Consider the following 141846-nt stretch of genomic DNA (forward strand, 5'->3'; position numbering starts at 1 on the left):
TCTACAGCAAGTATGGATTTTTGCAGCTCCGATTTCATAGCTGAACAGATTTATACCCTGAAGTCACTGTGGGGTTAGGTGGCTTGAGAAATCTAAATTACAAATAAAGTAAGAAAGGTGGATAGATTGCCAGACTGCCTAGGCTATTTGTTCCTAACAGAATACTGTCCCTAGCACTCCTGGAATTTAGAATAGAATAGAATGGAAGGGAATGGTAATAGGAATAGAGCTGGAAGGGACCTTGGAGGTCTTCTAGTCCAGCCCCCTGCTCAAGCAGGAGAACTAGACCATCTCAGACAAGTGACTGTCCAGTCTCTTCTTAAAAACCTCCAGTGATGAAGCAGTCATAACTTCTAGAGGCCAGTTGTTCCACTGGTTGATTGTCCTCACTGTTACGAACTTTCTCCTTAATTCCAGGTTGCTTCTCTCTTTGGTCAGTTTCCAACCATTGTTTCTCATCCTGCCCTCTGGTGCTTTGGTGAACAACCTTCCTTGTGGCAGCCCCTCAGATACTGGAAGACTGCTATCATGTCTCCCCTATTTCTTCTTTTCTCTAGACTAGCCAAACCCAAGCCCCACTGCCGTTCTTCGTATGTTTTGGTCTCCAGGCCTTGGATCATCTTAGTTGCTCTTCTCTGAATTTTTTTTCCAAACTCTCAACATCTTTTTTGTGATGTGGTGACCACGTTGGTTGAAAAATTATTATATGTATGTAAGAAAAAAAAAATCAATAAAATCTTTTAAGAAAAAATAAAGAAAACTGGTTTCCACGTTGCCAGAAGGTCCCAAAAACGGATCACGTGATCCCCGGGATACTGCAGCCGTCGTAAATATGAACCGGTGGCCAAGCATCTGAATTTTGATCACGTGACCGTGGAGATGCTGCGACGGCAACTGTGGAAAGTGGTCATAAGTCCCTCCTTTTTTCAGTGCCGTTGTAACTTGGAACAATCGCTAAATGAACGGATGAAAGTCGAGGACTACCCCTAGTTGTAAATCGAGAACTAACTATAGTTTCTCTGTTGTTGCTTGCTTATAGACGGGAATCTTGCCAGACTGAAGTACTGTGGGAAGAATCCAGAGAAAGAAATATTTTGGGAAATATTACAAAGGCAGAATATTATATTTCCCCGAAGGAATAATGGAGAAGATCTTTTAAAAAAGACAGAAACTAGCCCAGCCCCTAGGCCAGGGGTAGGCAACCTTGGCTCTTTTATGACTGGTGGACTTCAACTCCCAGAATTCCTGAGCCAGCCACGCTGAGGGGAAAGGGAGAGGTTTCCAAGCTGAGCCAGGCTGGCTCAGGAATTCTGGGAGTTGAAGTCCACCAGTCATGAGGGGGGGCATAGTTCCCCCATGCTGGCTCAGGAATTCTGGGAGTCCACAAGTCATGAGGGGGCCATAGTTCCTCCATGCTGGCTCAGGAATTCTGGGAGTTGAAGTCCTCCAGTCATAAAAGGGCCAAGTTTGAAGGCCCCTGGCTTAAATATTTAAATATTTTTCCTCACAGTCACATGATCAAAATTCAGGCATTTCGGCAGGGGTAGGCCATCTTGTCTCTTTTGTGACTCGTGGACTTCAACTCCCAGAATTCCTGAGCCAGCCATGCCGAGGGGAAAGGGAGAAGTTTCCAAGCTGAGCCAGGCTGGCTCAGGAATTCTGGGAGCTGAAGTCCACGAGTCACAAAAGAGCCAAGGTTGCCTACCCCTGCCCTAGGCAGAAGCCAGCTTTTAGAAATGCAGATGCAATAATCCATTCAGAAAAGTTGGAGACTTCCAGCTAGAAACTGAAGAAGTTAGGAAGACAAAGACCCCTAAACTCTACATACCCCGCCCAAACTCTAAGGACAGGAGACGTAATAGGATTAACCCTCCAATACCAAAAGGGCACAATCACTCGGGTCAAAGTACGTGACACAGGAAATAGAAAGCCTGAAACAGGAACGGGAAACAACCTCAAGAGCCCACCAGTCCCTGCTCCATGTGGTCACTTTTCCCCAGAGTCACCTTTATGTCTGGCTCGCCTCTTCAATAAACTGCAACCTTCGTTCTAAAGCAGCCTCCATTTCATTTATTCCCGGCTTGGACTGGACCCTGACAAAGCTTTTTCTTTCAACAGTACAAATCTGCATAGCTATTAGATAAAACCCTGAGAAAAGTTAGGGAGGATCCACCCAGCCTCTCTTCCTACATGCCAAGGACTCCATCACAATCCAGAAGATCCAGGTTTTGTTTCTGCAGCCCAACAAAGGATTTTTTCCACCCCGGCAACCCCCCCCCCACACACACACACATGTACACAAATCCCTTGGCAAGCGGTAGTAGCTTGCAAATTTCTCTGCCAGCTTCCCCAGAAAGCAGACTGCGAATGATAACGTGATGGCAGGGAGCATGGCAACCGGTCGTAAGTGTGAACGGGTTGCCTAGGACTCAAGTCAGGGTCACGTGACCACCTTGGAGGGGTGTGGCATGACGTTTTATGACGGACTGTAAAGCACCCTGTCATAACTTTAAACGACAACGACCGGTCATAAAATAAAGGACCAGCTGTATTTCTCAATCCGCTGCATTTGTTAAAAGCATGCAAAGCCAGAAAAAAAATAGCCCACGGTTTGAAATAGTTCTTAGTAAGCTAGAACAAGGTGGAATAGACAAAATCACCACCAGATGGATCTGTAGCTGGCTGGCAAACCTTACTCAATGCATAGTCCTCAACGGCACCACATCCCCTTGGAGAGGAGTAAGCAGTGGGGTACCACAAGGTTAGGCTCAGGACACTTCAATATCTTCATAAATGACTTAGATAATGGAATTGAGGGGGAACTCATCACATTTGCAGATGACACCAAACTGACAGGAGTAGCCAACACCCCAGAAGACAAACTCAGGGTCCAAAAGGATCTTGACCAACTGGAACAATGGGCCCTATCCAACAAAATGAGTTTTGATGTGGAGAAAAGCAAAATTTTACATTTAGGCAGGAAAAATCCAAGGTGCAAGTACAGTCCTAGTGGACGATCACTTGACCCTGAGCCAGCCGTGTGCAGCAGCCGCCAAAAAAGCTAACACAATCCTGGGTAGAGGCATGAAATCAAGATCACACGAAGTATTAGCACCGCTTTATAAAGCCCCAGTAAGATGACTCCTGGAATATGTCAGCCAATTTTGGTTACCATACTACAAAAAAGATGTTAAGAGTTTGGAAAAAGTTCAGAGAAGAGCAACTATGATGATCCAAGGCCTGGAGACTAAAGCATACAAAGAACGGCTGCAGGATTTGGGTTTGGCTAGTCTAAAGAAAAGAAGAAATAGGGGAGACAGGATAGCAGCGTTCCAGTATCTGAGGGGCTGCCACCAAGAAGAGGGGGTCAAACTATTCTCCAATGGACCAGAGGGAAGGACAAGAAACAACAGATGGGAACTAATCAAGGAGAGAAGCAACCTGGAATTAAGGAGAAAATTCCTGACTGTGAGGACAATTAACCAGTGGAACAGCTTGCCACCAGAAATCATGGGCGCTCCGTCACTGGAGGCTTTTAAGAAGAGACTAGACAGTCACTTGTCTGAGATGGTATAGATTATCCTGCTTGAGCGGGGCTAGACTAGAAGACCTCTAATGTCCCTTCCAGCTCTATTCTATTCCATTCCATATTTTCTCTATTCCATTCCATTCCATATTTTCTCTATTCCATTCCATTCCATATTTTCTCTATTCTATTCCATTCCATTCCATTCCATATTTTTTCTATTCTGTTCTATTCCGTTCCGTTCTGTTCCACTCCGTTCCGTTCCATTCCATATTTTTTCTATTCTATTCCATTCCATTCCATTCTATTCCATTCCATATTTTTTCTATTCTATTCTATTCTATTCTATTCTATTCTATTCTATTCTATTCTATTCTATTCCCCATAGACTTTATTATATACACTGACAGATTTGGTGGGCGGTTAAAAGCACCCTACATCTTTTTTATTATGCAAAAAAAGCTTCAGAAGATCCATCGGGAACAAGGGGAAGCCCAGGGTGAGATGTGGGGGACAGGCACATTCCTGGCAATGGCCTGACTTCCGTTCTCCCCTTTAATTTGTTAAAAAGTGAGGAGCGCAGAGACTTGACCCTAGCTGGCTGGAAGTCTGGCTCCATCCTCCCTCCTAAGGGGCACCCAGGCGAACCCCATGGTAGCAGTGGGAAGGCAGCCCTGGGTGAGGGGGGGGGGGGAGATCCAGGGGCTGCCCGTATACGCCAGAGCTAATGAACAAGGTAAGCTTGCAAAAACTGCATTTTCTCAGAGCAATTTTTAGCCAGCTTCCCGGGGCTGCCTTGCTCCCACATGCAGAAGAGAGATAATCTCAAGGTTTTGGCTGTTTTTTGATCTTTCTGGGGAGGTGGGTGGGAGGGACCCCAGGGGAGAAGGGGAAATGACACGCATGAGAATAGCCCCCTCCTACGCAAGCAAGCTTTGATTGCTTGGGAAAGAGACACAAAGCACATTCCTTGTTCCCTTCAGCCTTCCCTCTCTGCCCCCTGGAAACCTTTTTTTAGCCCTTACGTGCCCCCCCCCAAAAAAAATGCTCTGCGTGCAAGCAGATCCTCCTCCAGCCAGCCCTCCCTCTGTTGAACAGCCAGATGTTCCCACATTGACCTACTCTGGAGTCAGTCCGGTTTGGTTTCATGGGGCTGGACCTCACAGAAAGAATGCGCTATTGGAATAGAATAGAATAGAAAATTAGAATAGAATAGCATAGCATAGCATAGCTTAGCATAGAATAGAATAGAATAGAATAGAATAGAATAGAATAGAATAGAATAGAATAGAATAGAATAGAATAACAGAGTTGGAAGGGATCTTGGAGGTCTTCTAGTCCAACCACCTGCTCAGACAGGAAACTCTATACCATATAATAATAATAATAATAATAATAATAATAATAATAATAATAATAGAATTGGAAGGGACTTTGGAGGTCATTTAGTCCAACCCCCTGCTCAGGCAGGAAACCCTACATCATTTCAGACTGGTGGCTGTCCAGTCTCTTCTTAAAAATCTCCAGTGATGTAGTGCCCACAATTTCTAGTGGCAAGCTGTTCCACTGGTGAATTGTTCTGATTGTCAGGAAGTTTCTCTTTAGTTCCAGGTTGCTTCTCTCCTTGATCAGTTTCAGCCTGTTTCTTCTTGTCCTGCCTTTGGGCCCTTTGGAAAATAGCTTGACTCCCTCTTCTTTGGGGCAGCCCCTGAGATATTAGAACACTGCTATCATGTCCCCCCTCGTCCTTCTCTTCATTAAACTGGACATCCCCAATTCCAGTAGCCGTTCCTTATATGCTTTAGCCTCCAGTCCCCTGATCATCTTTGTTGCTCTTCTCTGCACTCTTTCTAGCCCAGTGGTTCTCAACCTGTGGGTCGGGACCCCATTTGGGGTCGAACGACCATTTCACGGGGGTCGCCAAACCAGGCTGTCCGCCATTTTTCCCCCTTTTCTTTGGCCACGCCCCTGGCACCCGGTGATGTATAAGTGGTTGGGGGTCACCACAACATGGGGAGCTGTATTATGGGGTCGCGGCATTAGAAAGGTTGAGAACCATTGTTCTAGAGTCTCAACTTCTTTTTTGACATCGTGGCGACCAAAACTGAATGTAGGATTCCAAGTGTAGCCTTACCAAGGCCTTGTAAAGTGGTATTAATACTTCACGTAATCTTGATTCTATCCCTCTGTTGATGCAGCCCAGCACTGTGTTGGCCTTTTTGGCAGCTGCAGCACACAGCTGGCTCCCGTTTAAGGGATCGTCCACTAGGACTCCGAGATCCCTCTCACAGTTGCTACTAGTGAGCAAGGTCCCACCTACACTATACCTCTGCATTTGGTTTTCCTTGCCTATATGTAGAACCTTGCTTTTCACAGAGTTTAATTTCATTTTGTTAGATAGCGCCCAGTGTTCAAGTCTGTCCAGATCCTCCTGTATCCCAAGACTGTCTTTTGGAGTGTTGACTTGTGGACTTCAACTCCCAGAATTCCTGAGCCAGGATGGCGGAATTATGGCCCCCTCATGACTCGTGGACTTCAACTCCCAGAATTCCTGAGCCAGCATGGAGGAACTTTGGCCCCCTCATGACTGGTGGACTTCAACTCCCAGAATTCCTGAGCCGGCATAGGAGAACTATGGCCTCCTCATGACTGGTGGACTTCAACTCCCAGAATTCCTGAGCCAGCCTGGCTCAGCTTGGAAACCTCTCCCTTTCCCCTCAGCATGGCTGGCTCATGAATTCTGGGAGTTGAAGTCCACAAGTCATAAGGGAGCCATAGTTTCCCCATGCTTGCTCAGGAATTCTGGGAGTTGAAGTCCACCAGTCATAAAAGAGCCCAGGTTGCCTGCCCCTCGTCCAGCCATTCTTGGTGGTGGTGGGGGGGCTAATTGTGGTGGGTCTGCCACCCACCTCTTAACTTCCACACGGCGAATTCGACATGATGTCATTCTTACCTGAAATAATTGTGTGCCTCCAGACTTCCGGGAGGAAATGGCCGTGCTTTTTTAGCTTGGGCGGGTGGGTGTGCGATCTTTTGAACATGAAACACTTTGGAGAGCAACGGCTTAGGACTGGCTCTTATCAGTGGTTCCCTTTTGGGTGGAGGCCGGCTTAAGTTTCCACTCACATCAGTTTCCAAGAAAGACGTGGGTCCCCTCCAGCACCCTCCCACATTGATTTTGAAAATAATCTGCCTTTTAAAAAAAAGGATTCCCTGGATGTTGTGCTCACCGCTGAATGCAAACGAACAAACGAACAAATTCTAGATAAACTCAGAACGTTCTTCACCAAATGTTCGATTCCTGATAGGTTCTTGTTTCCCGCTTTCAGACAGGATTTTGAGCAGTGATTAAAATAACTACAAGATAAACTGTGTAAAAGTTAACCAAGCATAACATAACTCAGATATAACAAAACTAAGATATAACTTAGTCAGTCTCTCTCTCTCCCTCCCTCTCTCTCTCTCTCTCTCTCTCTCTCTCTCTCTGTAGTAGCAAACATTTGGGCTAAAGTGTGCTCCTTGAATACAGAATAATATAGTTGGAAGGGACCTTGGAGGTCATTTAGACCAACCCCCTGCTCAGGCAGGAAACCCTATACCATTTCGGACAAATGGCTTTCCAGCCTCTTCTTAAAAACTTGCAGTGTTGCAGCATTCACAACTTCTGGAGGCAGGTGGTTCCACTGGTTAATTGTTCTAACTGTCAGGAAATTTCTCCTTAGTTCTAGGTTGCTTCTCTCCTTGATGAGTTTCCATCCGTTGCTTCTTGTCCTGCCTTCAGGCGCTTTGGAGAATAGCTTGACTTCCTCTTCTTTGGGGCAGCCCCTGAGATACTGGAAGGCTGCTATCCTGTCCCCCCTCGTCCTTCTCTTCGTTAAACTAGACATACCCAATTCCAGCAGCCGTTCCTTATATGTTTTAGCCTCCAGTCCCCTGATCCTCTTTGTTGCTCTTCTCTGTACTCTTTCCAGAGTCTCAACCTCTTTTTTACATCGTGGGGACCAAAACTGGTTGCAGTATTCCAAGTGTGGCCTTACCAAGGCTTTATAGCGTGGTATTAGTAACTCACGCGATCCTGATTGAATCCCTCTTTTCATGTAGCCTAGGACTGTGTTGGCCTTTTTGGCTGCCGCTGCACACGGCTGGCTCGTATTTTAAATTCTTGGCCCTTTAAGTGCCAAGTTTCCCAGCTCCTCTCTGACCCTCCAAAGCAGTCCCACGGGGGCTTTTCAAAAGGCAACTGGACTTCCTTGGTTTCAAACATTTCCCTGCTCACCCAAGAAGCTTCTTCCAGTTCTGACTGAATGGTGCGGGAATTGGCGTGCTTTTAAAAAGCCCCTTTGGGTCAACCACGACGTGAGAATCTCAGCGGACACCCTTCAAAGTAGCCTCTGGAATTGTTTCAAACAGAAGCTGTGGGTAGCTCCTAACTTTCTGTTGTGAACTCCAAGCAACCTCAAGGACGGCGTGTGTGTGTGTGTGTGTGTGTGTGTGTGTGTGTGTGTGTGTGTGTGTGTCAAAGGACAGAATGTGGGAGATTTTTTGATGTTTCAGTGGGAGGGTTAATGAAATGAAGGTGGGGACCAAAGCCTCAGGAGGAGGACGAGAGGTGGTCCTGATTGTTGGGTACCCTCCAAATGAAGGGGGGGGGAGCAGATGGAGGAGGCACGAAGGGGAGGGGAGAACGCCAGGGAAGGGGTGTGTTTGTGTGTGTGTGTGTGTGTGTGCGTGCAATGAAATTGTGGAGGGCTTTGAAGGACACTGCGAGGAGCGTTCTGCACTCTCCTTAATAAATATGGGAAAATCCCGGAAGATCAGGCTAAAGCCAACAATGGGGTATGTTTTGGAGAAACAAGAATGAAAAAAAATACAACTTTTCGAGCGTCGCCTTTTGCTGCTTTAACCTGCAATCCCGTTCTTGCGTCTTCCTTTCGAAAAGGGTGGGCTGGAGAAATTGCATGCCAAGAGAACAAATTAATATTAATTTTCCTCCGCAGTTCTTTCTTTTCTTTTTTTTTTGGCATCGGGGACATTCTGGGTTCCAAAACGCCAGAGGCCGCATTCCCAAGAACAGGTGAAACTAAAAGAACAAACTCGGTTGATTTGATTTAAATTGCGTTGCTTGCAGCTGCCTTGGTTATAGGTGTTTTTCTTAATGTTCCCCTTCTTTCATCTTAAATACGACGATTTAATATCAATGGCTGGAGGGAGCCCAGGAACCACCGTCATGGGCTTGGGCAGCTGGGTGTGATGCTGTGCTGAATAGAGTAGAGTGGAATAGAATAGAATAGAATAGAATAGAATAGAATAGAATAGAATAGAATAGAATAGAATAGAATAGAATAGAATAGAATAGAATAGAATAGAAATTGGAAAAGAAATTGGAATAGAAATTGGAATAGAAATTGGAATATAGAATAGAATAGAATATGGAATTGAGCTGGAATAGAATAGAATGGAATAGAATAGAATAGAATAGAATAGAATAGAATAGAATAGAATAGAATAGAAATTGGAAAAGAAATTGGAATAGAAATTGGAATATAGAATAGAATAGAATAGAATAGAAATTGGAATAGAAATTGGAATATAGAATAGAATAGAATATGGAATGGAGCTGGAATAGAATAGAATAGAATAGAATAGAATAGAATAGAATAGAATAGAATAGAAATTGGAATAGAAATTGGAATATAGAATAGAATAGAATAGAATAGAATATGGAATGGAGCTGGAATAGAAAGGTTTTCTAGTCCAGCCCCCTGCTCAAGCAGGAGAACCTATACCATCTCAGAAAGGTGATTGTCCAATCTCTTCTTAAAAACCTCCAGTGATGGAGCACCCACAATTTCTGGTGGCAAGCTGTTCCACTGGTTAATTGTCCTCACTGTCAGGAAGTTTCTCCTTAATTCCAAGTTGCTTCTCTCCTTGACCACTTTCCAACCATTGTTCCCTCTGATGTTTTGGACAATAGTTTGACCCCCTCCTCTCCTTTGTGGCAGCCCCTCAAATACTGGAACACTGCTATCATGTCACTCCTATTTCTTCTTTTCTTTAGACTAGCTAAACCGAAGTCCCGCAGCCGTTCTTCGTATGTTTTAGTCTAGCAAAGCAGTAGCTTTTTCTGGCTGAAAGTAATAGCACTAGCAATAGACTTATACACCGCTTCAGAGTGTTTTACAACCCTCTCTAAGCAGTCAGCCTATGCCTCCCCCCCCCCAACCATCTGGGTCCTTACTTTGCCGACCTCGGACGGACGGAAGGCCGACTCAATTCTGAGCTGGTCAGGATCGAACTGCCGGCCGTCGGAAGAGTCCGCCTGCAATACTGCATTCCAACCACTGGGCCAGCCCGGTAAAGCCAGTAAACTCGACGTGCGTCTTACGTTTGTGTCTGTCTTTCTAGGGCTCCGCAGGAGAATATGGCCAATGGCGTTGAGGAACTCATCGGGATCCCCTTCCCAAACCACAGCAGCGATGTCCTCTGCGGGCTCAACGAGCAGCGGAACGATGGCCTTCTGTGCGACGTGATTCTCCTGGTCCAAGACCAGGAGTACCGCACCCACAAGTCCGTGCTGGCTGCCTGTAGCCAGTACTTTAAAAAACTCTTCACCACCGGCACTTTGGCAGACCAGCCCTACATCTACGAGATCGACTTTGTGACGCCCGAAGCCCTTTCCGCCATCCTTGAGTTCGCCTACACCTCCACCCTGACCGTCACCGCCGCCAACGTCCAGCACATCCTCAACGCGGCCAAGATGCTGGAGATCCCGTGCGTGGTTAAGGTCTGCCTCGAAATCATGCAGCCGGGGGAAGGGGCGGAAGGCGAGAAGGAGGTGGAGGAGGAGGAGGAGGAAGGAGAGGAGGAGGAGGAAGAGGAGGAGGAGGAAGAAGGAGCGGGCGACTTCGCCGAACGGAATCGATCCGATGCTCAAGATCTCAGCTGCCGCCAACGTCCCTCCAAGCCGGAACTTCCAGAGGAAGTCTTCCAGGAGACCACCGACGTCTTCTCCACCCGTCCTCCGTCCGGCAGCTCCAATGGCCCACTGGGCCTTCTCCGAGACTTCTCCATCGAGTCCCTCCTGAGGGAGAACCTGTACCCCAAAGTGAGCCTTCCAGAACGCAGGCCGGTCCTGTCTCCCTTCATGCCCGACCTCTTCCCCCATCTCTGGAACGGGGACTTTGGCCCCTTTGGCCCGGTGGAGGCGCAGCAGGTGGACAGCGCCCCCTTGGACTTGGTGATCAGAAAGCAGAAGATCAAGGAGGAGCAGAAGGAGGAACCGCTGCCCAGCCCCTTCGCCCACAGCCTCTTCAAGGAGGTCTTTGCCAACACGCCGGCGGCCGCCCCCTTGGGCCACGTGAAGGCCGAGAGCGACTACGGCGCCTACTTGAACTTCCTGAGCTCCGCCCACTTTGGCCGGGTCTTTCCTGGCTGGCCCGAAGAAAGGAAGATCAAGCCCAAAGCGTCCCAGCAGTGCCCCATCTGCAACAAAATCATCATGGGGGCTGGGAAGCTCCCACGGCACATGAGGACCCACACGGGGGAGAAGCCCTATATGTGTAACATCTGTGAAGTCCGGTTCACCAGGTCGGCATGCTTTGGAAATTAGGGCTTGGATGGATGGGTGGATGGATGGACGGATGTGTGTGGAGGGGTGGTGGATGGATGGATGGATGGATGGATGGATGGATGGATGGGCGAGTGAATGGATGGGAGGGATGGAGGGATGGGATGGGGTGGGTGGATTGGATGGATGGATGGATGGATGGGTAGTGGAGGGAGGGAGGGATGGGTGAGAGAGTGGATGGATGTGTGGGTGTGGGTGGGTGGATGGATAGATGGACGTATGTATATATGGACATACGTATGTATGGTGTGGGGAGGTGGGAGGTGGATGGAGGGATGGAGGGGTGGATGGGTGAGTGAGTGGATGGAGGGATGGGATGGGGTGGGTGGGTGGATTGGATGGGTGGGTGAGTGGAGGGAGGGAGGGAGGGGTGGGTGAGTGAATGGATGGATTGGATTGGATGGATGGGTGGGGGGAGGGAGGGAGGGAGGGGTGGGTGAATTGGCTGGATGGAGGGGTGGATGGATTGGATGGATGGGTAGGTGGATGAGATGGATGGGTGAGTGGATGAATGGAGGGAGAGAGGGATGGGTGAGAATGGATGGAGGATGGGTGGGTGGATTGGCTGGCTGGAGGGATGGATTGGATGGAGGGATGGGTGAGTGGATGAATGGAGGGAGGGAGGGATGTAGGGATGGGTGAGTGAATGGATGGATGGGTGGGTTGGTGGATTGGATGGATGGATGGATGGATGGGTGGGTGGGTGGATGAATGGAGGGAGGGAGGAATGGGTGAGAGTGGATGGATGGATGGACGGATGGATGGATGGGGTGGGGGGTGGGGTAGATGGAGGGATGGATGGGCGAGTGGATGGAGGGGTGGAGGGGTGGATGGATTGGATGGATGGGTAGGTGGATGAGATAGATGGATGGATGGGTGAATGGATGAATGGAGGGAGAGAGGGATGGGTGAGAATGGATGGAGGATGGATGGGTGGATTGGCTGGATGGAGGGATGGATTGGATGGAGGGATGGGTGAGTGGATGAATGGAGGGAGGGAGGGATGTAGGGATGGGTGAGTGAATGGGTGGGTGGGTGGGTTGGATGGATGGGCGAGTGGGTGGATGAATGGAGGGATGGAGGAATGGGTGAGTGAATGGATGGATAGATGGATGGATGGGTGGGTGGGTGGCTGGATGACAGAGATACGGATAGTCCTCAATGTACAACCACAATTGAGCCCAAAATTTTTGTTGCTAAATGAGACATTTGTTAAGTGAGTTTTGCCCCATTTTATGACTTTTCTTACAACATTTGTTAAGTGAATCCCTGCAGTGATTAAATTAGTAACACGGTTGTGAAGTGAGTCTGGCTTCCCCATTGACTCTGCAGGGCAGAAGGTTTCAAAGGGGGGTCACAGGACCCCGGGACCCTGCGGCGTCCTCATGATGAGTCAGTTGTCAAGCATCCGAATATAATTCATGTGACCCTGGGATGCTTCAACCGTGATAAGGGTGAAAAGTGGTCAGTGCCATTGTACCTTCAGATAGATAGGTAGATAGACAGACAGGCAGGCAAACATGATAGATAGATAGATAGATAGATAGATAGATAGATAGATAGATAGATAGATAGATAGATAGATAGATAGATAGATAGATAGTGAGTCAGTCAAGGCTGCTAACATCGGATGTTCTTGCTTGACAATATATGAAGATGCAGACATTTTCTATTTAACCTGTGTTTCTTTTGGAGTTAAAATTAGGTGGTGCTGGAGGGGAGGGGGAAGAATGTGCTTGGGGACTAGTTAGCCCTAACAATATCTCAGTAGAGTGTTCTTCAAGGTTGGTTGTAATAAGAGAAGATAAGTAATGGCTGGTTATGGAACAGAGGGAAAGTTCGCACTTCAAATTAATTGGAGAATGTGATTAACGATCATTAAATGAAGGAGTGAGTTATGCTTAGATACTGTGTGTTTTGGGGAGGAGAATTCAGATTTTGGCTTCTCTTATGTATGTTGCAAGCTATGTTGCAAATTAAAGATTCTTTAAGGGTAACCAATGCCTCAAAGTTCTTTGAAGAGCTTCTTTTGGAACCATGACAGACAGACAGACAGACAGACAGACAGACAGACAGACAGAAAGAGATAAATGATAGATAACACATGATAGATAGATAGATATAGATAGATAATATAAATAGATAGATAGATAGATAGATAGATAGATAGAGATAAATGATAGATAAGACATGATAGATAGATATAGATAGATAATATAAATAGATATAGATAGATAATATAGATAGATAGATAGATAGATAGATAGATATAAGATAGATAGATATAGTTAAATATAGATAGATAAATATAGATAGATAGATAAATATAGATAAAGAGATAGATATAGATAGATAAAGATAGATAGATAGATAGATAGATAGATATAAGATAGATAGATATAGATAAATATAGATAGATAAATATAAGATAGATAGATAAGACATGATAGATAGATATAAGAGATAGATATAGATAGATATAGATAGATAAAGATAGATAAAGATAGATAGATATAAGATAGATAGATATAGATAAATGTAAATAGATAAATATAAGATAGATAAATAAATATAGATAGATATAAGAGATAGATATAGATAGATAAAGATAGAGATAGATAGATAGATAGATAGATAGATAGATAGATAGATAGATAGATAGATAGATAGATAGATAGATAGATAGATTATAATGAAGATGGTGCTTCTGAATATACACAAATCTCAGCTCCATCTAACACCTTGGAAGCTGCCTTCCACAGTCCTTTTATCTGGGAGTAAGTAAGAGTAAACATCAAAGCATCTCGGACTGTGCTTTAATAGGATGCAGTGGTAAAGGCACAGGTGCTTCTAAGGATAACATGCAGGCAGTCCTTGACTTAGAAACATTCGTTTAACGATCGAAGTTTCAGTGCCACTGAAAGAAGTGACCGATTTTCAAGCTTAGGGCCTTGCAGCATCCCCGTTCTCCTCCTTCGCAGACTCCTCGCACGGAGAAGAGGAGACGGTTGTCCATCTCCATCCTTCTGTATGGCCACCAGCACAGCTGGTGTGTGTGTGGTGTCCTCTTGTGTGGAAGCTCCGAGGTGTGCAGAGCCTCCGTAACTGAAGGTGGCATCCAAACCGTTGGCGTGTCAGCAAAGAGAACGAAAGCTCCTTTTGGGCTGAGCTCCTGCTGACTTCATGGAGCCTCCAGGGAGATGGAGTGCCAACGATGCGGATGTGGTTTGCCATCTGCCTCCTTCAGGGTGTGTTTTTGCCCCAGCTTCCCAGCTGGGTCTACAGCCCACGTGCTCTTGAGAAGGAGCCCTCTCTGACTGCAGAGCATCCACACTCGATCCGTCTCTGGAGGTCCTCCTCGGCTGATCTCCGGCGTGGAAAACAGGGTCCCCTCTGGTTGGGAGTTTAGAGGAAGGATGGGTTGGACATCCCTCAGTTGTTGACCAGACCTGGGGCGCTAATAAAGGAGAGTATTGTTAGCTCGGGGTTGATGTGAGGGGTCCATGGTGCTCTCCGAGATTGCTTGTTTTCTTGCAGACGTTTCATGACCCAACTAGGGAACATCATCAGTGCTAGTAGGGAGTGGGGCTTGCAGAGAGGAGGAGGGGGAGGAGGAGGAGAAGAAGAAGAAGAAGAAGAAGAAGAAGAAGAAGAAGAAGAAGAAGAAGAAGAAGAAGAAGAAGAAGAAGAAGAAGAAGAAGAGAAGAAGAAGAAGAAAAGAAAAGAAGAAGAAGAAGAAGAAGAAGAAGAAGAAGAAGAAGAAGAAGAAGAAGAAGAAGAATAAGAAGAACAACAACAACAACAACAACAACAACAACAACAACAACAACAACAACAACAACAACAACAACAACAACAACAACAACAACAACTGTGGAGTCCTTGGTGTTCCCTGAGCTGGGTGGTTTTCTTGCAGACGTTTCATGACCCAACTAGGTAACATCATCAGTGCTAGTAAGGAGTAGGGGCTTGCAAGGAGGAGGAGGAGGAGAAGGGGAGGAGGAGGAGGAGGAGGGGAGGAGGAGGAGGAGGAAGAAGAAGAAGAGAAGAAGGAGGAGGAGGAGGAGGAGGACTGTGGAGTCCTTGGTGTTCCCTGAGCTGGGTGGTTTTCTTGCAGACGTTTCATGACCCAAACTAGGTAACATCATCAGCGCTAGTAAGGAGTGGGGCTTGCAGAGAGGAGGAGGGGGAGAAGGAGGAGGAGGAGGAGAAGAGGAGGAGGAGGAGGAGAAAAGAAGAAGGAGGAGGAAGAGGAGGAGGAGAAGAAGAAGAAGAGGAGGAAGAGGAAGAGGAGAAGAAGAGGAGGAAGAGGAAGAGGAGGAGAAGAAGAGGAGGAGGAGGAGTAGCGGACTCGGGACACAGCTACATAATAATAACAACAATAATAATAACAGTAATAATAATAATAAGAAGAAGAGAGGAGGGGAGGAGGAGAACTGTGGAGTCCTTGGTGCTCTCTGAGCTTTTTTGTTTTCTTGCAGACATTTCATGACCCAACTAGGGAACATCATCAGTGCTAGTAAGGAGTGGGGCTTGCAGGGAGGAGGAGGAGGAGGAGGAGAACTGTGGGGTTCTCGGTGTTCCCTGAGCTGGGTGGTTTTCTTGCAGATGTTTCATGACCCAAGTTAGGTAGCATCATTAGTACTAGTAAGGAGTAGGGGCTTGCAGGGAGGAGGAGGAGGAGGAGAACAATGACTGTGGGGGCCCTGGTGTTTTCTTGCAGACATTTCATGACCCAACTAGGGAACATCATCAGTGCTAGTAAGGAGAGCTGTTTGCTCTCAGTTTGTATTCTGATGACTTGCCTGTCGGTGTTAGTGGCGGGGGGGGGGGGTGTTAGTCTTTGAAATTCTTTGATTCAGCTGTTTGCTATTGGCTTCTTTGGCAGTTTCTTGATTGGGGCATTGTTTCACCTGATTGTTGGCCTGATGTTAACCTTAACCAGGCTGGCTGGGGAATTCTGGGAGTTCAAATCCACAAATCTTAAAAGTTGCCAAGGTTGGACACCCCTGGGCTAGACTAAGAAGTCAAAATTAGCCCATTGATTGGCTGTTGGACCCACAGTTCAACGCCCAGCTACGTAGATGCTCTACTATTGGATGGAAGTACGAATCTTCACAAATTTAGTGCAAAAAGAAAAAAGGATGATTGGAGTGAATGTCAATCCATTACAACAGGGGTCTGCAACCTGGACCACTTTAAGATTTGTGGACTTCAGCTCCCAGAATTCCTCAGCATAGCTGGCTGAGGAATTCTGGAAGTTGAAGTCCACAAGTCTTAAAGTGGTCCAGGTTGCAGACCCCTGCATTACAAGGTTTACTTTACAAGCAGGGAAGAAGAATAAGGGGTAGGCCTAAAGAGGGATTTATTACATCTGAATGTGGATATATTTCATATTTATTACGTCTGAATGTGGATATATATATATGAAATATCATATATTTCATTCAGGACAAAGTTTTCTCTTTATGTAACTGCAGTAGATTGGGAGCCAAAAAAGGCCTCACGCTTCCTTTGGGAAGGGCCTCTGAAGCAGAGGACAATTAACCAGTGGAACGACCTGCCTCCAGAAGTTGTAAATATTCCAACACTGGAAATTTTTAAGAAGAGACTGGACAGCTATTTGTCTGAAATAGTGTAGGGTTTCCTGCCTGAGCAGGGGGTTGGACTAGGTGACCTCTAAGGTCCCTTCCATCATCATTATCATCATCATCATCATCATCATTATTAATATATTATTGATTATTGCACAGTCAACCAGATGTTCAGACTGGATTTGGCATTTTGTCTACCTATATTATTATTATTATCATCATCATCATTATTAATATTAATATATTATTGATCTTTGCACAGTCAACCAGATGTTCAGACTGGATTTGGCATTTTGTCTACCTATATTATTATTATTATCCTCATCATCATCATTATTAATATTAATATATTATTGATCATTGCACAGTCAACCAGATGTTCAGCCTGGATTTGGCATTTTGTCTACCTATATTATTATTATTATTATTATTATTATTATTATTATTATTATTATTATTATTATTATTATCAATCATCGCACAGTCAGCCAGATGTTCAGACTGGATTTGGCATTTTGTCTACCTATCGAGATCTTATCAAGGACCTGGGATAGACAGATGTGGTTGTTTTATGGTATTACAGGTATCGTCGCAGGATGGAAGCAGTTTCTAGTAAGGCCGCCTTTTGCAATTGACTAATAGTGAATTTGTCAATGCCAATGGTGTTCAAGTGGTGCTCCAGTTGTTTGAACACCATTGGCGTTATTATTATTATTATTATTATTATTATTATTATTATTATTATTATTATTATTATTATTAATTATGGTGGCTAAAACTTTGACAAATCCCTAAAGCAGCTCCCGGATCCTCCAAGTTGGAGGAGAATTGAGCTTTAGTGAGCAACCCAATCCGCACGGTTGTATTTGCGTACAAAGTCAAAATCCAAAAGTCCTCAAGGGTGTGGATGCTGTTTCTGATGAGGTCTGTGATGTTGGAATAGCAGCATCAAAGGAAGTCAGTAGCCTCTGCCTAATGTCCTTCCTAGGGACCAGCTCCTTTGGCAATGTGGGATCGCACTGCCACCTGCTGGCCGCAGTGCTCCCTGCGCCTTTTGGTTCTTGCCCTGTTTGGTGACAGGGGGACGATGGGATTTGAAGTCCGGCCTCTCTAAAGCAGAGGCACCCAACCTTTTGGGCACCAGGGACCGGTTCCGTGGAGAAAGGTTTTCCCACGGACCGGAGGAGGAATGTGGTTTTGTGTGCTGCCTGCATCCCACAGATGGGGCTTTGCTCGTTTGTGCGGACCGGTTGCTGGCATGCCGCGGCCGGTGCTGATCCACAGACTGGGGTTTGGGGACCCTGGTTTACACAACGCAGAGAGTCATAAGCTAGCCAAGCAGGCACGAAGTGTGATCCAATTCATGTTCTCCGGAAGCTGCAACCTCTACACAGCCCTGGTTAACAAGCACATTCCTGTACGGCTGCTGCGAGTGACTTTTTAAGTAAACACACTCATAATTGTCACCAAGTTAGATGCAAAATGTGCGTTGCAGGCGTTAGTGAAACTACTGGAACCAAACAAATTGATTCCCTTAAATTACTACACTGATGTTCAGATAGGCCCTAGATCAGAGGCCCCCAACCTTTGGGGCACCAGGGACCAGTTCCATTGGAGAGAGGTTATTCCGCGGACCGGAGGTTGCGTGGTTTTGTGTGTGCTGCCTTCATCCCGTGGATGGGGCTTTGCTTGTTTGTGCGGACCGGTTGCTGCATGCCGTAGCCTGCTATCAGTCCATGGACTGGGGGTTGGGAACACCTGCTCTGGTAGACACGCACTCTGCTAAATTCCCTGAGGATCTATCTATCTATCATCCATCTATCTATCTATATCTATTTATCTAACTATCCATCATCTATCTATCTATCTATCTATCTATCTATCTATCTATCTATCTATCTATCATCCATCTATTTATTTCTATCATCTATCTATCTATATCTACATATACATATATCTATCTATCTCTATTTTTATAGTTCTATATCTATTTATATCCATCCATCCATCCATCTATCTATATCTATCTATCTATCTATCTATCTATCTATCTATCTATCTATCTTCCATCTATTTCTATCTATCATCTATCTATCATCCATCTATTTATTTCTCTCTATCATCTATCTTATATCTACATATACATATACATCTATCTATCTATCTCTATTTTTATAGCTCTATATCTATTTATATCCATCCATCCATCCATCCATCCATCCATCCATCCATCCATCCATCCATCCATCCATCTATCTATCTATCTATCTATCTATCTATCTATCTATCTATCTATCTATCTATCTATCTATCTTATCCATCCAACTGCCCATTCCACCACAGATGGGGCTTTGCTTGTTTGTGTGGACCGGTTACTGGCATGCCGTGGCCCGGTACTGGTCCATGGACCGGGGCTTGGGGACGCCCGCTCTAGAGTGCGGCATTTCCAGGATAGCTGCGTGTTTGCATTGAAAGAGGCTTCCCTGCATCCTGTTCAGAAATAGCTTAAACAGGATTTAGAAGTGGGATCTAGCTTTTTTTTTTTTTTTTTGATGTTCAGGATTGGTGCAGTGTGTCTGTGCTCATCTAAATAGTGTTCTTACACAGTTTCTCTTACGGAAGGTTCCGTTGTTACTTTGGTTGTGAAGCCCTTGGTTGGGCATGGGTAGTTTTTCCAATAACTTGTGTTTCTAGTTGGCCATCACTGTCTCCATTGATATGGATATTCAGGAAAGCTAATGTCTTCTTCTTCTTCTTCTTCTTCTTCTTCTTCTTCTTCTTCTTCTTCTTCTTCTTCTTCTTCTTCTTCTTCTTCTTCTTCTTCTTCTTCTTCTTCTTCTTCCTCCTTCTCCTTCTCCTTCTCCTTCTTCTCCTTCTTCTCCTTCTCCTCCTCCTCCTCTTCCTTTTCCTTCTTCTTCTTCTTCTCCTTCTCCTCCTCCTCCTCCTCCTCCTTCTTCTTCTTCTTCTTCTTCTTCTTCTTCTCTTCCTCCTCCTCCTCCTCTCCTCTCTTTTTGTTCTTCTTCTCCTTCTCCTCCTCCTCCTCCTCCTCCTCTTCTTCTTCTTTCTCTTCCTCCTCCTCCTCCTTCTTTTTCTTCTTCTCCTCCTTCTCCTTCTGCTTCTCCCCTCCTCCTTCTCCCCCTCCTGCTCCCCCCTCCTCCTCCTTCTCTTGTGAGTTTTGTCCCTTTGTAAATGTTGATGGTTTCATGTGTGTTCTGTGGATGGTCCTTTCTTACTATAACAAAGGTGTCACCTACATACTGCATCCAAATTTTGGGTTGTAGGTGTAGGAGACATAGGGGGAGACTGTCATAAGAGACAGAGATCTTGGCCAAAAAAAGAGAGGAAAAAGCCATCCAGTTCTGTATTGTACAATCTAGTATGGCAATTGTGGCTAGAAAAACTCTCCGTCCAGCCAGATTCCATGGCTGGCTGGGGAATTCTGGGAGTTGAAGTCCACACATTGGAAAGTGGCCAAAGGTTGAGAAAGATTGTCTAGAGAGGAAAGGTAATTTCACCTGAAATGGTGTAGGGTTTCCTGCCTGAGCAAGGGGGTTGGACTAGATGATCTCCAAGGTCCCTTCCAACTATTATTATTATTATTATTATTATTATTATTATTATTATGGATCATCGCAAGTCAGCCAGATGTTCAGACTGGATTTGGCATTTTGTCTACCTATCGAGTCCTTCCCCAGGACCTGGGATAGGCAGATGTGGACGTTTGATGGTGTTACAGGTATCGTCGCAGGATGGAAGCAGTTCCTAATAAGGCTGCCTTTTGCAATTGACTAATAGCAAATTTGTCAATGCCAATGGTGTCCAAGTGGTGCTCCAGTTGTTTTGGGATTGCACCCAAGGCGCCTATGACTATTGGTACAACCCTTACTTGCCTTTGCCACAGTCTTTCTATTTCTATTTGTAGGTCTTTGTATTTTGTTATCTTCTCCAGTTCTTTTTCTTCTATTCTGCTGTCTCCAGGCACTGCCACGTCCACTATCCAAGCTTTTTTGTCTTTCTTATTGACAATCCCAGAGCAGTTTAACTTTATCGTTTTTATGACTTTCTCTATTTTATGATCCCACCAGTTCTTGTTTGCAGGCAAATGATATTATTATTATTATTATTATTATTATTATTATTATTATTATTATTATTACCTTGCGTCAAGGAGAGCTGTAGACTCCTTCCCTAATCACAAGTAGGTGTCAATACAGGTAGTCCTCAGTTTATAACAGTTCGTTTAGTGACCACTCAAATTTGTAACAGCATATTTGTCTCCTCACACTTTCTTCAACCGTTGCAGGATCCCTCAGGGTCACGTGATCAACATTCAGCCGCCTGGCAACTGACTTGTCTTTATGACGGTTGCGGTGTTCTGTTTGTGTGTCTGTGTGTCTGTGTGTGTAAGTGTGTGTTTGAAGGAATCCCCTTTGGTGACCTTCTCACAAGCAAAGTCAATAGGAGGAAGCCAAATTCACTGACTAATTTAACAACTGCAGGGATTCACATAACAACCGTAGCAGGAAAGATTGTAAAATGGGGCAAACCTCAACTTAAACAATGGCCTCACTTAGCCACAGAAATTTTGGGGTCAGTGGTGTTCGTAATTCAAGGACTGCCTGTGCTTTGTTGAGCTTTGGCTGCTCTTGAGAAGGAGAATTGGGCCTGGCTAATACCTGCATGGAAGTCCACCTGTTGAAAATCCCTCTAACCCAGAGGTCTTCAAACTTGGCCCTTGTAGGACTGGTGGACTTCGACTCCCAGAAGTCCTCACTCGGCCATTTTGATGACACTGCAGACTTGGATCCAGACCAAGGGCCTTCAAACCTGGCCCTTTGATGACTGGTAGACTTCAACTCCCAGAATTCCTCAGTCGGCCATTTTGATGACACTGCAGACTTGGATCCAGACAAGGGGCCTTCAAATTGATGCCATGTGGATTTCAGCTCCCAGAATTCCTCAGTCGGCCATTTTGATGAAACTGCGGGCTTGGATCCAGACCAGGGGTCTTCAAACTTGGCCCTTTGATGACTGGTGGACTTCCAACTCCCAGAATTTGCCTGGCTGAGGAATTCTGGGAGTTGAAGTCCACCAGTCATCAAAGGGCCTACTTTGAAGACCCCTGCTCTAGCAGAAGGCAAGGCCTTCTGTTTTGCTTAGGACATCACTTTCAGGTGTCCCCGAGAACTTCAGGAGGGAGTTTGCCTCTTGTCTCATCTCAGGGGTCTTCCAACTCTGTGCTTTGGTCCCAAATGTGCTTCTCCAGGAGGCAACTGGACTTTTTTTTGTTTTTCCTTGAAGACGTTTTGCTTCCCATCCAAGGAGCTTCTTCAGCTCTGACTGGATGGTGGGGAATGGAAGGATTTATACTCCTTGCAGACAGCTGGTCATTTGCATCCTTTTAGAGAGCCATTGAGGCCACTTGGTGGTTTGTCTGTGTCCTCAGTTGTCCCAAAAGTGCTTTTTTCAAGAGGCAGTTGGACTTTTTCTTTGAGGACCTTTCGCTTCTCGTCCAGGAAGCTTCTTCAGCTTTGACTGGATGGTGGGGAAATGGAAGGATTGATACTCCTTGCAGACAGCTGGTCATTTGCATCCTTTTAGAGAATCGTTAAAGCTACCTGGAGGCTTACCTGTGTCCTCAGGGTCACCTGAGTGGTGCAAATGGGGGTGGAGCCTTCTTTGGCTGCAGGATGTTTTTTGCCCTGGGTCCCTTCACCGTCAAAGATGGGCCCTGGATGATGGGGATGAGTCCGTGTTGTCTGCATCTCGAAGCGCAAAGGGTTCCTGGAGTCTGCGATGTTTTCTGGAAATCCGTTCATACTCCCGCACCATCCGAAGGTTGTTCATCCCAAAGTACACACATAGCTTGTCTTCAACAGGGAAGGGACACAGGGTGGAAACATCCTGCATCCAAGAAGGCCTCACCCCCATTTGCACCGCTCAGGAGACCCTGAGAACACAGAGATAAACCTCCAGATGGCCTCAACGGCTCTCTCAAAGGATGCAAACGACCGTCTGTCTGCAAGGAGTGTCAATCCCTCCATTCCCCACTATTCCAGTCAGAACTGAAGAAGCTTCTTGGATGAGAAGGGAAAGGTCTTAAAGAAAAGGCCCCACACCCATTTGCACCACTCAGGAGACCCTGAGGGCACAGAGATAAACCTCCAAGTGGCCTCAACGACTCTCAGTCTAAAAGGATGCAAATGACCAGCGGTCTGCAAGGAGTATCAATCCTCCCATTTTCCCACCATCCAGTCAGAGCTGGAGAAGCTTCTTGGAGGAGAAGCGAAAAGTCTTCAAAGCAAAACAAGAAAGTCCAGTTGCCGTCTGAAAGAGCATCTTTGGGATAACTGTGACCTGGATGACTGAGAAAGATTGGACCACCGTTTGGCCAGGATGGAATAAGGAGCCTTGCCTTGGCCAGGGGGTTGGACTAGAAGACCTCCAAGGCCCCTTCCAGTCTTAGGATTTTATCCTTTCATCTAGTGGAGAACCTTTTGCCCCAGGTGAGAACAACTGCTAGAAACAAAGACGGCTCTACCAAAGGTGCTTTTTTTTTTCCCCAGGAGATCACCGGACTTCCTGGTTTTCCTTTGAAGACCTTTCGCTTCCCATCCAAGAAGCTTCTTCAGCTTCTTGGACAAGGCAAAGGACCAGCTGTCCGCAAGGAGTATAAATCCTCCTGTTCTCCGCCATTCAGTCAGAACCTGAAGAAGCTTCCGGGAGGAGAAGCGAAACCTCTTCAAAGGAAAAACCGGAACGTCCAGTGGCCTCTTGAAAAAAGCACCTTGAGGACAACCAGGACCGGGATAAATACAGAATAACAGGTAGAGGAGACCTTGGAAGTGTGGGAGATGAAAAATAGCCCCCTTCTCACATAATAAGATAGGGCTAGTGTTGTGGTTCCGGCTAATGAAACATTCCAAAGAACTTCCAGGCATTGATTTTCCTAAAAGCCTTTTATTGTTACAAAATGTCGGCACAGGCACAACGGAGGGATGCTAGGATCTAAGTTCTCTTCCTCTGAGCAGTCAAATTATCAGCATGTTCCCTCCCTAAATTAGCCCTCCTATCTCACACTATCCAAATTAGTGTGAAGGTCAAATGTTTTCTTCCTCTTTCTTTCCCGGGCTTTACCCCCAACCCCCCTCCTGCTCTTTATTAACCCCATATTTACCAGACAATTCTGCATATTGTCAAAAGCAAGAATATACAGTATTTGCAGCGTTGACAGCTAGAGCAGCGATGGCGAACCTTTTAGAGACCGAGTGCCCAAACTGCAACCCCAAACCCACTTATTTATCACCGGGTGCCAGTTGGGCGTGGCCCACTGGGTGGGCGTGGCTGTGGCGGTCCTGGCAGACTGGGTGGGTGTGGCCAAGGTGGGCGTGGTCACCTTGATGTTGCTCGTGGGGAGGAGCATGTGTGGGGGCCGGGCAAGGTTGGGGAAGATCCAGGGGGTCTCTGGCAGGCGGGGTGGTGGGCAGCAGGCTCGTCCTGCGGGGTGAGGCGAAGTGAGGCAGGGCAGGGGTGCCATTGCCACAGGGCAAGGTGGGGCAGGGGCCGGGGTGGCAGCTGCCTGACACCATCGGCCCCGCACACAGAGGCCAGCGAGCGCATGGGGGCTGACAGTGTCCATCAGCAGCCCCAGCCTGCGGAACCCTTGATCAGCGCACTCTGGGGCTCCGCAGCCCATCGCCAGCAGTTCAAAGAAGCCACCTCTGAGCTGGACGGCTGGCCGACAGCTGATGAGGCGATGCAGTGGGTCGTGCCTGGGAAAAGGAGAGCATGCGAGGCCAGGAGGGATAGGACAGGCGGGAGGGAAACGGGATGCATCCGGCCACGTGGGATCTCAGCGAGTTCGCGGGCAGCTGGTTCTGCCCAGACGGGACTCGTGGCTCTGAATCCAATCTAAACAAACAGATAACTCGATAGAAATGGATTAAACAAACATTTATTGTCCAGAGATTCTAAGCAGAGACTTACTATGCTGTAGATGCATCTGATTTTCCATATTTGTTCATTCCTATAGGTCATTTAATATTGAATTTTCCCCTCTTCTTCTGCAGAGAGTCACATGTTGGCAAAACACATGTGGCTGGATGAACAAAGGCTTCCATCTGGCTTGTGTCCAGGAGGTCTCCCATTGACCCTTTTTGACTCCTCCCACTGACCCATCAACATACCCAGCATTGAACCCAATAACTGCCAGATATTCTAACATACTAACACGTGCTCCCTAGTTAGAGTTACGTAGGTCTATGCCAGTGGTTCTCAACCTGTGGGCCGGGACCCCATTTGGGGTCGAACGACCATTTCACGGGGAATGCAGTCCGCCATTTTTTCCCCCCTTTTCCTTAGCTGTGCTGCTCCCTTTTATTCTATTGGCTTTTGAAAGCCAATAGAATAGACTCTCTTGAATAGAGTCTAATTCTATTGGCTTTCAAAAGCCCATAGGAATTGTCCAGGCTGTCTCTGCCCTGCTGAGCCCGCCAAAAGTCCCAGTCTGCAAACGGTGCTGCACCAGTTGAGTAGTCCTCGACTTACGACCGGTTGAGTAGTCCTCGACTTATGACCGGTTGGGGGTCGCGGCATTAAAAAGGTTGAGAACCACTGGTCTATGCTAAGTCCAGAACACTCCCCGCTTGGAAATTTACATTTCCACTATTAAATAACTGAAATAGCAAAGAACATAGCGTTAAGGCATACAATACTCAAAGGTCACTAACTGGTGGCTAAATAGGTAAAAAACTTGGTATGAAACATGCATAACTATAAAGTAATACAAAACACGCACAATTATGCTAAAAAGAATAAGCAAGTGTTACATCAAAGAATGCCTGGGACATGGCACGCGTGCCCACAGAGAGGGCTCCGAGTGCCGCCTCTGGCCTGCGTGCCATAGGTTCGCCACCACTGCCCCAGGCCTCCGTGCTTGGGTGATCCACTCCCCAGTTAACCCTTTGCGTCTCCCTTGGGCAGGCAGGACAAGCTGAAGATCCACATGCGGAAGCACACGGGGGAAAGGCCGTACCTCTGCATCCACTGCAGCGCCCGGTTCGTCCACAACTACGACCTGAAAAACCACATGAGGATCCACACCGGCATCCGTCCCTACCAATGCAAGTTCTGCTACAAGAGCTTCACCCGCTCGGATCACCTGCACCGCCACGTCAAGCGCCAGAGCTGCCGCATCGCCCGGTCCAGGAGAGGACGCAAGTCGGCACCCTGGAGAGCGGCCAGCCTGCTCTTCACCCCGACCGGACCGCCGGATAACAAGACCTTCCTGGTGCCCCCGGCTCTGGAGGACATGAGTGGCCACTTGGGGGGCCCGGGACTCTGCCTTCCGGGCCCCGGGCCCTTCCTGGAAGGGGCCAAGAACGGGTTGAACCTGCAGGAGCTGCAGAACCAGCTGGAGGCGACCCAGATGAAGCTCTTTGGGCGGACACACCTGGACCTGGAGCACAACGGAGGCCTCTTCGCCTTCGCCCTGAGCCACGGCGAGGGTCTCTCGGGACGGCCCTATTTCTCCCTCCCGGATCCTTGGGTTTCGGGGTTCAACGGACTGGCTGCCCTCAACCCCCTAGCCTCTCTCTCTGAAGCTAGCAACTGAGTTGACTTCTCTTTGAGGGACGGGTTGGGTACGTACCATGTCTACTCCTGATGCTTACTCTCCTAGGAGAATTGTGGAAATCCCCGCTTTAAGTGTGTCGAACGCAACTGGCCCGGATTCCTGTGAATGTCTTTGGGGTACAGGGGGATAATTCTGCTACGAACGGGGGGAAAGGCAGCCCCTTCAGAGGAGTAGGGGGCTTGCTGTAGACTCCCAGAATGTCAGGGTTAGACAGGGCTGGAGCTCTTTTAATGCAAGAGGTGACCAAACTTGGCAACTGTAAGGACCCTCCCCACTTTGCATCTTAAGAAGACAGAACTCTTGGAATAATTCTTCCAACAGGCATCCTTTATTAAGAGAAAACGGTTGCAGGCGTTCTAGACAGGACTTGGGGTCCAAGCTCTCCCATTCAAGGTTCTAAGGGGTTCCCCAGTAGTCCCACCCAATCACCCCCCTCTTCCAGCGACAGTTTCAGGCATTACAATCCCACCCCCCTTTTCCTTTCTGCTGTCTGGATGGAGACCTCAAAGAAAACTACATGAAAGGTAACAGCTCCATTCTTATGGTTAGCTCTTTTGGCAATACACACAATCAGTTCCTTTGAAGTCTACCGAAGGAAGTGAGGGCCATAAAGCCCCTTTGTTCACCCCCTTCCCTTCATCGTATGGCAGAATCCAGAGAAGGCAGAAATGGGGTTTTTTATAATTGATAACTAGAGATGAAATATAATTGGATTCTGACAGCAACTTCAACTCCCAGATTTCCCAATCCATCCATTCCCTCAAAATTAGCTTCTAGTTTAGACCGGCTTTCGGTAGCTTCCAGCTAGCTAGCTGTCCAACATGGCTGGCTGGGGAATTCTGGGAGTTGAAGGCCACAGGTCTTACAATGGCCAAAGTTGGACAGCCTTGTTCTAATTAATTAATTAAGAAGAGCAACTAAGACGATCCAAGGCCTGGAGGCTAAAACATACGAAGAACGGCTGTGGGACTTGGGTTTGGCTAGTTTAAAGAAAAAAAGAAATAGGGGTGACGTGATAGTAGAGTTCTAGTATCTCAGGGGCTGCCACAAGGCAGAGGGGGGGGTCACATTATTCTCCAAAGCACCAGAGGGAAGGATGAGAAACGATGGTTGGAAACTGACCAAAGAGAGAAGCAAACTGGAATTAAGGAGAAACTTCCGGACAGGGAGGACAATTAGCCAGTGGAACAGCTTGCCACCAGAAATCATGGGAGCTCCATCACTGGAGATTTTTAAGAAGAGAATGGACAGTCACCTGTCTGAGATGGTATAGGTTCTCCTGCTCAAGCAGGGGGCTGGACTAGAAGACCTCCAAGGTCCCTTCCAGGTTCTATTCTACTCTACTCTACTCTACTCTACTCTACTCTACTCTATTCTAATTATTTTTATATTCTACTCTATATTTTCTTTATTCTATTCTATTCTATATTCCAATTTCTATTCTATTCTATTCTATTCTATTCTATTCTATTATTCTATTCTATTCTATTCTACACAACTGTGGCTTGGGTCCATTTTCTCAGTCACGTCAGTCATGTAGATATAACTTCTGCCTTTTTGCTCTCCTGTCTCAAGGAAGGAAGATTTACTGTGGGGTCTTTGGTGCTCTCTGAGCTTGGTTGTGTTCTTGCAAATGTTTCATTACCAAACTAGGTCATCTCATCAGGGCTAGGACCTAGTTGGGCAATGAAACATCTGCAAGAACACAGCCAAGGACCCTACAATTCAACTCTGAGATACAAATAATATCTTCAATGGAAGATGTAGCTTCACAAAAAGATTCCTTTGCAGAATGATAATCAAAACCTCATTTAGGTTATTATTAAAGATTGAGACTAGACGAGATGAGACGAGACTAGACTAGACTAGAATAGAATAGAATAGAATAGAATAGAATAGAGAAAATATAGAATAGAATAGAATTATAGAATAGAATAGAAGAAAATATAGAATAGAATAGAATAATAAGAATAATAATTAGAATAGAAGAGACTAGAGTAGAATAGAATAGAGCTGGAAGGGACCTTAGAGGTCTTCTAGTCCAGCCCCTCACTCAAACAGGAGAACCTATACCATCTCAGACAAGTGACTGTCCAGTCTCTTCTTAAAAACCTCCAGTGATGGAGCGCCCACGATTTCTGGTGGCAAGCTGTTCCACTGTCCTCCCTGTCAGGAAGTTTCTCCTTAATCCAGGTTGCTTCTCTCTTTGCTCAGTTTCCATCGTTGTTGTACAAACACATCCACTCGGAGACCCGGCTGCTGGCCACCTATTATGGGGACCCCACCTCCCTATGGAGATCCAGTCTGCCCCTCCCCTCCTGCGTTCGGAAGTATAGGCAAGTCCCCACTTTTTCCATCTAGGCCAACTGGCAGGCATACTCCGAATGTTGGGATGTATTGCTAGACGCACTACTTCAAATTTTTTTATCCCTTGAGGTTTTAATTCAGTTTTAGGGTGGATTTATTTTGATTGACGGGTACAACCTGCCTCCAGAAGCGGTGAACACTCCAACACTGGAAGTTTTCAAGAAGAGACTGGACAGCCATTTGTCTGAAATGGTCTAGGGTTTCCTGCCTGACATGGGGGTTGGACTAGATGACCTCCAAGGTCCCTTCCAACTTTATTATTATTATTATTACTATTATTATTGTTGTTGTTATGTGGCTGTGTCCCGAGTCCCCTCCTCCTCCTCCTCTTCTCCTCCTCTTCTCTTCTTCTTCTCCTCCTCCTCCTCCTCCTTCTTCTCCTCCTCCTCCTCTTCTCCTCCTCTTCTCTTCTTCTTCTCCTCCTCTTCTCCTCCTTCTTCTTCTTCTCCTCCTCCTCCTCTTCTCCTCCTCCTCCTCTTCTCCTCCTCTTCTCTTCTTCTTCTCCTCCTCCTCCTCCTCCTTCTCCTCCTCCTCCTCTTCTCTCCTCTTCTCTTCTCTTCTCTCCTCTTCTCCTCCTCTCTCTTCTTCTCCTCCTCCTCCTCTTCTCCTCCTCCTCCTCTTCTCCTCCTCCTCCTCTTCTCTTCTTCTCCTCCTTCTTCCTCTCTCCTCTTCTCCTCCTCCTCCTCTTCTCCTCTTCTCTCCTCCTTCTCTCTTCTTCTCCTCCTCCTCTTCCTCCTCTCGTCTCCTCCTCTTCTTCTTCTCCTCCTCTCCTCTTCTCCTTCTTCTTCTTCCTCTCTTCTTCTTCTTCTTCTCCTCCTCCTCTTCTCTCTTCTCTTCTCCTCCTCTCCTTCTTCTTCCTCCTCCTCTCTTCTTCCTTCTTCTCCTCTCCTCTTCTTCTCCTATCCTCTTCCTCCTCCTCCTCTTCCTCCTCCTCGTCGTCCTCCTCTTCTTCTTCTTCTTCTCCTCCTCCTCTTCCTCCTCCTTCTCCTCCTCTTCCTCCTCCTCTTCTTCTTCTTCTTCTCCTCCTCCTCTTCCTCCTCCTCTTCTTCTCCTCCTCTTCCTCCTCCTCTTCTTCTTCTCCTTCTCTTCTTCCTCCTCTTCCTTCCTCCTCCTCCTCCTTCTTCTCCTTCTCCTCATCTTGATCCTGATCTTCCTTCTCTTCTTCTTCTCCTCTTCCTCTTCTTCTTCTACTACTACTACTTGTTATTATTATTGTTGTTGTTGATATTATTGATATTTTTGAATGATAGCTGCTCAGAGCCTTTGGGCACGATCAGCACACAAAGTACAGCTAACAAATCCAAATGGGAGAAAATATGGATGATTAAGAGTATTTCTCCCCCCCCCCCCTTTTCTCTATCTACAGACCTGTTCTCCAGAACTGCATTGGTTCCCAGTGAAGAAGCAAGGACATATTTTTCCTTTATAAAAGGACTGTCTTGAAAATTAAGCTCCCTTTGGAACTTTTTTTCAAAATGCCCCCAAAAGACTTATCTTCTTTGCTCCGACAAATGCAGGGAAGAAAAACAGAACTTCCAGCAGCAAGTTCAGACTTTTTTTTTTTTCTTGGTTTATTATCTTTCTGGGTGACTCTTTTACACCTTATTTTTTGGGGGGGGGGTTGATTTTGGATTTTGACTTCTTTTTTTTTCCCTTTTTCGGGCTGCTTAAACAACCCAGAATCCTTGTAAAATATCCAAAGATTCTAAAGACTGTAAAATCCAAAAAAAGAACTGGGTGCAAAAAAAAAAAAAAAGATCCTTCTGCTTCCCCCCCCCCTTTTTTTGGGGTTACATTTCCTGAATGATGGAATGGGGGGGAACGTGGTAGCAAGGGCGGGAAATCCTTTGGAAATTTTTCTATTTATAATTATTTTTATGTGATTGCTTTATGTAAAGAAAGAAAAGAAAAGAGAAAAAAAAACAAGACATCAGACAGATCTGCCTTAGATAATCGAGGGACAATCATCCTTAACTTGGGTTGAAGTTCTAGATTTGGGGTTTCTGGAAGGCAAGTAAATACGCTTTGTGTATTTATTGAGCAGTATTAACTGATTTTATTAAATTATTGGCCCCCTGCAGGATGTTTGGTGTGCCTGTTAGTCAAATCTTGGGGAAGACAAACGTCGTTGGGCTGCAAGGTTCCTGCTTTCTGTCGTGATGTATACACTTAGGACCTTCTTAAGTGGACACCTACACAAAGTGATGTGTTAAAGCAGTGGTTCTCAACCTGTGGGTCGGGACCCCATTTGGGGTCGAACGACCTTTTCACGGGGGTCGCCAAACAACACAGTCCGCCATTTTTCCCCCCCTTTTCCTTAGCTGTGCTACTCCCTCTTATTCTATTGGCTTTCGAAAGCCAATAGAATAGACTCTCTTGAATAGAGTCTAATTCTATTGACTTTCCAAAGCCAATAGGAATTGTCCAGGCTATCTCTGCCCTGCTGAGCCCGCCAAAAGTCCCATTCTGCAAACGGGGCTACACCAGTTGAGTAGTCCTCGACTTACGACTGGTTGGGGGTCGCGGCATTAAAAAGGTTGAGAACCGCTGTGTTAAAGGGTACCATTGAGCTTCCAAATTTAATCCAGATCTGGGCCATTCTGTGCTTTTTCCCTTGGACTTCCTCACCTGACCTTCTCCACGATCAGAGGACCAACGGGGGGTGGGTGGGTTGGTGATGTCCCTGTAGTTAAAAAAAGTTAAGGTTGATTGCCCTTGGATCATCTTCACGGTTTATCCGTTAACCGGTTCCTGGGTGGATTCATGTTGCGTTTCGTTTTTTCCTAGCGGAAAGACCATTACAGACTTTGATTCACGCTCGAGCGAGTTTCTCGATGTTTACTGTCGGGCAACTGGGGTCACGTTGTTGTGGCTGTTTGATGGTGCGAGAAAAAGGTTTGACACTCCGGGTTGGAATTTGAGGAACAACTCGCTGCGCGACAACTTGCCACAGGAGGGTTTAACAATTCGATTGAATTATTTAAAATAAATTTAATTTTTTTTTATTTTATTTTTGCCCTTCACATTTCATTCTGTCCCTCCTTTTGCATCCTTCCTTTAATGCAGTGGTTCTCAACCTTTTTAATGCCGTGACCCCCAACCGGTTGTAAGTCGAGGACTACTCAACCGGTCGTAAGTCGAGGACTACTCAATTGGTGCAGCCCCGTTTGCAGAATGGGACTTTTGGCGGGCTCAGCAGGGCAGAGACAGCCTGGACAATTCCTATTGGCTTTTGAAAGCCAATAGAATTAGACTCTATTCAAGAGAGTCTATTCTATTGGCTTTCAAAAGCCAATAGAATAAAAGGGAGTAGCACAGCTAAGGAAAAGGGGGAAAAATGGCGGACTGCGTTGTTTGGCGACCCCCGTGAAATGGTCGTTCGATCCCAAATGGGGTCCCGACCCACAGGTTGAGAACCGACAATCTAGTCCAACCCCCTGCTTAGGCAGGAAATCCTAGACCAGGGGTAGGCAACCTTGGCTCTTTTATGACTGGTGGACTTCAACTCCCAGAATTCCTGAGCCAGGCATGCCGAGGGAAAAGGGAGAGGTTTCCAAGCTGAACCAGGCTGGCTCAGGAATTCTGGGAGTTGAAGTCCACAAGTCATGAGGGGGGGCATAGTTCCCCCATGCTGGCTGAGAAATTCTGGGAGTTGAAGTCCACCAGTCATGAAGGGGCCACGTTTGAAGACCCCTGGCTTAAATATTTAGATATTTTTCCTCACGTTTACATGATCAAAATTCAGGCATTTGGGCAGGGGTAGGCAACCTTGGCTCTTTTATGACTGGTGGACTTCAACTCCCAGAATTCCTGAGCCAGCCACGCTGAGGGGAAAGGGAGAGGTTTCCAAGCTGAGCCATGCTGGCTCAGGAATTCTGGGAGTTGAAGTCCACGAGTCATAAAAGAGCTGAGGTAGAGCGTATCTCTCGTTCCGCAGCGAGTTGTCCTGGTGGCGAGTTGGCCACGGCAAACTGTCATAGACCCTTCTGGATTATCCTGTCTCTAGTTGGGACCAAGCGTTGGTCGGTTTTCCCATGGGATCTGGTCTCAGGATCCTTCAGAGTTCTGCTCCAGTTCCTTTCTTATTTTCAGTGCATCTTTCTGAGCCCTGGGATGACGAGGACACGTGTGAAACCTTCAGCTTGGCCAACATTTCACATGGATTCAAGGAGTTGTCACCCAAGCAGCGATCTCTTAAAGTTGGAATTAGGAACAGAGGGTTAGAGCAGAGTTTTCCAACCTTGGCCACTGGAAGATGGGTGGACTTCAACTCCCAGAATTCCCCAGACTGCCAAAAACTGAGTCAGTCACAGGATGACCTGCTTTACAACCTTTGTGACCTATGACTGTAATGGGCAGGCTTCATTACAGTTGTGAATGGAGGATATAGTAAAATATAGCAAACGCACATTAGTTACTCCTGATCTTTGCAACAGTGGGGAATATCTGTAGTTGGGGTGTAGGATGAGGGAGACAGGTCGTTCTCCGAGCTTGTGAGTTGGTTGTTCTGTCCCAGCCTACGTGAGTCCTTGTTAAGCTCACAAGGAGAAATGCCTCTTCCAACAAACAGGCTGGAACTGCAGAAAAAACCCAATCCCCTTTTATTATTCACAGACCTGAGTCAATGTCCAAGGCAAACAAACACAGTCCACAGAAACTCGATCCTCAACACAAACGGTTGCCTTTGGCAACCAGCACCTCCCACAACTTCCCTTTTAATATGCAGCCAAGGCGTGGCTTCCTAATACCTTCTCCTTTGCCTTTGGAGCCGCCCTGTTGCATTCCTCTGTCCCACTCGCTTCTCTTGCCTGCACATTCGTGCATCCTGGATTTGTCCCAGCTGTTCCTCATCACTGTCCAACTCAGGCTTCCAGCACAGCTGTGTCTCAGCCTGAGTGCGAGTAGAGGGGCCAGGCTCCTCGTCAGACTGTAAGTCTTGGAGCTCCTCAGAGCCTTCCTCTGACTCTGATGTCATTCCAGGCCCCTCCTCTGAGTCCTCAGACTCAGCTGCCGGGTCTACTGGCTGACGAGAAATCACAACATTGGTTTCTGAATGTTTTATTACCAGGCTACTTAACATCTTCAGCGGAGTTGAGGGGATGTCAGTGTCAGTATATAGCCCACAAACCCACAGCCACAGCCCACCAGGAATTATCCAGAACCAAACTCAGAAGGATGAAAGAAACAATGTAATCTACAAAATCAACTGTAACCATTGGAACCGATTCTACGTGGGGCAAACACCACGTCAATTAAAAACCAGGATCCACAAACACCGGCTGGCAGTCAAACGCCACCATCCCAAATCCTTAATCTCTACCCACACTGACACCAAACAACACCAGTTCGATTGGAACAACACTAAAATCATCAGCCGTGCAACCACCCACCACACTCGTGGGTTCATCGAAGTCTGGCACTCCACAAGCAACTCCATCAAGAGACACATCTGCCTAGAACCAGCCTACGAACCCGTCAGAATCCAAATCAACCACATAGCCAACGAGGGTTATGCGTGGAGTGTGCGTGGTTTCATGTACTGCCTGCATCCCACAGATGGGGCTTTGCTTGTTTGTGTGGACTGGTTGCTGTCATGCTGTGGCCTGGTACTGGTCCACAGACCAGGAGTTGGGGATCTCTGCTCTAGAGTCTATCTGAACATCAGTGTAGTAATTTAAGGGAATCAATCTGTTTGGTTCCAATAGTTTCACTAAGGCCTGCAATCCACATTTTGCATCTAACTTGGTGACACTTAATTATGAGTGTGTTTACTTAGAAGTCACTCGCAGCAGCCGTACAGGAATGTGTTTGTTAACCAGTACTGTATAGAGGTTGCAGCTTCTGTAGAACATGAATTAGAATAGAGTAAAGTAGAATAGAATAGAATAGAATAGAATAGAATAGAATAGAATAGAATAGAATAGAATAGAATAGAATAGAATAGAATAGAATAGAAATTGGAATATAGAACAGAATAGAATAGAAACTTTATTGTCACTTTGAATGTATACTAATTGGCATATGTTAAAATGAAATTTCGTTGCATTCAGCTCTCAAAGGGTCACCACCTCTGATATACCCTACATAAATATGCATAAATAAATAAATACAGAATTATGCATATACCCACATATATGACACAGAGGAACAACAGTCTAGTTCGGGTTCTGTATACGTGTGCAAGGCGAGAAAAATGAATCTTGCGAGTTTACCAGACGGACGACATAGCTGTCACAGTATCTAGTAGTCCTGTTCTAAATACTTCAAGACCTCCTCCCAGAGGGGAGCAACAGAAACAGACCGTGCAGTGGGTGTGCGGGGTCTGTAACAATGCTCCGAGCTCTAAGCGCATATAAGCGCTTATAAGCAGCATCCTGAATCACGGGAAGCGAGCCTCCTATGATCTTCTCGGCTGTCCTCACCACTCTCTGCGTGGACTGTCTATCTGAGGCTCTGCTGCCACCACACCAGACAGCGATGCAGTTTGTTAAGATGCTCTCAATCGTGCCTCTGTAAAAAGTGGCTAGGACAGAAGGAGGCAGATGTGCTCTCCTCTGACGCAGGCAATACAGAGGCTGGTTTGCACGCTTCACTAAGGACGACGTGTGGAAAGACCAAGTCAGAGTGTTATCTGCACCCCCAGATACTTAACACTGTTGACCACCTCTACAGCTGCATCCTTCATAGTGGAGTATGACTATGCCAGCTCTTTCTGAAATCTACAATGATCTCCTTTGTTTTATCAGTATTTAGAACCAGGTTACTTTTATTGCACCAGCCCACCAGAGCCTTCACCTCTTCCTATAAGCATCTTCACTGTCATCCTGGATGATGATGATGTTGGAAGGGACCTTGGAGGTCATCTAGTCCAACTCCTTACTCAGGCAGGAAACCCTATACTATTTAGAAAAATGACTGTCCAGTCTCTTCTTAAAAACTTCCAGTGTTGGAGCATTCACAGCTTCTGGAGGCTGGTTGTTCCACTGGTTAATTGTTCTCACTGTCAGGAAGTTTCTCCTTAGTTCCAGGTTGCTTCTCTCCTTGATGAGTTTCCATCTGTTGCTTCTTGTCCTGCCTTCAGGGGCTTTGGAGAATAGCTTGACTCCCTCTTCTTTGGGGCAGCCCCTGAGATACTGGAAGACTGCTATCCTGTCCCCCCTCGTTCTTCTCTTCGTTAAATTAGACCTACCCAATTCCAGCAGCCGTTCCTTACACGTTTTATCCTCCAGTCCCCTAATCATCTTTGTTGTTCTTTTCTGCACTCTTTCTAGAGTCTCAACCTCTTTTTTACATTGGGGTGACCAAAACCTGGTGCCTCCTTGGCTAGCTTATGACTCCAGTGCATTATGTAAACCAGGGGTCCCCGATCCCCGATTCGTGCACCAGTACCGGGCTGCAGCACACCATCAACCGGTCTGCACAAACAAGCAAAGCCCCATCCGTGGGATGCAGGCAGCACACAAAACCACACCCCCTCTGTTCTATGGAATAACCTCTCTCCACACAACCGGTCCCTGGTGCCCCAAGGGTTGGGAGTCTCTGATGTAGGGGTAATACTCTTGCCCCCCCCCCCCCGAGGTATGAGGCAGACTTGGATGTCAGCAAAGCAAGCCAACGTTGACCCCGTCTTCCTGCCTCATGAGTTTTAGGCTAGGCAAACTCAACTTCCGAAAGGCCTGCTGGATGCCAGACCAAAGTGGGACACGGGTGGATTCGAACTGGGGCAGGGAAGGTAACCAGTGTGGCTGATGGCACCAAATAACTTTGGGGCTGGGATAAATAAACTTTGATTGCAATAAAGGTAAGCTTGGACTTAATAACCGCAACTGGGACTGGGAGTTTCACCGCTAAGTGTGACATGGTCACCAAATAAGATGGCCCCAGGACTGCTTCGCTTAGCAACGGCAAGCCTGGCGGGCCCGTCTCCTGCCGTAACTCCAGACAGGCGGATCGTGAAGTGGACAGAGTTCCAGGTAAGGAGCGAGGGGGTGTTTACGGGAGGCTGGAGGGTCCTGGAAGACCCAGCGCCGGCTGCACAAAAGTTGGGGTGCTGCCGCAATGCACCCCGACCTCAGGGAGGCTGAGAAAATAATACAGGTAGTCCTTAACTTACGACCGCAATGAAGCCCGGAATTTCTGTTGCAAAGTGAGACATTGTGACTTTTGCCCCATTTTGCGACCTCGTTTGCGAATCGCTGCAGTGTGTTAAGCGAATTGCCTGGTCATTAATGGAATCGGGTTCCCGCCTTTGACTTGGCCTGACAGATGTCAGCTGGGAAGGGAGGGAGTGGGGGTCACATGACCCTGGGACCGTGCAACTGACATAGAGACATGCCAGTTGCCAAGCAACTTGAATTTGGACCACACGATAATGGGAATGGGGCAATGGTTGGAACTGTGGGAATAGAAGAGAATAAAATGGAATAGGGAACGGAATGGAACAGAACTGAATAGAATAGAATGAACAACAGAATAGGGAATGGAATGGAATGGAATGGAATAGAATAGAATAGAATAGAATAGAATAGAATAGAATAGAATAGAATAGAATAGAATAGAATAGAATGGAATATATGGAATGGAATGGAATAGAATAGAATAGAGAAAGAATAGAATAGAATAGAATAGAATAGAATAGAATAGAATAGAATAGAATAGAATAGAATAGAATAGAATAGAATAGAATAGAAGGGACCTTGGAGGTCTTCTAGTCCAGCCCCCCACTCAAGCAAGAGAACCTACACCATCTCAGACAAGTGACTGTCTAGTCTCAAAAATCTCCAGGGATGGAGCGCCCACGATTTCTGGAGGCAAGCTGTTCCACTGGTTAATTCAATCAATGAATCAATAAATCAGAATAGAGCTGGAAGGGATCTTGGACCTTGGAGCGTCCACAATTTCTGGAGGCCAGCTGTTCCACTGGTTAATTGTCCTCACTGTTAGGAAGTTTCTCCTTAATTCCAGGTTGTTTCTCTCTTTGGTCAGTTTCCAACCATTGTTTCTCGTCCTTCCCTCTGGTGCTTTGGGGAATAACTTGCCCCCTTCCTCTTCTTTGTGGCAGCCCCTCAAATGTTGGAAGAATGCTATCATGTCTCCCCTATTTCTTCTTTTCTCTAGACTAGCTAACAGACCCAAGTCCCGCAGCCGTTCCTCGTATGTTTTAGTCTCCAGGCCTTGGATCATCTCAGTTGCTCGTCTCTGATTTTTTCCAAAGTCTCAACATCTTTTTAGTGACAAGATGACCAAAATTGGCCACAGTATTCCAGGTGTGGCCTCACTAGGGCTTTATAAAGCGGTACTAATACCTCCCATGATCTTGTTTCTATGCCTCTGTTTATACAACCCAGGATTAGTTTAGGTAATTCAGAGATTCAATTCGGTAGTTGAAATATCGGGTGAACTCTGGTGACTCTTCCGTAGAGCTGAAATAACCTTTAGGATGGTATTTTCACTGGCTCGTGTTAATGTTTTGGTCTCCTGGCAGAGTGCTGACTACTGTGCAGTTGAGTTCAAGGGCTGGAAACAAAAAAAACCCGAGAAGATATGTGGAGACCTTGGCTCTCTGATTTTTTATTTTATTTTGCAGATTCTTCATTACCCAAACAAACCACCAAGCTCAGAGAGCACCAAGGACTTTACAAATGAACTTTGAATTGCAGATATTAGAATAGAATACAGCTGGAAGGAACCTTGGAGGTCTTCTAGTCCAGCCCCCTGCTCAAGCAGGAGAACCTGTATCATCTCAGACAAGTGACTGTCTTGTCTCTTCTTAAAATCCTCCAGGGATGGAGCACCCACGATTTGTGGTGGCAAGCTGTTCCACCGGTTAATTGTCCTCCCTGTCAGGAAGTTTCTCCTTAATTCCAGGTTGCTTCTCTCTTTGGTCAGTTTCCAACCATTATTTCTCGTCTTTCCCTCTGGTGCTTTGGAGAATAATGTGACCCCCTTTTCTTCTTTGTGGCAGCCCCTCAAATAATGGAACCCTTTACTACTCCATCGTATTAAAACACAGTCCTAGATGCTTTTATGTCTACTCTTACTTACTCCCAAATAAAAGGGCTGTGGACTGCAGCTTTAAAAGTGTTAGATGGAGCTGAGGTTCATGTATGAAGTTCACTTTTTAACAGGGGCCTTTGTGTATATTCAGAAGCGTCGTTTTCATTATATTTTTCTTGAGATTCAATTTTGAGCTTTTGTACAGTCCTTGACTTACTACAGTGGAACAGCTGGCCACCATAAATCGTGGGCGCTCCATCGGTGGAGGTTTTTCAGAAGAGACTGGACAGCCATTTGTCTCAGATGGTACAGGTCCTCCTGCTTGAGCAGGGGGCTGGACTAGAAGACCTCCAAGGTCCCTTCCAGCTCTATTCCTATTTATTGATTCATTGATTGAATTAACCAGTGGAACAGCTTGCCACCAGAAATCGTGGATGAGCCATCGCTGAAGGTTTTTAAGAAGAGATTGGACAGTCACTTGTCTGAGATGGTGTAGCTTCTCCTGCTTGAGCAAGGGGCTGGACTAGAAGACCTCCAAGGTCCCTTCCAGCTCTATTCTATTCTATTACCCGTACAGGCTACGTCTTCAAGATCTCGGCTGAAATAAATCACAACCACCACCAGGTGGCAGGCACGAGACGCGGAAAACATCAAGAGGACATTCTCCTTTTTTCTAGCCCAGCTGTTTTAATCCAAAGGATCCGGCAGGATTTCAGAGTTGTGTCATTAAAAGAAACAAAGCGGCAGAAATCAAGGCAGAGCGGAGATCATCACAGCAGGGAGGAGGTTGAAGAAGGTGAGATTTCTCCGGCAGTCCTCAACCTACGACCACATCTGAGACCAAAATCTATGTTGCTAAGCGGGACGTTTGCTAAGTGAGATTTGCCCCATTTGACGACTTTTCTTGCCACTGTTCTGCAATCCCTGAAGTTGTTAAGTCCGCAACCCGCTTGTTAAGTGAATCTGGCTTCCCCATTGATTTTGCTCGTCAGAAGGTCGCAAAAAAAAAAAAAAATACAGGAGGATCTGGACAGACTGGAACACTGGGCGCTATCGAACAAAATGAAATTCAATGATGAAAAAAGTAAAGGTTCTACATTTAGCCAAGAAAAACCAAATGCACAGATGCAGTATAGGGGGTACCTTGCTCAATAGTAGCAACTGTGGGAGGGATCTCGGAGTCCTAGTGGACGATCCCTTAAACAGGAGCCAGCTGTGTGCTGCAGCTGCCAAAAAAGCCCACACAGTGCTGGGCTGCATCAAGAGAGGGATAGAATCAAGATCACGTGAAGGGTTAATACCACTTTACAAGGCCTTGGTAAGGCCACACTTGGAATACGGCATCCAGTTTTGGTCACCAGGATGTAAAAAAGATGTTGAGACTCTAGAAAGAGTGCAGAGAAGAGCAACAAAGATGATTACGGGACTGGAGGCTAAAATATATAAGGAACGGCTGCTGGAATTGGGGATGTCTAGTTTAATGAAGAGAAGGACCAGGGGGGACATGATAGCAGCCTTCCAGTATCTCAGGAACTGCCCCAGAGAAGAGGGAGTCAAGCTATTCTCCAAAGCGCCTGAAGGCAGGACAAGAAGAAGCAACGGATGGAAACTCATCAAGGAGAGAAGCAACCTGGAACTAAGGAGAAACTTCCTGACAGTTAGAAAAATTAACCAGTGGAACCACCTGCCTCCAGAAGCGGTGAATGCTCCAACACTGGAAGCTTTTAAGAAACGACTGGACAGCCATTTGTCTGAAATGGTACAGGGTTTCTTACTTGAGCAGGGGGGTTAGACTAGATGACTTTCAAGGGTCCATTTTCCTTCCCACATTATTATTATTATTATTATTATTATTATTATGGGATCACGCGGACCTTGCAACCATCATATATGTGAGTCAGTTGCCCAGCCTCCAAATTTTGATCACGTGAGCATGGGGGATGCTGCAACAGTCATAAGTATGAAGCAGGGTGATAAGTTGCTTCGTTCAGTGCCGCTGTAGCTTTCAATGGTCACTAAAGGGAACTGTCCTACGTTGAGGACTACCCTGAGTGGCTTTCAGATTCCTGACTCAATCCTGAGAGGAAACCGAGAATTGTCGTTTGTTCACCCAGCATGTTTGTCAGAAAGCAGATGTGGATATTGCTCGGCTTATGACCGCGATGGAAACCAGAATCTCCATAGCTGAGCAAGGTGGTTGGTGAATAATAATAATAATACAAGCAAGGGTAGAACCAATAGTAATAGGTGCCTTGGGTGCAATCCCAAAACAACTGGAGCACCACTTGGACACCATCATCGGCATTGACAAATTCGCCATTAGTCAATTGCAAAAGGCGGCCTTACTAGGAACTGCTTCCATCCTGCGACGATATCTGTAATACCATCAAACATCCACATCTGCCCATCCCAGGTCCTGGGTAAGGACTCGATAGATAGACAAAAATGCCAAATCCAGTCTGAACATCTGGCTAACTGTACGATGATCAATAATAATAAAGTTGGAAGGGACCTTAGAGGTCATCTAGTCCAACACCCTGCTCAGGGAGGAAACCCTATACCATTTCAGCTAAATGGCTGTCCAGTCTCTTCTTAAAAACTTCCACTGTTGGAGCATTCACCGCTTCTGGAGGCAGGTGGTTCCACTGGTTAATTGTTCTCACTGTCAAGAAGTTTCTCTTTAGTTCCAGGATGCTTCTCTCCTTGATGTGTTTCCACCCGTTGCTTCTTGTCCTGCCTTCAGGGGCTTTGGAGAATAGCTTGATCCCCTCTTCTTTGGGGCAGCCCCTGAGATACTGGAAGACTGCTATCCTGTCCCCCCTCGTCCTTCTCTTCATTAAACTAGACATACCCAATTCCAGCAACTGTTCCTTATATGTTTTAGCCTCCAGTCCTCTGATCATCTTTGTGAATCACATGGTTGTTACGTGAATCTGCTCTCCCCCCCCCACTGTCTTTGCTTTTCATAAGATAGCTGGGAAGGTTGCAAATGGTGACCAGATGATCCCGGGATGCTACCACTTCATCAACACCTGGGTGGCCCAATTTTGATCACATGACTGTGGAAGGTTGCTGCAATTTTTCCAAATGCAAGGACCGTGTTGCAAGTTTTTCGGTGTCTTGTAACATCAACCAGTTGCTAAAAGAGTGGTTGTAAATCAAGAACTATCTGTCATATATTATTGGGGACGCCTTGGGTGGAATCTGAATACAATAGAGCTGGAAGGGACCTTGGAGGTCTTCTAGTCCAGCCCCCAGCTCAAGCAGGAGAACCTATACCATCTCAGACAGGTGACTGTCCAGTCTCTTCTTAAAAACCTCCAGTGATGGGGCGCCCACGATTTCTGGTGGCAAGCTGTTCCATTGATTAACTGTCCCCACTGTCAGGAAGTTTCTCCATAATTCTAGGTTGCTTCTCTCCTTGATGAGTTTCCAACCATTATTTCTTGTCCTGCCCTCTGGTGCTTTGGAGAATAACGTGACCCCCTCTGCCTTGTTCTTGACTATCTGTAACATTTTATTGGTGACACCTTGGGTGAAACCTGCCCATTACACAGTACATTATTTTAAATTATTCACCTCTCCCGTCTGAAACACTTGTTTCCGGCAAGCCATCGTTTAAGTAAACTTAGCCCCAGAATGTAAAACGGACAAGCTATCTTATCTCTGTGCCTTTGACATGTTCAGGCTTGTGAAATGATTGTAGAATCTCTAGTTGGAGAATGAGTTTGTTTGCTTTCTTGTTTCCTGATCAAGGGCAAATTACTTTGGTGCTGCAAATGTCGATTATTATTAAATCAGCCGTCCACTGTTGGAGCCAGCCTTTCCAGAAGGCTGAAGAAATGAATAGAATAAAACTGGAAGGGACCTTGGAGGTCTTCTAGTCCAGCCCCCCGCTCGAGCAGGAGAACCTATACCATCTCAGATAGGTGGATGTCCAGTCTCTTTTTAAAAACCTCCAGTGATGGAGCACCCACGATTTCTGGTGGCAAGCTGTTCCACTGGCTGATTGTCCTCACTGTTAGGAAGTTTCTCCTTAGTTCCAGGGCCCCTTGTTCAAGTTGGTCAAGATCTTTTTGGATCCTGTGTTTGTCTTCTGGGGTGTTGGCTACACCTGTCGGTTTGGTGTCATCTGTGAATCTGATGAGTTCCCCTTCAATTCCTTCATCTAAGTCATTGATGAAGATGTTGAAGAGTCCTGGGCCTAAGATGGTACCCCACTGCTTACTCCTCTCCATGTGTAGGTAGTGCCGTTGAGGACTACTCGTTGAGTATGGTTTGCCAGCCAGCTATAGATCCATCTGGTGGTGATGTTTTCTATCTACCTTCTACCTTTTCTTATCATGTCATCCCTCGTCCTTCTCTTCATTAAACTGGACATCCCCAATTCCAGCAACCGTTCCTTATATATGTTTTAGCCTCCAGTCCCCGGATCATCCTTTTTGCTCCTCTCTGCACTCTTTCCAGAGTCTCAACATCTTTTTTACAGTAATCGTGGATGCAGAACAGGGTTGGGACCAGTCTGATTTCTGAAGGGAGGAAGTTCTGTAGAGCAGGGGCCACTGTGGAAATAGCCCATCTTCCAGTTCCCACCAGCTGACACTCTTTGATTGAGGGTGTCTGCAACATGCCCAACTTGCTAGCTCAGAGGTCCCCAACTTTTTGGGCACCAGGGACCGGTTCCATGGAGAGAGGTCTTTCCGTGGACCAGAGGGTGCGTGGTTTTGTGTGCTGCCTGCATCCCACGGATGGAGCTTTGCTTGTTTGTGCGGACCGGTTGCTGGCATGCCATGGCCCAGTACTGGTGCACAGACCAGAAGTTGGGGGCCCCTGTGCATGATAAAATTGGACAGGTTTAATAATAATAATAATAATAATAATAATAATAATAATAATAATAATAATAAAGTTGGAAGGGACCTTGGAGGTCATCTAGTCCAACCCCCTGCTCAGGAAGGAAACCCTATGCCATTTTGGACAAATGGCTGTCCAGTCTCTTCTTAAAAACTTCCAGTGTTGGAGCATTCACCACTTCTGGAGACAGGTGGTTCCACTGGTTAATTGTCCTCACTGTCAGGAAGTTTCTCCTTAGTTCCAGGTTGCTTCTCTCCTTGATTAGTTTCCATCCATTACTTCTTATCCTGCCTTCAGGCGCTTTGGAGAATTGCTTGACTCCCTCTTCTTTGGGGCAGCCCCTGAGATGTTGGAACGCTACTATCATGTCCCCCCTCGTCCTTCTCTTCGTTAAACTAGACATAGCCAATTCCAGCCGCCGTTCCTTGTATGTTTTAACCTCCAGTCCCCTAATCATCTTTGTTGCTCTTCTCTGCACTCTTTCTAGAGTTTCAACATCTTTTTTTTAATAGTGTGGTGACCAAAACTGGATGCTGGATTCCCAAGAGTCTCTACTGGATGCTGTAGAGACTCTTGGGAAAAGTGATTCCTCCAGTAAACTTGTCCCAAGTTTCTTGTGCTAAACACAACGCTTTATGTCACTAACATTGCCTTGTTTGTGATCTTATCCTCTGCCTCTGATAAAGCGAACCCTAACTTCAACCTTTAAGATTCCACAAATCCTTTCAGGAGAAAAGCAAATACGCCGGGTGGTGCTGGCAATGTTGTGACTCTTTAGAGAAAACTATACAACAGTTGTGTGACTTACTAATCCACTCGGAAAAAAAAACCACCAGAAAATCGTCAGCCGATGGGACAGATTTACAAGAAAATTGCAATGCCCCGGTGAATTCTTTTCCAAATCGGCGGGAATCATTCTGGAGAAAATCATTGAATTGATGGTTTTCCTTTGGTTGCACGTCATCTCTACCCAGCACAGCCCAAAATAAGAGATTGGATGAGCTACCCTTGAAAACTTTGCCTCCTCCCTTGATGGCTGTTGGAAGGCCTTGATAGCCTTGAAGCAGCCACAGCTTCAGCAGACAAAACTTTTTCACCCAACTGGGGGATAAGGATATTTGGGTTTCTGTCTGTCCTCAAGATAGGAATGTCTGCCACAGAAACATCGAAGGCCAAATTGTTTACATCCCCTGGTCTAAAATAGGACCAGCAGCTGGTGTCTCTCTCAGACCATGGCCTGGCTGTCCATGCAGGAGAAACCTCTTGAGTGTTGATGGGAGGTAAGTCCTACTGCACCCAATGGTGCATTTTTTTCTTTCAAAGAGGGTTTTTCAAAGCTCCCTCTGCCCCTGGCTGTTTCTGAATTGCATTTTATTTCTTTGGAAAGGGTAAAAAAACCCCATAAAATTTTAAAAAAAACAAACCCAACCCAGCGATTTCTAAGAACTTAGTTCCAACTCAGCTTAAGAACAAGTTGGAGGAAGATCAGTTATCAATCTCTCTGGTGGAACTATTGTCTAATTTCCCTTAGTTTTGCCATTTTTGGTCTCCTTCTTTATTTTTGGGTGTTGGGTTCTTTTCCTTTCCCTTCCTTCTGTCACTTTAGAAGCTACTGAACCCCCTTCTCTTACAAACAGCTAGCCACGGGTTGGTTTGTAAGTCCTATTGGGAATTTGAACACCCACGTCCCAATCTGGCCTACATTAAACACATTTGGGGCAAACCATGATTTAGCATTTCAAATTAGATCTTAGGATGCAGTCCTTTTAGAGTAAATACTAGAAGCAACTTAGCTTGAAGCAGAGAAACACTAATACCGAAGGAAGATTTGCAGAGCCACTGAATAATTAGTGACCCCCCCTACACACTAATTTCCCTACTAATTGTTAGCTTTACCCCATATAGACTGGAAAAAAAATGTTTTCCAGGGTAGTGTTAATGAACATTTACCGATTTAAAGGCATTGTCAGTTAAATAGGGGAAGTACATACTTTGCACACACAACTATATTAACATATTCTGACCTTCCATCTAGATGTGGCAAAAATTATATGTAAAATTAGTATAACTCTTTAGCAGATTCTAATCTGGACAAATACATGTTTAATGAAACCAGTAAATTTCTCGCCACGTTTGGTGGAGAATGTTTATACATTAGATTTTTTTTCTATTCTTAATTTTTAATCGCTGTGGCATTCTGGAAACTAGTTATCTCTGATGGGAATGCAGCATTATAAAAGCCTTAGGAGACAGAAATAAATGAATTGTTTCAGACTTAGCTTTCTCCAAGCTCACTTTGTTTAACATTTTAGGATTATGTTGTTCAAGAGAATACAACATATAAAAACTTATGAATGATCCTGCCAGCTCTGGTTAATTAATTTGCTAGAATAAGATTATGTATTTGGGGATGGACACGTAATTTATATTTGGGAATCAAGCAAATATGAACCAAACAACAATAATTGTTTTTCATATTGCTTTTTGCAGCTGGCATTTCGGAGATACTAAGCATCTGTTAAGGTTAGTGGCCAGTGTTATTTCCCATGAATTTGGAATTAAGATCTTATTCTAATCTTTATTCTGCAGATAGAAGGATAAGTTGCATTTTTAAGAACAGCTTGGTTCATGAACAACCAAGTTATTGCCCTTTGACTATCCACCATATTAATGTATATTTTTTAAAAAATATTAGTGCTCATGAATTTCTATAGCAAATACATAAATGGAAAAAAATAGGTGTTCAAAGATTGACACTATAACTATATTCAATTCCTTTTTCAATGCATACAGACAAAAGCAAATTGTTGAAGTTTTAAATTAGCACGAATTTCTTATAGTCATAAACATCATATTTAATATTAATGTGTGAAGAACTCACACTTCACAAATTCTGAATTTAAATAGGCAAGGAAAAAGCAAATTGCCTGTCAAGGCGTAGTGCAATTGATAAAACCTGGCATGGTTTATTGATTTATAATGCATATTAGCTAAGAATTCAAGGGGTCCGTAAAAACTATGTATTTATGAAACATTTTTATAATGTACACATATACAAAAAAACAACGTAATGGTAAATAGATTTTTTTTTTTTAAATCAGGAACTATCTGACTCCAAAGAAAGCATCATTATTCTTTCAAAGCAAGCGCAAGGTTGTTTTTAGGTTATATTTTTCAATATAGTTTCATGAATTAAAATGGCAAACAGACAAGAGAAACTTGGCACCAATGTTGAAAGCCAGTGAGTTTTGCAAAATAAAGGAGAATATAAAAAGACAATTAGCTTCAGGGGCTCATAAAAAAGAGAGCTAAATTCAATTGATGGGATGTTTTTCTTTCTATTTTTTCTGTATGACTTTTTGCTTGGGTATGTATAGCTGTATGTTTTCTATACACTATCATAAAACATTGCTAGTTTCGTCTAGTGGTGAAAGCACCAGGCTAAAAACCAGGTGACCGTGAGTTCTAGTCCCACCTTAGGCAGCAAAATTGGCCAGGCAACTTTGGGCCAATCACCAGGTGACCGTGAGTTCTAGTCCCACCTTAGGCACCCAAATTGGCCGGGCGACTTTGGGCCAATCACCAGGTGATGGTGAGTTCTAGTCCCACCTTAGGCACCCAAATTGGCCGGGCGACGTTGGGCCAATCACCAGGTGACGGTGAGTTCTAGTCCTACCTTAGGCACCCAAATTGGCTGGGTGACTTTGAGCCAATCACTCTCTCTCAGCCCAACCCGCTCCACAAAGTTGTTGTGGGGAAAATAGGAGGAAGGAATATTCTAGTGCAGTGGTTCTCAACCTTTCTAATGCCGCGACCCCATAATACAGTTCCCCATGTTGTGGTGACCCCCAACCACTTATACATCACCGGGTGCCAGGGGCCTGGCCAAAGAAAAGGGGGAAAAATGGCGGACAGCCTTGTTTGGCGACCCCAGTGAAATGGTCGTTCGACCCCAAATGGGGTCCCGACCCACAGGTTGAGAACCACTGTTCTAGTGTCTCTATTGAAATTTCTAGCAGTCACATTAGAGCAGCCTATAAACCCCACAATTTTCCACTCCTCTCGTGGTTATTTCCAAGGGGAAGTAATTCCTCCGTATTTTAAATATTTGCAATGCAAAATTGCAGACTAACATGGTTGCATTCGTTTCCCCCAAACCCAGACAGAAAAACCTTTATTTACTTATTCACTGCAATGTTCTGTCGAAATTCTTTTTAAGGATGGGCTAGATTCCATTACCTGGAATTTGTATTCCTGTAAATATATCCTGAGGCTGTCATTCGCCTTGGGCAGTAACGCTGAACCTTTTGGGTTCAGGTAGTTAATTTTTATTTTTTTAAAAAAACCCTAACTTGAATTTGCTGGTGTGTCTCATACACACCACTCTTCCAACAAAAGAGGAACAATTCTTGACATATTTTAATTTTTAAAAAACACACAGCAGCACGAGTGGTGCTGTGTGTTATATAAACCTCAGTTAATTACAAAAATGAAATAGGAGGAAAACAAATTCGTTTTTGGAGTTGTATTTCTGAAATTGTGGTTGTCAGCTAGGGATGAACGCTGGCTGGCGTGCCACCCCCAAAAATGGCGTGTCATCTTTGACACGCGTGTCGCAGGTTGGCCCTCACTGTCCAAGGGAGACTGCTATCAGAGATCTGTGTGGTTGCAGCAAATCCCCAAGAGAGCCATTGTAATTCAAGTAACCGTAAGGCCCAGCAAGGAAAGATGCAACCACCATTAGCGGCTTATTATGTAACACCCTTTTAAACGCTGGCTGGTATGCAGAATTTTCACAGCCTAAAAAGAAAGCGTAATCACTGGAAGGTAGCAACAAAACTGTTGTCTAAATGCGGCTGTGGGGGCAGTCTTTAGCATTTGTTAATGGCTGCAAATCAGGTTATCTGAAAACCATCCTTACGAGGTAGATCACTTTGACAAGGGTGGCATTATTTGCTAGCCCTTAGAACTTATTTGCTTGCCCACCCCTTTGTGAAGCTAGGCCCCAAGTTATTATGATGGTGATTAATTTGTATTTAGCACCAGCAAGGAAAGTAACTCAGACTTAATGGGCTGTTTCCCCCCCCCCCCCCGACTATCAGCTAAGGTCATTCAGCCCATACCTTTACCGAATCCACACTTAAAGTTAAGCCCTAAACCTTGTCTTGCAAACAATGTCTGGATTCCCCTCCTTCATCCCTAAAGCAAACAAAAGGCTCCGTGTCCTTGGCACTTTGCAGATCAGCAAAAGACACTGTTTCTCCCTCCCTCTGGGAAAAAAAAAAAGATCATTTTTAGGAAGAGCGAGGTGGGAAATCGTTGACGGAGAGAACGTTCCTGCAAAATAAAATAAATGCAACTCTAAGGATGGGGGTGAGGGGAGGAATTGGCCAAGGACGATGTTAAGGAGCAGGTTTTCTTTTGCTTTTTGTGATTATTATTATTATTTTATTTGCAGGGTGGGGTGGTAGATAAGAAGGAGCGGGATGTTACTGCTGACACACGTTGATCAAAACAGAGAATTTTTTTAATTCTTCCCGCCTGCCCATCTGAACGATGCAGTTAGGAACTATTTTTACAAAGGGTTGCCAATAGTTTAATCAATAATGCATCAAAAGCAAGGGAAGGAAAAAGGGAGGTGACTTTTTACGTTCTTCTGATCATTCTCTGCATATTGCACAGGTAGTCCTCAAAATTTTCTGCCGTTAAGTGAGGCATCTGTTAAGGGGGCAAAGCCCCCTTTTACGACCTCCCTTGGCACAGTTAAGTAACAACAACAACAACAACAACAAAACAACAACAACAACAACAATAATAATAGCAGAATAGACGAGAAAGAACTGGAGAAGATAACAAAATACAAGACCTACAAATAGAAATAGAAAGACTGTGGCAAAGGCAAGCAAGGGTAGTATCAAGAGTGATAGGCGCCTTGGGTGCAATCCCAAAACAACTGGAGCACCACTTGAACACCATCGGCATTGACAAATTCGCTATTAGTCAATTGCAAAAGGCGGCCTTGCTAGGAACTGCTTCCATCCTGCGATGATATCTGTAATACCATCAAACATCCACATCTGCCTATCCCAGGTCCTTGGGAAGGATTCAAAAGGTAGACAAAAATGTCAGATGCAGTCTGAACATCTGGCTGACTGGGCGATGATCCGTAATAATAATAATAATAATAATAATAATAATAATAATAATAATAATATAAGGACTCGATAGGTAGACAAAAATGCCAAATCCATTTGGCTGACTGTGCGATGATCCTCAACAATAATGTTAGAAAGGACCTTGGAGGTCATCTAGTCTAACCCCCTGCTCAAGTGAATCACTGGTTAAGTCAGTCACACATTTATTAAGTCGCAAAAGGGGATCACATGACCTTGGGATGCTGCGACCGTCATAAATGTGAGTCAGTTGCCAATGGTCTGAATTTTGATCCCAGCGATGCTGCAAAGGTTGTAACTGGCCGTAAGTCACATTTTTCAATGCCGTTGTAACTTTGAATGGTCACTAAATGAACTGTTGTAAACTGAGGACTACCTGAAATCTCTTTTTTTCCCCCAAAGGAACAGTGGAAGACAAAGGAAAAAGAAAACGGGGGCTATAAGTACAGTGTTCTGGGTGATGTTTTTATTGTAAGTTGGCATTTGCTGTTTCTGACCTTGGGCATTTCTTATTGAGATTCTTAACAACTGATGATTTTGGTACATCACCGAAGTCAGTACTGTGAATAGGGTAGAATAGAATAGAGCTGGAAGGGACCTTGGAGGTCTTCTAGTCCAGCCCCCCGCTCAAGTAGGAGAACCTACACCATCTTAGACAAGTGACTGTCCAGTCTCTTCTTAAAAACCTCCAGTGATGGAGCGCCCACGATTTCTGGTGGCAAGCTGTTCCATTAGTTAATTCAATCAATGAATCAATAAATCAGAATAGGCCTGGAAGGGACCTTGGAGGTCTTCTAGTCCAGCCCCCTGCTCAAGCAGGAGATCCTATACCATCTCAGACAGGTGATTTTTTTAGTCCCTTCTTAAAAATCTCCAGGGATGGAACACCCAGGATTTTTGAAGGCAAGCTCAATCATTAAAATGCATTAAAAATGTGGATTGCAATCCCCCTCCCTTGCCTTGCCTATGAATAATAACATGATCAGTTGTTGATTCTAAGCCATTAAGTCGTTTTTCACTCCTAATGACCAGCTAGATAGATTTTTCTCCATGACAATCTAGCCTTAACCTGGTCCTTTAGGTTTTGCAATTGACTAAACATAAAAAAATAATAAGTATTATTACTGACTGCTTGAAAATTGGATGGGGGTGGGGAGGGAGGTCTGTGACCTTTGCAATAACCTTGTTTTTGGGGTTGCACAAATGAAAGGTTTCCTTTGGCTAGCATCCCTGTCCAAACCAGCTTCACATCATCCTGCAGCGCATTCACACGTGCTAAACTTGGATGCTGGATCAACCCACTTTCTGGGTTCGCCCAGGACACTGAGCCGCAACTAACCAAGATGGAGGTTTGCACAACTCACTTACCCACAAAAAAAGAAAAAAAAACAACAACCCACAATCCCTAATGAATTCCTAACTCAGTTCCCCATCGTGGGTCAACGTGGGTCAGCCAAACCTGGCTAAAAGGTTGTGCAAAACCAACATAATAATAATAAAGCCCTCTGGATTTGGCTTTGTTAGCCTTTTGAATGCCGACTTTTGCATTGCAGAGAAAAAGAAAAGAAAGCTGGGCCAATTAATATACACTCCACCATTTGGATATCTCTGGTGTTGAGGTTGCGTAACACACACACACACACACACACACACACACAATCAAATGCATGCATGCATGAATGCAAGACGTGTAAAACACAGTTGCACAACTCCCTCCGTGCAACCACCAGACTATTTTATTGCAATAACAAAATAAAAGGTTCAGCTGCAAGAGTCTCCCCATTCAATTTGGAGAAAGTCTGCCTTTCCCCCCCTCACACCTGGGCGTGGTGCTGAGGTGAGAAAGCGCAACGTTTCTGAGAGGAAAAGAAATTAATTCGGGGACCAGAAGGGGCTTTTCTGTGGGTGGAAGAGAAGAGAAACAGCCTTTATTGTTTTTTTTCTCAAATAATTTGGATTTTGGGACGTGGCGCTGGCCGGGACTATTTCTTCTCTTCCTGCTCCGCGGAAGGTTATCGGAACTACCGCGGAGGAGGGAGGGAGGAAGGAATCCACACGCGGATGAACCCGATTTTTTTTTTTTTTTTTTTTTTGCGGAGCCCTCTCCGGACTCGGGTCGGAGAGGAGGGCGGGGAAAGAGGCGGGACGCAGAGCCCCGAGGGTTGATTTGATGCGCGCCGCGGCCAATCCGCAGCTCCCTCCTGCCCTCCTCAGCTCTCCTCCCTCCCCCAGCGGAGAGAGCGCGCCTCGCCTCAGAGCCATGGGCGGCCTTCTCCCGACGACCAATCGCCGCGAGCGAGGGGAGGGGCTTAAGCCAGGCCCGATAGGCGGCAGGCGAGGGGAGAGGGGGGAGGAAGGAGAGGTAGTCGGGGACTAGCCCCCGCCTCCTTTTCCCCACTTCCTCCATTCCGCGACGGCGCTGCCTGGGATGGACGGCGGCGGCAGCCAACGGCGTGGCGCGGAGCGCGGGTTGGCGGGGCGGAGCGAAGAGGGGGCGGGGCGGGGCCGGCCCGGGCCCAGGCAGCCAATGGCGGGCGCGGAGCCGTGAGGAGGAGGAGGAGGAGGAGGAGGGGGGGGCGGCCAAGCGCGAGAGAACGAGGGCGGCTGAGGCGCAGCTCGGGGCCGCGGAGGTGGGTCTCGGGGGCGGCCGGGCGCGGCGGGAGGGCCCCGGTTTGGGCCGCGGAGCGACGGGGCGGCCTGAGGCGGCGCGGCGCGGCCTGCGCGAGGGGGTGGCGCCCTCGCTTTGTTGTGGTGGGGGAGGGGCAGGCCTTCCCGGGCTGGGGGGGGAGGGGCGGCGATGAAAGCGACGGGGAGGGGGGGAGGAGGAGGAGGGAAACCCCGCCCACCGCGCCCCCCCCCGTGCGAGGGCGCCTCGGGCTGCGGGAGGGGCCGCCCGCGCAGCCTCCGCCCGGCTCCCCTCCCCCTCCCCCCTTCGCCCCCCCCCGTTGCAGGAGCCTCGCCGCTCCTCGGGCGTCGGGCGCGCGCCCCTCCCCCCTCCCCTCCCCCCCTCGCGGGCTCGCTCTCGCCGCCACTGCGGGGTTGCTGCGACAGCCTCCCGGGCTCCCAGCGGGGTTGCTGCCGGGCCGGGGAAGCGGGGTGGTTTTTTTTTTCTTTCTTGCAGACGTTTCATGGCCACACTAGGTAACCTCATCAAGGCTGGGAGGGAGGGAGGGAGGAGGAGGAGGGTGGTGGGGTCCTTGGGGCTCTCTGAACTTGATTGCTTTTTTTGCATGTGTTTCCTTGCCATGCTGGGTAACATCACCAGTGCTATAGGGGAGGGAGGGAGGGGGGAGGAGGAGGAGGAAGAGGATGATGGGGTCCTTGGTGCTCTCTGAACCTGATTGCTTTCTGGCAGACGTTTCATTACCAAACTAGGCAACATCATCAGGGCTAGAAGGGAGAGAAGGAGGGAGGGGAGAAAAGGAGGAAGGGGCGGAGAGGAGGAAGGGAGAAAGAGGACTGTGGGGCTGGTGGCTTTCTTGCAGACGTTTCGTTGCCAAACGGTGTAACATCATCAGGGCTAGAAGGGACGGGGGGGGGGTTGGGGAGGAGGGGGGGAAGAGGAGGAGGACTGGGGGGGTCTGCTTGTTTCCTTGCAGACGTTTCATGACCCGACTAGGGAACCTCTTCAGTGATAGGGAGGGAGGAGGAGGAGGAGGATGGTGGGGTCCTTGGGGCTCTCTGAACTTGATTGCTTTTTTTGCATGTGTTTCCTTGCCATGCTGGGTAACATCACCAATGCTATAGGGGAGGGAGGGAGGGAGGGGGGAGGAGGAGGAGGAAGGTGGGGTCCTTGGTGCTCTCTGAACCTGATTGCTTTCTGGCAGACGTTTCATTGCCAAACTAGGGAACAACATCAGTGCTAGGAGGGAGGGAGGGAGGGAGGGGAGAGGAGGAGGAAGAGGGGGGAAAGGAGGAGGAGGAAGAAGATTGTGGGGTCCTTGCTGCTCTTGGAACCTGATTGCTTTCTTGCAGACGTTTCCTTACCAAACTAGGCAACATCATCAGGGCTAGGAGGGAGAGAAGGAGGGAGGGGAGAAAAGGAGGAAGGGGTGGAGAGGAGGAGGGGAGAAAGAGGACTGTGGGGGCCTTGGTGCTACCTCTGAACCTGGTGGCTTTCTTGCAGACGTTTCGTTGCCAAACTGTGTAACATCATCAGGGCTAGAAGGGACGGGGGGGGTTGGGGAGGAGGGGGGAAGAGGAGGAGGACTGGGAGGGTCTGCTTGTTTCCTTGCAGACGTTTCATGACCCGACTAGGGAACCTCTTCAGTGATAGGGAGGGAGGGGGGATTGTGGGAGGAGGAAAGAGGGCGACGGGGGGGGGGGCGGCTTGGTGTTCTCTGAGCTTGCTTGTTTCCTTGAAGACGTTTTATGACCCGACTAGGTAACATCATCAGTGTTAGTAAGGAGTGGGGCTTGCAGGGGGGATAGGGAGAAGGGGGAAAGGGGAGGAGAACTGTGGGGTCCTTGGTGCTCTCTGAGCTTGGTGGTTTTCTTGCAGACGTTTCATGACCCGACTAGGTAACATCATCAGTGCTAGAAGGGAGGGAGGGGGGGTTGCAGGGAAGAGGAGGAGGAGGAGGAAGAAAGGACTGTGGGGTCCTTGGTACTCTCTGAGTTTGGTGGTTTTCTTGCAGACGTTTCATGACCCAACTAGGGAACATCATCAGTGCTAGAAGGGAGTGGAGATTACAGGGAGGAGGAGGAAAAGCGTGGGCTTCCCAGGAGCTGGCCTGCAAAGTCATCCCCCCCTCCCGAGTTTTCCCTTCTTCAAGGACCATCGGGCTGGCCATCGGAAGCCTCTGCAGAGGCCCGGTTTGTATCCAGGCGGGCATGGATTGGGAAGAGAGGAGGAAGGATGGAAACGTCCTCCTCCTCCTCCTCCTCCTCCAATCTTGGCCAGTGCTTTCTTGCAGGGCGGTTGGGTTTAAAGCAGCGGTTCTCAACCTGTGGGTCGGGACCCCATTTGGGTTGAACAACCATTTCACGGGGGTCGCCAAACAACGCAGTCCGCCATTTTTCCCCCCTTTTCCTTAGCTGTGCTCCTCCCTTTTATTCTATTGGCTTTTGAAAGCCAATAGAATAGACTCTCTTGAATAGAGTCTAATTCTATTGGCTTTCCAAAGCCAATAGGAATTGTCCAGGCTGTCTCTGCCCTGCTGAGCCTGCCAAAAGTCCCATTCTGCAAACGGTGCTGCACCAGTTGAGTAGTCCTCGACTTATGACCGGTTGGGGGTTGTGGCATTAAAAAGGTTGAGAACCACTGCTTTAAAGCCACCTCCGTGCAAGCAGAGTATACGGAGGAGGGGGGAGGAGACTAAAATAGGGTCAGTATTGGTAACTAGGGTCGATATTGTGTGGCTTTGCATAGTTCAGGTGTCGGTTGGCCCTGTTTATTTTTTCTCTGTAGGAAAAAAGATTCCAAAAGTGCACAGGGATCGCGGTCTCCGTGAGATGGGAAGGTTTCCCTTTTAGGTCTTGAAATAAGGAGAGGGTTAAATATCCATGGTTAAATAGTCTCAAGAAAGAAAGAAAAAGAAAGAAAGAAAGAAAAGAGGGAAGGAAGGAAGGACCCAAACTATGTATTTTAGGATAGAGCATACCTTTTGTTTTGCTTTTTTAAATGCCATTTACCCTTTCCTTTTCCTCTCCCCGTGATAAGCCAGTAATAAGACATAAGAGACAGACTTGAAGTTCCGTCTCTTCTTTCTGAAATACTGCTACTTCTGGGTGAGAGATTTGAAGATTGTTTTGGGCAGCTGTGGCATATCACCAAGAAAGGAATCCGTCCCTTCTTTTTTTGTGTGTGTGTGTGCCTTTTCTCTTGATTTTGGCCACTTACAATATTGTGTAAACAATTAATGGAGAAAAAAATATTGTCTTTCAGAAAGCCAGGGTTGTGACCAAAAGAGTACACAATTGCCTGCATTTAGATGAGTTAATCAACACCTGAAAAGGGATGCTTCTTTCAGAGGTTAAGGTGTGTATCGCCTATCTAGGTCTTTTAGTGGTAATAAGCATTTGGTCTTTTGAATCATACAAAATTCTGACTATTGATGAACTAATAAGAAACCTGCATGGTTTCTGGGAATGGTTGGTGTTCTTGTCAGGATGTTGGCTACAATTATGCTTCTGGGCTAATTTGGGGAATGGGATAAAATCATTCTGGTGATACAGGAAATGTTGATTCTGGTTGGAAATTGCAATTCCGTTGAGTGAATGCACCTTCAGAGTCATTTATTTCCCCCCTTTTCCATTATGAAGAAAATGCATTTTGAAACCGTGATTATAATCGCCTTCTGTTACACTCACAGGGCCAGCAGCTAAACTTCTGTTTGAAAGAGTTCTAAATGAGGCGTGCTCTCCAAAGGGATGAGGTAGGAGATAGACAATTTGCAGTTATCAATAAGACAATTTGCAATTATTGATAAGGCAAAAGCAATCTCTAGAAAGCTTCCTGACAGTTGGAATAATTAACCAGTGGAACTGCTTGCCTCCAGAAGCTGTGAATGCTCCAACACTGGAAGTTTTAAAGAAGAGACTGGACAGCCATCGGTCTGAAATGGTATAGGGCCGTGGTGGCGAACCTACGGCACGGGTGTCAGAGGCGGCACCCAGAGCCCTCTCTGTGGGCACGCGTGCCGTCGCCCCAGTCCTAGGCCTTCAGCTGGGTTTTATAAAACCTTTTCGCTTTAGGCCTCCGCCGCCATGTGCAAAAAAAAAAGGGGGGTTCAATCAATCAGTCAATTTCAACTTCTCACGGAGGAAATAAAAGATCTTGCCGAGTTGGAATTGATTGATTGAACTTTTTAGTCTCACCCAGTCTGCTGTTACCATTGCAGCCACGCCCACCTAATGGGCAATGCCCACCTGGCACCCGACAATGCATAAGTGGGTTTTGGGTTGCAGTTTGGGCACTCGGTCTCTAAAAGGTTCGCCATCACTGGTATAGAGTTTCCAGCCTGAGCAGGGGGCTGGACTAGATGACCTCCGAGGTCCCTTCCAACTTTATTATTATTATAAAGCGTCCAGACTTGATTCACTAATTTTATTTACTTGTTAAAATATCCCTTGGTTGTCTTTTGAGGCACAGTTAGAGAGTGAAATCTAACGGTATACCAGTAAATGCTCTCTTCTGCTCCACTTGACCCCCAAATTTAGTCAAAATATAAAATTTGCTGGAGTTTTCTAGTGCAATCCTTGAAGGTGCTAGTGATTACAACAGGGAAGGAGATTGGTCCTCTCCTTCCACTGATAGAAGCAGCTTCTTTAGCAGTAAAGTGCCATAATACATTAAAAGCACACTTACAAACTTATAGTCACTTTTGTTGCATTTGACGCTGCTTACACACATGCTTTAGGAAGTTACTTGGTCTTTTTAAAATTAGTTTGACAGAAAGCTTAGTTTAAACAGGAACCACCTGCCTCCAGAAGTTATGAATGCTCCATCCCTGGAGGCTTTTAAGAAGAGACTGGACAGCCCTTTGTCTGCAATGGTATAGGGTTTCCTGCCTGAGCAGGGGGTTGGACTAGATGACCTCCAAGGTCCCTTCCCACTCTTATTCTGAAAGATAGTTTTAACACTTCCAACATTTAACAAGATTTCTCACGAATACTGACAGCAAAAGGCAGGCAATGTCTTGGGATTATTTACCATAGCTTTGTGGCAGCCTCGTAAAATACCTCTTTGCCTCAGAGCTATTTTAAAGTAACTATGATTGAAGACTCTTAATAATAGTGTGGATTCTGACACATTCCTTGGAATGAAAGCTTGACTGAAATGGATGAAACACGGATCCTTACAAATGAGTTGCAAATGGGTTGCGTATTTTTTTAATGCTCTTATTAATTGATAGCAGGTATGTGAAACTTGAGCTAGCAAATTAGTAACTCTTTTTGGTAGTTTTAACTTTTTGCAGGTTTTATGGTCTGGAAATGAGGCGGTCAGGTCTCGTTTTCTTGTGTAGGTTTGCAAAATCTTTCTTATACCAGCTAAGACAGGGCTCTTCAAACTTGGCCCTTTTATGACTTGTGGACTTCAACTTGTGCCTGGCTGAGGAATTCTGGGAGTTGAAGTCCACAAGTCATAAAAGGGCCAAGTTTGAAGAGCCCTGAGCTAAGAATTCAAGAACACCGCCAGTTTTGTATTCTGAAAGGTAGAAGAGTTTTTATTTTATTTTTACAGCCTACTGTATGCATCTTTAAAATAGCCACATTTTGTGCTTGATCTTGCAGAAATCCTGTTAAAAGAGATTGCTCATTCTTACATCGCGTAAAGGGAATTGAAACTCTAGTTGACTTGCCCAAGGCCACCTATTGCTAATCTGGTAATTGAGTCTACATTTGAATGTGTCATATTTACTTGTGTATATTAAAACTGAGGCAGTCGTTAACATTTTAGCACACTAACAGCTACAGTTTGAAAAGTGCAATATCTGGGTTTTAAGACGCTGCTTTTTTCATCTATAGATGAAGACTGATTTGGATTCCTGACTGCAGAACTATTTGTGCTAAATATTTCTCTGCCATCTAGTAAGACCATTCATAGTGTGAAGAAGTGGGTTGAGCAGAATTGGAATTGAAACACAGTCCTCGAATTACGACAGTGGAGCCCAAAATTTACGTTACTAAATGAGAAATTGGTTAAGTGAGCTTTGCCCCATCTTACCACTTTTCTTGTCACATTTTTGTTAACGGACTCATTGCAGTTGTTAACTGAGTAACATGGTTGTTAAATACATGTGGTTTCCCCATTGTCAGAAGGTCGCAAAAAGGATCACATGATCCCAGGACACTGTAGCTGTCATAAATGTGAGTTATCAAGCATCCGAATATAAGTCACGTGATCCTGGGGATGCTGCAACGGTCAAAAGGGTGAAAACGATCACAAGTCACGTTTTTCCGTCCGTTGTACCTTTGAATGGCCACTGAATGAACTGTTGTAAGTTCTACATTATTTTGGTAATGTGAAGGGTAGATTACTACTACTAGAAGTAACACACTAGTATTATTGGTGGTACGTTTTCTCCCAGTTTGAGGACGTTGAGAATGAGGATGACTCTGGCACACATACTTCTTTATAGGTCAATGGTCTTCCTGATTTAGGAGATGATGATGATGATGATGATGACATAAAGTTGGAAGGGACCTTGGAGGTCATCTAGTCCAACCCCCTGCTCAGGCAGGAAACCCTATACCATTTCAGACAAATGGCTGTCCAGTCTCTTCTTGAAGACTTCCAGTGTTGGAGCATCCACCGCTTCTGGAGGCAGGTTGTTCCACTGGTTAACAGTCAGGAAGTTTCTCCTTAATTCTAGGTTGCTTCTCTCCTTGGTTAGTTTCCATCTGTTGCTTCTTGTCCTGCCTTCGGGCGCTTTGGAGAATAGCTTGACTCCCTCTTCTTTGGGGCAGCCCCTGAGATACTGGAAGGCTGCTATCCTGTCCCCCCTCGTCCTTCTCTTCATTAAACTAGGCATACCCAATTCCAGCAACCGTTCCTTACATGTTTTATCCTCCAGTCCCCTGATCATCTTTGTTGCTCTTCTCTGTATTTCTAGAGTCTCAACATCTTTTTTACATCTTGGTGACCAAAACTGGATGCCGTATTCCAAGTGTGGCCTTACCAAGGCCTTGTGAAGTGGTATTAACCCTTCACCTGATCTTGATTCTATCCCTCTGTTAATGCAGCCCAGCACTGTGTTGGCCTTTTTGGGCAGCTACAGCACACTGCTGGCTCATATTTAGGTGATTGTCACTAGGACTCCGAGGTCCCTCTCACAGTTGCTACTATTGAGCAAGATACTCGAGTTGACGCTGATAGGAGCCTTAGCCCAGAATGAAAACTTATCCAATCTCAGACATCCTGGTGCCCAGCCTGGACACAGCCAAGTTGAGAGAGAGAGAGAGAGAGAGAGAGAGAGAGAGAGAGAGAGACCCTGACTGAGTCTCTCTCAAGATTGTAGGGAGACTTAAAATTCTGTCAGAGAGGAACAAGGTCGAAGACAGAATTTGAAAAAAAGGGGGGGTGGGGAGAGAATCACAAGGACCAAAAAATTAAAGCTAGGAGGTAAGAGGGAGGAGAGACACACTGAGAAAAAAAGAAAAAAGAAAATGGAGAAGAGGTTATTAGGAAAAGCTTGTGCAGAAATAGACAATGCTTCAGTTAAAGGAGAGAGAAGATGAGGAAGACAAAGAGATCAATTGGTTGAGACTATGAGGACAGGGCTTTTCAATCTTTTCACCCATTGTACCACTTTTAGGATACGGCAACATCCGAGGACCACCCGTCGCCTAGCAAGGTGTCAAAAACTTGACCAAAAAAAGAAAAGAAAAAAGTGATAAAGTACAGGTAGTCCTCGACTTACAACAGTTCGCGTAGTGACTGTTGGAAGTTATAATGGCACTGAAAAAAGTGCCCCCCAAGCCACAGCCGAGCAAGACACCTGCCTGCCCGCCCGGCGGCACTCTTCCTCCTGTCCGAGGTTTTCATTGCTGTGAGCATTTCTGTTGAGGATTGGCGGCGGGGGTGGGGGTGTTTGGTTTTTATTCCCCCCCCCCGTCTGCTGGGTGGCTGCAGCAGGTTTTGGTCCCTTCCCGTGACCCTGGGACACTGACCGTCATAAATATGAATCAATTGCCAAGCACCTGAATGTAAATCACAAGACCCTGGAGAGGCTGCAACATTCCAGCTGATCGGTGCTTCTGGGCTCAGCAGAAGCACCAGGATCAGTGCTGAGCTCCAGCTGGAGCCTGGTGCTGATCCTGGCGCTTCCGTTGAGCCCTGACAGCCCTGCAGCTCCAGCCGTCTCTCGTTCAGGCTTGTGTGATACTGCCACTGGTTCAGTTCATTCCCCTCCCTCCCACTTTTGTAGGATGGCCGTGTACCACCTGCCAGATGCCAATGTACCACAGGTGGTACCCGTACCACTGGTTGAAAAGCCCTGTATTAGGGTAAGTGTGTGGCCAAGATTAGGATGTTCTAATTTGGGGGCAAGGAGGAGAAAATAGAGCAGATGTATCTCACAGTTCGTTTTACAATTTTGTTTCTTGCCTTAGCGGCAGGAAAACCTACTACGAGCTTTGGCAGATGTTGCGAAAAATATAGGCTGTTTGCATCTGCGAGTAGGGTAGGCAAAAGACACAAGGCTCCATGAGGCTCTTGATTGCTTTTCGAATGTCGATGCTCAGTGGAAGGAAATTAAAATTAGCTCCAGCAATAAAATAACCCCCTTTCTCCACTGGCTTTTTAGCAGCCAGAATATAAGGTGTGCATTGGTAATTCAGAAAGATCGTCAAGAGCCATCGGTATTAGTAAGCCTGGATAACTCTTCTCTTTTTTTTAAAGTGTTGACGTTGGCTGCAATTACCCTTGGCTGGCAGTGAATTCCACAGTCTTACGACGTGTTGTATGAATAAGTGTTTCCTTCTCTCCCTGCATTTAATTTCGGCAGCTGATCTTTGCGGCTCTAACTTCGAGAAATAGAAGATAACTCTTCCTATTATCTAAGCCAGTGGTTCTCAACCTTTTTAATGCCACGACCCCCAACCGGTCGTAAGTCGAGGACTACTCAACTGGTCGTAAGTCGAGGACTACTCAACTGGTGCAGCCCCGTTTGCAGAATGGGACTTTGGGTGGGCTCAGCAGGGCAGAGACAGCCTGGACAATTCCTATTGGCTTTTGAAAGCCAATAGAATTAGACTCTATTCAAGAGAGTCTATTCTATTGGCTTTCCAAAGCCAATAGAATAAAAGGGAGTAGCACAGCTAAGGCAAAGGGGGGAAAAAAGGCGGACTGCGTTGTTTGGCGACTCCCGTGAAATGGTCGTTCGACCCCAAATGGGGTCCCGACCCACAGGTTGAGAACCACTGATCTAAGCTATGTGTGAATTGATGCATCAGTATGTTTTTCCCTTGCTCTCCTTTTGCTCTGAGTAGCTCTGGTTACTACTCCAGCTGCCCGATTATTTGGTGGCCTCCCCCCTTTTTTGCATCTTTTTCAGTTTCTATCATAACCGGTGCCCTGAGCTGTATACAATATTCCAAGTGTGTTCTTGCCGTGGATGTGTATAAAGACATGACTGTATTGGCAGTTGGGTCTTCAAGTGTGGAATTTGACTTTTTGCAGCTTTTTGCACACCGGGTTGATAACTTTCATTAAGCTATATACATCATGGCTCTTAACGTTGCTTTCCTCCAACATCGATAATTTTACATACGAATATTGAAATACATTTGCCTTGTAAAGTTCATTTATCTGGTCTGAAGTTCTTCACATTCCCTTTGGAAATGTCAGTAAGCATGCTTCCTCACTACTCAAACCTAACTCCAGGGTTGTTACATACAAGCTTGAACTCTTATCAGCTCCAACACTGATCCTTGGAGAAAACCATTTTGCCTATCTATTCTTTTTCTTCTTGTGCCTTATCCCTTATCGGACGTTGGCGATCATGTTGGCGATCCTGTTTTTATCAGCAGCCGCACGAAAAAGTGCTGCTGAGTTTTGTCCCAACCAGTCCCTTAGATTTTGAAGCCATGATGTTCTTCTTCTGCCTGCCCATCTATTAGGATGGCTTATTTGTTCCTGTTCTCTGCCTTCTGTTTTTAATTAATTGCCAATTCGTGAAATTACTGGTCCTCGTGACCCGTGGCAACTGAAATTTGTTCAGGAGCCTTGGATGAATGAACTTTTCAAGGACCTTTTTTTTAAAAAAAAAAAAAAATGGAAGTATGTAATATTTATTGGACCATGTTTTGTCCTAATGGTCACTGATGCTTTTAGGTAAATCTTCAAGATGAGCAAGGTTAAGATTTATCTTTCTCTTCAAGATGAGCAAGGTTAAGATTTATCTTTCTCTCATTGATTCTTTTGATAGATAGATAGATATCGATCGATCTTTGGTTATTTGGGTTTTCTCCCACGTAAAATTGGAAGTGTCTTGGCGACGTTTCAACGAAGTCTTATTCGTCATCTTCAGGCTGGTGCTTTCGGCTTCGTGCTTCTAGAAGCATGAAGCCGAAAGCACCAGCCTGAAGATGACGAATGAGACTTGGTCGAAATGTCGCCAAGACACTTCCAATTTTACGTGGGAGAAAACCCGAATAACCAAAGACCTACATACAAACACCCGCAAAAACCTCAGAAAACATACATACATACATATATATATAAAGGTACTTTTTTCTTGGTGTTTGCTTATTTTCTTTTTGATCTCTCTTCAACCCTTTCTTAGGCGACGGGGTGACTTTTCTTCAACTGAGTGATCTCTTTTTAAACATCAGGGCCACAGTTCCCATTTTCCAGTCTCAAAGACAGCTACAGCTTAGTCCTCGACTTATCAGCAGTTCGTTTAGTGACCACTCAAACTGACAACGGCACTGAATAAGTGACTTGTGACCGTTTTTTAAAATAAGGTTTTATTGAATTTTATAAGGTTGGGGGAAGGATGGGGTCAGTATAAGGGTTAAGGTTCGGGATGGGAATCAGGGTTGGGATTGGGACAGGGATGGGAACAACAATGGGGTCGCCCCCCCATTAACATTTTCAAGCTTTAGCAAACAGACTATTGTCCGGGTACATATGTCCAATAACACTAAGTAATATAATAGTAAATGGCTACAATGAATATGATAAACGATAATCATCAACAGTATCAGTTAGTCAATACGTATCATTCATCTTACTAGTATATATTCACGATAACATATCACATTCATTTCTCACTAGTTCATTTTCCTAACCATTGGCAAAAATTACCCCATGTTTTGTGATAAACTGAATCTTCTTTCTCTTTAATCTCTAAAGTTAACCTATCCACTTCTGCACATTCTAAACTTTTCTTAATTAGAAGCTCTTCAGGTGGTAAATTTTCATTTTTCCAGTTTTGGGCAAATCATAGAACATAGAATAACAGAGTTGGAAGAGACTTTGAAGGTCTTCTAGTCCAACCCCCTGCTCAGACAAGAAACCCTACACCATTTCATATAAATGGTTATCCAGTCTCACCTCCGGTGATGGAGAACCCACAACCTTTGAAGACAATCCACTGGTTGATTGCTCTCATCATTAGTAAAATTCTCCTTAGTTCTAGGTTGCTCTTTGGTTAGTTTCCATCCATTGTTTCTTATCTTGCCTTTGGTGCTTTGGAAAATAGTTGGACCCCTTTGTCTTTGTAGGAGCCCCTCAAATATTGCTGCTACCATGTCTCCACCAATCCTTCTTTTCATTAGACTAGGCGTACCCAATTCCTGTAACCGTTCTTCATATGTTTTAGCTTCACCACCACCCCCCCAATCACTCTTGTTGCTCTTCTCTGCACTCTTTCCAGAGTTTCAACATCATAATCCTAATCACTTCAAAAAATGGGCTCATTGCTCTAAATATTTGTCTTTAAAATTTGCAAAACAATTTCATTCTGACCTGGGAGAAACTGCTATTCTCGCTGCTGTCGATACTTGCAATATTAAATATTCATTCTCCTTCTCATACTTGGCTCCTAGCTAGTATCCCCAGCAGACACAATTCTGGCTTAAATTCTGTCCGTATTTTAGTCATCTTCTCCAGCCACGTGTGACCATTTTTCACAGGTATGGCCTTTTGCAGCATCTCCGCGATTGGGCGATCCAAATTCAAAAGGTTCCCGCTTAACGACCTTTGCCACGTCCCAAAGTCACGCGGTTCCTTTCTGCCAAGTCAGTGGGGAAGCCCGATTCACTTAACGACCAGCTGACTATCTTATCCTCTGCAGCGATTCACTTAACAACAGAAACTTTGGCCTCAGTTGCGATCGTTAAGGCGAGGACTGCCTGCGCTGTCGTTAAAGGGAAGATAGGCAATTTTTTAATTTAATTTTTTTTTTTTTTTTGGGCAAGCTCAACTATTTCATACGAGAAGTTCATCAAGGTGTTATCCAGACCTGGGTTTGATTTGTTCTTAGTTTGCCTTAGATAGAACTTCACCTAACATTACCTGCTTTTTCCTAAGTTCCTCTGAAAGTCTTCTTGGAAAGGGCTTTTTGTATGCCCGGTATTTATTTATTTATGAGACTTATATACCGCTTTAAGTGCAAGCACTCTCTAACTAAGCGGTGTACACCAGTAAGCAATGTATATCTATATTTACATTGCCCCCAACAATCTGGGTCCTCATTTTACCTACCCCGGAAGGATGGAAGGCTGAGTCAACCTTGAGCCGGTGAGATTTGAACCGCTGACCTGCTGAACACAGTCAGCTAAAGTGGCCTGCAGTACTGCACTCTAACTGCTGCGCCACCTCGGCTCATCTGTCCTACATCGTCAGGAGCGAGGAAGACAAATTATTTAAGTTTCTCTGCTATTTTTCCATCTTTGTTGTTGTTGTTAGTTGCGAAGTCGTGTCCGACCCATCGCAACCCCATAGACGATGTTCCTCCAGGCCTTCCTGTCCTCTACCATCTTCTGGAGTCCATTGAAGCTCACGCCTCCTGCTTCAGGGACTCCATATAGCCACCTCCTTCTCTGTCGTCCCCTTCTTCTCTTGGCCTCCATCTTTCCCAGAATCAGGCTCTTCTCCAGGGAGTCCTTCCTTCTCATTAGGTGGCCAAAGGACTTGAGTTTCAGCTTCAGGATCTGGCCTTCTAAAGAGCAGTCAGGGTTGATCTCCTCTAGGACTGACCGGTTGGATCGCATCGCAGTCCAGGGGACTCGCAGGAGTCTTCTCCAGCACCAGAGTTCAAAGGCCTCAACAGATAGATAGATAGATAGATAGATAGATAGATAGATAGATAGATAGATAGATAGATAGATAGATAGATAGTTGTTGTGAAGTCATGTCCGACCCATGGTGACCCCATGGACAACGTTACTCCAGGCCTTCCTGTCCTCTACCATCTTCTGGAATCAATCTAAGCTCACGCCTCCTGCTTCAGGGACTCCATCCAGCCACCTCCTTCTCTGTCGTCCCCTTCTTCTCTTGCCCTCCATCTTTCCCAGCATCAGGCTCTTCTCAGGGAGTCCTTCCTTCTCATTAGGTGGCCAAAGGACTTGAGTTTCCACTTCAGGATCTGGCCTTCTAAAGAGCAGTCAGGGTTGATCTCCTCCAGGACTGACCGGTTGGATCACCTTGCAGTCCAGGGGACTTGCAGGAGTCTTCTCCAGCACCAGAGTTCAAAGGCCTCCATTCTTTGGCGCTCGGCCTTTCTTATGGTCCAGCTTTCACAGCCATACATTGCAACTGTGAAAACCATGGCAGTAAATTGGATTAACTTTGATTTAGGACACCCAAAGAAGTAGCGCTGCCTCAACTGTTGGCAGCTCCTGGTTGACTTTATTGCTCGGGTGCTAAACAAACTGGGAGGTTTTCAAGGAATATATCAGGGCTGTAGGGGCAGGTGTGCTAAATTGAATAAAACCTCCCGGCACGTAGTAATGGGATGAAGTAAAATTACCCAAGAGTTAAGCTTGGTTCAAAGGAGATCTTAACCTTAATCTTGTAAGAAAATACAACTTCATTCAGCACCTAATTACCTAAGCCGTTTGTCACGGTTGACGACAGTGCTAATTTAAAGTCATTTTTAAAGGATTAGGGTGCGTTTTTTTTGGGTTAAGAGTTATAGCTCGCTTTTTGTTCAGCCTCTCAGGGTGGCATATGCAGTGCCTCTCTTCCCAGTCTCCCCCTCAGTAACACCTATAAGAAGGCTGGGCTTAGAAAGAACGTGAACTTCCTTGGTGGTGAATGAATTCTTGGTATGTTTTCAGGGTCCGTCAACATCTGAACCGCCGTCTCACATTGCTTCACTCTGGAATGGAATGGAATGGAATGGAACGGAATGGAACGGAATAGAACAGAATAGAACAGAATAGAATAAAAAATATAGAATAGAATAGAATAGAATAGAATAGAAAAAATGTAATGAATGGAATGGAATAGAATAGAATAGAATAGAAAATATGGAATGGAATGGAATAGAATGGAATGGAATAGAATGGAATGGAATATAAAATATGGAATAGAATAGAATAGAATAGAAAAAATGTAATGGAATGGAATAGAATAGAAAATATGGAATGGAATGGAATAGAAAATATGGAATGGAATGGAATGGAATAGAATAGAATAGAAAATATGGAATGGAATGCAATAGGATAGAATAGAATAGAAGAAAGAATAGAATAGAATAGAATAGAATAGAGTAGAGTAGAGTAGAGTAGAGTAGAGCTGGAAGGGGTCTTGGAGGTCTTCTAGTCAGCCCACCGCTCAAGCAGGAGAATCTACACCATCTTGGACAGTCTAGTCTCTTCTTAAAAACCTCCAGTGTTGGAGCATTCACCGCTTCTGGAGACAGGTTATTCCACTGGTTAATTGTTCTCACTGTCAGGAAGTTTCTCCTTAGTTCCAGGTTGCTTCTCTCCTTGATTAGTTTCCATCAGTTGCTTCTTGTCCTTCCCTCTGGTGCTTTGGAGAATAGCTTGACTCCCTCTTCTTTGGGGCAGCTCCTGAGATATTGGAAGACTGCTATCATGTCCCCCCTCATCCTTCTTTTCCCTAGAACTAGACATACCCAATTCCAGCAACCGTTCCTTATACGTTTTAGCCTCCAGTCCCCTAATCCTCTTTGTTGCTCTTCTCTGCACTCTTTCTAGAGTCTCAACATCTTTTTTACATCGAGGTGACCAAAACTGGATGCCGTATTCCAAGTGTGGCCTTACCAAGGCCTTGTAAAGTGGTATTAACCCTTCACCTGATCTTGATTCTCTCCCTCTGTTAATGCAGCCTAGCATTGTGTTGGCCTTTTTGGCAACTGCAGCACACGGTTGGACTCAGAGATCCCTCTCACAGTTGCTACTATTGAGTCAGGTACCGCCTATACTATACCTGTGTATTTGGTTTTTCTTGCCTAAATGCAGAACCTTATATGTTGCACTGTCAGCATACCGTATTACTATCTCAAAATCTACATCCATTTGCCAATCCTAACGTATTTCTGAAAAATAACGAGTCTCGACTTGCATATTCATAAATGATCCTTGATCTGGAGAGTAACAATGGACTCGGCTTATAGTAGAAGAACAGTTGCTTGTTCTCTGTAGTTTTGACAACTGTATGTACAGTTTTAAGAATTTTCAGAGGTAGTTTTCAGATGACTTTGCATTCATGGGCAAATTTGTAATTGGAAGCACGAAGAGCTTAACTTGCCCAGTGAGCTACAAATACTGCTTTCTAAAAGTTATACGTTGCTCTTTCAATAGTATTTAACTACCCCTTTTGTAAAGTTGCAAAGTAATACTAAACTTAATTTGTTAGAATATCGAAGCATTAAAAATGTATGTATAGTCCTCGACCTTAAAACTGTAATGGCCCAAATTTTCTGTTGTTAAGGGAGACCTTGGTTAGATGAGTTTTGCCCCATTTTATGACTTGCGTTGCCAGAGTTGCTAAGTGAATCACGGCAATTGTTAAGTTAGTAACAAGGTTGTGAAGTGAACCTGGCTTCCCCATTCTGATTTTGCTTCTCAGAAAGTTGCAAAAGGGGATCACATGACCCAGGATTCTGTGACAGTCATAAATATGAACCAGTTGCCAAATGTTCGAATTTTGATCACGTTTTATATACATACGCATACATATACACAAAACAACAACAACAATAATAATAATGAAAAGTTTGGAAGGGACCTTTGAGGTCATCTAGTCCAAACTCCTGCTCAGGTAGGAAACCCTACACCATTTCGGACAAATGGCTGTCCGGTCTCTTCTTAAAAACTTCCAGTGTTGGAGCATTCACAGCTTCTGGAGGCAGGTGGTTCCACTGGTTAATTGTTCTCACTATCAGGAAGTTTCTCCTTAGTTCCAGGTTGCTTCTCTCCTAGATTAGTTTCCATCCGTTGCTTCTTGTCCTGCCTTCAGGCGCTTTGGAGAATAGCTTGACTCCCTCTTCTTTGGGGCAGCCCCTGAGATATTGGAACATGGCTATCATGTCACCCTTTAGTCCTCCTCTTCATTAATAATAATAATAAAGTTGGAAGGAACCTTGGAGGTCATCTAGTCCAACCCCCTGCTCAGGCAGGAAAGCCTACACCATTTTGGACAAATGGTGGCTGTCCAGTCTCTTCTTAAAAACTTCCAGTGTTGGAGCTTTCACCGCTTCTGGAGGCAGGTCGTTCCACTGGTTCTCACTGTCAGGAAGTTTCTCCTTAGTTCTAGGTTGCTTCTCTCCTTGGTTAGTTTCCATCCATTGCTTCTTGTCCTCCCTTCAGGTGCTTTGGAGAATAGCTTGACTGCCTCTTCTTTGGGCAGCCCCTGAGATCCTGGAAGACTGTTTCCATTTCTCCCCTTGTCCTTCTCTTCATTAAACTAGACATACCCAATTCCAGCAACATATATACATATACGTGTGTACACACACACACACACACACACACACACACACACACACACACACGGTTGTTCATGTTGAGGACAGTGCCTTCCTTAGACCTGAAGAACTAAACCATGCTTTAAGGCCAGCCCTGAAGTATTTCCGTAGTATTTGCTTTATTCTCCTCCTCCTCCGGTGAATTTCAACGGGTGGCATGTTGCACAACTTGGGGAGTTGTTGCCAAAAGCCTTATCGTGCAATTCTCAGAAATAGAGCAAAGTGGGAAATGACCAGCCCATTCCAACAGCTGGTTAGTTTTGACTTAAGAGGAAATGCCTAAAATATGAGGGGACTGGTGAAAAAGAAACTTTAAAAAACCCAAGATGTTCTCAGCTCTTCATGCTGCCTGGAAGCTGTTTAAAATCTAAAATAATTGTGACTGCAGCATCATGTATTTTACAGCCTAAGAAGGGGTCAGCCAAGCCATTGATTTAATAATAATAGTAAAGTTGAAAGGGTCCTTGGAGATCATCTAGTCCAACCCCCTGCTCAGGCAGGAAACCCTATACCATTTCAGACAAATGGCTGTCCAGTCTCTTCTTAAAAACTTCCAGTGATGGAGCATTTACTGCTTCTGGAGGCAAGGAGTTCCATTGATTAATTGTTCTTACTGTCAGGAAGTTTCTCCTTAGTTCTAGGTTGCTTCTCTCCTTGATGAGTTTCCATCCATTGCTTCTTGTCCTGCCTTCAGGCACTTTGGAGAATAGCTTGACTCCCTCTTTTTTGGGGCAGCCTCTGAAATATTGCAGCACTGCTATCCTGTCCCCCCTCGTCCTTCTCTTCATTAAACTAGATATCCCCAATTCCAGCCACCGTTCTTTATGTTTTAGCCTCCAGTCCCCTGATCCTCTTTGTTGCTCTTCTCTGTACTCTTTCTAGAGTCTCAACATCTTTTTTACATCGTGATGCCCAATTCCATGTGTGGCCTTACCAAGGCCTTGTAAAGTGATATTAATAGGATTTGACTAAATGGAGTCCTCAACAAGCACAATTGGGACCAGAATCCCTCTTGCTAAGCAAGGAGATTGTTAAATGATCCGTGTATTAGGAATACAAGCACATTGTAGCTCATTTATTGTATTGCATTATTGTAGGTTTTTTAATCTATCAAATTTATATGGCTGCCTGTCACATGGATGTGACTCTGGGGGCAGGGGGCATGGAATAGGAACAACTAAAAAAAATGTTAAAACAGAAATGTAACTAAAACCCTGGGGGTACACCTTCAAGATCAAAATCAGACCTTAAATCATTTCAATCTATTAAACAAAATTCAAATTTCATCCAATTAATTGTCATAACTAATAACATCCATGTTATCAAACAAACAAATCATCTTATTAGATTAACTCAACATTACATAATAATTTTCTTACAAGATTGTGAGTTAGAAGCAAGAGAAAAAGGGGTGATTAATGGAATATATATTAAATTGATTATGAATGTGTGTGGGTTTTTTTAGGACGATAGGTTTACTTGTAAGAAAAATTACTGTACTTTCGTTCCATTCCATTCCATATATTCTATTCCATTTCATATATTTCTATTATACTATACTCCACTCCTTTATTCTAGTCTTGTCTAGTTAGTCTATTTCATATTTTCTATTCTATTCCATTCCATTCCATTCCTTCATTCTAGTCTAGTCTAGTTAGTGTATTCCATATTTTCTATTCTATTCCATTTTCTATTCCATTTTCTATTCCATTTTCTATTCCATTCCATTCCATTCTATTCTTGGCATTATTGTAGGTATTAATGCCACGGTTTTCCTTGCCATTCTTTGAAATGGCATTCGAACTTGTGAATAATTTTCCAACATACATAAGACATTTGTTGAAAACAGTTCATGTAGACATACATATATGCCTTGACAAATGCCTGGGTTAATCCCTGCAGTTTTCTCAACATTATTTTCAGAAACAGTTTGCTACTGCTTTCTTACCAGGGCTGAGAGACGGTGCATGAGTCATTGTCACCCCGGCTGATTGTAGGAACTTTTGGCTGAACTGAACTTTGGAGAATGTGAAGGATTCCTTTGCTAAGCTGAAGTCTGGATCCCCAAATCCTAAATAGGGGCACAGTTTTGCTTATCTTTCGCAAAAAGATTCTTGCTTGTTCTGTACGATATTGTGAATCTTAGAGGATTGCATTTTTCTGTGTATATAATAGACATGTCAGTTTACTCACTTTCCATTCCTTCTCTCCATTCTTCCCTTTCACTAATTATTCCCAGCCATTGGTCCTGGTTGTGATTATTTTACTTGATGTACGATGGAACATAGCGACGGTAGGACAAATGGTTGAATGCAATCCTTCTTCTGACTGAAATTCTAAGACATCTTGACACGATCAAAATAATTAGATTGTCTAAAAATCGTGGTTTATGCCTACGCAAGAATGCACGTGTGCAATTTTTCCCCTATTACAGTAAAAATGTGAGTTAAATATTGAATAATTTGAGAGTTCCCTGGAAGCCCGTCCTAGGGATTCATTTCATCTGAAGAGGCTTCTCTGCATATATTGCCTATGTGCAGAGATTTGGGCATCCAGTAGTTCTTCTGACTGCTGGAATTGCAGGAGAAGAATATGAAATACACTCACCTTTATAGGTTGGATTTTGATGACGAGCCATATGAATATTTAACTTTGTGGAAGGATTCTATTTTAAAAATATACGGTCGCTGTGTTGAATTATAATCCAAAATTGTGGAACGTGACCATTTTTGAGAAACTTTGGATCTGTCAGGTTTTACGAATAGCAAAATAATTATACTGGAAAATTGAAAAAGTAATATTTCTAGATATTAAAGATGGGATTCAAGAAACATTGATTGATTTCCCCCCCCCCACTAATCAAAACGTGATGCAATGTTTTCCCTTTTGTATAGATTTCAATTCACATTATTAGGATTGACAGTTATATATGTACCATACATCAAAATGCTACGCTTTAAACAATTATGTACATTTATTTCGTTGTAATATTCTATGCATTGCATCTAGTATTGCAAGTGATACATTAAAATTCCAATATTTTAGGATAGAAAATGCACTGATCACCTGTAAGTATCTGTAAACAGAGGATTGAACTGTGGGGGTCCTTGGTGCTCTCCGAGCTTGGTTTTTTTTCTTGCAGACATTTTATTACCCAACTTGGTAACATCATCAGTACTAGAAGGGAACAGGATGTGCTCTCTGAGAATTGATAAAGATAGATTTCTGATATCAAGCAAAGAAGGCATCTTATAACCGAATAGTAGCCTATTTAGCTTGTCTTAACCTTTAACTACTCAGCCTGGATAACTCCTAAAGATGCAGACCAGCTCTCTGAATTTTTTTTTTTTTTTTTTAGCCAAAATAGCTGATGCTCGAAAATTCTAGGAGTTGAAATGTGCACATCTTCAGGGCAGCAAATTTGCAGAAGCCTAGTCTAGCGAGAACCAGGAAGCTGTAGCGGTCAACAAATACAGAGTCCTAGATTTTAATGCACCCTCATCTTTGGAAGCCAGCAGAGTGACTTTGGTCCAGATGCTTTCGGTCTAGTCTATTTATTACATGGAAACAAATTAGATTTGTCTGAAATGGTATAGGGTTTCCTGCCTGAGCAGGGGTTGGACTAGATGACCTCCAAGGTACCTTCCAACTTTATTATTATTATTATTATTGATGATGATGATGATGATGATCCTCATCATCATCATTGCACAGTCAGCCAGATGTTCAGACTGGATTTGGCATTTTGTCTACCTATCGAGTCCTTACCCAGGACCTGGGATAGGCAGATGTGGATGTTTGATGGTATTACAGATATCGTCGCAGGATGGAAGCAGTTCCTAATAAGGCCGCCTTTTGCAATTGACTAATAGCGAATTTGTCAATGCCAATGGTGTTCAAGTGGTGCTCCAGTTGTTTTGGGATTGCACCCAAGGAGCCTATGACTATTGGTACTACCCTTGCTTGCTTTTGCCACAGTCTTTCTATTTCTATTTGTAGGTCTTTGTATTTTGTGATCTTCTCCAGTTCTTTCTCGTCTATTATGCTGTCTTCAGGCACTGCCACCTCCACTATCCAGACTTTTTTGTCTTTCTTATCGACAATTGTTAAGTCCGGGATGTTATGTTGCAGGCGCTTGTCTGTTTGAATTCTGAAGTCCCAGAGCAGTTTAACTTTATCATTTTCTATGACTTTCTCTATTTTATGATCCCACCAGTTCTTGCTTGCAGGCAAATGATATTTCTTGCAGATCTTCCAATGCACCATTGCTGCCACTTTGTCATGTCGCTGCTTGTAGTCAGTCTGTGCAATCTTCTTGCAGCAGCTTATGATGATGATGATGACGATTATTATTATTATTATTATTATTATTATTATTATTATATCTTATAGTTAGAAATAAGCACCTATCAAAGAACAGTATTAGTGTGGGAGGTCTCCATTTTGTCTGGATAAAATGGAAGAATAGGGAATTCTTTTATTTAAACCTTCTAACGGCTTTCTTTCCCCCCCTCCCTAGGTCGTGAAAGGCAGCTGAATTGTGTTAGGCGTCCTCTAGCTGGGCCATGTCATCTATATTGCCTTTTACCCCGCCGGTTGTGAAGAGATTGTTAGGGTGGAAGAAGTCTGCCAGTGGTTCAGGAGGAGCCGGTGGAGGCGAGCAGAATGGACAGGAAGAAAAATGGTGTGAAAAAGCAGTGAAAAGTTTGGTCAAGAAGCTCAAGAAGACGGGTCAATTGGACGAGCTTGAAAAAGCCATCACTACCCAAAACTGCAATACAAAATGTGTTACAATACCAAGGTAAGCACTTTCCAAAGCAAAAAAAAAAAAAAAAGGGCTGTAATTTAATTAAGTACACAGCAAGGGTGCAATCTTGTTTTCCTTTTTACTTCCCCATTTTGGTTATGGCAGTACCTATTTACTAGGGCATGTTGGCTGTTCAGCCAGCTAGCCATATTTAATTGTCATCCCCCCCTTTGCAACAATCACTTCAGTGTCGTAAGCTGCAGATTTACGATAAGAATTTGTCTCAGTGGTCAATACTGGTTCTGGAGGATGTCATACTTTTCTTCTTACTTAAGTATCGAGAACATCTGGATATATTCCCCCCTCCCCCCAAGTGGGTTTAAAATGACAAGCAGGGAAGCAGTACATAGGATGAATGGGGAAGTATTGCCAGAAGAGAATATGGATTCATTTATTATTATTTTTTTTAAAAGTGGAGTTTTTCTTTTGGATCATTATGCACCGGGATCTGATTCTGTGTGTCCTGGCCTTCTTAAAAAAAAAAATAGTATATACAGTGATGAAATACCCAAATGAAAACCAAAAGATCTAATATGAATAATTATTTATAAAGCATAAATAATAGTCTTAGGAACATATGAGTATGGTGGAAAGCTTAAATGAAAGGGAATATGGTGGTGGTGTTAGTTGCGAAGTTATGTCTGACCCATCGCGACCCCATGGACCACGTTCCTCCAGGCCTTCCTGTCCTCCATCTTCTGGAGGCCATTTAAGCTCACGCCTCCTGCTTCAGTGACTCCATCCAGCCACCTCATTCTCTGTCGTCCCCTTCTTCTCTTGCCCTCCATCTTTCCCAGCATCAGGCTCTTCTCCAGTGAGTCTTTCCTTCTCATTAGGTGGCCAAAGTCCTTGAGTTTCAACTTCAGGATCTGGCCTTCTAAAGGTTGATCTCCTCCAGGACTGACCAATTGGATCGCCTTGCAGTCCGGGGGACTCGCAGGAGTCTTCTCCAGCTCCAGAGTTCAAAGGCCTCCATTCTTTGGCGCTTGGCCTTTCTTAGGGTCCAACTTTCACAGCCATACATTGCAACTGGTATGGTAAACATGCATTATTCTGCATACCCTTTTGCTGAAAATCCTAACGTCATGCGTGTTACAAATTCTGGAGAGTACTCAGGTCCAGCTCCTTTGAAAGATACTTTATCAAACAAAGCTAGGTGAAGGGTAGATACAACCATCATACTTAAAGGTGTATGTATTCAACAACAACACGGATGTACTGATTCTGGTCTGGAGGCTGTTTGGACCAGAATGGAATGGAATAGGAGGGCCTTGGCATAGGTTCAGCTGGGCAAAGAGGCAGTTGCTCTCTTTGGAAAGACCTTCAAACAATTTACTCATGCCTTGGTCACTTAGTGACCGGGTTATAGTGATCGTCAAAGGCGGCCCCACGTAGACCTCACCCGGAAGCCGTTGCTGATTCAAAATGCAGTGGCCCAGCCCGGATTAAAGATGTGTCCTTGCTCAAGTCTTAACACTACTGATAGAGTAAGTGTGATAGAATCTGAACGAGGAGGTGGATCCCCAGGAGGGGGGGAAGGCGTTCCCGAGGAGTAAAAGACGACTCTAGCCCAGATACCATGGGTGTGAGAGAAAGAGGGTGAAGACAGTCCCTCTCTAATAGTTCCCAGAGTGTATTGTAGATGCAGATAGTAGAGTCCTCCGCACGGCAAAATATTGACTATAAATGTCTGTAGAACAATAAGGCAGGGCTTTTCAGCCAGTGGTACGGGTACCACCTGTGGTACATCAGCACCTGGCAGGTGGTACGCGACTATCCTAGAAAAGGGGTAGCTGGGGAGAGGAATGGGCTGAACCGGGGGCAGCACCGCACAAGCCTGAGCGAGAGACAGCTGGAGCTGCAGGGCTGTCAGGGCTCAGCGGAAGCGCCAGGATCAATGCCGCTTTCCAGCTGATCGGCGCTTCTTCGGGGCTGTTAGGGCTCAGTGGAAGAGCCAGGATCAGCGCCAGGATCCAGCTGGAGCTCAGCGCTGATCCTGGTGGTTCTGCTGAGCCCTGAAGAAGCACCAATCAGCTGGAAAGCAGCACCAATCCTGGCACTTCTGCTGAGCGCAGAAGAAGCGCCGATCAGCTGGAATGTTGCAGCCTCTCCAGGGTCTTGTGATTTACATTCAGATGCTTGGCAACCGATTCATATTTATGACGGTCACAGTGTCCCAGGGTCATGGGAAGGGACCAAAACCTGCTGCAACCACCCAGCAGACGGGGGGGGGGAATAAAAACCAAACACCCCCCCCCCACACCCACTGCCAATCCTGAACAGAAATGCTCACAACAATGAAAACCTTGGACAGGAGGAAGAGCACCGCCGGGCGGGCAGGCAGGTGTCTTGCTCGGCTGTGGCTTGGGGGGCACTTTTTTCAATGCCATTGTAACTTTGAACAGTCACTAAGCGAACTGTTGTAAGTCGAGGACTACCTGTACGTCATCACTTTTTCCCCTTTTTTTTTTTTTTTTTTGGTCATCATGTTTTTGACACCTTGCTAGGCGACTGGTGGTCCTCGGATGTTGCCGTATCGTAAAAGTGGCACAATGGGTGAAAAGGTTGAAAAGCCCTGCAGTAAGGAATTCAGCTTGGATGAATTGTTGGTTGCCAGTTGGCTTCTGAGTATAATTCAAGCTGCCAGTCATTACTTTATAAATCCCTGTTTGACAGGCCTTCTTTGTCACAGCCTCTTCCTCCTCCTCCTCCTCCTCCTCCTCCTCCTCCTCCTCCTGCTGCTGCTGCTGCTGCTGAGCCCCCCTCCATTCTGGTAATATTACTTAATTCAGTGTTATCTCAACCTTGACCATTTTAAGGCATGTGGACTTCAACTCCCAGAATTCCACAGCCAGCGTTGCTGGCTGTGGAATTCTGGGAGTTGAAGTCCACATGCCTTAAAATGCTCAAGGTTGAGAAAACACTGATTAATTGGATCATGAAACATCTGCAAGAAAACAACCAAGATCAGAAAGCACCAAAGACTGCAGGAGCAGAAAATCCAGGGATATAATTTGGTGCCCTCTTTTTTTTTTGTAGGGTTCCAGCAAGCTCTTAAAACTGGGTTTTGGTCCCTGGCCTCGGGGGTTAACGTGTTCCGAAACCCATTTGGGTGGGGGACTGTGTTTTGCCTTTTTTGTTTGTTTTGTTTTGTTTGCTTTGTACCATCTTGAGATTGTTTTCGTACTCTAGGGCCGTCAGGGTGGTTTTAAGTTTTATTGGTTTGGGGGGATTTTATTGGCCCGCTCCACCGTTGGAACCGGGTAGCGATGGTAAATTGAAATAAACACATACATGCCTATGTAAATATATGTGTCGATGTGTTTATTTCAATTTGCTGTAGACCTCCCCCCCCCCCTAGCTCCATTTGATTCTGGAGAGCAAACCATGCAAGTCATAACGGAGAAGGCCCCGCTTGAGTTGCATGCAGTTCCCTAAGTGTTGCGTATTACAGCAGAGAAGCAACGGGTTTTATTTTATAATTTGTGCTATTTTAAGGTCACTGGCAGCAGCCTTTCCTGCAGAAAGCATGCTGTATATCCTCTAGGTCAGGGGTTCTCCACCTGTGGGTCGGGACCCCATTTGGGGTCGAACGACTATTTCATGGGGGTCGCCAAACAAGGCTGTCCGCCATTTTTTCCCCCTTTTCTTTGGCCACGCCCCTGGCACCCGGTGATGTATAAGTGGTTGGGGGTCACCACAACATGGGGAACTGTATTATGGGGTCGCGGTATTAGAAAGATTGAGAACCACTGCTCTATTGGCTTTTGAAAGCCAATAGAATAGACTCCTTTGAATAGAGTCTAATTCCATTAGCTTTCAAAAGCCAATAGGAGTTGTCCAGGCTGTCTCTGCCCTGCTGAGCCCACCAAAAGTCCTATTCTGCAAACGGTGCTGCACCCGTTGAGTAGTCCTCCACTTACGACCGGTTGAGTAGTCCTCCACTTACGACCGGTTGGGGGTTGCGGCATTAAAAAGGTTGAGAACCATTGCTCTAGGTCAGGGGTAGGCAACCTTGGCTCTTTTATGACTCATGGACTTCAACTCCCAGAATTCCTCAGCACCAATCAGCTGGAATGTTGCAGCCTCTCCAGGGTCTTGTGATTTACATTCAGAGGCTTGGCAACCGATTCATATTTATGACGGTCACAGTGTCCCAGGGTCATGTGAAGGGACCAAAACCTGCTGCAACCACCCAGCAGACAGAAGGGAATAAAAACCAAACACCCCCCATCCCACCCCCACTGCCAATCCTCAACAGAAATGCTGACAACCATGAAAACCTCGGACAGGAGGAAGAATGCGGCCGGGCAGGCAGGCAGGTGTCTTGCTCGGCTGTGGCTTGGGGGGGGGGGCACTTTTTTCAGTGCCATTGTAACTTTGAACAGTCACTAAGCAAACTGTTGTAAGTCAAGGACTACCTGTATTTTATCACTTTTTTCTTTTTTCTTTTGGTCATCAAGTTTTTGACACCTTACTAGGCGACTGGTGCTACTTGGATGTTGCCATATTCTAAAAGTGGTACAATGGGTGAAAAGGTTGAAAAGCCCTGGTCTAGTCCCTGGGACACTGTGACCGTCATAAATATGAATCGGTTGCCAAGCATCTGAATGTAAATCACAAGATCCTGGGGATGCTGCAACTTTCTAGCTGATCGGCGCTTCTTCTGAGCTCAGCAGAAACACCAGGATCAGCGCCGAGCTCCAGCTGGAGCCTGGTGCTGATCCTGGCGCTTCCATTGAGCCCTGACAGCCCAGAAACGCCGATCAGCTGGAAAGTGGCACTGATCCTGGTGCTTCTGCCGAGCCTTGACAGCCCTGCAGCTCCAGCCATCTCTCGCTCAGGCTTGTGTGGTGCTGCCCCCGGTTCAGCTCATTCCTCTCCCCCGCTACCACTTTTCTAGGATGGCCGCGTACCACCTGCCAGGTGCCAATGTACCACAGGTGGTACCCATACCACTGGTTGAAAAGCCCTGGTCTACACCATTTCAGACAAATGGCTGTCCAGTCTCTTCTTAAAAACTTCCAGCGTTGGAGCCTTCATAGCTTCTGGAGGCAGGTTGTTCCGCTGGTTAATTGTTCTCATTGTCAGGAAGTTTCTCCTTAGTTCCAGGTTGCTTCTCTCCTTGATTAGTTTCCACCCGTAGCTTCTTGTCCTGCCTTCAGGTGCTTTGGAGAATAGCTTGACTCCCTCTTCTTTGGGGCAGCCCCTGACATACTGGAAGGCTGCTATCCTGTCCCCCCTCGTCCTTCTCTTCATTAAACTAGACATAACCAATTCCAGCAACCGTCCCTTATATGTTTTAGCCTCCAGTCCCCTGATCATCTTTGTTGCTCTTCTCAGCTCTCTTTCTAGAGTCTCAGCATCTTTTTTACATCGTGGTGACCAAAACTGGATGCCGTATTCCAAGTGTGGCCTTACCAAGGCCTTGTAAAGCGGTATTAATACTATTCACTCTAGCTGTCCCTACCCTAGGTAACTTATCACCCCAGATTTTCCCTTTGATCCTTGGATTCGGTATCCTTCAGAGTGAAGGGATTCTGACAAAAGGGATTTATGATGACTGTTTTGAGTCCTACTCCACAACAAAATGCTATACATTCTTATGCATGTGGATACTTTTTCTTTTCTAATGGGAACCCTCAGATCCTTTTCGGATTGTTGCCCCCCCCCCAGAAGCTTAAGTACCTCGTAGTACTCATAACTTACTTCAGGTTAAAAGAAGTACAGGTACGTCCATGCTTGAAGTGACTACTCATCCCACCTCCAAGTCATAACTTGCCTGTGATACCAGTTTTACTTTACATCTTCTCAGAACATTGGGTGTAGCTAAACATGATTGAGGCCACAGTTTCCCCATTATTGATTTATTTATCGGCTTTTTATTCAGGAGCTCAGGATGGGATATGTAATGCTCCCTTCTATATTTTCCTCTACAATACTTCCTTCCTTCCTTCCTTCCTTCCTTCCTTCCTTCCTTCCTTCCTTCCTTCCTTCCTTTTTTCCTTCCTTCCTTTTTTCCTTCCTTCCTTCCTTCCTTCCTTCCTTCCTTCCTTCCTTCCTTCCTTCCTTCCTTCCTTCCTTCCTTCCTTCCTTCCTTCCTTCCTTCCTTCTTTTCTCTTTCTTTCTTTCTTTCTTTCTTTCTTTCTTTCTTCCTTCCTTCCTTCCTTCCTTCCTTCCTTCCTTCCTTCCTTCCTTCCTTCTTTCCTTTCTTCTCCCCTCTCTCTCTTCTTTCCTCCCTCCCTCTCCTTCCTTCCTTCCTTCCTTCCTTCCTTCCTTCCTTCCTTCCTTCCTTCCTTCCTTCCTTCCTTCCTTCTCTCTGTCTCCCTTCCTTCCTTCCTTCCTTCCTTCCTTTCTTCTTCTTTGACCGTCCATCTCAGCCAAGTGACTCTGAGCAGCTTACAATTCTAAAACTATAAAATGGCTAAAACAATTTAAATCAATAAAATCAATAAACAATCCAGGAAGAAAGAGGAAGAGTTACTAGTTCAAAGTCATTCACCGATCTCCCATCTTAAGCCAGACTACAATCTTGATACCAAGTAGTCAGCAGTGGCAGGCAAGTCTCCCAAACTGTAAGAGAGAATTTTACTTCCAGCATTATTTCTGACCAGCAGCATAAACCTGAACATATTTGGGAGCCCAGTCTGCCTCTGAGGATGTTGGCATCATCAAGAATGCCAAGGCCATTATCAGCTATCAAGAGGCGTTGATTATACAGAAGGAGCACCACACATCTGAACAAGGACTCTGAAACAGGATAGAACAGATTGTCTCCAACACTTGCGTTGCAGTCAGTCAAATCAACACACAAGCCAAGTGTGAAATGATGTTCTCTTCTGTGCCTGATTGGACGATTCTGAAAATATACCATCACATACCAGTTCCCTCTGGTGGCAGGCAACCTCCCAGGATCCAATCAACACGTTCGTAGGTGTGATACGTCTAGAACAGTGGTTCTCAACCTTTTTAATGCTGCGACCCCAACCGGTCGTAAGTCGAGGACTAAACCAGTCGTAAGTCGAGAACTAAACCGGTCATAAGTTGAGGACCACCCAACCGGTCGTAAGTCGAGGACTTTCCCTGCCCGGGAGCGCCGTGCATGCGTGGTGCCGCCCCCTGCGCCGGCCGAGGCGTAGTTGGCAAGCAGCAGAGACGGAGCAGGCCGACCATTGGCTGGGCCACCAGCTGGCCCAGCCCAAGGGAGGTAAGGCACCCGCCGGAAAAGGGGGAAAAAAATGGCGGATAGCCTTGCTTGGCGACCCCCGTGAAATGGTCGATCGACCCCAAATGGGGTCGCGACCCATAGGTTGAGAACCGCTGGTCTAGAAGCTAAAGTCAAATCAAGACTATTTCATAGGAATGTAACCCGTGTACTGTTCAATCGCTTTGTCTCCTCTCAAAGTAGTCTTTGAATGGTCATCTGTGTATTAATACAACCACTTGCTTGTTCCACTACTAATGCTTATCCCATTAAGTGCTCTCCGCCTTAGGAGAAGTGAGGAAGAAATGGGAGCTGATTTGGGCCAGGCTTCTATAATTGGGATAACTTCCAGCTAGAAATCTCCAGGTGATTCTAAAAAAAGGCTTCTGTGTGTGAACAGGACAATATTTTGTTGTTCTGTTTTTATTGTGCCTTTTTTTTAATACAGTGGTCCCACAGTACTCATCATTAATTGGTTCCAGGAGGTACAGTGAGTACAAAAAAAAATGCTGCGTACCAAACAGATTTTTCCCATAAGGAATAATGTAGAGCAGGGGTCTTCAAACATGGCCCTTTTATGACCTGTGGACTTCAATGCCCAGAATTCCTCAGCCAGGCCTGGCTGACGAATTCTGGGCATTGAAGTCCACAAGTCATAAAAGGGCCATGTTTCAAGAACCCTGATGTAGAGAGTCACAAGGCAGCCGACGTACACAAGTTCTAACTTGTGCATTGAGCACCAAACAAAATGATGAGTACCGGGACAAAAATATTTTGCATCAAAAGGTGTTGAGTACCAAATTGGGTGAGTTTCAAAGCAGTTGCATATCAAGGCACCGCTGTACATGTAATTCAAGGCGGCGAACATACCTAATACTGCTAATTTCTTCACAGTAACAAGCCCCTGAGTTGGGTTGGCTGAGACAGAGGGACTGGCCCAAAGTCATCCAGCCGGCTTTCACGCCTAACGGAAGTGGCTAATGAGAGATTGGAAAAAGAAGCCTCTGGGAAGAGTAATGTAGGACGTGGCCAGGCTGAGACGGAGGGCAGGGTCAAATGCACCATGAGTTTGGAATCACTGCGCCCATGTAAGAGACCTCTAAGTCCAGCCTCCACTTGAAGTCTGTTGACATTTATCTGATGCCAATTGACCTTGACCTTTAGTTGAGATTCTTGTGTATAGCTAGCATGAAATAAACTTGTAGTATTTCTGAACTCCATCCTTGCACCTGAACAAGCATGCAGGTAGGTGGGTTGGTTAGATGATGATGATGATGATGATATAATAGTAGTATTAGTAGTAGTATTAGTAATAATAATAATAATAATAATAATAATAATAATAATAAGAAGAAGAAGTAGTAGTAGTAGTAGTAGTAGTAGTAGTAGTAGTTGTTGTTGTTGTTGTTGTTGGAAAGGACCTTACAGATCTTCTAGTCCAACCTCCTGCTCAGGCAGGAAACCCTATACCATTTTGGACAAATAGCTGTCCAGTCTCTTCTTAAAAACTTCCAGTGTTGGAGCATTCACCGCTTCTGGAGGCAGGTTGTTCCACTGGTTAATTGTCCTCACTTTCAGGAAGTTTCTCCTTAGTTCTAGGTTGCTTCTCTCCTCGATGAGTTTCCATCCGTTGCTCCTTGTCCTGCCTTTGGTTGCTTTGGAGAATAGCATGACTCCCTCTTCTTTGGGGCAGCCCCTGAGATACTGGAAGGCTGCTATCATGTCTCCCCTCGTCCTTCTCTTCATTAAACTAGACATACCCAATTCCAGCAACCGTTCCGTATATGTTTTAGCCTCCAGTCCCCTGATCATCTTTGTTGCTCTTCTCTGGACTCTTTCCAGAGTCTCAACATCTTTTTTACATCGTGGTGACCAAAACTGGATGCTGTATTCCAAGTGTGGCCTTACCAAGGCCTTGTGAAGTGGTATTAATACCAGATAAGTTGTGCTTAAAACTAAAGGTTACTAAGATTTTGGGATGTTTTTCCTGCTTATCATCCCCACCTCAATCGTTGCTACCCCAGAACATTCACGTCCAGTCCAAATATGGAGCACTCGGAACCAGTTGCCTCATGCACATGAGCGTCTGTGCATGGGACGTTTTATATACCGCTATGAATGACATCTTGACAAATTTAAATCCCAACACCAGGATAGGCAGTTGAGGCAAGAATGGAGATATGGCTTTGTCCTATTCTGCAGAAAACGCGTGGGGAATTGAGTCCTGGTTTCTCTCTTGCAAGGGTGCAAAAGGGAATAAAACACTTGAATTAAAAATAACGTTCTCACAAGGCTTCCAGTAAACTTGTTAGTTGACTGTTTGGTTTGCTGAGTCAAGCATTGGCGTAATTGGATGGCACTTACAAAAAAAAAAAAAAAAAAAAACCATCATGAAAAAGGTAGATTGAGGTGTCATAGCCAACATTATTAGCATAGAGTTAGTGTGACATTGACTCCTCTGTAGGCTTGAACAAAATGTGGAGGAACAACTGGAAGAGTCAGAGAAATAACTAAAGAGGTTGAATGTTACTGGACTTTGGAAGAAGGGTCTCGGGCACACACACTTGGCCTGCCAAGTCTTTGCATTTATTAGAATTCAAACATTTGATCGCCGATAAGGCAGGCACCCCTTTTAGTTCAGCAGCCGCTTTTTTTCAGGAAAGCAATTATTTTCATCGTTGGATGAATTAAATCGACTAGCCTCAGTAACTCTGACCTTTATATTTCAGACTGCTACTTCAATGTTGAATCCAGTTGAAGTACAACGATACTTTACATATGATTTGAATTATTTCAGAGGAGTATGAATTGCATTGATTAAATGCCAAAGAAAATATTTGGTGTGCTATTATATGAGGTAGTTATAACTAATCTTAGTGGCTGATAGGTTTTTTTTTTTGTTTTTTTATTTTAAAGCTGATTATTAAGGAAAATGTAAGTGGACTCAATGAGGAATTCCTTTGGACATCATCCAGGAAACTAATTTACAGCCGTTTTTTTTACAGCTGATAAGATTTCCGATGGTTTCAGTTTATTATTGCTGTTGCTTTAAAGGAGATTATTGTGGCCAAATGGCAGTAAGATGACAAATGAGGTACGCAAGATGCTTTTAAAGAATTGACTGCCACTTTGAAAACATTTTGTCATTTGTTGCATATGTGCCTCCTTCGTTGTCGCTGGTTGCATATGTACCTACTATTTTGCTGTTCCCTTTTGCTTAACAGTGTTATAAACAAAACTTTGGAAAAGAGTAAAACACAGTAAGCAAAATAAGCTAAAGATAGAAGAAAAGAGAAAGAAATCTAATGTTATTCACCGTCCTTGTTTTCACACACTTCGCACCTTGCACTTTCTTTTTTAAACTTCTCAACTCTCCTTTTGAACATCTCATCAACCCCATCTCCTTGGCCCATTTTACTCTTCCATCATATATTTGCTTTGCAGTTTAGCTCTCAATTCTCCTGATGTGATCCAGCCTTCTCATTCCACTCAATGACTTACATATTCAGTCTGCAGTATTAATAATAACTCTTCTTCTTCTTGTGCTATATCCATTATTGGATGTTGGCGATCATGTTGGCGATCCTGTTTTTATCAGCCGCTGCACAAAAAACTGCTGTTGAGTTTTGTCCAAACCAGTCCCTTAGATTTTGAAGCCACGATATTCTTCTTCTGCCTGGACCTCATCTTTCCCTGGAGGATTAAGTGGAGCATGCTGTATTTTTCTGGGTGTCGCATCACATGTCCAAAATATTCTTTTTTTTATTTTATTAATTTTTTTTTCATCAACATATGTTAATTTTTCCAATCAACAAGTTGTCTGGAGTTTGCTAAGCTAATACATGTCCAATTCCTAATCCTTCATTCTTTTCTCTAACCAAGAATAAAATAAATTCCAAATTTGATAGTAGTCTGTATCTTCTTTGTCTTTCAACCTCGTAGTTAGTCTGTCCATCTCTGCACCTTCCGGTATTTTCCTGATTATTTCTTCCTCTGATGGCAATCCTTCATTCTTCCAGTATTGTGCAAAAATTATTCTCGCTGCTGTGGTGATGTGTAAAATTAAATATAATTTCTGCGTATTAGTCTTTTCAGGCATAATGCCTAGTAGAAAAAGATCAGGTTTAAAATCCACTTGCTCGCCCAATATTTTTTCTAACCACCTATGTATATTTTTCCAATAAGCCTTTGCCTTCCCACATGTCCACCAAATATGATAATACGTGCCTACGTTACGTTTACATTTCCAACATCTATCTGACATGTCCGAAATATTCTAATTTTCATTTTTTAATTGTTTGGATGATCTCCCTTGGCTTTCCCAGGTGGCTGATCACCTCCTCATTTCTGATTTTGTCACCCCAGCTTCTATATAACAGCCACCTGTCAATCCACATTTCAGATGCTTCTGGTCTCTTCAGGTGGGCTTCGGTCAGAGATCCACTCTCTACTCCATGGAGCAGGATAGAAAAAATATAACATCTGATAAGCCTGGTTTTCAGTCTTAGGCTTATGTTGTGACTGCAGAAGAGCTTTTTCACTTTGAAGAATGCTGTTGGAGCTTTCTCTATCCTTGTCTTTACTTCAACGGTCATGGCCCAGCTTTCATGTCAATGCAGTAGTACTTATTCATTTTTAATCCCATCCCTTGTTTTACCAGACATGCTGTCTAAGTATTCCCTTTCCACTGCCTTCAATTTTCTTTCTTTCTTTCTTTTTTGTTTCCTTTGACATACTCTGATGTCTTCGCTTTTTTTTTTTTTTTAAGCTGGTCTTCGATGGAAATTAAAATGGAAGAGAAAGTTCGCTTATTAAACTGTTCCCTGTAATGTCAAGCGGGGAAAACTGTAGTTTCCAAATGGAGCCATTTGGAGTGATCTCAGCCCTGCAGAAACTAGAATCATAGAATAACAGAGTTGGAAGGGACCTTGGAGCTCATCTAGTCCAACCCCCTACTCAACCAGGAGACCCTTACAGAATCGTAGAATAACAGAATTGGAAGGGACCTTAGAGATCTTCTATCTAGTCCAGGGGTAGGCAGCCTTGGCTCTTTGATGACTCGTGGACTTGCAACTCCCAGAATTCCTGGCTACCCCTGTCAATTCCTGCTCTTCTCTGCACTCTTTCTAGAGTCTCAACATCTTTTTTACATCGTGGTGACCAAAACTGGATGCAGGATTCCAAGTGTGGCCTTACCAAGGCCTTGTAAAGTGGTACTAACCCTTTTTTTTCCTGCGAGAAGTTGAAATTGACTGATTGATTGAACCTTTTTTTTTTTTTGGCACACGGCGACAGAGGCCTAAAGTGAAAAGGTTTTATAAAACCCAGCTGAAGGCCTAGGAGTGGGGTGGCGGCACACGTGCCCACAGAGAGGGCTCTGAATGCCGCCTCTGGCACCCGTGCCATGGCTTCGCCCCCACTGAGATAGGAAAATGGGTTGAAAATAACAGCGAACTGTAATGGGAACAAAAATTGCAGGTACAGTAGGAATTTAGCAATCTTTTTTGAAAAAGATGGTGGGGCAGTTCATTGCAATGGAATATGCCAATGATGGTGAACCTTTTAGAGATTGAGTGCCCAAACTGAAACCCAAAACCCACTTATGCATCGTCGGGTGCCGGGTGGGAGTAGCCCATTGGGTGGGTGTGGCCCATTGGGTGGGCGTGGCTGTGGTGGTAACGGCAGACTGGGTGGGACTAAAAAGTTCAATCAATCAATTCCAACTTTGCAAGATCTTTTTTTTTCCTGCGAGAAGTTGAAATTGACTGATTGATTGAATCTTTTTTTTTTTTTTGCACATGGCAGCGGAGGCCTAAAGCGCAAAGGTTTTATAAAACCCAGCTGAAGGCCTAGGAGTGGGGAGATGGCGCACGTGCCCACAGAGAGGACTCTGAGTGTCGCCTCTGGCACCCGTGCCATGGGTTCGTCACCACTGGAATATGCATTAGTGATATTGCTGCAAAAAAAAAAAAAAAAAAGATAAGTTCAATTTTAGGATGTATCATCAAAACCCTACCCTCTAAGTCACAGGAAGAAATACTCATTTTATACTGGTCAGATCCTCATATTTAATATTAGGTAGTCATACATTACTGTTAAGCAATGAGAGATTGTGGAACAGGTTCACAATCTGTTTTATGAAGAGAAAATAAAGTAGCTGGATGAGAACAGTAGCTTCAAGGCAATGTGAAAATACATTAAAGTATCCAAAGAGATGCCACATAAAAGAAATTAAAGACCTGTTTTTGTTTTTTTTTCAAATTTAGGGTATAGGAAACTTAATAGTAGACTTGAAGCTACAGGAAGGTTGAATGTTTAAGTAAAAGCAACTCTTGATAATGCAAGTAGCCTTTGAATGGTTGGAAGTAGTCTTTGGATGGAAACTAACCAAAGAGAGAAGCAACCTGGAACTAAGGAGAAATTTCCTGACAGTTAAAACAATTAACCAGTGGAACAACCTGCCTCCAGAAGTTGTGAATGCTCCAACACTGTTTTTAAGAAGAGACTGGACGGCCATTTGTCTGAAATGGTATAGGGTTTCCTGCCTGAGCAGGGGGTTGGACTAGAAGACCTCCAAGGCCCCTTCCAACTCTGTTATTCTATTCTATTCTAACTTCATCCGTCAAAATAAAATATAAAATATAAAGTAATAAATAATCTCTGCCTAACTTTTTTTGTATTTATTTTGACGGATGAAGTTACTTGGATAAGTAACAAAATGTCTCAGATTAACAAACCTTGGTCTAGTTGCCCTGATTTAACCTTGTTAGATACTTTTTAGATACTTTCTTTGTTTGCTTCCTTAACCAAATGTATACAAATCTGTTCCTCTTAAACTTGTTCCACTATACCCAGTAGCATCAGGCCTCTCCCCCTTTAATACGTGCTCCGCAACTCAGAGAAAAACTGTGGAAGATGCCCTTTGGGGCTGAGCAGTTGAACATTTGATGGTCCATTTCAGAATAGCAGGGGGCTGCTCCTTCCTCTCCTACATAAATATAATAGAGTGGGTTTTTTTTTCTGATGTGAATATTGAAGAGTGTGATCAACTTTTGCCAGTTTCAGAAGCCTGGTGTCTGTCTGTCTGTCTGTCTGTCTGTCTGTCTCTCTCTCTCTCTCTCTCTCTCTCTAATGTATATCTATATATTATCTACCTATGATCTATGTATCATCTATATCGTGTGTGTGTGTGTGTGTGTGTGTGTGTGTGTGTTTTCTGAGGTTTTCGCGGGTATTTGTATGTAGCTCTTTGGTTATTCGGGTTTTCTCCCGCGTAAAATTGGAAGTGTCTTGGCGACGTTTCGACGAAATCCCATTCGTCATCTTCAGGCTGGTGTTTTCAGCTTCGTGCTTCGAGGAGCACGAAGCCGAAAGCACCAGCCTGAAGATGACGAATGGGACTTCGTCGAAACGTCGCCAAGACACTTCCAATTTTGCGCAGGAGATAACCCGAACAACCAAAGACCTACATACATATATACATACATACATACATACATACATACATACACACAATATGTGTGTGTGTGTGTGTATAGCTATCTAACTAAGGAGAAACTTCCTGACAGTGAGAACAATTAATCAGTGGAACAGCTTGCCTCCAGAAGCAGTAAATGCTCCAACACTGGAAGTTTTTAAGAAGAGACTGGACAGCCATTTGTCCGAAATGGTGTAGGGTTTCCTGCCCGAGCAGGGGGTTGGACTAGATGACCTCCAAGGTCCCTTCCAACTTTACTACTATTACTATTACTATCTATATCATTTATCTATATCTATCATCTTGCTAACTAGCTAGCTATCCTACTGTCTGTCTGTCTGTCTGTCTATCTATCATCTGTCTGTCTGTCTATCTATCTATCTATCTATCTATCTATCTATCTATCTATCTATCTATCTATCTATCTATCATGTATATCTATATCTATATTATGTATCTATGATCTATGTATCATCTGTATCATGTATATCTATTATCTATATATCTATATTATCTATCTATCTATTATCTATCTATATATATCTAATCTATCATCTATATCATTTATCTATATCTATCATCTAGCTAGCTAGCTATCCTACTCTGTCTGTCTGTCTGTCTCTCTCTCTCTATCTATCATGTATATCTATCTCTATATTATCTATCTATGATCCATGTATCATCTATATCATGTATATCTATTATCTGTCATGTATATATCTATATATCTATCTAGTTATCTAGCTATCATCTATATCATTTATATCCATCCATCCAAAATCTCTGCAGTGCACAGAAATGCTAACTCTAGTGTCTTTGGTAGACGGAAACAATTAGCAAGTTGCTCTATCACGATATCTGCGTATTCACGAACCTTTTTAGAGAAGAGACATATGGGATCCGTTAGTGTGCATCACAGCGCTTCCAAACATTCCTGAGTTCAAATGAGCCATCGCCCCTGTCCTTTGAGCAGGAAACCCATGTGCCAGTGCATGGATCAAGGATGGGATAAGGCCTCTTCTATTGAGAAATTCAGCCCAGGGGTCTGTCCAGGGCCACACAGTGTCCTTCCTTACCATCCTCCAGCTGCTTCATTATCCATTCCTTGTATTGGGGACGGCTTGTCACATGTGGATTCTCTTCAACCTTGCTTGTAGATTCAGGCCGGGATTTCTTTTAGCCTGTTCAGGTTGTTCCCTAGTCACACGCAGCTGGTTGTTTGCTGGCCACACAACCACAATTCAGCCCAAAACGTCTGTTGCTAAGTGAGACACTTAGTGGTCTCACTTTTTGCCCCGTTTTACAACTTTTCTTGCTCAAGCTATTAAGCAAATCACCGCAGTTGCTAGGTTAGAAACACAGTTCTTAAATGGCTTCCCCATTGGCTTTGCTTGTCAAAAGGTCACAGAAGGGGGTCAGATGACCCCCCCCCCAGGTCCCTGTGACCGTCACAAAGATGAGTCAGTTGCCAAGCGGCTGGATTGCGATCCCATGAACGCGGGGGGGGGGATGTTGTAAGTGTGAAAAACCATCATAAGTCACTTTTTTCCACTGCTGTTCTAATAATTCAGTGTTTCCCAAACTTGACAATTTTAAGGCATGAGGACTTCAACTCCCAGAATTCCACAGCCAGCAACGCTGGCTGTGGAATTCTGGGAGTTGAAGTCCACATGCCTTAAAATTGTCAAGTTTGGGAAACACTGTAATAACTGAATGGTCACTGAAGAAACCTGTAAGTCAAGGACTATTTTGACTGTCTACTTTTCCTGACATTTTGGCAGGACCTCTTTAACAGCTGTTTAGTGGGATCCCAGTCGCTGCCTTGCATAAAATCAGGGTACTTCCTTCGTAAGCTCTCTACCAATGTAGGATTTCAACATAAAAGCAAGAGTCTGGTAAATTCATTTTTCATGGAAATAGAATGGGGTGACTTCCCCTGCATTCAAGGTTGGGGTTGCCGGCTTCCAGTTGAGATTGCACGCATCACCACACACCACACACACACACACACACACACACACTATCCACCCGCAATGCTACAAGCTTGGCTTTGACTAGCTTTTCCCATAGCATTTAATTTGGCTTTACCATGGATCCCACACAAAGCCAAGGATTGAAAAGTCTAAATTTCAGGTGTTACTGGAACATTACAACAGTTACAAATAAGCAAATTGGTTTGTATCCTTCTAAAGCAGTGGTTCTCAACCTTTTTAATGCCGCGACCCCCAACCAGTCGTAAGTCGGGGACTACTCAACTGGTACAGCACCGTTTGTAGAATGGGACTTTTGGCGGGCTCAGCAGGGCAGAGACAGCCTGGACAATTCCTATTGGCTTTTGAAAGCCAACAGAATTAGACTCTATTCAAGAGAGTCTATTCTATTGGCTTTCAAAAGCCAATAGAATAAAAGGGAGTAGCACAGCTAAGGAAAAGGGGGGAAAAATGGCAGACTGCGTTGTTTGGCGACCCCCGTGAAATGGTCGTTCGACCCCAAATGGGGTCCCGACCCACAGGTTGAGAACCACTGTTCTAAAGGGATTAGACTAGACTAGACTAGACTAGAATAGAATAGAAGAGAATAGAATAGAATAGAATAGAATAGAATAGAATTACAGAATAGAGTGGAGTGGAGAGTGGAATGGAATGGAATAGAAATAGAAATAGAAATGAGCTGGATGGGAACTTGGAGGTCTTCTAGTCCAGCCCCCTGCTCAAGCAGGAGAACCTATACCACTTCAGACTGATGGCTCTCCAGTCTCTTCTTAAAAATCTCCAGTGATGGAGCGCCCACGATTTCTGGTGGCAAGCTGTTCCACCGGTTGATTGTCCTCACTGTCAGGAAGTTTTTCCTTAATTCCAGGTTGCTTCTCTCTTTGATCAGTTTCCAACCATTGTTTCTCGTCCTTCCCTCTGGTGCTTTGGAGAATAACGTGACCCCCTCCTCTTCTTTGTGGCAGCCCCTCAAATGTTGGAAGAATGCTATCATGTCTCTCCTATTTCTTCTCTTCTTTAGACTGGCCAAACCCAAGTCCCGCAGCCGTTCTTCGTATGTTTCACTCTCCAGGTCTTGGATCATCTTAGTTGCTCGTCTCTGAACTTTTTCCAAACTCTCAACATCTTTTTTGGTGACTGGACTATAGCCCCTAAAGATGACATCCAGTAGATGTCCTTTTTGCCACTTTACATTGCCTCCCGTAATATTTCAATTTTTCTAAGATTTCTCAGTGACAAAATTAGAGAACGCTAGCTGAGAAACGTCTCCAGTTCTGATTGCTTCATTTATTTTAGGTAGGCCTGTTCCCCATATTTTTGTAATGTCAAGCACTCTGAAGACTTGCTTAGCATTTTCTTGCGTCCATTCAACTTCTGAAGAGATTGCTTATTCTTTGTTTTGCAGAAGGGGAGTCATTCCCCCCCCCCAAAAGTAATAACCATATTCATTCAGAGACCGATGTTGGTCTTGTTGAGAGCTATCTTTTCATTCACAATTCTTGTGATATTTTGGGCACGAAAACTAGGTTAATAGCCTGGGTTATTCAATACTTTTTAAACCTCTTTTCTGTGCTTCATAAATTGTGTCCCCTCCAGGTTTTTTTTTTATTACTGTCTTTTGGAATCTGTTTTATTGGTGGGAATTTATAAAACAATTTTCATGGGTGTATTGCACAAGTTTGCCTTTTGAGAAGTAAGGACCCTAACTAAAATAAATGGAGCCAGGCAAATATTAATCAAAAATCTCAGATCGACCGGTTTGTATTGCACCCGTCTGTAAAGTCTAACTTTTACACGCCAAAATGACGCAGAACTTTACAAATGAGTTAAATCCTGAAAAGACAAGTTCCATTTAACTGTCAGATAAATATTTTACCTTGAGTTGTTTCTCTCCCCCCCCCACAGACAAATATTTTTTGAAAATGCATAATACAGATTAATTCAGCTCAGCTTTTTTTTCATTGCTGTCATTTTTTTTCCATCTCTTAAGTTATGGAGACAATTTTGAATCAGAGAGAATTTCATGCATGAAGAATGGATGTGTCAGACCCCATGTAGTATTCCAATATCTCAGGGGCTGCCATAAAGAAGAGGGAATCAAGCTATTTTCCAAAGCCCCTGAAGGCAGGACAGGAAGCAACGGGTGGAAACTAATCAAGGAGAGAAGCAACCTGGAACTAAGGAGAAACTTCCTGACAGTGAGAACAATTAAGCAGTGGAACCACCTGCCTCCAGAAGTGGTGAATGCTCCAACACTGGAAGTTTTTAAGAAGAGACTGGACAGCCCTTTGTCTGAAATGGTGCAGGGTTTCCTGCCTGAGCAGGGGGTTGGACTAGATGACCTCCAAGGTCCCTTCCAACTATACTACTACTACTACTACTACTACTACTACTACTACTACTATTATTATTATTATTATTATGTATATCTTACCCCCATCTGCCTCCACACATATATAAACACATCACATTAATCTTTATCAAGCACCATTCTCACAAACATTTCACTACTAGAGAGAGTTGGAAAATAGGGACTTTGGGGCTAAAACAATGTCATTTACAGCGACTTTGAGTTATACACTCAGGAGGGTAATATCAGGATAGCAAAAATGTATATTGATTTCTGATAAATTGATTTTTTTTTTTTTTGCTAAGTTTTCTGTCAACAGCTGCAAGGAGATAACCGACGTCATTTCTGTAAACCAGGAGTGTCCAACTTTGATAACTTTATAAGACTTGTGGACTTCAGTTCCCAGAATTTTCCAGCCACTATGGTCGGTTGGGGTATTCTGGGCAAGTTTAACGTCGCCAAGGTTGAAACAAACCCTGCTGTAAACTAACCATTAGTTTAAATAGGAAGTGTTGGTCAATGTTAAAGGGACTAATTTTCGAAACTTTTTCCAGTATGGAGAAGACAGCCAGTGCCAAATATGAACTCATCCTTTAAGTATGCGGGCTTTGTCCGAAGAAGCAAATTGCTTGCAGGCTTGTGCAACTGTTTTTCAGTAGTAGCTTTTGATCCTTGTGTCCAGGCTATATTATTAGCGTCAGGAAGATGATTAATAAAATGCAGGCATAAAGGGCGGTGGGTTCCTTTCGTCTTAGGAGCTGCTTTGCTGTGTATTGGTAGGCTTGGGCAAATGGTTCAGAAGAGCATCTCGGAAAATGCTGGTTTGAATCCACGGTGGGAAAGGGTCAGCGTGGGGAAGAAGGTAGGATTGAGGTTAGAGAGACGTGGCTACGCTGAGCCTTTGGGAGAGGAAACAAACACTTTGAGTGACGACAACTTTTGGCTGCATCTGGACCATCCGCTTTGCAAATGGTCCCTCTGAACGACGTGCAGTAGATTCTAGATCTGGGCTATGAGCAGTTGAGAGATCCCTTAACAGCTTCCAAGATACAGTTTAGTTGTCTTCTAGTTACCATCTCATGAACTGCAAATTTCTTTAGAAGGTCAGTGTGTTGTTGCCTTACTGTTGATTCATCATCATCATTATCATCATCAAGTTGGAAGGGACCTTGGAAATAATAATAATAATAATAATAATAATAATGTCGATAAGAAAGACAAAAAAGTCTGGATAGTGGATGTGGCAGTGCCTGGAGACAGCAGAATAGAAGAGAAAGAGATGGAGAAGATAACAAAATACAAAGACCTACAAGTAGAAATAGAAAGACTGGCAAAAGCAAGCAAGGGTAGTACCAATAGTGATAGGCGCCTTGGGTGCAATCCCAAAACAACTGGAGCACCACTTGAACACCATCATTGGCATTGACAAATTCGCTATTAGTCAATTGCAAAAGGCGGCCTTATTAGGAACTGCTTCCATCCTGCGACGATACCTGTAATACCATCAAACCTCCACATCTGCCTATCCCAGGTCCTGGGTAAGGACTCGATAGGTAGACAAAATGCCAAATCCAGTCTGGCTGACTGTGTGATGATCGATAATAATAATAATAATAATAATAATAATAATAATAATAATAATAATAATAATAATAATAATAATAAAAGTTGGAAGGGACCTTGGAGGCCATCTAGTCCAACCCCCTGCTCAGGCAGGAAACCCTATTCCATTTCGAACAAAGTGCTGTCCAGTCTCTTCTTGAAAACTTCCAGGGTTGGAGCATTCACCGCTTCTGGAGGCAGGTTGTTCCACTGGTTAATTGTTCTCACTGTTAGGAGGTTTCTCCTTAGTTCTAGGTTGCTTCTCTCCTTGATGAATTTCCATCCGTTGCTTCTTGTCCTGCCTTCAGGCGCTTTGGAGAATAGCTTGACTCCCTCTTCTTTGGGGCAGCCCTGAGATATTGGAACATTGCTATCATGTCCCCCCCTCGTCCTTCTCTTTATGAAACTAGACATACCCAATTCCAGCAACTGATCCTTATATGTTTTAGCCTCCAGTCCCCTGATCATCTTTGTTGCTCTTCTCTGCACTCTTTCTAAAGTCTCAACATCTTTTTTACATCGTGGTGACCAAAACTGGATGCAAAAAAGATGTTGAGACTCTAGAAATTTAGGCCCGTTAATACAACCATGATAATTATGTATAATAACTGCTGGATCCTGCTTTCGCATGAATGCATACATTTCTTTTCGTCATCCCCTGATCTCGGTTCATAATTTAACTTTAATGCACATTTCGACTGGCATTTGATCAGACATACCATCAAAGAGATGAGATTCATCTGAGGAAAGATGTACTGATCCCTAGGTTGTGATTAATTTTTTTATGACTGCACTGATCCTCAACTGCAGAGATAACAGCAAAACATATGAAAGGGCTACCAACAAGAAAAAAAGGTAATGGTCGCCTTAATTCATAATATATGGCGATGCTCTTGTCTCGGGGGGGGGGGGACTTGGGAAAAAAGCATTACCATTGGAAATAAAAGATTTGTGAAGACGAGCAGTTGTTAGCTGAGCTTCTTGCATCCAGAATCTTCTGCATTTATTTAACATTTTAGAATTGGTGCTGGCTAGGAATAGAAAAGAAAGAATTTGCATCTAGATAACAAATGATTTTTAAGGAGACTCAGGTATCCCCATTCTGAGTTTTAAGGTATGATAGAGTGTTGTTTCAGAGAGTTACATAAGATAAGATAACCCATTTTTTTTTATTGTGGGCACAACGGCGCACATTAAAAATGAAATTTTGTTCCCCGCTCTGTATAGTAATAGTAGTAAAGTTGGAAGGGACCTTGGAGGTCATCTAGTCCAACCCCCTGCTCAGGCAGGAAACCCTATAATACCATTTCAGACAAATGGCTGTCCAGTCTCTTCTTAAAGACTTCCAATATTGGAGCATTCACAGCTTCTGGAGGCAGACTGTTCCACTGGTTAATTGTTCTGACTGTCAGGAAGTTTCTCCTTAGTTCTAGGTTGCTTCTCTCCTTGATGAGTTTCCATCCGTTGCTTCTTGTCCTGCCTTCAGGGGCTTTGGAGAATAGCTTGACTCCCTCTTCTTTATGGCAGCCCCTGAGATATTGGAATACTGCTATCCTGTCCCCCCTTGTCCTTCTCTTCGTTAAACTAGACATACCCAATTCTAGCAACCGTTCCTTACATGTTTTAGCCTCCAGTCCCCTAATCATCTTTGTTGCTCTTCTCTGCACATTTTCTAGAGTCTCAGCATCTTTTTTACATCGTGGTGACCAAAACTGGATGCAGGATTCCAAGTGTGGCCTTACCAAGGCATTGTAGAGTGGTATTAATACTTCATGTGATCTTGATTCTATCCCTCTGTTAATGCAGCCTAGCACTGTGTTGGCCTTTTTGGCAGCTGCAGCACACGGCTGGCTCCTATTTAGGTGATTGTCCACTAGGACTCCGAGGTCCCTCTCACAGTTACTACTATTGAGCATGGTGCCACCTATGCTGTACTTGTGCATTTGGTTTTTCTTGCCTAAATGTAGAACCTTGCTTTTTTCACCATTGAATTTCATTTTGTTAGTTAGTGCCTCTCAAAGTGAAACACGTACATAACACACACCTAAACATACTATATACATTTCATGTCTTGAGACCGACAAATAATTAGCTTTGGCCTTGTTGGGCTGACGGAACCAGAAAAAGGTATATCAAAAATGCTTTAGACCTATGAAGATACATAGTCATGGTCTTCCGTGGTTGCTGAAAATCCGGGAAAAATGTAGTGGCGTTTTTTCAGACCCCTTGCTATCTTGGGCAGTTTTTCTCAAGGTCCATGTTAATCCCACCAAACACGTAAACGGTCTACCCCGAATTGACTTCCAATACTTCACTATCCAGAATATTATCGCCAGCCTGCAAGGCGGACACAGTTTCAACTTTAATTGGATTGTCTTTTGGTAAGTACTGGCAGTTTTGAGCAATAATTCTCCCTCTTGGGGAGAAATTAGTAAGGTGAACTCTGGCTGCTTATTTATTGTACCCAATTGATTAGGTCTTAAGTAGCGTTTCTCCTTCTGGTTCGTGAAAAGCAAAGCACACGGACCGCTTTCTGAAAAATACAAAAGCAGACGAAATAACTTTCGTGTAAATAAGGTTTGCGGTGATAACTGCTTTCAGATTTTTAGTGTTGGCTGCTGAGATTCCTGTGAAATGACAGTTCTCTTGCAGAGATGGAGGAAAGCCAGTTTGGTTAAGGCACCAGGATAGAATAGAAATAGAATAGAATAGAAAAAAGAAAATGTAGAATAGAATAGAATAGAGAAAATATGGAATAGAATAGATTAGAATAGAATAGAAAAAAGAATATAGAACAAAATAGAATAGAAAAAAGAAAATATGGAATAGAATAGAATATGAATAGAATGGAATAGAAAATATGGAATAGAATAGAATAGAGAAAATATGGAATAGAATAAAATAGAATAAAGAAAATATGAAATAGAATAAAGAAAATATGAAATAGAACAGAACCGAATAGAGAAAATGTGGAATAGAATAGAATAAAGAAAATATAGAATAGAATAGAAAAAAGAAAATATAGAACAGAATAGAATAGAATAAAGAAAATATGGAACAGAACAGAATAGAATAGAATAAAGAAAATATGGAACAGAACAGAATAGAATAGAATAGAGAAAATGTGGAATATAATAGAATAGAAAAAAGAAAATATAGAATAGAATAGAATAGAAAAGAAAAAAGAAAATATAGAATAGAATAGAATAGAGTAGAATAGAGCTGGAAGGGACCTTAGAGGTCTTCTAGTCCAGCCCCCTGCTTGAGCAGGAGAAACTATATGGGCCGAGGTGGCGCAGCAGTCAGAGTGCACTACTGCAGGCCACTTTAGCTGACTGTGTTCAGCAGGTCAGCGGTTCAAATCTCACCGGCTCAAGGTTGACTCAGCCTTCCATCCTTCCGGGGTAGGTAAAATGAGGACCCAGATTGTTGGGGGCAATGTAATATATATATACATTGCTTACTGGTGTACACCGCTTAGAGAGTGCTTGCACTTAAAGCGGTATATAAGTCTCATAAATAAATAAATAAATAAATAAATAAATAAATAAATAAATAAATAAATACCTCCTAGAAAGCAGGAGAGTGTGAATTCAAGTCTCTTCTTAGCCATGAAAGCCGGCTGGGTGACTTTGGGCCAGTCACACTATCTCAGCCCAACCCACCTCACAGGGTTGTCGTTGTGGGGAAAACAGGAGGAGGGAGTGTGTTGGGTATGTTCCCCGCCTTGAACTATTTGTTAAAAATAATGAAAGCCGGGATATAAATAAACAAAATAAATAAAAGAAAGGAAAACCTTTAATATCAGAGTGGTTCCCCCCCTTTAATTTAATTTGAATTGCTTGCCTTCTGTTGGACTTCACCTTGTATTTGCATACTTATTAACAGCAAGCATTGGATGTATCCTTTCATATGGCATTAAAGGCAAATGGGTGTGTGTGTGTGTGTGTGTGTGTGTGTGTGTGTGTGTGTGTGTGTGTGTGATGGTGGCGGGCTCAGAAGGATGACAATTCAGCCAAAGTAATGGAAAATTGCACATTTCCAGCTATTAACAAATGGGTTTGGGCGATTCCTGACTCCTGCTTTAACCATTGGTTGAACTCTTAAATACTTTACTGACTGATTTATTTTTACTTTTTTTTTTTTTTGCAAAAACATTTTCCTACTTTTTGCAAAAGACCCCGTTGTGTACTGCCAGATTGAGGAGGTTTTGCCTGTTTTAAGGTTTATATTGCAAATAATGCAAATTGCATAAAATCCCGCCAACGTGCTCACCGTTTCGAAAGCATCATTTTACCTTAAATCACATTTGTTCCATTTTATGGGCCTCCTTCCTATAGAAAATACGTTCTTTTGAGAACCGGTATTTAAAAAAAAGAAAGAGAAAGAATCAAATGCCAGTATTTTCTATGCGAAAGGAAGTTTTCTGTACATTTCTCCCATGTTTTTTACATCATGGTAGTTTGAATAACCATGCTTCCATATTCACGTCAACTTTTTTTGTTTTTTTGTTTCTTCAATTTATGCACAGCACTTGCTCTGAAATTTGGGGACTGAGTACACCAAATACGATAGATCAGTGGGATACAACAGGCCTATACAGCTTCTCTGAACAAACCAGGTGAATATTTTGCCCTGTGTCTCATTCTTAGACATCTTGCGGGTGGGTCCGGACTTTCCAGGGGTCTTTTCCCAGCTGCCCTGCTTCCTAGCAGCAGAGCATTGAAACACCAACGTTGTGTTCTCAGTTGTGTGTCAACCGACAATAAGCTCTCTCCCTCCTAGTGCTGTGGGAAAATCTGGGAGGGGCATGTGTGACTTCATAATCTGTTTTTCTTCATTTAACAACCTAGGGACATTTTTACATCGTTTGCTAGGTGGCCAAGTGTGTCTTTAAAAATGCTTGATTATTCCAAATACTTGAATCCCTGGTGTAAACATTTTTAAAAATCAGTAACATGATTTTTAACTCCGGGATATAAAATAGCCTTTTTTTGTGACTGAGCTTTCGTCAACTTAACTGTTGACATCCTCAGAGTAAGGGCTGAAGATTGGAAGAGCCTACATACAACGCTTGTGTGACCGTTTTAACACAAGTGTTGTATGTAGGCTCTTCCAATCTAATAATAATAATAATAATAATAATAATAATAATAATAATAATAATAATAATAAACAACAGACAGTAAGTGCCGCCTATGCAAAGAAGCTGAAGAAACAGTGGACCACCTGGTAAGCTGTTGCAAGAAGATTGCACAGACTGACTACAAGCAGCGGCATGACAAAGTAGCAACAATGGGGCATTGGAAGATCTGCAAAAAATATCATTTGCCTGTAAGCAAAAACTGGTGGGATCATAAAATAGAGAAAGTCATAGAAAATGATAAAATTAAACTGCTCTGGGACTTCAGAATTCAAACAGACAAGCACTTGCAACATAACACCCCAGACTTAACAATTGTCGATAAGAACGACAAAAAAGTCTGGATAGTGGACGTGGCAGTGCCTGGAGACAGCAGAATAGACGAGAAAGAACTGGAGAAGATAACAAAATACAAAGACCTACAAATAGAAATAGAAAGACTGTGGCAAAAGCAAGCAATGGTAGTACCAATAGTCATAGGCTCCTTGGGTGCAATCCCAAAACAACTGGAGCACCACTTGAACACCATCATCGGCATTGACAAATTTGCTATTAGTCAATTGCAAAAGGCGGCCTTACTAGGAACTGCTTCCATCCTGCGACGATATCTGTAATACCATCAAACATCCACATCTGCCTATCCCAGTCCTGGGTAAGGACTCGATAGGTAGACAAAATGCCAAATCCAGTCTGAACATCTGGCTGACTCTGCGATGATCCATAATAATAATAATAATAATAATAATAATAATAAAGTTGGAAGGGACCTTGGAGGTCATCTGGTCCAACCCCCTGCTCTGGCAGGAAACTCTGTACCATTTCAGACAAAGGGCCGTCCAGTCTCTTCTTAAAGACTTCCGGAAGGGACCTTGGGGGTCATCTAGTCCAACCCCCTGCTTAGGCAGGAAACTCTGTACCATTTCAGACAAATGGCCGTCCAGTCTCTTCTTAAAAACTTCAGCCCTTACTCTGATGACGTGAACTGTAAGTTGACGAAAGCTCAGTCATAAAAAAAGGCTATTTTATATCCCGGAGTTCACTCATTTTATTGATTAAAAAAAACCCTATATATTTGTTTTTATGGTTTTTTTTTTTTAAAGAAAAGAAAAGAATTTGGTATGTGCACTCAGAGACAAGGAAACAGCTTCTCTGGCTTTTGACACCGTCCACTCCCCCCCCACACACCCCATGTCACCCTATTTGCATTGTGTGCTGAGATTTTTTTGTGTTTCCCATCCCATGAAGTCATAAATCCATCCGCATTTGTGCAGGCCCAGGCAGCCTTTTATCTTAAAACTAGCAAAACTGTTCAACTGGTAGGAGCAAGGGATTGCAGCGCTGGCGCACCGATTCAGACAAGCAGGTCCGGTGGAAGCTGCAGTGTTCTGTGCCCGCGTTTCTCACCCTTAACCACTTTTAAGACCTGTGGACTTCATCTCCCAGAATTCCCCAGCCAGCCGTGGGAGTTGAAGTCTACAGGTCTTAAAAAGTAGCTCAGCTGGAGAAATCCTGTTTTTTTTTTTTTCAATGCAATGTGAATTCCTTTGGCTGCTGTAATTTTGTGCGCAGTCTTAACAGCCATAATTTTCTTTTTTTTAGCCTAGTTGTAAGTGTTGCTGATCATCAGGCTTATTTATTGTCCAGCCATTAATGTCACACACAGATTCTTGGATTCAAGGGCCAGTGTTTGCACTAAACCTCTTATTGCATAAAACAAAACAAAGCAAAACAAAACCCCATCCCATTGAAGGCTATTAAGCGTCTGTTGCGTTATTCTTTTTTGGATAGGATGCAAGACTGGGCTCTTAAGCCCCGTAGTTCTGAATAGGTCACCTTTAAACGTGCTGCAAGTCAACAACTCAGAACATTCTGGAATGTTTTTCTCCTCTCTCTCTCTCTCCTCCCCCCCCCTCTCTCTAGGTCTCTTGATGGCCGCCTCCAGGTGTCCCACCGCAAAGGGTTGCCGCACGTCATTTACTGCCGCTTGTGGCGCTGGCCTGACCTCCACAGTCACCACGAACTTAAGGCCATTGAAAACTGTGAATATGCTTTTAATCTTAAAAAGGATGAAGTGTGTGTCAATCCCTACCATTACCAGAGAGTGGAGACTCCAGGTAGGAAGATGGCCAGCACAGCTGACCTGACGGGGTTGTCTTAAGGCCAGGCTTCCCCTTAGCTCAGCGGTTCTCAACCTGTGGGTGGGGACCCCATTTGGGGTCGAACGACCATTTCACGGGGGTCGCCAAACAACGCAGTCCGCCATTTTTTCCCCCTTTTCCTTAGCAGTGCTACTCCCTTTTATTCTATTGGCTTTTGAAAGCCAATAGAATAGACTCTCTTGAATAGCGTCTAATTCTATTGGCTTTCAAAAGCCAATAGGAATTGTCCAGGCTGTCTCTGCCCTGCTGAGCCTGCCAAAAGTCCCATTCTGCAAACGGTGCTGCACCAGTTGAGTAGTCCTCGACTTACGACCGGTTGAGTAGTCCTCGGCTTACGACCGGTTGGGGGTCGCGGCATTAAAAAGGTTGAGAACCACTGCCTTAGCTAAACCTGCGAAGTAACGCTCGGGGTGTAGAAAGTTGCACCTGCGTTATTGCCAAGGGTTTTGGCTGGGAGTCGCTCCCAACGTTTTAATTTTAATAATATTGAAAAGCACGGCTTGTCGTATTGCGTGCATGTGTTGGGCACTTCCTTGGCGTCACCTGGAGATGTGCAAAGTGTTGCAAATGTTCACCTCGATTAAAAGGGCAGCACTTCTCAATTCTCTCTCCTTTCTGCTCAAGGGACTCAAAAGAATTTTTAATCTAGACCAGGGGTCTTCAAACTTGGCCCTTTGATGACTGGTGGACTTCAACTCCCAGAATTCCTCAGTCGGCCATTTTGATGAAACGGCAGGCTTGGAAACAGACCAGGGGCCTTCAAACTCGGCCCTTTTATGACTGATGGACTTCAACTCCCAGGATTCCTCAGTCAGCCATTTTGATGAAACAGCAGGCTTGGATCCAGACCAGGGGCTCTTCAAACTTGGCCCTTTTATGACTGGTGGACTTCTCAGCCAGCATGCCTGGCTGAGGGATTTTGGGAGTTGAAATCCAGCAGTCATCAAAGGGCCAAGTTTGAAGACCCCTGATACAGACTTTAAGAGCAATGGACTTCAACTCCCAGAATTCCTCAGCCAACGTGCCTTACTGAGGGATTCTGGGAAGTGAAGTCCACAGGTCATCAAAGGGCCAAGTTTGAAGACCCCTGATATAGAGACATCTGAATGATAAGTTTGTTCACCGTTCTTTGGGGGTTCCAGGGAAGGGATCCCACCACAATCTGGAGCAGCCACTCAATGGCTTGTTTTTCCCCATCCCCTGTAATTTCCAAAAGAAAGATAGCTTGTCCAGCTGGATTAAAAAAGTGTTTGTGAGGGCAGGTTATTGCTTAATAGTTACCTTGTCATTGGTCCGAGGAACTGAGACTTGATAGAACTAATTTATTCTCAGATCTACTATATGAGAATAGTAGAATAGAATAGAACTGGAAGGGACCTTGGAGGTCTTCTAGTCCAGCCCCTTGCTTAAGCAGGAGAACCTATACCATTTCAGACAAGTGCCTGTCCTATCTCTTCTTAAAAATCTCCAGTGATGGAATGCCTACGATTTCTGGAGGCCAGCTGTTCCACTGGCTAATTGTCCTCACTGTCAGGAGGTTTCTCCTTAATTCCAGGTTGCTTCTCTCTTTGGTCAGTTTCCATCCGTTGCTTCTTGAGCTGAGAGTCTATGGAGATTCTCAGTCATCCAGGACCATGGTCGTCCCAAAGGTGCTTTTTCAAAAATCAGCTGGACTTTGAACTTATTTCAGTTTTATTTTCCAAGGCGCCTGAAGGCAGGACAAGAAGCAACGGATGGAAACTCATCAAGGAGAGAAGCAACCTGGAACTAAGGTGAAACTTCCTGACAAGGAGGACAATTAACCAGGGGAAGAGAAATTGCCTTCAGAAATCGTGGGCGCTCCATCCCTGGAGGTTTTTAAGAAGAGACTGGACAGTCACCTGTCTGAGATGGTGTAGATTCTCCTGCTTAAGCGGGGGGCTGGACTACAAGACCTCCAGGGTCCCTTCTAGCTCTATTCTGATTGATTGATTTTCTGTTCTATTCTGTTTTTTATTCTATATTCTACTCTACTATTTTCTATTCTATTCTATTCCATTCCATATTCTATTCTATTCCATATTTTCTATTCTATTCTATATTCCAATATGTATTCTATTCTATTCTATTCTATTCCATTCCATATTCTATTCTATTCCATATTTTCTATTCTATTCCATATTCCAATATGTATTCTATTCTATTCTATTCTATTCTATTCTATTCTATTCTATTCTATTCTATTCTATTCTATTCTATTCTATTCTATTCTATTCTATTCTATTCTATTCTATTCTATTCCTTTCCATTCCATTTTCTATTCCATTCCATATTTTCTATTCTATTCCATATTTTCTATTCTATTCTATTCTATTCTATATTACAATATGTATTCTATTCTGTTCTGTTCTATTCTATTCTATTCCATTCCATTCCATTCCATTCCATTCCATTCCATTCTAATTCAAGAAGCTTGAACCGAAGAAGCTTCTTGGATGAGCTGAAGAACTTCAGTTCCCAGAACTGAAGAAGCTTCTTAGATGAGAAGCGAAACATCTTCAAGGAAAAACAAAAGTCCAGTTGCCTTTTGAAAAAGCACCTTTGGGGGATACATGAGCTGAGAAATAAATGCTTTAAGGTGACTTAATGACTTCTGCACCTGGATCCTTCTCCTTTACTGTGAAATGGTTAAAGAAGAATGAAAGAGATCCCATTTGGATCTTAGTCTTCACGATAACTTCATTCTCTTGGTCCAGTCCTTGCTTCCCATTCCTTAGATTTCCACCCTTTGCCCGTGGGAAAAAGAAGACAAATTCCTGCTTGGGAGAAGAACCCGTGAAATAAGGACGATAACCTTTTTAATAAATACGCTTGGAGACTCTATGGCTACGTTTACAGACCCCAGTAATCACATTCACTGTGGATATTTGGATGTGATATATATTAAGTCTCTCTTTCTCTCTCCCTCCCTCCCAAGTTTCTTAAATCAGCATTTTTATGCTGATTGGGGTGATTTTCTCTACGCTTACCTGGAAACATGCCTGTGGCCGAAATTTGGCTTTAATTTATTTTTTTTATTGAAAATTTTTACAGTTTTACAATAAAATAATCCCTCTCTCCCACCTCCCCCCAACCCCCCCATCACCCTCCCCCCTCCTTCCCAGAGCTGAATACAGGGTTAATAAAAACTAGAAAAAAACTTACAACTTAAATAAACATCAAACAGTTGTAAATACATTCAAAGAACAAAATGTTAAATACTTTAACTCCAATATATAAAAACAAAACAAAACAACAGTTCTAATTGTTACCTTAAACATAAATTATTCAAAAGCTAAATAATACTTTTTAATCTCATATTTATGCTGTATAAAATTTGCCCATCTTTTCCACACCCAAAAATATTTCTCTTGCGATTGATCTTTCCAATAAGCCGAAATGTTTGAAATTTGGCTTTAATTTTGAATAGGCCTAAAACGGAATGATCGGTGCTTTGCATTCAAACCACGTCATTTGAGTCTGCAATATGTTTTATAGAGGAGTCTTTGCATCATTATGTATTTAAGCGTGGTGAAATTGTGCTTAATGTTTTCGGGATGTTTTCTTTCTTTTCCTAGTTTTGCCTCCTGTTCTGGTGCCACGACACACCGAGATTCTGACGGAACTCCCACCTCTGGATGACTATACTCATTCCATTCCTGAAAACACTAACTTTCCCGCAGGAATCGAACCCCAAAGCAATTACATACCAGGTATTCATGTCAAGGCGAAATGGAATGAAACTTGAAGTCAGTCTCATGCCAAAATATCTATGGAGGTTCTCCATCGTCCAGCTCCTGGTTGTCCCAAAGCTGCTTTTTCCAGGAGGCAACTGGACTTTCTTGTGTGTTTTTTGAAGACCTTTCGCTTCTCCTCCCCGAAGCTTCTTCAGTTCTGACCTCCATTCCCCACCATCCAGTTAGAGCTGAAGAAGCGAAAGGTCTTCAAAGACAATCGAGAAAGTCCAATGGGGAAAAAAGCACCTTTGGGACGTGCCAAAATAAAATAATGGTATGGGGAGCCTAGCATGGCTTGCTAGCACGGGGATATTTCTTTATACAGGTTGGCGTGCTCTGGGTCCAATTACAGGTTTCTCAGCCACCCGCGGAATCTTCTGCCAGTATACTTTTTCAGGAAGAAAAGTAAAAAAGAGGAGATCTTTTAACAGCACTGATAGCCAGTCTGCTTAGCCATAATGGATTTTGACATCATAAATCAGGGGTCTTCAAACTTGGCCCTTTTATGACTTGTGGACTTCAACTCCCAGAATTCCTCAGCCAGCAAAGCTGGCTGAGGAATTCTGGGAGTTGAAGTCCCCAAGTCATAAAAGGGCCAAGTTTGAAGACCCCTGACTTAGATGTTTAACCAATATATGCTTGAGCAGGGGGTGGGTCTAGAAGACCTTCCAAGGTCCCTTCCAACTCTTGTTGTTCTGTTACCTTTTCAAACACACTAGCTGTGTTTCTCCACTGTCATTTGATGCTGTGGGTTGTGCTTCTAGTTTTATTTGTGAATGATAGAGTGTGTTCTGAGAGCTGGGGTGCATACAGGCTACGAAAACTAACTTTTGTGCATTAGGTGTAATTGAATACACTTGAATTTGCCTTTCTTTCAGAAAGAACACATCAAATCCAGGGACCTTTCATTGTCCCTGGGCTCTGTATACATTAGCCTTTGCTGGGCAGGGGACTCTCTTCCAGGCATCTCTAGCCGCACGTGGGATTGTGTGTTAAACTAGCTCAGGGGTCTTCCAACGTGGCCTTTTTATGACTTATAATAATAATAATAATTGCAAGAAGATTACACAGACTGACTACAAGCAGCGGCATGACAAAGTAGCAACAATGGTGCATTGGAAGATCTGCAAAAAATATCATTTGCCTGTAAGCAAAACTGGTGGGATCATAAAATAGAGAAAGTCATAGAAAATGATAAAATTAAACTGCTCTGGGACTTCAGAATTCAAACAGACAAGCACCTGCAACATAACACCCCAGACTTAACAATTGTCGATAAGAAAGACAAAAAAGTCTGGATAGTGGACGTGGCAGTGCCTGGAGATAGCAGAATAGAAGAGAAAGAACTGGAGAAGATAACAAAATACAAAGACCTACAAATAGAAATAGAAAGACTGTGGCAAAAGCAAGCAAGGGTAGTACCAATATTCATAGGCGCCTTGGGTGCAATCCCAAAACAACTGGAGCACCACTTGAACACCATTGGCATTGACAAATTCGCTATTAGTCAATTGCAAAAGGCGGCCTTACTAGGAACTGCTTCCATCCTGCGACGATATCTGTAATACCATCATACATCCACATCTGCCTATCCCAGGTCCTGGGTAAGGACTCGATAGGTAGACAAAATGCCAAATCCAGTCTGAACATCTGGCTGACTGTGCGATGATCCATAATAATAATAATTAATAATAATAATAATGTTGGAAGGGACCTTGGAGGCCATCTAGTCCAACCCCCTGCTCAGGCAGGAAACCCAGGCATGCTGGCTGAGGCATTCTGGGAGTTGAAGTCCACCAGTCCTAAAAGGGCCAAGTTTGAAGACCCCTGAACTAGCTGTTATCTAACTTTCCTTGGGAGTGAACCAGCAGCATGAATATTTCATTTATTTAGATCTCTTTGCATTCACAAGCTTGCTTACAGTAGGGTCATTGAAGATAGGAAAGTCAGCTCCCCTTCTTCCTTAGGGCATTTTCTTGCAGAATTGGATGGTCCACCCTGAGCTTTTTCTTGTGTTGGCTTGATTAGGAGTAGAAACCTCCCAAGGGTTACAAACCCTACATTGGTCAGGACTTTCCTGATTTAATGAGGGGGGGATACAAAAAGATCTATGTACTTACATGCCTATCTGTAGGCAATCTGGGACCAGGATGTGCAGAGCTACCCCTCCTTCTCTATTCCCATCCCTTCCCCAAATTCAAAAACTTACTCCGCAGTCTTCAAATGTAGAGTATCAACTCTTCAATGTCTGAACAGGGCTACGCTGTGTAAAGATTGCAACCTGAATGAATATTTAAGATTACGTGTATTGACAGCTGCGAGAATAGTATTCGCCCAATTTTGGAAAAATGAAAACCTGCCACCTGACCGGATTGCAATCACGAAAATCCTAGAATGTGCAGAAATGGATAGACTGACTTTAGAGATTAAAGAGAAAGAAGATGCAGTTTATTTCAAAACGTGGGAAATTTTTTTATCAATGGTTAGCAACACGATAGAGCGGGAAAGGATGGTGAAATTTAACAGGATGAATGATATTTATTGACTAAGCTTTACTTTTATGATTATTGTTACTATTACTATTACATGTAGGCAAGAAAAACCAAATGTACAGGTATAGTATAGCGGGTACCTTGTTCAGTAGTAGTAACTGTGAGGGGGACCTCGGAGTCCTAGTGGACGATCCCTTAAATAGGAGCCAGCCGTGTACTGCAGCTGCCAAAAAGGCCAACACAGTGCTGGGCTGCATTAACAGAGGGATAGAATCAAGATCACGTGAAGTATTAATACTACTTTACAACACCTTGGTAACGCCACACTTGGAATACTGCATCCAGTTTTGGTCACCGCGATGTAAAAAAGATGTTGAGACTCTAGAAAGAGTGCAGAGAAGAGCAACAAAGATGATTAGGGGACTGGAGGCTAAAACATACAAGGAACTGTTGCTGGAATTGGGGATGTCCAGTTTAATGAAGAGAAGGACGAGGGGGGACAGGATAGCAGCGTCCCAGTATCTCAGGGGCTGCCCCAAAGAAGAGGGAGTCAAGCTACTCTCCAAAGACCCTGAAGGCAGGACAAGAAGCAAAGGATGGAAACTAATCAAGTAGAGAAGCAACCTAGAACTAAGGAGAAACTTCCTGACGGTTAGAACAATTAACCAGTGGAACGACCTGCCTCCAGAAGCGGTGAATGCTCCAACACTGGAAGTTTTTAAGAAGAGACTGGACAGCCATTTGTCCAAAATGGTATAGGGTTTCCTGCCTGAGCAGGGGGTTGGACTAGATGACCTCCAAGGTCCCTTCCAACTTTATTATTATTATTATTATTACTGATTATGTTTAGTATATTAACTACTGTCATTTAATATTTGTACCCGGACGATAGTCTGCTTGCTAAAGCGTTGAATTTTTGTTGGGGGTAACCCCACTACTGTATCTATCCCTACCCTTATCCCAACACCATTCCCTAACCCCATCCAATATCCATACCGACCTTATCCCTTCCCTACCCTTTATAAAACTTAATAAAACAAGAATTTTAAAAGATTGCAACCTGTGGCTTGTAGAATTGGGGTAAGGAGAAAGAAGGGAAGTGCAAGTGACTGTCTGATTCCCCCCCCCCCGAACCTGATATTAACTGGGTTTGTTTTGTTTTATGTGGGGGTTTTTTCGGGGGCTGTCTAATTGTGACAGCGCAATTTCTGCCCAGAGGCGGGTTTTAGATAGTTTGATTCCTAAATATTTTGTCTATTCCTTGTTTATTGATAAAACATCCAGTCTCCTTGGTTATTGGGTGAAGATTTTATTTTAAAAGGGTTCTATTTTTTTTTTCTCTTGGTAGAAACACCACCTCCTGGCTACATCAGCGAAGATGGGGAAACAAGTGACCAGCAGTTGAACCAAAGCATGGATACAGGTAAAAAATGACTTCGTTTTTATGGGGTGCTCAAAGCCTTTTGCCCATTTTTTTGGTTAGGTTTGCGTGTGTCTCTGTGACCAAAAAAAAAAAAAAATGTTCTTGGGTTGTATCACTGTTAAGCTTTAAGGGTACGTTGGTTTATTTGTTCGTTGAAACTTATTGGCCACCCATCTCCAGTTGATTCTGGTGATCTGCATCCTGTAGAAAAGATGCAATGCTAAAGAGATTGGTTCTGTGGGGGATAAGAATGCTCCAACACTAGAGGAGGAGGAGGAGGAGGAGGAGGAGGAGGAGGAGGAGGAGGAGGAGGAGGAGGAGGAGGAGGAGGAGGAGGAGAAGAAGAAGAAGAAGAAGAAGAAGAAGAAGAAGAAGAAGAAGAAGATGATGATGGATCATCGCACAGTCAGCCAGATGTTCAGACTGGATTTGGCATTTTGTCTACCTATCGAGTCCTTACCCAGGACCTGGGATAGGCAGATGTGGATGTTTGATGGTATTACAGGTATCGTCGTAGGATGGAAGCAGTTCCTAGTAAGGCCGCCTTTTGCAGTTGACTAATAGCGAATTTGTCAATGTTGTAGTTTTGTTGTTGTTGTTGTTATTATTATCTAAAATGGCAAAGGGTTGCTTAAACACCATTTTCAGTAGGTTAATATCTATCACCTATCCTGATCTCCTAACCTTGATTTTTGTAATAATAACAACAACAACAATAAAGTTGGAAGGGACCTTGCAGGTCATCTAGTCCAACCCCCTGCTCAGGCAGGAAACCCTATACCATTTCGGACAAATGGCTGTCCAGTCTCTTCTTAAAGACTTCCGGTGTTGGAGCATTCACCACTTCTGGAGGCAGTTGTTCCACAGGTTAATTGTTCTCACTGTCAGGAAGTTTCTCCTAAGTTCTAGGTTGTTTCTCTCCTTGATGAGTTTCCATCCGTTGCCCTTCCTTCCTTCCTTCCTTCCTTCCTTCCTTCCTTCCTTCCTTCCTTCCTTCCTTCCTTCCTTCCTTCCTCCCTCCCTCCCTCCCTCCCTCCCTCCCTCCCTCCTTAGTTCCACGTTCCTTCTCTCCTTGATTAGTTTCCCTCCGTTGCTTCTTGTCCTGCCTTCAGGCGCTTTGGAGAATAGCTTGACTCCCTCTTCTTTGGGGCAGCCCCTGAGATACTGGAACGCTGCTTATGTTATTGCTAACAGGAGTAAGATCAATTTTAAGCTACTTAACTAGAACTAAGATTCTGTCACGGCAATCAAAGTCCCCCCCCCCCAATCCTTCATCCAAACATTTTCCAATATTTTCGACATTTCACCGAGTGGAAGGAACAAAAGTGATTCCAGATTCTCTCTTGATTACTGTGTCCAAAGGTGATGGTAGCTTGTGGGGAAAAAAACACAGCATCTGGATTTTTTTCTAAATGATTTGCGTGTTTGTATTTGTGTGTGTGTGTGTGTTTGTGTGTGCAGGAGAAAAAAAAAATATAATCACATTCTTGATTGTTTCCCCAGGATCGCCGGCAGAGCTGTCTCCCAGTACTCTCTCTCCTGTCAATCACAGCCTAGGTAAGCAGGGAAGCCTTCCAGCAGGTGCCTCGGATAGACCTCTTTTGCATGGAGAAATAAATAGGAAGGCAGAAACTGTGAGAAAGTTATTTTTATTGAATTGACGCCGTAAGAATTGTACCAGTTTAAGCATGAGACAGTAAACACTAAGGGGAAAAGAGAGGAAACTAATGTTAACAGTTTGAGACTTGCGCTAAAGAGATTGGTAGCTTATCGAGTTATCGATTAGCTCAGCCGCCACGTTGCTTTTTAAATATTTCAATGTAAAACTAGAAAATGAATAAAACTTAAGAGAGAGAGAGAGAGAGAGAGAGAGAAATGCAGAAATTGCATGAGTTGGCACTTCTGCCTGCTATACGTTTCAGGTTTAAACAAAAAACCAAAAAACAACAACAACCCTGCCCTGTGATGTAGGACAGGGGTGTCCAGCCTGGACCACTTTTAAGACTTTGTGGATTTTAATTCCCAGGCAGGCTGGGGAAAATGAACTTCCAGGCAAAGGGTGTGTGCTCAACTCATTTCTCCCCTTGCCAATAAAAGGAAGAGATGGCAGGAGCCTTTGCTGAAATTAAGACGTTCAGATTGCGAGATGAAATAGAGCAGGGGTCTTCAACGTGGCCCATTTATGACTGGTGGACTTCAACTCCCAGAATTCCTCAGTCGGCCATTTTGATTAAACTGCGGGCTTGGATCCAGACCAGGGGTCTTCCAGCTTGGCCCTTTGATGACTGGTGGACTTCAACTCCCAGAATTCCTCAGTCGGCCATTTTGATGAAACTGCGGGCTTGGATCCAGACCAGGGGTCTTCAAACTCGGCCCTTTGATGACTGGTGGACTTCAACTCCCAGAATTCCTCAGCGTGCCTGGCTGAGGAATTCTGGGAGCTGAAGTCCACAGTCATCAAAGGGCCCAGTTGGAAGAGCCCTGTGTTATATATAGCATTTCCTGATGTAAAAAATAGTTGAGGAGTGGAGCAGACCTGGTGGATTATTACTTCATTGAAGGAATAAAGGCTATGAGCCCTTTCTTGGGTTTGCAGATGCCTCCATTGGACCGAAATGTTCTCCTTTTGCCCTTTCTCGGCCCATTTTATTATTCTAAATGCAGAGATAGATTGCCATATATAACAATAATGAAACACAATTATGACCTGTCATGTAATAAAGACTTTCATCATATGCATGGTTGGTCATTTGGCTGAGGTGAACCTTGCTGAGATTTCTGGACCATGGGAAAGAGCAATGAATGATCCGTGGAAAATGAAGGAATTCTCCAGCTGGTTTCTGAAATATTTGTGCCACAGAGAGAGTAGGGTTTAAAACAGGGGTCTTCCAGCTTGGCCCTTTTATGACTTCTGGACTTCAACTCCCAGAATTCCTCAGTCGGCCATTTTGATGCAACTGCGGGCTTGGATCTAGACCAGGGGTCTTCCAGCTTGGCCCTTTGATGACGGGTGGACTTCGACTCCCAGAATTCCTCAGTCGGCCATTTTGATGACACGGTGGGCTTAGATCCAGACCAGGGGCCTTCAAATTCGGCCCTTTGATGACTGGTGGACTTCAACTCCCAGAATTCCTCAGTCGGCCATTTTGATGCAACTGCGGGCTTGGAGCCAGACCAGGGGTCTTCCAGCTTGGCCTTTTGATGACTGGTGGACTTCAACTCCCAGAATTCCTCAGCCAGGCACACGTGCCTGGCTGAGGAATTCTGGGAGTTGAAGTCCACCCGTCATCAAAGGGCCAAGTTTGAGGAGCCCTGAGTTAGAGTAATCATACCTTTAAAAATAAAAGGTATTATATTTTTATTTTACCCCTTGAAAAGGCAACAGGTTTAATTTTTAGAGTAAGCGGAGGAAGTCCCTGGACCCCCGTGCAGACAGAGGGTGCTTTGAGGGTGCTTTCGTTGCCAACAAGGACCATGCCAGTTCGGTGTCAAGAACCAGGCTTGCCAGAGTGTTGCCCAATCGTGGCTGCTGAGAATTATTTTGAAGAACGATTTCTCTCCCCCTGCCAGACTTGCAGCCGGTCACCTATTCGGAGCCGGCCTTTTGGTGTTCGATAGCATATTACGAACTCAACCAGAGAGTGGGCGAAACGTTCCACGCATCGCAGCCTTCGCTGACCGTCGACGGCTTCACGGACCCCTCCAACTCGGAGCGATTCTGCCTAGGGCTGCTCTCCAACGTCAACCGGAACGCCACGGTGGAGATGACAAGACGGCACATAGGTAGCCGGGCTGGGTCGCCTTTTTTGGTCCTCCAGTCTTCTGCCCCTCACAGTTCAGTTCCCTCCCTCCCACCCTTCCTTTCCTCTCCTTCCTTCCTTCCTTCCTTTCCTCCCTCTCTCCCTCCCCCTTTCTTCCTCCTCCCTTCTTCCTTCCTCCCTCTCTCTCCCTTTCATTCTTCTTTCTTTCCTTCCTTCCTTTCCTCCCTCTCTCCTGTTTCCTTCCTTTCTTCCTCCCTCCCTGTCTCTCCCCCTCCCTCCCTCCCTCCCCCTTTCTTCCTTCTCCCTCCCTCCTTCCTTCCTCCCTCTCTCCCCCTTCCTTCCTTCCTTCCTTTCCTCTCCTTCCTTCCTTTCCTCCCTCCCTCTTTCCCCCTTTCTTCCTCCTCCCTCCCTCCTTCCCTCTGTCACCTTCCTTCCCTCCCTTCCTCCCTCCCGTTTCATCCCTCCATCCCTGTCTCCCCCTCTTCCTTTCTCCCTTCCTCCCTCTCTCCTGCTTCCTTTCTTCCTTCTTTCCTTCCTCCCTCCTTCCTGCTTCCTCCCTTCCTTCCTTCCTTCCTTCCTTTCCTTCCTTCTTCCCTCCCTCCCTCCCCCTTCCATCCTTCCCACCTTCCCTTTCTCTCCCTCCCTCCCTCTCCCTCCCTTTTTCTCTTTCTTTTTTCTCTTTTCTTCCTTCCTTTCTTCCTTCCTTCCTTCCTTCCTTCCTTCCTTCCTTCCTTCCTTTCTTTCTTTCTTTCTTTCTTTCTTTCTTTCTTTCTTTCTTTCTTTCTTTCTTTCTTTCTTTCTCTTTCCCTCTCTCCCCCCCCCTCTCTCTCCCTTTCTTTTCCTGACATAAAAAACATTTAAACAAGCAACACAAGAAGAAGCAAAGTTCAGCTCTTCCCTTTACTGTAATAACTGTGGCATATGAGCTATAAAAGAATAAGAGCCCAGCTCATTCTCAGAATCATAGAAGGGGCCTAAGCTGTTCAGGTGTTAACCTTCAGCCTTTCTCTTTCCTCTGCTCCTTGTCCTCCCCTCCCGGTCCTCAACCCCCCCCCCCAGGAAGGGGAGTGCGCCTGTATTATATCGGTGGCGAAGTTTTTGCCGAGTGCTTAAGCGACAGCGCAATCTTCGTGCAGAGTCCCAACTGTAACCAGAGATACGGCTGGCATCCGGCAACTGTGTGCAAAATCCCGCCGGGTAAGATACGTGAAGTCAAAAAAGAATATATTTCATACATTAAAATACATTCCCAGCGTTGCCAGGCAGATGTCTTCCAGGGGATGCCTTTTTTAGATCTTCTGAACGTTCATGTCAACTCTGCAACGAAGCTGGCTGTTCTTTGGAGGCATTCTCAAGCCTGGGGGTTTTGATCGATCCGGTCTCGTCTATCGGATCCTGGACATTCAAATCTTTATTTTTTTAACCAGCAGAAACTCTGCCTGGGAACATTGGGAGAAGAATTCCAGCGTCTCCAAAAGCTGTTAATTTTGTTTTTTAAATGCTGCAGAATCTTTAAAAGGGTTAGGTTTATCTCAGGCCTCTCCTAACTTGGCAACTTTTAAAACTTGTGTTCCAGCTCCCAGAATTCCTCAGCCAGCTTTCCAATTCTTGTTCTGCTATATTTTCAAATGCACTGACTGTGTTCTCTCCATTGTCATTTTGATGCTGTGGGTTGCACTTCTCGTTTTATTTCTGAATGATAGAGTGTGTTCCTGAGAGCTGGGGTGCATATAGGCTACGAAAAATAACTTTTGTGCATTCGGTATAATTGAAAACACTCGAATTTGCCTTTCTTTCAGAAAGAACGTATAAAATTCAGGGATCCTTCATTCTCCCTGGGCTGTGTGTATATTAACCTTTGCTGGGGAGGGAACTGCCTTATAGCCATCTCTAAACTAGCTCTGGGGTCTTCAAACTTGGCCTTCGATGACTTGTGGACTTCAACTCCCAGACTTCCTCAGCCAACGTGCCTGGATGAGGAATTCTGGGAGCTGAAGTCCACATGCAGGGATCTTCAAATGTGGCCCTTTGATGACTGGGGGACTTCAACTCCCAGAATTCCTCAGTCGGCCATTTTGATGAAACTGCAGGCTTGGATCCAGACCAGGGGGCCTTCAATCTTGGCCCTTTGATGACTTGTGGACTTCAACTCCCAGAATTCCTCAGTCGGCCATTTTGATGAAACTGCAGGCTTGGATCCAGACCAGGGGTCTTCAAACTTGGCCCTTTGATGACTGGCAGACTTCAACTCCCAGAATTCCTCAGCCAGCTTTCCAATTCTTGTTCTGCTATATTTTCAAATGCACTGACTGTGTTCTCTCCATTGTCATTTTGATGCTGTGGGTTGCACTTCTCGTTTTATTTCTGAATGATAGAGTGTGTTCCTGAGAGCTGGGGTGCATATAGGCTACGAAAAATAACTTTTGTGCATTCGGTATAATTGAAAACACTCGAATTTGCCTTTCTTTCAGAAAGAACGTATAAAATTCAGGGATCCTTCATTCTCCCTGGGCTGTGTGTATATTAACCTTTGCTGGGGAGGGAACTGCCTTATAGCCATCTCTAAACTAGCTCTGGGGTCTTCAAACTTGGCCTTCGATGACTTGTGGACTTCAACTCCCAGACTTCCTCAGCCAACGTGCCTGGATGAGGAATTCTGGGAGCTGAAGTCCACATGCAGGGATCTTCAAATGTGGCCCTTTGATGACTGGGGGACTTCAACTCCCAGAATTCCTCAGTCGGCCATTTTGATGAAACTGCAGGCTTGGATCCAGACCAGGGGGCCTTCAATCTTGGCCCTTTGATGACTTGTGGACTTCAACTCCCAGAATTCCTCAGTCGGCCATTTTGATGAAACTGCAGGCTTGGATCCAGACCAGGGGTCTTCAAACTTGGCCCTTTGATGACTGGCAGACTTCAACTCCCAGAATTCCTCAGCCAGCTTTGCTGGCTGAGGAATTCTGGGAGTTGAAGTCCGCCAGTCATCAAAGGGCCAAGTTTGAAGGCCTCTGGGTTGTATAATATTCACCTGGAGAAGATGCTGGCAACTTCGCCCTCCGTAACCAACGGCTGTCTTCTCCCTTCATCTAGGTTGCAACCTGAAGATCTTCAACAACCAGGAATTTGCTGCTCTCCTGGCTCAGTCTGTGAATCAGGGCTTCGAAGCCGTGTACCAGCTCACCCGGATGTGCACCATCAGGATGAGCTTCGTCAAAGGATGGGGAGCGGAGTACAGGTGGGTGGAGCTGCCTTGAAGAATACCCTCGGGGCAGGGTTGAATTCCTCAGTCTCCCTTCCGGTGGGGTCCCCATCTTTTTCACAGGACCCAGCCTAGCCCAGCCTAAAGCTTAGCATTCTTCTTTTTTTAAAAAAATATAAAAATCTTCATTAAACGGGGCATATCCAATTCCAGCCACCGTTCCTTATATGTTTTAGCCTCCAGACCTCTGATCCTCTTTGTTGCTCTTCTCTGCACTCTTTCTAGAGCAGTGGTTCTCCACCTGTGGGTCGGGACCCCATTTGGGGTCGAACGACCATTTCACGGGGGTCGCCAAACAACGCAGTCGGCCATTTTTCCCCCCCTTTTCCTTAGCTGTGCTACTCCCTTTTATTCTATTGGCTTTTGAAAGCCAATAGAATAGACTCTCTTGAATAGAGTCTAATTCTATTGGCTTTCAAAAGCCAATAGGAATCGTCCAGGCTGTCTCTGCCCTGCTGAGCCCGCCAAAAGTTCCCTTCAGCAAACGGTGCTGCACCAGTTGAGTAGTCCTCGACTGACGACCGGTTGAGTAGTCCTCGACGTACGACCGGTTGGGGGTCGCAGCATTAAAAAGGTTGAGAATCACTATTCTAGAGGGATTGTAAAGTGAGTTTTTTGACCCGTTTTACGATCTTTCTTAAAAGCCCCGGTTCTTCAGTGAATCGTTGCAGTTGCTAAGCTAGTAAGACGGTTGTTAAAAGTGCGTCTGGCTTTCCCAATCGAGTTTCCTTGTCAGAAGGGGGGGATCACATCACACACACACACACACACACACACACACACACACACACACACACACACACACCTGGGAACACTGCAACTGTCATAAAGATGAGCCAATTGCCGAGCATCCGAATTTCTATTATGGTCACTTGCAGCAGAGGCTGCGAATGTGAAAAATGGTCATAACTCCCTTTTTTTTCAATGCCATTGTAACTGCGGTCAGTTGTCAGTCAAGGTGAATGCTCCAACACACGTTTTTAAGAAGAGACTGGACACCCATTTGTCTGAAATGGTATAGGGTTTCCTGCTTGACATGGGGGTTGGACTAGATGACCTCTAAGATCCCTTCCTTCTATTCTATTCTATTCTATTCTATTCTATTCTATTCTATTCCTCCAATATCTATTCTATTCTACTCCTATCCTATCCTATTTCATTATTCTATCCTATCCTATTTCATTATTCTATTCTGTTCTGTTCTGTTCTATTCCATTCCATTCCATTCCATTCCTTATTCTCTTCTCTTCTCTTCTCTTCTATTCTATTCTATTCTATTCTATTCTATTCTCCATTCCATATTCTATTCTATTCTATTCTATTCTATTCTATTCTATTCTATTCTATTCTCCATTTCATATTCTATTCTATTCTGTTCTGTTCTGTTCTGTTCTGTTCTATTCCATTCCACTCCACTCCATTTTTTCTCTTCTCTTCTCTTCTCTTCTCTTCTCTTCTCTTCTCTTCTCTTCTCTTCTCTTCTCTTCTCTCTTCCACTCCACTCCGCTCCACTCCAGAAGCTGTGAATGCTCCAACACTGGAAGTTTTTAAGAAGAGACTGGACCGCCATCTGTCCGAAATGGTATAGGGTCTCCTGCCTGAGCAGGCGGTTGGACTAGATGACCTCCAAAGTCCCTTCCAACTCTATTATTATTATTATTAAGGTCTACCTGTATTAAGAAAGGCACGTTGTTCCGGCCGGTGTGCTGTTTTCACAATGCCACAACGCCTTTTTTTTTTTTTTTTTTAAATCCATTCCTTCTCTGCCCTTCCAGGCGCCAAACGGTCACCAGCACCCCCTGTTGGATCGAGCTGCACCTGAACGGGCCTCTCCAGTGGCTGGACAAAGTATTGACTCAGATGGGTTCCCCCTCAGTGCGATGCTCCAGCATGTCGTAATCTCGGCGGGCTCAGAAGAACGGAAGTCCTGGCAATCAACTCGCGCGTGGTCTCCATGAACTGTTTTTCCTATCCAAAAAAAAAAAAAAGTTCTGAGAGAGAGAGAGAGAAAGAAAGAAAGAGAGAGAGAGAGAGAGGGAGGGAGAGAAAGCACTTGAGAATGTCATGAATTTTCAAGCACCTTGTGGATTCTGTTTCCTATACTCTGATACTAGGTGAAACGTTAGTGTATAGAAACACCTCCTCCCCAAGGAGGGACATTTAAAGACTTTAATGGTGGGTTTTTATTATTATTATTATTATTGGGTACATATAAATCCAGTATCCTCCAGGTTTACCAGTAACGTGGACAGTACAGTTAGTAATAGGTCAGGAAGCCTGGGCAAAGGAAGGTGGCAGTTACAGAGATCCAGCTCTCAGCGGGCATCTCCTAAAAAAGCCTAAATACTTGGTTCGCCATATTGTTGTTGTTTTTTTTATATATATTTTTGTATACATATCGGTTGCGTGTATGTGTGCGTGTGTGTGCGTGCGTGTGTGTGTGTATGCAGGCTTTTCACTGCCCCAGGAGAAACATTTGCCAAAGGAAGCCTCCAGTTCCCTTATCTTGAAATTAAGATTAAACTTGGGGGTTTGATTCCCCTGGAACCTCGCGGGGACCGGACGTGTTCCAAATAAAGTGGAATTCCTCCCCTTTCTCACGCCTCGGATCGCCAACGATCCGGTTTCGATCATTGGGACTCATCCTGTCCCATCAGCCAGTGCATCTGCGGCTGGCCATCCCTGCCGGAGTAGTGTAGTACAGTGTTTCCCAAACTTGACAATTTTAAGGCATGAGGACTTCAACTCCTAGAATTCCACAGCCAGCAACGCTGGCTGTGGAATTCTGGGAGTTGAAGTCCTCATGCCTTAAAATGGTCAAGTTTGGGAAACACTGGTGTAGTAGTAAGCCGGTTTGGTTTCCAACAACCAGTGAGCCAATCAAGTTTTCTCCTAAGTGGTGAATCAGTCAGCTTCTCTCCCTCACCTCCTGCTCCTTCCAAGACACAAATGTCACTTATTATCCCTTAGTAGTAGTAGATTTTCAAACCTTACTCAAGAGGGACAGGAGGATACCCTCAGAGTAGCTACACCTTGATCATTCTCGACCAGGATAAAAAGAGAAGGGCTGGGGTGTTGTTTTCTTTAAATGCCTCCATCAGCAGGTTAAGGGGACCTGCAAAGCCTGCACACACACACACACACAAACCCCTGGAAATAGTGTTGTTGTTGTTTTTTTTTTTAAATGACATGTTTGCTTGCTAGGCTTCTAAATCCAATTGACAAAGGGGAAGGCCAAACTGGGGACTGCTTCTCCTGTTAATTTTCCGCTACATCGGAGGAGGAGGAATAAGGCCACCATGACTCCCGTTTTACTGGAGAGGGGGGGGGTCCCTGCTCCCCAAATTTCCGGCTTGGCAACTCGGCAAGCCTCGGGGTGTGCTTCTTGCAGATGGCAAAAGAGAAAGGGCTGTACAAAGGGGCATTTGTCCCCCTCCCCAAAGGCTTCGGGTAGTAGAACCGAGCCACGAGCAGCATCCAAGGATAGGATCTAGCCCAGGGTTAGGCAACCTTGGCTCTTTTATGACTTGTGGACTTCAACTCCCAGAATTCCTGAGCCAGCCATGCTGGGCCAGGAATTCTGGGAGCTGAAGTCCACGAGTCATAAAAGAGCCAAGGTTGCCTACCCCTGATCTAGCTGAAGAAGCCGTGGCTTCCGTGGGCCGCTTAGGGCTTGACCAAAGGAAGACCCTCCGCAGTACACGTTAGGCCAGGGGTAGGCCACCTTGGCTCTTTTGTGACTGGTGGACGTCAACTCCCAGAATTCCTGAGTCAGCCACGCTGAAGGGAAAGCGAGAGGTTTCCAAGCTGAGCCATGCTGGCTCAGGAATTCTGGGAGTTGAAGTCCACCAGTCATGAGGGGGGCCATAGTTCCTCCATGCTGGCTGAGGAATTCTGGGAGTTGAAGTCCACCAGTCATAAAAGAGCCAAGTTTGAAGACCCCTGGTTTAAATATTTAAATCTTTTTCCTCAGGGTCACAAGATCAAAATTCAGGCATTTGGGCAAGGGTGGGCCACCTTGGCTCTTTTATGACTCGTGGACTTCAACTCCCAGAATTCCTCAGCCAGCCACGCTGAGGGAAAAGGGAGAGGTTTCCAAGCTGAGCCATGCTGGCTCAGGAATTCTGGGAGTTGAAGTCCACGAGTCATAAAAGAGCCCAGGTTACCTACCCCTGGTCTAGACTCTAGGCCTAGGATAGGGGTCTTCAAACTTGGCCCTTTTATGACTGGTGGACTTCAACTCCCAGAATCCCTGAGCCAGCTACGCTGAGGGGAAAGGGAGAGGTTTCCAAGCTGAGCCAGGCTGGCTCAGGAATTCTGGGAGTTGAAGTCCACCAGTCATAAAAGAGCCAAGGTTGCCTGCCTCTGCGTTAAGGGTGAATATTGGGACACTCCTACATCTGGACCTTGCTTCTTCTTTTTTTTAAATAAATAAATAAATAAAAACAAAAATAAAAATATTTTGAATTATATTCTACAGATAACGTCTGGGTTGGGTTAAAGGAGGGTTGGGGAAACTGTAGAGAAAAGGGGTCTTCTGACTTGAGTATACATCTTTTACTAACCGTCTTGTGATCTTGGCTGTCTGTCCTCGTCTCCGTGACAGTGGCGGGATTGCCTTTTCCTCTCGTTTTTTTCTTTCCTCCTTCCCCCCCCCACCCCCCCCCAAACAAAGGTTACTTTGCACTAGTCTTGTACTTTGTAAGTACACCTAGTGGCAATTCCTAGCTTTGACAACTAATGTTTTGGCCAGTGTTAAGCGTTGTAATCGCGGCTGCCCGAACCGAAGGCGGCGAGGTGTTTTGTGTTTTTTTTTCCCCCCAATTTTTTTTTTAATGCCGTAACAAAATAGGGCATAAGAGCAATACCAAAAAAAATAAAATAAAAATGAATACAAAATTTTAAAATAAATAAATCACGGCGGGTGGGAAACCAAGCGGGCCGGGCAATTCAGGAGAACGGGCAAAGAGTTGCCAATTTGTGTCGTTTTACCAGTAGCGCCTCATTACGTATTGGTAGAACTTGTAAAAAATAAAATAAAAAATAAAATAATAAGCGAGAGGAAAGCTTTCATCTGTGTTGCGTTTGCCTACTATGTGAATACACTAATAAAAGTTTTAATTCTCAACTTTTGGCTGGTGTGGTGCTTTCGCTCTGCCGGCAAGCTGGGCCTACAAGGGGATCTTAAATATTTATCGAAGTTACTCGGACTTAAAGAGTATCTGATAAATAAGAATGTAAAAAGAATGTATGTTAACACGTGATAAAATATTGCGGTATATTTGTTGATATGTATGGGGGAGAATTGGGGGAAATAAAATTAAAAAGTTTGTGTGTGTGTGTGTGTGTGTAGGTCTTTGGTTGTTCGGGTTTTCTCCCACGTAAAATTGGAAGCCTCGAAGCACGAAGCTGAAAACAGCCTGAAGATGACGAATGGGACTTCGTCGAAACGTCGCCAAGACACTTCCAATTTTACGCAGGAGAAAACCCGAATAACCAAAGACCTACATACAAACACCCGCGAAAACCTCAGAAAACATATATATGTATGTATGTATATGTAGGTCTTTGGTTTTTTGGGTTTTCTCCCACGTAAAATTGGAAGTGTCTTGCCGACGTTTCAACGAAGTCCTATTCGTCATCTTCAGGTTGGTGTTTTTGGCTTCATGCTCCTAGAAGCATGAAGCCGAAAACACCAGCCTGAAGATGACGAATGGGACTTCGTCGAAACGGGCAAGCTCAACGGTTCCCAGGTGTGGCTATCTGGGTGCCAGGTCAGAAGAGGACTTCGTAGTAGCACATCTGGATGTGATACCACATCTGTAACTGAGCCAAGGCAAGCAAGGTTCAAGGTTTTCTTAGTCTTGTGTGAGCCCAGAACGTTTCTCTGAAGTTCTGGCTAACAGTCTGGATCAGGGGTCTTCAAACATGGCCACTTTAAGACTTGGGGACTTCAACTCCCAGAATTCTGGCTGAAGAATTCTGGGAGTTGAAGTCCACAAGTCTTAAAGTGGCCAGGTTTGAAGACCCTTCGTCTGGATTTTGATGGCCCAGAATGGAGTGCTGGTGGCCCTCTGGGAGCACTGGGGAAGGGACCTCACAAGGGCTTGAGCAGGGGAGGGCTGTCAGCTCAATATAATCACCGGCGTGAGAGGCTGTTGGCCTCCATATGGTGTGAGCAAGGTGGGTTGTGGATGTGACTGTGTGTGTGTGTATGAGAGTGAGAACCAAAGTGGAATCCACCTTCAGCCAGGTAAACTTTAGCCAATCATTCATTCCGGTCAATGGTACCTCACGGGATTATTTATGGTCAGGAAAAATGACGGATGGGAATGCTGTGGTCTGCCTTAACTGTCTTGGTCAGGGGTAGGCAACCTTGGCTCTTTTATGACTGGTGGACTTCAACTCCCAGAATTCCTGAACCAGCATGGGGGAACTATGGCCACTTCATGACTGGTGGACTTCCACTCCCAGAATTCCTGAGCCAGTATGGGGGAAGTACGGCCCCCTCATGACTCGTGGACTTCAACTCCCAGAATTCCTGAGCCAGCCTGGCTCAGCTTGGAAACCTCTCCCTCTCCCGTCAGCATGGCTGGCTCAGGAATTCTGGGAGTTGAAGTCCACCAGTCATAAGAGAGCCATGGTTGCCTACCCCTGGTCTTGGTGCAGATTGAAATTTTTATTAGAATTTTTTTTTGAAAGCTACCTTTATTACTTTTAAAAATCGGGCAAACAAGCGAATGTGCCGAAGACCCCTTCATTTTTTTTCCCCACAACTGCAATCCTGGGTGGTAGGTTGGGCTTAAAGAGAGGGACTGGCCCAATGTGACCCAGATGATTTTCCATGCCTAAAGCAGGACTAGAACTCGCTGTCTTCTGGTGGTGATTGGCCCATAGTCTCCTAGCCACTTTTGTGCCTAAGGCGGGAGTAGAACTCGCAGTCTCCTGGTGATTGGCCCAAAGTCACCTACCCGGCTTTCATTCCTAAGGTGAGACTAGAATTCACTGTCTCCTGCTGGTGATTGGCCCAAAGCCACCTAGCCACTTTCTTGCCTAAGGCGGGACTAGAACTCGCCATCTCCTGGTGATTGGCCCAAAGTCACCTAGCTGGCTTTCATTTCTAAGGCGGGACTAGAACTCACCGTCTCCTGGTGGTGATTGACCCAAAGTCACCCAGCCAGTTTATCATGCCCAGGATGGGACTATAACTCACAGTACACCTAGTCTGCCATGCATACACGAAAGTACCCAATCCTTGCGTCTCTCCACCTGAAGCCAACTGAAAATTTGCCTGGAAATTTATGTTTTCCTGAGTTCATGGGAATTAGCTGCAAGCCCGTTGGGTTTTCGTCTCTGTTTTTTTTATTGTTATTCATAATACAATTAAAACAACAATGGACAAACATGACATTCCAGAGTGAATTTTCCTATCAGTTCCTATCATAGTACAAAAATTTAATACATTGTTCTTAACCTCTGTATAAGCCTCATCTTCTATACAATACAATTATATATACAATTATATGTACAGTTATGTATATCTTTTAATTCTACCATTAGCTTGAAGTCCGAGCACTTCTTAATTCATAGCAACGGTAAAATTTGCCCCAGATTTCGAAGTATTCGTGTTCTGTTTTGTCTTTCATAATCATTGTAAGCCTGTCCATCTCAGCACCTGATAGAATTTTATGCAGGATCTCTTCTTCCGTTGGGGTTCCCTTATTCCTCCAATTTTGAGCAAAAACCAGCCTGGAAGCCGTTAAAATGTGTAGCATTAAATAAAGTACGCCTTTGTCATGCTTTTGCGTAGTTAAATCTAATAGAAAGAGTTCTGGTTTTACTTCTACCGCTTGCTCTAATATTTCTTCCAACCATATTTTAATCCTGTTCCAAAAATCACAAGCTCGCGTGCATTTCCACCACATATGATAGTAAGTTCCACTTTTCAAATTACATTTCCAACATTTAGGGCAGTGGTTCTCAACCTTTCTAATGCCGCGACCCCATAATACAGTCCCCCATGTTGTGGTGATCCCCAACCACTTATACATCACCAGGTGCCAGGGGCGTGGCCAAAGAAAAGGGGGAAAAAATGGCGGACTGCGTTGTTTGGCAACCCCCGTGAAATGGTCGTTCGACCCCAAATGGGGTCCCGACCCACAGGTTGAGAACCGCTGATTTAGGGGAAACATTGGTATACATTTTAGACAATCTTGTGGGTGGGAGACGCCATCTATAAAACATTTTGTAAAGGTTCTCTTTGTAAGAGGTGGCCAAAGTAAGCTTCTTGTTTCTTGCCCATAGTTCTTGCCATATGTGCAGATCAAAATTAAGACCAAAGTCCTTACTCCAATTCAACATAGTCACTTTTACTTGTTCCTCGTACATTGCCTGATCTAGCAAATAGTAGTATAATTTTTTAATCTCTGTTTTTGACTAGAATAGAATAGAATTGGAAGGGACCTTGAAGGTCTTCTAGTCTAGCCCCCTGCTCAAGCAGGAGAATTCTATACCATCTCAGACAAGTGACTGTCCAGTCTCTTCTTAAAATCCTCCAGGGATGGAGCAGCTAGCTGACTTTTCTCTACTTTACATAGGATTTCCCATCCCCTTTCCCGCCCCCTTGTTCCGTATTTACAACATAAAACTCAAATAGCATTCTGTAACTTCCAGATCTGTTAGAACAATTGTCCAGAACCATCCGAGCTAGTGATGGCAATTATACTCTGCATCCAGATGAGCGGTGCTTATTGTAACTGAAATTAAGTACAGAAAGCTGGGGTGGGAGGGAAGAGGAAAATCAAGGAATAATTTTATTTAGCTTTAATTGGGTTCGGCAAATACTTTCTCCCTTTTTCAATCTGTGCATTGCATGTTGAAAATAGGACTTTTCCGTTGAGTGCATTGGCACTGGGAGGTTTTAATTATCTCCAGGCTATGGTCTGTTTTGGGATTCCTGTGTGTGTGTGTGTGTGTGTGTTTGTGTGTATGTATGTTGGCTTTCAAGCTGATTTATTTTTAACCCAGGTTTTCCATTGCCAGTTAAGCTTGAGTTGATGCATCCAATACAAATTCTCTGACCCCCCCAATGCTGATGTTTTGTGTGTGTGTGTTTTAGCCCACTGCAGCTTATTTGGAAATGTCGTTCTACCATCCTCCTTGAATCTATAAAAAGTTGGCTTTTGCGTGAGGAGGTTTAATCCCAAACAGACATTATCTGTGGAACTTGGGTTCAGCGCAAGGCCTCCTTCAGCAAATGTGGAACCATGAAGGAACTTTTCCGAGGAGGGAAAGGATCATTTTAGCCCTACATCTTCTGGGCTCTCAAATGGGCTGATGGAGAATTCTCAAAGCTATATCAAATTGCCCAGAATAGAGTAGAATAGAATAGAATAGAATAGAATAGAATAGAATAGAATAGAATAGAATGGAATGGAATGGAATGGAATGGAATGGAATGGAATGGAATAGAATAGAAAACCTTTTGGTACTGTCCATGGTTTTTCTAGTTGCAATGTATGGCTGTGAAAGCTGGACTATAAGAAAGGCCGAGCGCCAAAGAATTGAGGCCTTTGAACTCTGGTGCTGGAGAAGACTCCTGCGAGTCCCTTGGACTGCAAGGCGATCCAACCGGTCAGTCCTAGAAGAGATCAACCCTGACTGCTCTTTAGAAGGCCAGATCCTGAGGTTGAAACTCAAGTCCTTTGGCCACCTAATGAGAAGGAAGGGCTCCCTGGAGAAGAGCCTGATGCTGGGAAAGATTAAGGGCAAGAGAAGAAGGGGACGACAGAGAAGGAGGGGGCTGGATGGAGTCCCTGAAGCAGCAGCTGTGAGCTTGAATGGACTCCAGAAGATGGTAGAGGACAGGAAGGCCTGGAGGAACGTGGTCCATTGGATCGCGATGGGTCGGACACGACTTCACAACTAACAACAACTCTATCTATCTATCTATCTATCTATCTATCTATCTATCTATCTATCTATCTATCTATCTATCTATCTATCTATCTAGCTAGCTAGCTATCTAGCTATCTCTTTATCTGTTGAGGCCTTTGAACTCTGGTGCTGGAGAAGACTCCTGCGAGTCCCCTGGACTGCAAGGCGATCCAACCGGTCAGTCCTGGAGGAGATCAACCCCGACTGCTCTTTAGAAGGCCGGATCCTGAAGTTGAAACTCAAGTCCTTTGGCCGCCTAATGAGAAGGAAGGACTCCCTGGAGAAGAGCCTGATGCTGGGAAAGATGGAAGGCAAGAGAAGAAGGGGATGACAGAGAAGGAGGTGGCTGGATGGAGTCACTGAAGCAGGAGGCATGAGCTTGAATGGACTCCAGAAGATGGTAGAGGACAGGAAAGCCTGGAGGAACGTGGTCCATGCGTTCGTGATGGGTCGGACACGACTTCGCAACTAACAACAACAATATAGAATAGAATAGAATAGAATAGAATATATGAAATGAAACAGAATAGAATAGAATAGAATAGAGCTGGAAGGGACCTTGGCGGTCATCTAGTCCAACCCCCTGCTCATGCAGGAAACCCTATACTATTTCAGACAAATGGTTGTCCAGTCTCTTCTTAAAAACTTCCAGTGTTGGAGCATTCACCGCTTCTGGAGGCAGGTGGTTCCACCGGTTAATTGTTCTGACTGTCAGGAAGTTTCTTCTTAGTTCCAGGTTGCTTCTCTCCTTGATGAGTTTCCATCCATTGCTTCTTGTCCTGCCCTCAGGAGCTTTGGAGAATAGCTTGACTCCCTCTTCTTTGGGGCAGCCCCTGAGATACTGGAACACTGCTATCCTGTCCCCCCTCGTCCTTCTCTTCGTTAAACTAGACATAGCCAATTCCAGTGGCTGTTCCTTGTATGTTTTAGCCTCCAGTCCCCTGATCCTCTTTGTTGCTCTTCTCTGCACTCTTTCTAGAGTCTCAACATCTTTTTTACATCCTGGTGGGCAAAACTGGATGCAGTTTGATGACATCTGATGCAGAGAAACCTCAAACAAATAAAATATTTACTAAACTACTTTCAGCAGTTTAGTCGGCCAACAGCCAGCTTAGAAAAATGACTCTGGGTGGCCTAGAAGGATTGAAAACAACCCATTTAACCACAAACATCAGGCCTGAAGTCACAAGCGCAAGCCCAATTAGAAGACAAAAAGCCTTAACTGGCTTTAACCGGCAGAGCTTGGCTGACCATCCAGCCTCAAAGCCTGGAGAAACAGCCAACTCTCATGGAAAGCTAGGAAGATAAGAGCCATCCATATCTCTGAAGGTGCTGTGGGGGCTGGATGGATGGCCCAGTTCTTGGACCCAACAAGACAAATTTTTAATGACCGGGTACAGTTTGAGATGCTGGTGGACACCTTTAAAGCCCTACAGCTTGTGGGACCAGGTTATCTGAAGGATTTTTTCTCCCCGGTAATAATAGTAGTAATAATAATAATAATAATAATAATAATAATAATAATAATAATAATAATAATAATAAAGCTGGAATAGTGGACTGGACTCAAGCAGAACTAAAAGCAATGGATAGGAAGACCAGAAAAATAATGACAATGAATCACGCCCTTCATCCACGCAGTGACATTGACCGACTTTATCTACCAAGGCAAATAGGTGGGCGTGGAATGCTACAAGTACATCAGATGGTTGAAGAAGAAAAAATGGCTTTGGAAGAATATCTGAAGAACAATGATGAAGATGCACTGAAATTAGTATATCAGGAAAGCTTACTAACTACTGGAGAGACCAAACTGGCCTACAAGAAAGACCAAATGAAGAACAGAATAGAGGCATGGTAAGACAAAGCACTACATGGCCAATACATTAAAAAAAATAGCTGGGAAAGCAGATAATAACAAGACCTGGCAATGGCTAAGAGCAGGAAAATTGAAGAAAGAGACCGAGGGACTAATTCTGGCTGCACAAGACCAAGCCTTAAGGACAAATGCATATAAAGTCAAAATTGAGAAGACAGCAACAGACAGTAAGTGCCGCCTATGCAAAGAAGCTGAAGAAACAGTGGACCACCTAGTAAGCTGTTGCAAGAAGATTGCACAGACTGACTACAAGCAGCGGCATGACAAAGTAGCAACAATGGTGCATTGGAAGATCTGCAAAAAATATCATTTGCCTGTAAGCAAAAACTGGTGGGATCATAAAATAGAGAAAGTCATAGAAAATGATAAAATTAAACTGCTCTGGGACTTCAGAATTCAAACAGACAAGCACCTGCAACATAACACCCCGGAGTTAACAATTATTGATAAGAAAGACAAAAAAGTCTGGATAGTGGACATGGCAGTGCCTGGAGACAGCAGAATAGAAGAGAAAGAACTGGAGAAGATAACAAAATATAAAGACCTACAATAGAAATAGAAAGACTGTGGCAAAGGCAAGCAAGGGTAGTACCAATAGTCATAGGCGCTTTGGGTGCAATCCCAAAACAACTGGAACACCACTTGAACACCATCATCGGCATTGACAAATTCGCTATTAGTCAATTGCAAAAGGTAGCCTTACTAGGAACTGCTTCCATCCTGCGACGATATCTGTAATACCATCAAACATCCACATCTGCCTATCCCAGGTCCTGGGTAAGGACTCGATAGGTAGACAAAATGCCAAATCCAGTCTGAACATCTGGCTGACTGTGCGATGATCCATAATAATAATAATAATAATAATAGACTCGATAGGTAGACAAAATGCCAAATCCAGTCTGAACATCTTGCTGACTGTGCGATGATCCATAATAATAATAATAATTCTGGATGGTGGACGTGGCAGTGCCTGGACACAGCAGAATAGACGAAAAAGAACTGGAGAAGATAACAAAATACAAAGACCTTCAAACAGAAATAGAAAGACTGTGGCAAAAGCAAGCAAGGGTAGTACCAATAGTCATAGGAGCCTTGGGTGCAATCCCAAAACAACTGGAGCACCACTTGAACACCATCATCGGCATTGACAAATTCGCTATTAGTCAATTGCAAAAGGCGGCCTTATTAGGAACTGCTTCCATCCTGCGACGATATCTGTAATACCATCAAACATCCACATCTGCCTATCCCAGGTCCTGGGTAAGGACTCGATAGGTAGACAAAATGCCAAATCCAGTCTGAACATCTGGCTGACTGTGCGATGATCCATAATAATAATAATAATAATAATAATAATAATAATAATAATAATGATGATGATGATGATGATAATGATGATGGTGATGGAAGGGACCTTGGAGGTCATCTAGTCCAACCCCTTGCTGGGGCAGGAAACCCTGTACCATTTCAGACAAACAGCTGTCCAGTCTCTTCTTAAAAACTTCTCGTGATGGAGAATTCACCGCTTCTGGAGGCAGGTGTTTCCACTGGTTAATTGTTCTCACTGTCAGGAAGTTTCTCCTTAGTTCCAGGTTGTTTCTCTCCTTGGTTAGTTTCCATCCGTTGCTTCTTGTCCGGCCTTCAGGGGCTTTGGAGAAGAGGTTGATCCCTTAACCCCTTTCTGGCAGCACTTTGTCCCTCATTCAAGGACCCCTCATGTTTGAATTCTACCATATACTGAATACTGTCAGAATAGAATAGAATAGAATAATAACAGAGTTGGAAGGGACCTTGGAGGTCATCTAGTCCAACCCCCCTGCTCAGGCAGGAGACCCTACACCATTCCAGACAAATGGCTGTCCAGTCTCTTCTTAAAAACTTCCAGGGTTGGAGCATTCACAGCACTGGTTAATCGTTCTGACTGTCAGGAAATTCCTCCTTAGTTCCAGGTTGCTTCTCTCATTCACACACCTCATCTGCTAGATCTGGTGGGTCGAGCAGAGATCCAGGGAAGCCCACAGAAAACCAGGCCTTGGACTGGCAGAGTGTCACAGGTGATGCCCGTCGTCTTGAACGGCGCCTGGAAACCCAGGGACAAACAAGCGTATGGGAAAGTCCTATTTCTATTGCTAAGCAAGGCTGTAGCTTAATGAGGTATGCCCCATATTTTTTTTTGTTACAGTCGCTAAGCGAACCACTGCGGCTGTGAAGTGAGTCATGTGGTCCTTGAGTGAATCGGACATCCCCCTGTGGACTCCTTGCGTGAGCCTCCCTAGGATGGTTGAAAACGACAATCCCGGGATGCTGCAACCATTTTTCACAGTTGCCAGGTGCCAAGAATTCTAGTTCCACTGTTTTAGGTGTGAAAGCCAGCTGGTTGACTTCAGGATGATCATTCTTTTGCAGGCCAACACACCTCACAGGATTGTTGTTGCGGGGAAAATAGGAAACAGTATTGGTATGTTAGCAACCTTGAGTTATTTATGAAAATAACAAAGGCAGGAAGAGAAGAAGGAGGGAGGGAGGGAGGAATAGAGAGAGAGAAAGAGAAAAAGAAAGAAAGGAAGGAAGGAAGAAGGAAGGAAGGAAGAACGAAAGTGAAGGAAGAAAGTGAGGAAAGGAAGGAAGGGAAAGAGAGACAAAGAAAGAGAGAAAAAGGAAGAAAGGAAGGAAGAAAGAAAGAAAAAGAAAAAGAAAAGAAAGTAAAGGAAGGGAAAGAGAAAGAAAGAAAAAGAAAGGAAGAAAGAAAGAAAGAGAAAAAGAAAGAAAGAAAGAAAGTGAAGGAAGGAAGGGAACGAGAGAAAAAGAAAGAAACAAAGAAAGGAAGGAAGAAAGAAAGAAAAAGAAAAGAAAAAGAAAGTGAAGGAAGGAAGGGAAAGGGAGAAAGACAAAAAGAAAGAAAGAAAGAGAAAGTGAAGGAAGGGAAAGAGAAAGAAAGAGAGAAAAAGAAAGGAAGAAAGGAAGGAAGGGAAAGAGAGAGAGAGAAAGAAAGGGAAAGAAAAAGTGAAGGAAGGAAGGGAAAGAGGGAGAAAGAGAAAAAGAAAGAACGAAAGAAAGAGAAAGAGAAAGAAAGAAAGGAAGGAAGGAAGAAAGAAAGAAAAGAAAGAAAGTGAAGGAAGGAAGGGAAAGAGGGAGAAAGAGAAAAAGAAAGAAAGAAAGAGAAAGAGAAAGAAAGGAAGGAAGGAAGAAAGAAAGAAAAGAAAGAAAGTGAAGGAAGGAAGGGAAAGAGGGAGAAAGAGAAAAAGAAAGAAAGAAAGAGAAAGAGAAAGAAAGGAAGGAAGGAAGAAGAAAGAAAAGAAAGAAAGTGAAGGAAGGAAGGGAAAGAGGGAGAAAGAGAAAAAGAAAGAAAGAAAGAGAGAAAGAGAAAGAAAGAAAGGAAGGAAGAAGAAAGAAAGAAAAGAAAGAAAGTGAAGGAAGGAAGGAAGGGAAAGAGGGAGAAAGAGAAAAAGAAAGAAAGAAAGAGAAAGAGAAAGAAAGAAAGGAAGGAAGGAAGAAAGAAAGAAAGAAAAGAAAGAAAGTGAAGGAAGGAAGGAAGGGAAAGAGGGAGAAAGAGAAAAAGAAAGAAAGAGAAAGAGAAAGAAAGTGAAGGAAGGAAGGGAAAGAGAAAGAAAGAGAGAAAAAGAAAGGAAGAAAGAAAAAGAAAGAAAGAAAGAAAGAAAGAAAGAAAGAAAGAAAGAAAGAAAGAAAGAAAGAAAGAAAGAAAGAGAGAGAAAAAGCAAGCAAGCAAGCATCTGGGTGATTTTTTTCCTGCTTCTGAGCGCTCGGAGGAAAGCAAAGTAGCAAAGCTACTTCTGAAATCTTTTCAAGAAAACGGCAACGATCAGTCCAGGAACTTGCCAAGAGTCAGCATGAATTCAAAAGTCTGCACACACAACACACACACCCCTAGACGCACACTTATTGTTTTAAAAAAAAAAAACCCAGATTGGAAAAGACGACGGTTCCTGGACTGAACTGACAGCTTCCATACATTCACGGCGTCTCTTTCAAGCCTCAAGCGGCCTCTTGCTTTCTTCCAGCCCTCGGAAACTTTCTCCAGGGCCCTTTGAAAATTGAATTTGGAACATTTAAAAAACAAAAAAAAAAAGGCTGAAGCCTCTAATCACGGAAATTTAAATGGGGAATTGTTTCAACCCAGAGCCCAGCAACCTTAGAGGGGGGTGGTGGTGGTGGTGGGGGGAAAGCAAATGAAACCCACATTTCCATAAACACGCATGTGGGAATGACAAAAGGAGATATTTGGAGAGAGAGAGAGAGCTCCCGGTCTGTCCTTCCCAGCGGAGGTCGACAAACAGTTTGTGTATCTCCCGCTGGGTGTGTGAGTGTGTGCTGGTTTTTTTTTTTTTTTTTTTTTTGCTTTTGCTTTAAATCATCATGGGAAGGGCCCTTCTGGGGAACCCCCGGAGACCTCAAACAGACCATTGGCAAAAAAAGGGGGGTGCAAATTCAATCACGGCGCAGTTGGTCCTTGACGTTACGGCCACAATGGAGCCCAGCGAGAAAGTTGTTAAGTGAGTTTTGCCCCGTTTTACAGCCTCTCCTGCCACCGCTGGTAAGTGAATCACTGCAGTTAACAGAATAACAGAGTTGGAAGGGACCTTGGAGGTCATCTAGTCCAAACCCCTGCTCAGGTAGGAAACCCTAGACCATTTCAGACAAATGGCTGTCCAGTCCCTTCTTTAAAAATTTCCAGTGTTGGAGCATTCACCACTTCTGGAGGCAGGTAGTTCCACTGGTTAATTGTTCTCCCTGTCAGGAAGTTTCTCCTTAGTTCCAGGTTGCTTCTCTCCTTGCTTAGTTCCCCTCCATTGCTTCTTGTCCTGCCTTCAGGGGCTTTGGAAAATAGCTTAATTCCCTCTTCTTTATGGCAGCCCCTGAGATATTGGAACACTGCTATCCTGTCCCCCCTTGTCCTTCTCTTCATTAAACTAGGCATCCCCAATTCCAGCAACCGTTCCTTATATGTTTTAGCCTCCAGTCCCCTAATCATCTTTGTTGCTCTTCTCTGCACCCTTTCCAGAGTCTCAACATCTTTTTTATATTAAGTTAGTAACACAATTGTTAAGTGAATATGTCTTCCCCATTGACTTTGCTTGTCAGAAGATCACAAAAGGGGATCCCATGACCCAGGGACACTGTGACCGTCATAAACAGGAGTCATAACTGACTCCAAATTTTGATCGTGTGACCATGATGTTCTTGCAATGGTCATAACTGTGAAATACGGTCATAAATCATTTTGTTCAGTGGTGCTGAAAATTTCAACGGTCACTAAATTTTACTGTTGGTATGAATTAAGAAGAACTGCTCGGATCTCAAGTTAATGATAGGATTGAAATATATATATAACCCGAACAACCAAAGACCTACATATATATAACTGTACATATAACTGTATATTTAATTGTATTACATAGAAGAATGAGGCTTATATAGAGGTTAAGAACGATGTATTAAGTTTTTGTACCACGAGAAACAAACTGTTAGGAATACTTAACTCTGGAATGTCACGCTTGTCCATTTTTGTTTTAATTGTATTACAAATAAAATTTTTTTTAAATATATCTAAAAAAATTTCAACGGTCACTAAATCAATGGCTGTAAGTCAAGGTTTACCTCTAGTGCAATTTTCTATAGTTTGGGGGTCAAAAATATGGTGTATTTCATGCATCTTATGTGATTTTCCTAAAAGCACTTTTCCCAAAGGCCATTTTTTTTCCAAGCCAAGGCTAAAATTCCCATCCCAGCAGATTTTGCAGTGTTTTCACTGCTCAAATGACTTAAAAAAACATGCAATCCTGGTTAGCTGGCTGTCCTACTATAGAGCAACTCATGTTTCTAAGAAGGAGTCATCGGTAACATAGGTCAGGGGTGGGGAACCTTAGATCTTGGATAGCCAAGATCTCCAAAAATGATAGTACTGCCTTATATCACACTAGTGAGCCCACGCTTGGAATCCTGCATCCAGTTTTGGTCCCCACGATGTAAAAAAGATGTTGAGACTCTAGAAAGGGTGCAGAGAAGAGCAACAAAAATGATCAGGGGACTGGAGGCTAAAACATATCATGAACGGTTGCTGGAATTGGGGATGTCTAGTTTAACGAAGAGAAGGACGAGGGGGGACAGGATAGCAGCCTTCCAGTATCTCAGGGGCTGCCCCAAAGAAGAGGGAGTCAAGCTATTCTCCGAAGCCCCTGAAGGCAGGATAAGAAGCAATGGATGGAAACTAACCAAGGGGAGAAGCAACCTGGAACTAAGGAGAAACTTCCTGACAGTGAGAACAATTAACCAATGGAACAACCTGCCACCAGAACAATTAACCAGTAGAACAACCTACCACCAGGTGAATGCTCCAACACTCCTCTAAGGTCCCTTCCAACTATTCTATTCTATTCTATTCTATTCTATTCTATTCTATTCTATTCTATTCTATTCTATTCTATTCTATTCTATTCTATTCTATTTCACTCCATTCCATTTTTTCTCTTCTCTTCTCTTCTCTTCTCTTCTCTTCTCTTCTCTTCTCTTCTCTTCTCTTCTCTTCTCTTCTCTTCTCTTCTCTTCTCTTCTCTCTTCTACTCCACTCCACAAGTTGTGAATGCTCCAACACTGGAAGTTTTTAAGAAGAGACTGGACAGCCATTTGTCTGAAATAGGGTTTCCTGCCTGATCAGGGGGTTGGACTAGATGACTTCCAAGGTCCCTTCCAATTTCTATTATTATTATTATTATTGTCCCTCCAACACTGGAAGTTTTTAAGCAGAGACTGGACAGCCCTTTGCCCAGAACAGCACCAGCTTTTCTGCTTGGAGTAGAAGACCTCTGAGATTACTTCCAACATTCTTATTCTGTGTTCTATAAATGTAAACTATTCTAGCCTTTCTATGCCAAAGCCCCACAGCATATTCCTTCCATCATCATAATAATAACTACTACAACTATGCAAAAAGCAGATACTCCCAAGGACAGTCCCACGGGTTTACTACGTGATAAGATTGCCATGCAAGGTAATCACTGCTAGCCTAGAAGAAGCTGAAGATAAGAGGCCCCCAAGCGTAGGCTTGCAAACCTTCCTCCGGAGACCAACTTGTCAACAAAGGCACAGTTGTGTCTGAGCTGCCCAAGCTGCCCTCGGTGCTAAGCGTCATGCCCGACTTGGATGGAGCCAGAGCAAGGAAGGAGAGGAAGAATTGTTTTGAAATTTCACCGGAGAAGACCGAAGATAAAGGCTGGGTGGTAGACCTTTTGGAGAAAGGCTGGGCCGAAAGAGGGAGCAGGTTACCAAAACAAACGTCATGGGAGGCAGAACGGAGACGAGATCACAGGACTTTGGAGAGCGAGCAACTCAAATTCCATTTTTAATGTGTGCCGTTGAACCCCCAGTAAAAAAAAATGACAATAAAGGTTATCTATCTACGCCGAGGAAGAAACGGGCACGGCGTCTTCAAGGCAACGTTGCCCCAAGAATTTTGTTTTGCATTGTTTGTCTGGGACAAGATAGAGTTTGTGAAAAGGTGGAAGGACAGAGTTATTGCTCAGGGGACCTTGGTGCTCTTCTCCTTGTCTTTATCCTGAAATCCAGGTCATTGGACAGTCAGGAGAACCTCAACTTGTGGGGGAGAAAAATAGACCAAATGGAGGAAAAATTCTCTTCTGGTCTGTCTTTTGCAGGAGAGCAGAGTCAACCGAGGTCCACCTCTTTGTCCAATCCTCTCCGATCCAAATTAACTTTCCTGGCCCAGTCAAAGCCCATTTAATTTGAAGATGAAGCCCCCGCCTCACCTGCTCACAATACAGCTCAAGCAGTTCCACTGGTCAATTGTTCTGACTGTCAGGAAGTTTCTCCTTAGTTCTAGGTTGCTTCTCTCCTTGATGAGTTTCCATCCATTGCTTCTTCTCCTGCCTTCAGGGGCTCTGGAGAATTTCTTTTTGAAAAATATGCTTAGAGTCCTAATGTGATGGACCACCGCTTCAATATGAGCCAGCCGTGTGCTGCAGCTGTCAAATAGGTGGTAAGACAATAGGGGAACTCAGGCACCACACAGGTTATGTAGAAAGGAAACACAGGGCCACCCACAAAGGACTCAAATGTTTATACACCAATGCACAGAGTATGAACAGCAAACAGGGTGAACTAGAAATTCAGGTTAATGAGGGCAGATACGATATTGTTGCCATTACGGAAACATGGTGGGATGAAACTCACACATGGAACACACAGCTAGAGGGATTTAAATTATTTAAAAGAAACAGACCAAATAAAAGAGGAGGTGGAGTTGCTCTCTATATAAGAAATAACTACATCTCCACAGAAATAGAGTACAACAATGATAAAAACTGTCTTGAATGCATTTGGGTCAATATAAAAGGGGGGGGAAATGACATTGCCATAGGTGTATACTACAGACCACCCAACCAAACAGAGGAAATAGATGAACTTTTTGCTAGTCAGCTAACTAAGGTATGTAGGAAGCACATCACAATAGTAATGGGGGACTTTAACTACCCTGACATCAACTGGGAGACAAACTCCGCACCAAGTGGAAGATCAAACAGGTTCCTGGCAAACCTAGCAGACAACTTTGTCTCCCAAAAAGTAGAGAAGGGAACTAGGGGATTAGCCATCTTGGATCTAATTCTCACTAACAGAGATGAAATGATAGACGGTGTTGAAGCCATAGGAACCCTGGGAGGAAGTGATCATGCAATATTAGAATTCAACATTATAGAAGCACAACCAATAGAACACAGTCAAACTAGAGTCTTGGACTTCAAGAGAGCTAATTTCAATAAACTTAGAGAGGGCTTGGGAAGGATTCCATGGATGAGAATCCTCAAGGGGAAAACAACTCAAGAAGCTTGGGAAATTTTGAAAAATGAGATAATAAAAGCACAGTCTAGCACAATACCAACAAAGAGGAAAAATAACAGCTCTCAAAAGAAACCAGCATGGCTGCATAAAGAACTCTCTGACAAATTGAAAGATAAAAAGGACAAGTATAGAAAGTGGAAAGAGGGGAACATAACTAAGTCAGAATATCAGCAAATAGCCCGAGCCTGCAAAGATGAAGTGAAGAAAGCCAAGGCTCAAAATGAACTAAGGCTTGTGACCAAAGTCAAAAATAACAAAAAAAGCTTCTTTCAACATGTAAAAAACAAGAAAAAAGTGAAGGAAATGATTGGTCCATTAGTGGGTGGAAGTGGCAAGAAGGTGACAAGCAACAGGGAGAAAGCAGAACTATTTAACTCATTTTTTGCATCTGTCTTTACACAAAGGGAAAAAACAGACCAACCTATCAAAAATAGTGCCATAAAAAACAAAACAGAAACACAAGTTAAGATAGGCAAGAAAATCGTTAGGGAGCACCTGTCCAGCCTAGATGAGTTCAAATCGCCAGGACCAGATGGATTACACCCCAGAGTTCTCAAGGAACTGGCAGATGTGATATCGGAGCCACTGAACTATATTTTTCAAAGATCCTGGAACACAGGGGAACTACCAGAGGACTGGAAAAGAGCTGATGTAGTTCCCATCCTCAAAAAAGGAAAAAAAATGGATCCAGGAAATTACAGACCTATCAGCCTGACCTCAATACCTGGGAAGATCCTGGAAAAGATAATCAAACAACGAATCAACGAACACCTAGAGGCAAACAAAGTCATTACTAAAAGCCAACATGGGTTTGTCAAAAATAGATCATGCCAGACAAATCTTATTGCATTCTTTGACCAAGTGACAAAATTAGTGGATCAGAGGAATGCTGTGGACATAATTTACTTGGACTTCAGTAAGGCATTTGATAAAGTAGATCACAACCTACTACTTGACAAGATAGAAAAATGTGGGTAGACAGAACCACCACCAGATGGATCCGTAGCTGGCTGACCGGACCGTACTCAGCGAGTGGTCCTCAATGGAACTGCATCTATATGGAGGGAAGTGTGTAGTGGGGTGCCCCAGGGCTCTGTTCTGGGCCCAGTACTCTTCAACATCTTCATCAACGATTTGGATGAAGGGATAGATGGGGAACTCATCAAATTTGCAGACGACACCAAGCTGGCAGGAATAGCCAACACTCCAGAAGACAGGCTTAAGATACAGAAGGATCTGGACAGACTTGAACACTGGGCACTAACTAACAAAATGAAAATCAATGGTGAAAAAAGCAAGGTTCTACATTTAGGCAAGAAAAACCAAATGAACAAGTACAGCATAGGTGGCACCATGCTCAATAGTAGTAACTGTGAGAGGGACCTCGGAGTCCTAGTAGACAATCACTTAAATATGAGCCAGCAGTGTGCTGCAGCTGCCAAACAGGCCAACACAGTGCTAGGCTGCATTAACAGAGGGATAGAATCAAGATCACATGAAGTATTAATACCACTTTACAATGCCTTGGTAAGGCCACACTTGGAATACTGCATCCAGTTTTGGTCACCACGATGTAAAAAAAGATGTTGAGACTCTAGAAAGAGTGCAGAGAAGAGCAACACAGATGAGTAGGGACTGGAGGGCCTAAAACATATAAGGAACGGTTTTGCGAGAATTGGGTATGATAGTTTAACGAAGAAAGTACAAGGGGGGGACATGACTAGCAGTATTCCAATATCAGGGGCTGCCATTAAGAAGGGAATTAAGCTATTTCCAAAGCACCTGAAGGCAGGACACGAAGCAACGGGTGGAAACTCATCAAGGAGAGAAGCAACCTAGAACTAAGGAGAAACTTCCTGACAGTGAGAACAATTACTCAGTGGAACAGCTTGCCTCCAGAAGCAGTAAATGCTCCAACACTGGAAGTTTTTAAGCAGAGACGGGACAGCCATTTGTCCGAAATGGTGTAGGGTTTCCTGCCCGAGCAGGGGGTTGGACTAGATGACCTCCAAGGTCCCTTCCAACTTTACTACTACTACTATTATTATTATTATAAAAAAACTCAATACAGTCCTAGGCTGTATACTAGAGGGATAATTTCAACATATTGTGAAGTGATAGCACCCCTATTGTAAAAATTTTAGCAAATAGGCTTATGAGGGTTGTGCATTATCTTGTACACAAAGATCAATCCGGATTTATAACTGGAAGGTATATGAAAAATAATGTTAGACAAATCATTAATTTACTAGAATATCTAGACAAGAACAACCAAGTTTCTGCAGGGCTGATATTTTTAGATGCTGAAAAAGCTTTTGACCAACTGAATTGGCATTTTATGTTAAGAGTAATGGAAGAGATGAATTTTGGTGATAAGATTTTACAAGCTCTTACGGTGATATATCAAAAACAAACGGCACAACTTATTGTTAATGGAGGCTTGTCAGAGGTTTTTACAATAGAGAAAGGCACTAGGCAGGGATGCCCATTATCACCGTTGTTGTTTATTTTAACATTGGAAATATTGTTGATCAAAATTCGAGAGTCGCAGGAAATTAAAGGAATAGAAGTTAACAAAAAAGAATACAAGTTAAGAGCTTTTGCGGATGACTTGGTGGTTACTTTGTCGCAACCTACTTATTCTGCAGTAAAGTTATTACAGTTGATTCATTATTACGGCCTGGTCTCGGGTTTTAAGATTAATGTTAATAAGACTAAAATTCTACCTAAAAATATGACTAGTCAGGAGAAGAAGACTTTGGCTAACTTGATGGGTTTTGAAATTGTTAATAAGGTAAAATATTTGGGGGTGATGTTGTCTGTTTCTAATGCAAAATTATTTAAAAATAACTATAAAGGTTGTGGGTTAGTGTATAGAAAGACCTGAAGAATTGGGAGAAGTTGTAATTATCCCTCATGGGAAGAATTGCAGTGATAAAAATGAATATTCTACCCAAGTTTCTTTTTCTGTTTCAAATGTTACCGATTTTGAAGAACGAGATTAATTTAAGTGAATGGCAGAAAGGCCTTAATAAATTCATTTGGGCAGGGAAAAAGCCAAGGGTTAAGTTTAAAATTATGCAAGACTTCCGTGAGAGGGGTGGACTCAAGGTACCGAATTTGAAATTATACTATGATGCGGTGGCTCTAACACTAATTAGTGATTGGGTAAATTTGACAAATCCTGAGATACTCCATTTAGAGGGATGGGATTTACTTTTTGGGGTGGTTGTATGGATGCTACTTATTATCATATTTGGTGGTCGTGCAGAGAGATAAAAGCATTTTGGATTAAGATATGGTGGAATATCCAGAGAATTTTTAGAAGGAGGGTAAAATTTACTCCGCAATTATTTTTGTTGGGTATAGTTACTGATTGTGATACAAAGGAGGTTATATTGATGTTAAATTTGATTACAGCCGCGAGGCTGTTAGTAGGACAATACTGGAAGAAGGAATCTTTGCCTACATTGCAGGAATGGTTTCTTAAAGTGTCTTACTTGGCGGAAATGGCAAAGATCTCGACTTTTTTAAAGGAACAAACGCAGGAGAAATTTCTTGCTGTTTGGGATAAGTGGATAAAATTTATACAACTTAAACTGGATATAAAAAAATATTATATAGCTTTTTCATAACTTTTATTTTTATATATATACATATATATTTCAATGTTATAGTTTTTTTCTTTTTCTATAATTATAATATAATATAACTTTTTAATTTTTTTTTTAATTAAGCCTATATTCTGCTCTGGGAAGCTCAGGGGGGGGGAAGGGGGGTGTTGGGGAAGGGGGGTTTTTGTTGTGTGTAATGTTTAGTTTTTAGTTTTTTTTGGTATATGTTGTTTTTTGTTTTTGTATTGTTTTTCCTTTTGTAAAACTTATAAAACTTTTTAATAAAAAAAAAAAAAAGAAGAGACTGGACAGCCATTTGTCCGAAATGGTGTAGGGTTTCCTGCCCGAGCAGGGGGTTGGACTAGATGACCTCCAAGGTCTCTTCCAACTTTACTACTACTATTATTATTATTATTATAAAAAAACTCAATACAGTCCTGGGCTGTATACTAGAGGGATAATTTCAACATATTGTGAAGTGATAGCACCCCTTTTTACTGTGCTGGTGAGTCCACTCTTGAAACGCTGAGTCCAGTTTTGGTGACCGAGACTCAAGAAAGAAGTTAAGACCCCAGAAAGGCTGCAGAGAAGAGCAGCAAAGATGATTAGGGGGTTGGTGGTGAACCCCTACGATGAACGGTGTTCCTAATGAGCAGAAGGACCAGGGGTGACGTGATTGCAGTGTTCCAATATTTGAGGGGCTATTACAGAGAAGAGGGGGGGTGGTCAACCTAGAATTAAGGAGAAACTTCCTGATAGTGAGGACAATCAACCAGTGGAACAGCTTGCCACCAGAAATCGTGGGTGCTCCATCAGTGGAGGTTTTCAAGAAGAGACTAGACAGCCATTTGTCTGAGATGGTATAGGTTCTCCTGCTTGAGCAGGGGGCTGGACTAGAACACCTCCAAGATCCCTTCCAGCTCTATTCTATTCTATTCTATTCTATTCTATTCTATTCTAT

General features: G+C 44.2%; 2 protein-coding genes across 6 annotated transcripts; both read left to right on the forward strand.

Annotated features, from left to right (window-relative positions):
* The first annotated feature begins 8266 nt into the window (after positions 1 to 8266).
* Positions 8267 to 30831, forward strand: ZBTB7C (zinc finger and BTB domain containing 7C). 2 transcript variants are annotated; one of them, XM_039364886.1, is made up of 4 exons: positions 8267 to 8362; positions 9932 to 11113; positions 25730 to 26388; positions 30115 to 30831. In XM_039364886.1, exons 1-3 carry the CDS (start codon positions 8322 to 8324, stop codon positions 26358 to 26360), a joined length of 1854 nt encoding a protein of 617 aa, XP_039220820.1. In that variant the 5' UTR covers positions 8267 to 8321; the 3' UTR covers positions 26361 to 26388; positions 30115 to 30831. The 2 variants fall into 2 exon arrangements, with proteins under 2 accessions (XP_039220820.1, XP_039220819.1); XM_039364885.1 differs by having other exon boundaries at positions 8292 to 8600.
* Positions 30832 to 52330: 21499 nt separating this feature from the next.
* Positions 52331 to 119772, forward strand: LOC120317890 (mothers against decapentaplegic homolog 2). Of its 4 annotated transcripts, none has more exons than XM_039364880.1 (11): positions 52331 to 52401; positions 73679 to 73960; positions 99122 to 99211; positions 101654 to 101847; positions 105489 to 105623; positions 109488 to 109562; positions 111066 to 111119; positions 113133 to 113345; positions 114383 to 114520; positions 116414 to 116558; positions 118358 to 119772. In XM_039364880.1, exons 2-11 carry the CDS (start codon positions 73725 to 73727, stop codon positions 118479 to 118481), a joined length of 1404 nt encoding a protein of 467 aa, XP_039220814.1. In that variant the 5' UTR covers positions 52331 to 52401; positions 73679 to 73724; the 3' UTR covers positions 118482 to 119772. The 4 variants fall into 4 exon arrangements, with proteins under 4 accessions (XP_039220814.1, XP_039220818.1, XP_039220816.1 ...); XM_039364882.1 differs by lacking the exon at positions 52331 to 52401 and adding an exon at positions 55085 to 55751; XM_039364881.1 differs by lacking the exon at positions 52331 to 52401 and adding an exon at positions 57878 to 58098.
* Positions 119773 to 141846: the final 22074 nt, after the last annotated feature.

Source organism: Crotalus tigris, unplaced genomic scaffold (assembly GCF_016545835.1).
Source record: "Crotalus tigris isolate CLP2741 ecotype Arizona unplaced genomic scaffold, ASM1654583v1 scf7180000019922.184401, whole genome shotgun sequence".
NCBI classification, from domain to species: domain Eukaryota; kingdom Metazoa; phylum Chordata; class Lepidosauria; order Squamata; family Viperidae; genus Crotalus; species Crotalus tigris.

Excerpts from the sequence above, each read along its gene's own strand:
- ZBTB7C (XM_039364885.1), top strand. The coding sequence starts at position 8,365 with ATGTTTTGGAGAAACAAGAATGAAAAAAAATACAACTTTTCGAGCGTC. Across the intron at positions 8,601-9,931 it reads GGCCGCATTCCCAAGAACAG|GGCTCCGCAGGAGAATATGG; the intron begins GTGAAACTAAAA and ends CTGTCTTTCTAG. Across the intron at positions 11,114-25,729 it reads TGTGAAGTCCGGTTCACCAG|GCAGGACAAGCTGAAGATCC; the intron begins GTCGGCATGCTT and ends TCCCTTGGGCAG.
- LOC120317890 (XM_039364880.1), top strand. The coding sequence starts at position 73,725 with ATGTCATCTATATTGCCTTTTACCCCGCCGGTTGTGAAGAGATTGTTA. Across the intron at positions 114,521-116,413 it reads TGTGTGCAAAATCCCGCCGG|GTTGCAACCTGAAGATCTTC; the intron begins GTAAGATACGTG and ends CCCTTCATCTAG. Across the intron at positions 116,559-118,357 it reads GGATGGGGAGCGGAGTACAG|GCGCCAAACGGTCACCAGCA; the intron begins GTGGGTGGAGCT and ends CTGCCCTTCCAG.